The sequence below is a fragment of the Prionailurus viverrinus genome, chromosome B4 (genome assembly GCF_022837055.1).
Source record: "Prionailurus viverrinus isolate Anna chromosome B4, UM_Priviv_1.0, whole genome shotgun sequence".
In the NCBI taxonomy this organism is placed as follows: Eukaryota; Metazoa; Chordata; class Mammalia; order Carnivora; family Felidae; genus Prionailurus; species Prionailurus viverrinus.
This window is the reverse complement of record NC_062567.1, coordinates 40,358,131-40,502,309: the sequence shown is the minus strand read 5'-3', so window position 1 is coordinate 40,502,309 and position 144,179 is coordinate 40,358,131. Positions and strand designations below refer to the sequence as shown.

Genomic DNA, 144,179 nt, shown 5'->3' with positions numbered 1-144,179 from the left:
TCCAACAGCATTTTAATATCATCTTCGATTTCATAGTTTTGGAGAAACTGGGCTAGAAACTCATCGCCAACAACGGGTTTATCTGATAATACAGAAAAGAAATGCTGACATTTGGAGACTCCGGGGATATTATAATTCCCAAAACATATTTTTCTGTACAACACTCAGTAATACCCCTACATCATGAATTAGAGTTAAGCCATGGGTGGGTGCTATGGAAAACAGAGCAGAAAACAGATAACAAAGAGAGAGGGGCACCTGGGTGTCTCAGTCATTAAGCATCTGACTCTTGGTTTCCAGTAAGGTCACGATCTCACAGTTCATGGGATCCAGCCCGCGTCCACCTTTGCACTGACAACATGGGCTTTGTTTGGTTTTTTCTCTCCCCCTCTCTCGTGTGCCCTCTCCCCCCTCCCACCCCGACACAAATAAACAATTAAAAAAAAAAAAACCTAAGGGATACAGGTATCATATGAGAGCAATATATTCACTCAGGTCTTAGAGAGTAAAAGACAAGTAAAGATTTCAATTCCTACAAGGCTAAAAGCTCTCACATTTAAACACATAGTCTTGTCCTTGGCATTGAGTTCTTCCTTTGCCTAACCAGCAGAGAAGTGTTGAAAGGTCAATAGATAGACATTAAGGATCTTAAAGGCAACAGCTTAAAGGAATAACACACACAAATTCTAAAGAGAAGGACAGTGTTGTCAAAAGAATACCTGTATGGGAGATATCCTCTCTTTGACGTATGTTCACGGGAATTTCCATTGAACGATTCTGGAAAACAAAATGGAGAAGATTTTCAATATGGTGGGACTTCTGAGCCCATTGGAGCAGATAGATTTCTTAGACATGGTGGACGACCAAAGGCGATATTTGTGAGGGTCTTTTGGCTCAATACTGTCACTCGGAAGGTGAACTGAAACTAAGGCTGTAATCTCCACAAACTTTAATGGTATCTGATACGTTTAGTCCGGACACTGGTAGGCAGTTAGGTCCTTGAAGGCAAGTTGGAGACAATTGCACAGTCTATGGCTTTGCCCTGATGCCACCCGCTGTGACTCTGGGCCCAGCATTTGGCTCATGAAACATCCAATACAGTTGCAGACAATCCAGCCTCCATTGTTATACTCCCATACTCCTCACAAGCACCTTTACAATTCTAGGTAATTCTCGAGAGCCCCCAAGTATTAAGCGGTGCCATAGTTCAATGCTAATCTTTCCTTCATGCAACAGCCCCTCCGTGTTAAGCACGCCCTCGACATGGACTCACTAGTATTTCCACGTGCCCAAGGTCAAAACTCCCCTAGGCATCTCCAGGATGCTTCTTGGCCCTCAAAGTATTCTACAACCTGCATAATAGTTTTCTGCTAGTCCCATTTTCCTCTAACTCCCGGGAAAAAACGATAACCCACCTGGCATGGTAAGCTCTCCATCCTTGAAATGGCTGAAGACAGATTTCCACCTGGAGCCTTCTGTTTTTAAAGGCAAGGAAATCGCATTAGCATTCACCAAATCAAGTCCATCAAGTCGTTACAGGAAGCTTGTCTCGCACCTTTATCCCTGATAACATGAGGGCCTTTCAGACTCTTTCACCATGAAGATGATACTCCCACTTTGATTTGAGTGCATACGTTTTCTATGGGTACCTTGAATCCCTGAGGCCCATTTATGGAAGTCATGTGTAAACTCCCTGGATAAGTGAATTTTCCCTTCAGAGTCTAGTTCCCAAACACAGTCATATGGACCCCGCACCTACATTTTAGGAAGATTCATAGCAGAGCCCAGGGAGACTGAGTGTAACCGTAACTATTGAGAAGCTAGCTACAAAAGAATTCTTCAGTTCAAACTGTCTGTTGTTCCCTTCCAGAATTTTGAGGTCAGAAAGAAAATACAAATTTGGCATTGCAGAGTTGGCTTTAAAATATATGATAACCTCCTAAGAATTTATGTTTTTACTCTGTCAATGAATACAATGGTAGTGTTTTTGTCAAGGCGATACAAGTTTTTCGAGTATTTTTAACAGGCTCAGCCAACTGAGATCCTACAAGGAAATCAACTAAAGTTCCTGTCTCCTGGGCACCTGGTAGGCTCAGTCAGTTAAGCTTCCGACTTCAGCTTAAGTCATAATCTCATGGTTGGTAAGTTTGATCCCTACGTGGGACTCTGTGCTGACAGTTCAGAGCCTGGAGCCGGCTTCACATTCTGTGTCTCCCTCTCTCTCTGCCCTCCCCCGCTTACACTCTTTGTCTCTCTCTCCCAAAAATAAAGAAACACTAAAAAAGAAATAGTTTTAAACCATTCAACAAAACTACAGACAAATCATATTGATTAACATAGATTTGTTACCATCTTAAAAGGTTGGTTAGAAAAGTAATGTTGTTAGGGGCTCCAGAATGGCTTAGTCGGTTAAGCCTCTGACCTGGCTCAAGTCATGATCTCATGGTTAGTGAGCTCCAGCCCAACTTCCTGTGAGCCCTGCTTCTCTCTCCCCACCCCCTTCCCCTGGCTCACCTGGGCCCAGTCTTGCTCCCTCTCAAAAAAAAAATCAAAAATAAAAGCAATATATTAGGAAGAAGTACACTTTATTGCAGGAATTCAAGAACGGTTCAGCATATAGGAGTCAATTAACATTATCTGTTTAGGTTGCAAATTAACACTATAAACTGAGGTAGACAAGTCCCGGTGATCATGCCTATAGGTGGCAAGGAAAAGATGTGATGCTCTACAGCAACTTTCACATTTTAAAAAATTCTCATCAAATTAGATGCAGTGAAGCACTTTTTTTTTTAATTTCAGACAAGTTAATTAGCATATAGTGCAACCATGATTTCAGGAGTAGATTCCTTAATGCCCCTTGCCCATTTAGCCCATCCCCCCTCCCACAATCCCTCCGATAATCCCCTGTTTCTTCTCCTTATTTAAGAGTCTCCTACGTTTTGTAATACTCCATTGTATACATTTATCACATCAATGTATTACTCCATTGTATATATATATCACATCTCCTTTATCCATTCATCTGTCAATGGACATTTGGGCTCTTTCCTTACTTTGGCTATTATTGGTAAAGACTTTTTACAAAATGAATGAATATAGATAGGACAGGTATTTTAACGCTGACTTTTTTTCTTCTCTTATATTTTTGAGTATTTCTTCTCTTTTCCATTTTTTACATTTAATGTTTATTAATTTTGAGAAAGAGACAGAGACAAAGAGCGAGCAGAGGAGGGCCAAAGACAGAAAGAGGGACACAGAATCTGAAGCAATCTCCTGGCTCTGAGCTGTTAGCACAGAACCTCACGTGGGGCTTGAACTCATGAACCATGATATCATGACTGGAGCAGAAGGCAGATGATTAACCGACTGCGCCACTCAGGTGCTACTTTATCTACTTTTTCTAGACCCATGGTCTGTTCTTTCCAAGCCTTTGGTCCCTGTCCCATGGAGATCATATCTTTGCGTTCTGCTCTCTTGACGATGAGCAGGTTTCACTTTAACTTTCTATCCAATTTATGTAGTACATCATTTAAAAAACTGAGCTCCTTTTTGAGTGTCTGATCCTCCTTCTTCATATTTAACACTGTTTCTTTTTATAGTCCCCGTTTTTAAACATTTTTATTAATCTCCAATGGGTAGGATTCTTGCCAGACTCCGGGGCTAAGAAGCATGTAGATTTCCCTTGGGTGATTTCATTTGATATATATACGTGTGGGTTGAATGCCCTTCAAGGAGCAATATTTACCAGTCACTTGGTTGTCATTAGCACTCACCTCAATTCCTAGTGGCCTACCTCAAATCTTTCATTGAAGGCAGTGTTTGTTAAACTCAAGATCACAACGTATTAACAGATCCTGATATCACTTTAGAAAATCACAACTCGAAATGTCCTTGTGCATTGCACGTAACTGTGTAGCGACTGCTTAGCCATGGCTGTTTTCAGTTGTATGTACGTATTCATGCATATGTGCGTAAAATGCGTTTCTTACTGTGGATGTGCTCTGCTAAAATCGGTTGATACCTTAGTCCCACTGCCTGTCTCTCGAATCCTTTGAAATACAGGAACGTAACAAAATTTAAATCCACCTTCTGATGCACGGGTTTGTCACACATCAAAATGGATTAAAACTTTCTCTGATACTCTGACCATCTCTCCTTCCCTATTTCCTCAACGCTGCTGGCCCTGGCCTTTGCGAAGACTGCTTTTCAACACAGTGATAAAAGATTAAATGCAATGGATAGCGTCGATAGTACAGGGATAACTGACTATTCCATATTAGGCTTTAACAGGCCCCTAAATCTCTAAACAAGGGAGAGGAAAGGAGGCAAGAGTGAAGTATCTTTCAGGCTCCTCTCAGGTACATGGAGCTTCTGTATCTGTTTCGAACCCATCATCACTATCTGTGCATTCAGTGGAAGGAAATGGTGATTTGCTAGTAGTCTTTTAGTTAACTTTTCTTTTTTTTTTCCCCAACTCGTCTGTTTCATGCTGCATATTTCCTGGAGAAACTGCAGTAAAATTTCCGGTCTGACAACATTTGAAAGTACCTCTTATTTTATTTCTTTTTCTTTTTTTTTAAATTATTCATGTTTGAAAGATAGAGAGACACACAGTGCAAATGGAGGGGGGCAGAAAGAGAGGGAGACACAGAATTCCAAGCAGGCTGCAGGTTCCAAACTGTCAGCACAGAACCTGATGCGGGGCTCGAACTCACGGACTGCAAGAGCGTGACCTGAGTCGAAGTCAGCCGCTCAACCGACTGAGCCACCCAGGCACCCCTTCTTTGATTTTATTTTTAAGTTTATTTATTTATTTATTTATTTATTTATTTATTTATAGAGATAGAGACATCACAGGTCTCGGAGGGGCAGAGAGAGAGGGAGACAGAGAGAATCCCAAGCAGGCTGTGGGCTGCCCCCACCGAGCCCCATGTGGGGCTCTAACTCACGAGAAGGTGGGATCATACCTGAGCCGAAACCCATTGTGTGACACTGAATCGACTAAGCCACCCACGTGTCCCCGAAAGCACCGATCCGATTGTATTTATTTAAAATTGTCACTGCCTGTTTTGTGTATCATTATATCCACGTTTTTTCTATCATCTCTTTTTCTCTTTCATTTTGTGTCCTTTGCAACTTTGGGGAAGAATTCCAACCTCAAATGGACCCAGAGGATCCAAAAGGAAATATCTCCTGCGTACGTGCTCTGCAATTAGGAAAACAACGTGTAAGAACTACGGGGCTGATTTTCCGTAAGTGCCCGATTTACAGAAAAGTGATAACGTTGACATCGTCTGAAATGATAGGGAATTGGTCAGGGGTTGCCTTGTGTGACCCTCGTGATGTGTTGATTCACCTACAGTGTCCAGACATGTGAACAGGAAATGCCCCCGATCAGGTCGGTCTCATCAAAGAAGCCCAAGGGAACTGCATTTGGATGATTGAATTGCTTTTGTCTGCTGGGGGAATTTTCAAAGCTGCTCTCTGTTTTTATTCTAGCAGAATCTGAGTGCCTCTCCCCTCTTTGGTTCCCAGCTCATTAACACAGCCTCCGCCACGCCCTCAACTCACCCACCTGTGCCTTGCCTCGCTTTGCCCTGTTCAAATTGCAATTCGTCCCTTATTCCCAACAAAGTCATCTGTTTTGAGTTTGGAGCTTCTTTTTTAGGTGAATATTCCTTGGATCAAAGTAGGATTCAGGGGGCTGCCTAGGTGGCTCAGTGGGTTAAGCGTCGGACTTCGGCTAAGGTCCAGAGCTCATGGTTGTTGAGTTCAAGTCCCACATCTGGCTCTGTGCTAACAGCTGGGGGGGTGGAGCCTTCTTCAGATCTGTGACTCCCTCTCTTGGCCCTGCTCCTGCTTACACGCTCTCTCTCTCAAAAATAAATAAACATTTTTAAAAAATTTTTTAAAGTTAATAAAAGGGGGTAATGGAAACTCTGAAATGTGGGTTCTAGAAAGATCCTACTGCCCAGAGATCCATGGAACTGCATGAGGAAGTCATCTTCCCACATGAGGAGAGAGAGAACTGAAAACCATAACTGAACAAAAGGCTTGATTTCCCACTCAACACCAGCAAGAAAGAAAGAGAGTAATTGAAACCCTGTTATGCAAATTAACGATAGGGTTGCACAACTAAGATTACAAACTATTTACAAAGAAATGAAAATAAAGACTCATCACACCACAACCACCAGGACAGAAGAAAAGTAGCACTCTGAGGACAAGGTCTGATTTCAAATATGCTAATAGAAGAAAGACTGTCAAGAATTCTCTCAATACCATATGTTATGAAATTAAACATCTTAAGAGGGGCACATGGGAGGCTCAGTCTGCTAAGCGTCCGACTTGAGCTGAGGTCACCATCACTGGGGTTATGAGTTAGAGCCACGGGTCCCCCTCTGTGCTGACAGCTCAGAGCCTGGAGCCTGCTTCAGTTTCTGTGTCTCCCTCTCTCTCTTTCCTCCCCTGCTCACTCTCTCTCTCTCTCTCTCTCTCTCTCTCAAAAAAAAATACAATAACAATAACTTTGTGAATCTTACAAAAAGCTAACTTCCAAGAATTTCAAGAGTCACCTAACAAACATCAAAGTAAGAAGAAACAAAATAGCAAATCGCACTTAAAAGAGCAGTGAAATCTAAACCTAGACTTTTCCGGGAGACCTGGGTGGCTGAGGCAGTTAAGCCTCTTAAGCCGGCTCAGGTCATGATCTCCAGGTTTGTGAGTTCAAGCCCCTCGTGGGGCTGCGTGCTGACACCTCGGAACCTGGAGCCTACTTCAAATTCTGTGTCTCCCTCTCTCTCTGCCCCTCCCCCCACCTATTCTCGCTCTCTCTCTCTTTCTCTATGTAGTCAAAAATAAATACTTGTTAAAATTTTTTTTCAAATGGAGACTCTTCCTAGTATAAAGTAAATGGCTACATTTGACACAAGGTAATCAAAAGCTAGAACAGAATCCATACCCAGAAGAGATCACCAAGATTGCTTTACAAATAGAGTCACCTAGACATGCCTTCCTACCTGAGTTACATAGTTAACCTTGACAGAGCTGGGCACTTACAATAATATTTCAACTGTTATCCCAACAAGGGACTCGCCTTCATTTCATCAAGTCAGCTTAATGCCAAAACGCCCAGATATGGCCCCAACAACGAAAACTAATCAATACCAAATAGGAGTAGAGGTGAACAATTCTACCTAAAATGCAATCAAATACAATCCAGCCACACAGCAAAATAATACATTTTATTTACAGATACAATAATCATTGAACATCAAGACACCTTTTGGTACAACCTCTTATAACAACACCGTATATGCATTGAACTCTCCACTTATCACAATTGCAGTTGCCTTTAAAACATCATTTCTCAAATTTCGATGCGGCTGTCAGACCTCTAATGGCGCTGGTGACAAGTAAGCCCAGGTCGAGGTAGACAAAAGTAACACGGATTCACAGTGTTGCACTCTCTGAAATCTTGAGTCGATGAAAGGAAGTCCGCGAATATTTCCAGTGGCTGATCTTCTACAAGCAGTGGTCATTTCAGAGCATGTAGCATATTTGAAACAAGTTCTTCCTGGAAGAAACGTTTAAAACATGTTAAAATTAATTGTGCACTTCCGGGGTGCTGTGGGTAGCTGGAGACTTGGATAAAGTCCACACTTCAGAAACAAAATGTGAAAAGAAATATTCTCTTCAGTGACCTGACACGTGTGTTCCGTATACTCTCACGGTATTCTCAAGATGAACACAAGAGATAAGATTCGTATTTGTAAGACTTTGCATCACAACACTCAGACAGACAGGGATGCCTGGGAGCTATGTTGGTTAAGCCCCCAAATCTTGGTTTCAGCTCACGTCGTAACCTAATGCTTTCTTGAGTTCGAGCCCTATGTCCGGCTCTGGGCTGACAACATGGAGACTGTTTGGGGTTCTCTCTCTCTCTGTCTGCCCCTCCCCACTCATGCCCTAGCAGGCATGTTGCCTCTCTCCCTCTCTCTCTCTCAAAATACATAAATAAAGTTTAACAATATATGTATTTTTTAAAAAGTAAATAAATTGGACAACACAAAGAATGAGGTGTCTTATGGGTTTCATTGTCGATGTGGATCTCAGCCCACGGCCGCTGGTCAAGCCAAAGAAACCGCAAAGAAACACATAAAGGAGTTGGAAAAAGACAGAATTCAGTGACCATGGAGCAGGTTGGGAGTACTTACACAGCTCTTCACTTCTTCCATTGTTTCGTACAACATTTTGAGAAACTGTCTCCTCTTTTTATGGTGCGAGATTACCTTAAGGAAAACACAATCAAATGGGACGTATTATTCAATTTTATTTCATTCAAAATTTTGAAAACTCTATTCTTTCATTGTCCACGTTTTCGTCACTGCAAAATGTTCATGTTGCTGTACTCTCCAGATGAGTACACTCTGAGAAATTGCAACTATTTGAAACGGCTCTCTTTTCTTTCCTAATATCACCAAGTTAGAGGTAATTCTCCTTGGAAGGAGACCTCTGACATCAAGACAAATGGCCATTTTGGAGACATGAATTTTCCCCATGACTTGCCATCGGCCTTACCTTTTTCCGGCCATGGTGGCGAGTTTTCCTGAGTTTCTTCTCTGTTCTTGATTCCCACATTCCATCCTGGTCCCTCTCAGGAACCAGCGATGTTTTCTCTGCCTCCTGATCATCCAGCTTCCAATCTGAAACTTCAAAGAAAGCCAGCTCTGAAGGGGAAATGAAGAAGATCAGTTTTTCCAGAATTAGGGATATTTAAGTCTAAGATCCACCCGTGTAGAAATATATACATGAAAGAGTGACTATGTGCATGAACAATCCAACTGATAGAGGCTAAAATCCTGAAATCTGTCCAAAGCATATGCAAGAAACCAAAAATACATCTGGTCTCTGATGTCTCATCCCTAACTTTTGCCCCACCCCAGTCGTCTTCCAAACCTCTTAGAGACACAGACAAACCTCGTGAAGGAGCTTGACACACATCTTCCTTTCCTGTCATTTCTTTTTCTCCATTTGCTGGCATCTCCAACAGCATTTTAATATCATCTTCGATTTCATAGTTTTGGAGAAACTGGGCTAGAAACTCATCGCCAACAACGGGTTTATCTGATAATACAGAAAAGAAATGCTGACATTTGGAGACTCCGGGGATATTATATTTCCCAAAACATATTTTTCTGTACAACACTCAGTAATACCCCTACGTCATGAATTAGAGTTAAGCCATGGGTGGGTGCTGTGGAAAACAGAGCAGAAAACAGTTAGATAACAAAGAGAGAGGGGCGCCTGGGTGTCTCAGTCATTAAGCATCTGACTCTTGGTTTCCAGTAACGTCATGATCTCACAGTTCTTGGGATCCAGCCCGCGTCCACCTTTGCACTGACAACATGGGCTTTGTTTGGTTTTTTCTCTCCCCCTCTCTCTTCTGCCCTCTCCCCCCGCCCACCCTGACACAAATAAACAATTAAAAACAAAAAAACATGAGGGATACAGGTATCATCTGAGAGCGATATATTCACTCAGGTCTTAGAGTAAAAGACAAGTAAAGATTTCAATTCCTACAAGGCTAAAAGCTCTCACATTTAAACACATAGTCTTGTCCTTGGCATTGAGTTCTTCCTTTGCCTAACCAGCAGAGAAGTGTTGAAAGGTCAATAGATAGACATTAAGGATCTTAAAGGCAACAGCTTAAAGGAATAACACACACAAATTCTAAAGAGAAGGACAGTGTTGTCAAAAGAATACCTGTATGGGAGATATCCTCTCTTTGACGTATGTTCACGGGAATTTCCATTGAACGATTCTGGAAAACAAAATGGAGAAGATTTTCAATATGGTGGGACTTCTGAGCCCATTGGAGCAGATAGATTTCTTAGACATGGTGGACGACCAAAGGCGATATTTGTGAGGGTCTTTTGGCTCAATACTGTCACTCGGAAGGTGAACTGAAACTAAGGCTGTAATCTCCACAAACTTAAATGGAATCCGATACGATTTAGTCCGGACACTCATAGGCAGTTAGGTCCTTGAAGGCAAGTTGGAGACAATTGCACAGTCTATGGCTTTGCCCTGATGCCACCCGCTGTGACTCTGGGCCCAGCATTTGGCTCATGAAACATCCAATACAGTTGCAGACAATCCAGCCTCCATTGTTATACTCCCATACTCCTCACAAGCACCTTTACAATTCTAGGTAATTCTCGAGAGCCCCCAAGTATTAAGCGGTGCCATAGTTCAATGCTAATCTTTCCTTCATGCAACAGCCCCTCCGTGTTAAGCATGCCCTCGACATGGACTCACTAGTATTTCCACGTGCCCAAGGTCAAAACTCCCCTAGGCATCTCCAGGATGCTTCTTGGCCCTCAAAGTATTCTACAACCTGCATAATAGTTTTCTGCTAGTCCCATTTTCCTCTAACTCCCGGGAAAAAACGATAACCCACCTGGCATGGCAAGCTCTCCATCCTTGAAATGGCTGAAGACAGATTTCCCCATGGAGACTTCTGTTTTTAAAGGCAAGGAAATCGCATTAGCATTCACCAAATCAAGTCCATCAAGTCGTTACAGGAAGCTTGGCTCTCACCTTTATCCCTGATAACATGAGGACCTTCCAGACTCTTTCACCATGAAGATGATACTCCCACTTTGATTTGAGTGCATACGTTTTCTATGGGTACCTTGGATCCCTGAGGCCCATTTATGGAAGTCACGTGTAAAATCCCTGGATAAGTGAATTTTCAGGGTCAGAGTCTAGTTCCCAAACACAATCATATGGACCCCGCACCTAAATTTTAGGAAGATTCGTAGCAGAGCCCAGGAAGACTGAGTGTAACCGTAACTATTGAGAAGCCAGCTACAAAAGAATTCTTCAGTTCAAATTATCTGTTGTTTCCTTCTAGAATTTTGATTTCAGAAAGAAAATACAAATTTGGCATTGCAGAGTTGGCTTTAAAATATTTGATAACCTCCTAAGAATTTATGTGTTTACTCTGTCAACCAATACAATGGCAGTGTTTTTGTCAAGGCGATACAAGTTTTTCGAGTATTTTTATCAGGCTCAGCCAACTGAGATCCTACAAGGAAATCAACTAAAGTTCCTGTGTCCCCCGGGCACCTGGGTGGTTGAGTCAGTTAAGCTTCTGACTTCAGCTTAGGTCATAATCTCATGGTTGGTAAGTTTGATCCCCACGTGGAGGGACACTGCTGACAGTTCAGAGCCTGGAGCCGGCTTCACATTCTGTGTCTCCCTCTCTCTCTGCCCTCCCCCGCTTACACTCTTTGTCTCTCTCTCCCAAAAATAAAGAACACTACAAACGAAATAGTTTTAAACCCTTCAACAAAACTACAGACAAATCATATTGATTAACATAGATTTGTTAAGATATTAAAAGGTTGCTTAGAAAAGTAATGTGTTAGGGGCTCCGGAATGGCTTAGTCGGTTAAGCCTCTGACCTGGGCTCAAGTCATGATCTCATGGTTAGTGAGCTCCAGCCCAACTTCCTGTGAGCCCTGCTTCTCTCTCCCCGCCCCCTTCCCCTGGCTCACCTGGGCCCAGTCTCACTCCCTCTCAAAAAAAATAAAAAAGAAAAGCAATATATTAGGAAGAAGTACACTTTACTGCAGGAATTCAAGAACGGTTCGGCATATAGGAATCAATTAACATTATCTGTTTAGGTTGTAAATTAACACTATAAACTGAGGAAGACAAGTCCCGGTGATCATGCCGATAGGTATCAGAGGAAAATATGTGATGCTCTACAGCAACTTTCACATTTTAAAAAATTCTCATCAAATTAGATGCAGTGAAGCACTTTTTTTTTTAATTTCAGACAAGTTAATTAGCATATAGTGCAACCATGATTTCAGGAGTAGATTCCTTAATGCCCCTTGACCTATTAGCCCATCCCACCTCCCACAATCCCTCCAATAACCCCCTGTTCATTCTCCATATTTAAGAGTCTCCTACATTTTGTAATACTCCATTGTGTATATTTATCACATCAATGTATTACTCCATTGTATATATATATATCACATCTCCTTTATCCATTCATCTGTCGATGGACATTTGGGCTCTTTCCTTACTTTGGCTATTGTTGGTAAACACTTTTTACAAAATGAATGAATATAGATAGGACAGATATTTTAACGCTGACTTTTTTTCTTCTCTTATATTTTTGAGTATTTCTTCTCTTTTCCATTTTTTACATTTAATGTTTATTAATTTTGAGAAAGAGACAGAGACAAAGAGCGAGCAGAGGAGGGCCAAAGAGAGAAAGAGGGACACAGAATCTGAAGCAATCTCCTGGCTCTGAGGTGTTAGCACAGAACCTCACATGGGGCTTGAACTCATCAACCACGATATCATGACTGGAGCAGAAGGCAGATGATTAACCGACTGAGCCACTCAGGTGCTCCTTTATCTACTTTTTCTAGACCCATGGTCTGTTCTTTCCAAGCCTTAGGTCCCAGTCCAATGGAGATTATATCTTTGCATTCTGCTCTCTTGACGATGAGCAGTTTTCGGTAACTTTCTACCCAATTTTTGTAGTACATCATTGAAAAAACTGAGCTCTTTTTTGAGTGTATGATCCTCCTTCTTCATATTTAACACTGTTTCTTTTTCATACTCCCCTTTTTAAAATATTTTTATTCATCTTCAAATGGGTAGGATTCTTGCCAGACTCCCGGGCTAAGAGGCATGTAGATTTCCCTTGGCTTATTGCATTTGATAAGCCTATGTGTGGGTTGAATGCCCTTCAAGGAGCAATGTTTACCCTTCGCTCTGTTGTCATTAGCACTCACCTCAATTCCTAGTGGTCTACCTCAAATCTTTCATCGAAGGCCGTGTTTGTTAAACTGAAGATCACAACATATTAACAGATCCTGATATCACTTTAGAAAATCACACCTAGAAATGTCCATGTGCATTGCACGTAACTGTGTAATGACTGCTTAACCATGGCTGTTTTCAGTTGTATGTACGTATTCATGCATATGTGCGTAAAATGCGTTTCTTACTGTGGTCATAGTCACAATTGTTGAAGAGCACTGCTCTTGGCTGGATATGCTGTACTAAAATCAGTTGATACCTTAGTCCCACTGCCTGTCTCTCGAATCCTTTGAAATACAGGAACGTAACAAAATTTAAATCCACCGTCTGAGGCACGTGTTTGTCACACATCAAAAGAGAATAAAACTTTCTCTGATACTCTGATGTGTCTCTCCTTCCCTATTTCCTCAACCCTGCTGGCCCTGGCCTTTGCAAAGACTGCTTTTCAACGCAGTGATAAAGGATTAAATGCAATGGATAGCGTCCACAGTTCAGAGATAACGAATTGTTCCATATTATGCTTTAACAGGACCCTATATCTCTAAACAAGGGAGAGGAAAGGAGGCAAGAATAAAGTATCTTTCAGACTCCTCTCAGGTAGAAGGAGCTGCTGTGTCTGTTTACAACCCATCATCACCACCATCTGTGCATTCAGTGGAAGGAAATCGTGATTTACTATTATTCTTTTACTTAACTTTTTTTTTTTTTTTCCAAACTCGTCTGTTTCATGCTACATATTTCCTGGAGAAACTGCAGTAAAATTTCCAGTCTGATGACATGTGAAAGCACTTACTTTATTTTTTTAATTTCTTTTTTTAACATTTATGCGTTTTTGAAAGACAGAGTGACACATTGTACGAATGGGGGAGGGGCAGAGAGAGGGGAAGACACAGAATTCCAAGCAGGCTCCAGGTTCCAAACTGTCAGCACAGAACCCGATGCGGGGCTCGAACTCATGGACCCCAAGAGCGTGACCTGAGTTGAAATCAGCCGCTCAACTCAGGTGCCCCTTCTTTGATTTTATTTTTTAAGTTTATTTAATTATTTATTTTGAGATAGAGACATCACAAGTCTCGGAGGGGCAGAGAGAGAGGGAGGCAGAGAGAATCTCAAGCAGGCTGTGTGCTGTCCCCACAGAGCCCAATCTGGGGCTCTAACTCACGAGAAGGTGGGATCATACCTGAGCCGCAACCCACAGTCTGTCACTGAATCGACTCAGCCACCCAGGTGTCCCCGAAAGCACCTATTTTATTTATTAAAATCGTCACCTGCCTGTTTTGTGTATCATTATATCCACTTTTTTTCTCTCATCTCTTTTTCTCTTTCATTTTGTGTTCTTTGCCACTTTGGGAAAGAATTTCAACCTCAAATTGGACCCAGAGGATCCAGAAGGAAATATCCCCTGCGTACGTGCTCTGCACTTAGGAAAACAACATGTGAGAACTACGGGGCTGATTTTCCATAAGTGCCCGATTTACAGAAAACTGATAACGTTGACATCGTCTGAAATGATAGGGAATTGGTCAGGGGTTGCCTTGTGTGACCCTCGTGATGTGTTGATTCACCTACAGTGTCCAGACATGTGAACAGGAAATGCCCCCGATCAGGTCGGTCTCACCAAAGAAGCCCAAGTGAACTGCATTTGGATGATTGGATTGCTTTTGTCTGCTGGGGGAATTTTCAAAAGCTGGTGTCTGTTTTTATTTAAACAGATTTTGAGTCAACTCTCCCCTCTTGATCCCCTGCTCATAATCACAATGGTAATATCCACTTCCTTCAGGATGCCTACACTTCTGCCTTTAGAAATAATTACAGGACATTGAAGCACTTAAGCCCTCCCCATACACACTTGTTCTTACCCACAACTAATGAAAGGGCATATACTAAATCAAGCACTTAGAAAACATTCACGCTCTGGTAGAACAATCTTTCCGCAGTCCATTCCAGATGAAGACACACATCACAACTCACAGCCTGGAAACTTTTTCTATTGGAAAGACAGCTCCAAAAGCACTCTTCAACGTCACCGGCAAGGCCTCTACCAACTATTATTATTAACCAATCTCTGTGCAGCCAGACTTCAAGGCACAGACTCCTGGATTCATGGGTCCCACCCCAAGTAAGCCCCACATCTGCATGGACTTGTACACCAACTAGTGACCTGACACTGAAAATTTCTGGGAACTGAAGCAGACAGCATCTGAAGTAGACAACCTACCCGAGGTATACAGACCAGACCTGTATAACTTGACGTTTTTTTAAATTACTCTAGGCTTAATATTTCATCCCATTCAGGCCTTCCATTGATCTTGCTCTAGTTTTCCTGACATTCTTTACTTTAGCTTTAACACATCATTTTATCCCTACCTTATAGAAACTCTGATTCTGCTACCTTACTGATTATTGGATTTATGCCAGAGCAAATAATGCTCATGATGAACCCGAATTGTGGCGCAACTATTGTCTTTAGAAGGATGGCGAAACCTATCTGGCAAAGATAACGGATCTTCCTGTGGTAACTTTGAAACCATTCACGTCCTCTTTCTAGAAGTGTGGCACCAAATATTATGGCTTTCCATTGGGTTTCCCTTACTCATAAAGGGATACCCTCACTGAGGTCTGGACTCTTACCCAAAATCTGTTTTGATTTTGGGAGGATATCTCCCACTAACTACTTATAACTATGTTATTTTATATAACCTAAATAAACACGAGGGAAACTTAATTCAACTTGCTTCTTCCCTAGATATCTTTTTCCCCCAGATATCCAGACTTCCAGCAAAACCTTACTGATATTACATCAACTCACTTGTTACTTCAGGTCTATACAAATTTAAGATGTTCACATAACCATTCCCATAATGCTAGTAAACCAGATTATCATATGCTCCATGTGAATGATTCTATTTCTGGTCATGCTATTCTCTCTTTCATTTTAGGAAAAAGAATTTGGTCAAAGGGACCCAAGTATGCTCGACTATGCTTTATGCTTAGAATACATTGGATATTTCTTTCTATGTGGGAAAAAAAAAAGGTATATTCTATCCTTTCCCTTAATTGGAAGGGACATTGTGGGATCATTGTCCTCACCCCTGATGCCAAAATTAGAAACACTCTTTCCTCTATTGCTTATATATCTAATCTAGAGTCTTTCTCCTATCAACTTAAAAGGACACAGCAGAACTGGGAAGTTTATACTTTTGAGAGGATATCTACAAATAACCCTATAGAAATGGTTTGGGGCATGCTTTCTCCAGGGACTTTTGAGCTTGGATTGGAGTAGCAGACCTTGAAAAAGCAATTTGTGGTCTTTCTAGAATCATGTCTACCACTTTCGATGCTTCTGTCTGAGCTTTTAACTACCAACAAGCCCAAATAAGCCTCGCAGGAATAAGCTTTACTACAACTTTAGGCTGCAGAGCCCTAATCCTGCTTAGCAGGGGGGAGCATGTGCCCTCCTTAAAAAGTTGTTTTTGATGTTGTTTTGATGTCAGTAACCTGGAAAATGTTGTTTTGATGTCAGTAACCTGGAAAAAATAACACAAGCACTAAAAATAATGAAAGACACTATCGGGCAGAATACTGCCTTCTTCTGCTAGTGGAAGTTAGCCAAACTCTTGGAACCTGGGACACGTTTGATCTACTAAGGATAGGCAATTGGGCAAATTGGCTGAGAAGTACATTTTAATCACTAGCTATCATTGAGGTTTTGGTCATCAGTTTACTTGTTTTCTTAAATCTCTATTGTTTTGTATTAGTAAGCAAATGTCTTCTTCCCAAATATAGGTACAAAATAAAATTCTTTCCTTTTCAAAGGCTTTTCCTGGAACTCAACTAACCATGGAAACTAAACCATCCACCCTAGAGGGACATAACTGGGATTCTTCGTTTTCAACCCTCTTGTTCAAATAAGGCCAGTGAAATCCCATATCACGTTCCTCCTCTGTGGGACAAGACGCAAAAAGATGATCCTCCTCAGCTTCATGGAAAAAGACCCCTGCACCTGAGAACAGCCCTTCTCAGCTCCAGGGAACATACAATACAATCTGCATTGTATACAAATGAATACAATGAATTGTAACAATGAATACAACCAACATTGTTTTCTATGAAAGATCTTGATCAAAGGAGGAAATGGAGGGGGGTGGGGGGGGGGAAGAAAGGAGGAGAGGGATATGAAAGAATTTGTAAACGGAAAGTGGAGAATGGAAAGTCTCATGTATGTGCCTTCAAGGGGAAAAGACATAAGGAATGAGAGAGAGACTGATTCCCATAAATGCCTGATTTACAGAAAACAGATAATGTGGAATTTTCTTAAATGATAGGGAATTAGTCAGGGGTTCCCTCTCATGAGCATTGTGGAAATTTTTGCTTGTGGTTTCCAGAGACACGAACAATGAACCGGGTCAGGACGATCTCACAAAAAGCTGACTTGAGCTTTATGTGTATGATTGAACTGGTTCTGTCTGCTAGGGGACTTTTCAAAGCTGGTCTATGTTATTCTAAATGAATTCTCCCCCCTTTCTATTCCCTGCCCATAAATGCAACCAATCCCAAACCCTCAACAGTAGCTTGCTAGAGTTTGTGTGTCCCGCAATGCGATTCCTCTGTTATTCCCAAATAAATTCATCTTTTTTGAGCTTGCCCCAGTTTACTTCTTTACTAGGTCGACAATTTCTTTCTGTTTTTTACTACTTTACCTTATTTTTCATATTTGACCTTTTTTCTTTAGCATACATCTATTTTCCTCTTTTTCAGTTTTCACTTAACTTGTTCATTATTTTAACAGTTTGTTACACTCTTTTAACCATGGCTCTGTTTCACCTTTTCATGGACTTATCCATGTTTTGCATTAGAAAACGTTACCCCGGGGCGCCTGGGTGGCGCAGTCGGTTAAGCGTCCGGCTTCAGCCAGGTCACGATCTCGCGGTCCGGGAGTTCGAGCCCCGCGTCGGGCTCTGGGCTGATGATGGCTCAGAGCCTGGAGCCTGTTTCTGATTCTGTGTCTCCCTCTCTCTCTGCCCCTCCCCTGTTCATGCTCTGTCTCTGTCCCAAAAATAAATAAACGTTGAAAAAAAAAATTAAAAAAAAAAAAAAAAGAAAACGTTATCCTGAAGGTACAGTTGTTTCAATTTCTGGACTTTTCTTCTCACAGTCTCAAAAAAGTTCTAACTTCCTTAATAGTCACTCTGTTATCTCACCTGCAGTTTCCCCTTTCTCAATCCCCATGCAAAAAATTTGAAATTGTAATTCTAAAGATTTACAACCCAAAATCTGCACCACGATCCCATGATACTCACACGTCAGTGACCACCGTAATGTCTGTTTTTTCCCACTCCACGTATAGTCCAATTCTTCCAAGAGAACGAATGAAATATAAAATACGTAATATCTTACGTAGGATCATTCAGCGCTGAATAAATCCTGAAGACGCATTACTGCATAATAGGAAAGAGAGATTACAATTTATGAGAATCTTAAAAATAAATCTCAGATTTAACCGTTAAGAGTAATCAGCTTACTTCCAAAGGCTTCGTGAGGGTTGCCTTCCCTGTTTCTTGTAATAAATTTGTCAGTTGATTTGCCAACAGATAATTAAGAGTAAGAACCTATTTCTGTTACTCTACGTTTTTGGAAAATAGCGTTCCATCTTTCTGTTTCTGATTTGGTGAAAAATAATAATAATCATATCATAAATACAATAATGCAATAATAACGTTGGATTGATTTCTCAGGCAAGATGTGAAATGAAATGCATAAGAGGCTCTTCTGGAATTTATTTTAAACACTTAAAACTTTGGGGGGCCTGGGTGTCTCGGTCAGTCATCTGACTCCTGATTTCAGCTCAGGTCTTGACCTCAGGGTCGTGAGTTCAAGCCCTGCATTCGGCTCGGTGCTGAGTGTAGAACCTAACTAGAAAGAAAGAAAGAAAGAAAGAAAGAAAGAAAGAAGAAAGAAAGAAGAAAAGACAAATAAAGCACAAATGACAAAATAAGCAGTTTTAAAAAAAAGAAAAAAACAACACTTAACAACTTTGCAATATTGTGCTGTCTCAGAATCTTGACTCTGATAAATCCCCACAGGAATCTGTGGAAAATCTGGAAATCCTGCGCAAGGAAATGGAGGGTGGAGAGGGGATGATCATCCATGCAACTGCCCTTGCCTTGCTTCCTGGCATGAAAAGCTTCAGCAGGCCTGATGCTCTCGGAAGTCTTCGACGGAAAGATAGTTCCCCTGCTCGTGGATTTTCCTTGTCCGAAGGAGGGACACTTGCCCTGATGCAATTGCCCCATCCTTGAATACAACCTCGTAGTTGGAGAAGGCGCCTCGGGCTTAACTTCTTTTCCTCCCAACATCTGTCCCTCTGTCCTCTAGCTTGGAGCTCCTTTAGGAGATCTGGGTGACTCAAAGATCCCTTTTAAAAAGATTTTCAACCTAGAACATCTGTCCCTGAAAACACTACTTTTCTGAGTAGTTCCTTAAAAATGTATGCTTATTGGGGCGCCTGGGTGGCTCAGTCGGTTAAGCATCCGGCTTCAGCTCAGGCTATGATCTCATGGTTCATGAGTTCGAGCCCTGCATCAGGCCCTGTGCTGACAGCTCAGAGCCCGGAACCTGCTTCGGATTCTTTGTCTCCCTCTTTCTCTGCTTCTCTCCCACTCCTTCTCTCTCTCAAAAATAAATAAATAAATGTTAAAAAAAAAAACAAAACATTTTTTAAATGTAAGTTTATTGTCTTCTTAGAAAATTGCAAAATAGCATCTCTCAGACTCACATTTTTGTTTGGAAAAAATCAGGGTTCAAAGATTGTTATGTTACTCTTAGTTATTGCTGTATAAAATCATTTTATTACAAAATCAATCAGGAAAACATGTTTATCACTGAAACTGACCTTTGACATTGACTCTCCGGTCATTCACTGACTATGGAATAAGCTGCCTGGACTCAAAAAAGAGTTTTACATCATTTTACAAAATCTTTATTTCAATACTACCTCAAAAATATTATTACATAGCAATATTCCACCATCAGAAACAATAATAAAGTGGAAGAGTGCAAAAGAGAACTGCATGTCTATCTTTCTTACATTAGCTAATATCTTAACCATTTAAAAACATGCTTACAAAGGGGCACCTGGGTGGCTCAGTCGGTTAAGCGTCCGACTTCAGCTCAGGTCATGATCTCACAGCACATGAGTTCGAGTCCTGCGTCGGGCTCTCGGCTGACAGCTCAGAGCCTGGAGCCTGCTTCGGATTCTGTGTCTCCCTCTCTCTCTGCCCCTCCCCCTGCTCAAGCTCTGTCTGTCTCTCTCAAAACTAAATAAAAGATTAAAAAGAAACATGTTTACATGTACAAGATAATGTATGTTTACCCGCGTCCTTAGCAAAAAGGAAGGACTGTTGTGTTCTGTTGATAAAAGTATGTAATCGAATCTTGTTAATTGATTTCTTGCAGAAAGACAAGTTTAACAACACATTAGGTACATCTTAACTCATTCTCCTTGAAATATTATTGTTCCATACCAAATATATACATACAGTTCAATGGATTCCTTTATAATTTTTATTTATTTTGTAAGAGAGAAAAAGCAAGTGTCGCATCTCGTGGGCCCATGATTCTTCATTCATTTACTCGACAATGATTGAATGCTTGCTATTATTGGATATGGTTCCCATTCACAAGGATCAGTGATCAACAAAACTGCATTTAAAATGGCAGTCTATCGGGGCGCCTGGGTGGCTCAGTAGGTTAAGCGTCCGACTTCAGCTCAGGTCACGATCTCGCGGTCCGTGAGTTCGAGCCCGATGGGGCTCTGGGCTGATGGCTCAGAGCCTGGAGCCTGCTTCCAATTCTGTGTCTTCCTCTCTCTCTCTGCCCCTTCCCCATTCATGCTCTGTCTCTCTCTGTCTCAAAAATAAATAAAAACATTAAAAAACATTAAAAAAAATAAAATGGCAGTCTACCTCCTATCTTGTGGCATTACTGATCTCCCTTGTTCTGCTAGTAACTGCAAGCATTATGAATAAATGGATGAAGAATCATGTGCCCATGAGACATGACACTTACTTCTCATTGAGAAGATGATTGAGAAGATGATGAGAAGATGATGAGAAGATGACGGGTGAGCAAAAGTAGAAGAGAGGAAGTTAGCGAAGTTAAGTTAGCCATGTCAGTATCTGGGAGAAGAGAAATACAGGTGAAGGGAATAAAAAGCACAAAGTCTTTAAGGCGGGAAAGCTTCTAGGCTCTGGAGGAAAGCAAGTGCCGTATGGCTAACGCAGACAAGGTAGAATCAGCAGTTTGGGCGTGAGGAGACAGGGGATCACAGAACCGTGGGGGAGGGTTGTGGGGGGAATAGAAAATGTCACGCTCCTGAACAAAATTTCCAAAGATTATTCAGAGGCAGGAAATTGAGCTGCATCGAACGTTATTTTGCCACTGGGGCAGTTTTTAATGATGTCCATGAAGAAAATACTACTGCCATCTAAAGGAGGAATCACAGCTCAGCTGAGAAGCCCATTGGCCTGATCTCTGAATCATCATGGTGACATTAAACATGAGTCTTTCTAATAAGACCCCCCCGAAAAGCATCTTCCTTATATTCTTGTTATCATTTACCTTGCTTCTCAAAATCTGACTGGAAATCCCTAATGGATAGAAATGTGTCCTTTACGCTCCAGAATTTTCCAGCTTGCTCTCTACTATAAGGATAAAAATGTGTCCCTTATGCTCCAGAATGTTCCAGCTTGCTCTCTACTAAGCCAAGTATTCACGGGGAGAAAAATATATATATACCCCAAATCAGCAAGTTACTATAGAGGGTAAATTATCACAGCCAGGATTTCTGGTTCTTTCATCCATTAAAAACATCGCTATGAATGTCCCACATGTGTTAAAACAAGTTTCAAGTTTATTCTACACCTGGCAATGCTGCTAACTCTACCCCCCTACTCCACGTACACTAAGGTGGCAAGGACACTCATTCGCATCCGCTCACGGTTGCTCAATGCTCTGTAAACATACTTTTCTTTGAAAATAACATTGGTTTAGAGCTGTGTCCAAAGGTAATGACGTCTTTCATAGAGTTTTTTTAATAGCTTTATTTTAAGAATTTTTAAAAATGTATTTGTTCGATTAACATTATATCAGCATGATCAGTGATACAAAGTCGACTCTTGATGTTTACTTACTCTCCTCTAGTCTCCGTTTATGTAAATATTTAATGCCATTATTAGAGCCATAACTTAGCTTTTGTTCTCTTTTTCACGTAGCAGCAAATAGCAGTAATAATTTACATGTTAACTAGTGTGATCCAATCATGCAGGAATTATTGTCATTAAGTCAATGTTACAGGTGAAGAAGCAGAAACACTGAGAGATTGCGTAATTTGCCCAGGACGGCACAGGAAGTGAGGAACCTGGGATTTCATCCCAGACGGTTCGGCAAGTGAGTCTATTGTGTGAACCCTTGTGCTGTCCTACCTTAAGTCCAGTTAAAATATTCTCACATTGTATTTCAGATTTCTTCTTTTCCAGACACTTTTCTTGCTTATATGAACATGATTTTAGCCAGGAAATGCTGTCAAATTATTTTATTTATTACTGCATTCAACAAATATTTATTAAGTCTCTATTAAACTGATGCTTGGAATTCCATTACTGTATGTTCTTTCATGTGAGTTTAGTGGCTACCTACTATTAAAAATTGGAATGCTGGGACACTGATCTCTGACCTCAACATTTGGCTAAAACCTGCCATTCAGGTTCAGCCTTGGCCTCAACCTATTTCAACATCATTTCTGGATCCCTCAAATTGTGCATGATCAATAATCCAATGGTCTTTGTGGGTCATAATTATATAAAATCATTATCATAATGTTGATAATATAATCCAAGTATAATTTGTGGATCTATTTTAATATATGAATTTTCACTTACGGTTATATGTATTTTAGATTTATCTTGCAGTGGAAAACTTCTTGCTCATCTCTTCCAAAAGGACAAATCAAAATATTGATATTTGCAAAAACTCCCTTGAGACATCAAAGCCCACTGTTGACCTTATTCATCCATCTGTCCTAAACATATTCTTGGTATAAAAAATATAACATTATAAATATAGGGTAAATTAGGCTCACTTTTGAATTTTCTGTACTCACACATTTCATAAGGGTGGGTGGCAGAAATAATGACAACTTTCATGTAAATCCCCACCTCTTTTCTGCAACTCTTGTCAATGTCTATTGCGCCTGAGAGTTCTGTAGGAATAAAGCAGAGAGCATGGGAAGAAATACTGAAGCCTGGTGTCTTCATCTAGGCAACAAATCCCCAGCAAGACCCTACCTTATCTCAGAATTTAGAAGTCAGACAATTGCCACAGGGATGTATATTTATAGGCTTAAGAGAATTAAAAATGAAGCAATATCTGTCCTATCAGAAATGTTTCATTCGACCAATTATTTTGACAATGAGAACTGGCTTTGCAAAATCAGCTTATCGGTAAACATTTTCTAGAAATGTAATCAGCTAAATGTGTAAGTCATCATTTAGAAAATAGGTTAAAGAATTTTATAAAGTTTTATATTTTAAAAGTATAATTGAATTAATATTTCAATTTTCCAAAATTTCTTGAGTATATTAAGTGTGTGTCTTTAAGTAAGAAAGTAACCATCAGTAGCCATTTATAAGTGCTGATAAGTCTTTTTTGTGTGCTTTCTAGAGACTGAATATGAGGATGATTCTAATGGCTGAGTTCCAAATTCTTTAGCAATTGACCTAGTTTCCAGTACTTTGCTTTCAACAAAATTAAGGAGGCTATTTGTTTTTCAGCCGAAAAGTAATTAAAATTATATTTAATTATGATCATAGTGTGCCTTTTGGTTTATAACCTAGATGCCTAAATAATTAAATGATATTGTTCTAATAGAACTTCTCTCATTTCTGTCTCTTTATGTGAAAAAGTTGCTTTGGTGCCTACACCTTTATGACAGGAAACAGAGCAGGGATATTCTAGAATAGAAGTAGAATAGAATCGGGTTGCCTGCATGGCTCAGTCAGTTAAGCATCGACTCTTGCTTTCAGCTCAGGTCATGATCTCACAGTTCGTGGGTTCAAACCCCACATCGGATTCGCCTTGACAACGTGGAACCTACTTGGGATTCTCTCTCTCCTTCTCTCCCTGCCCCTCCCCTGCTCATGCTCTCTCTCTCTCTCAAATAAATAAATAAACATTAAAAAGATTTTTAGAATAGAATAGAAAAAAACCGGAAGTAAACAAAGAGTGGAAACTTGTCTCAATCGAGCAATAAGTAATATTTATCCAAAGATAAAAAATCTGATTGGGGGAACCAGATGGGTGAAATATACAATTTCTTTCATTAAGAAATTATTTTCATACAAAATTTTATCTCTTGTGTTTAACATTTATTAAGATTGTAGTAGATATGTATGATCTTGATAAGTAATATACTGATAATATTTGTAATGATAACTCAAACCAAAAAATCGTATTTCTACTCAGAACCTTATAGCTACAAAAAACTTTTTTTATAATTCTGATTATCTTTAGTTATAGAAATGAATGATAAGGTATTCATTAAGGTGTATTGAAGAATAAAACACCAGGATAAAATTATGTGGGGAATTAGAATGGAAATACAAGATCAAGAAGAAACAAGATTGATGTAAAATTTCCAGCTGGTAACAAAGGAGTTCATGTGTGTTTTAAATGGATGATGACTATACCAATAAATGACTATGGTATTCACATTTCACTGCATGTATTTGAAAAGCGATATTACAGTTTTATTTTAAAAATATCATTATTTATAACATGGTTTTTGGCATCTTGCACATGATGACAAAGTTTTAAGTTAAAGAAGTGTGAAGATTTATATGTTTAATAAAATTCTTTTAAGGAATATAAGAAAAAAGGTTGAAGACCAAAGTGTATAAAAGCCATCGTTGAGAATCCTGAGAAAGAATTATTTACAACATATAATAAATATTTTAAGTGTACCTAATAAAATTTGCAATTAAAAATCAAAATGATAGGGGTGCTGGATGGTTTTGTTGGTTAAGTGATTCACTCTTGACTTCAGCCCAGGTTATGATCTCACTAGTAGTGGGATTGAGCCCCGTGTCGGGCTCCATGCTGAGCTCCAGCCTGGGATTCTCTCTCTCCCTCTCTCTCTCTGCCCCTCCCCTGCTCATTCTCTCCCCCCGCCCAAAATAAGGAAATAAACTTAAAAAGAATCAAAATAATAAAGTTTGCATGACACCCAATATGTCCTTCCATTCTCAAAGTTCAAGCTATGAGTTTTGCTTCATCCAATATGGATTTTTATTTTCCATTATTAGGCATTTGGCCAACATATAGGGTTGTTGCACATCCAAAAAGTTTAATTATGCCTAGGGAAAATAACATGGAGGCCTCTTAACATCATTTATTATTTATTATAAGTTAATTTATCCCACATGAAGTCTGTAGAGTGTAAAGGTATTATTTATGACAGTGCAGGAGTGAAGGAGGAAAGCACTGAGGAGATCAGTAGAAAAGAACATAAAGATTCTAGTGAGGGCACAACCCAAAATGAAACAGAAGAGATTTGTACTCATTCAGCAAGCATTTACCAACTAGTAAGGGCCAGGACAATGTGTTATTATGGTTTATTCTATTTGACTTGGCATTATATCTCCCATTGAATTTATTACCCTCCTTGAAGTTTTAATATCTTACATATCTGTAGTTTTACGGTTCGCAAGAGTTGCCATGTAAATTATCTTCACTTCTCACTCTTTCAGATTATTTAGAAAAATGTATGTCAAAACCAAAATATACTTCATCCACAGAAATGCCTGTTTCTCATCACATCATATTTTTTAGAGTTTAAATTGATTCTCTATTCAAAACACGCACACTTCATTTTGGGGGGTGTTAAATTCATGTAATAGTGTGGATCTTTCATATTTTCAGGATCTCTTACAAATAGATTCTAACACCGGAATAGCTCTTGGGAACTCAATAGGATGCTGAGTCACTATTGATAAGATATTTTTACATTGCTCAAGGTAAAATTAAACAAGAACATTCATCAAATAAAGGTCATTTCCTTAGGGAATAAAATGAATTAATTGGCTTTATAGTCTAGATGTTCAGTGAACTAAGAAACAATAAGAATGTATTATATGGGTGGTATTCTAAAGAACTAGTATTTTCTTTATAAACAAACATAGGGTTACTATAAAATGCAAGCTTTAAACTGCTAAACAAGGGAGAGATTGTCTTTAGAGTTATTGTGTTTAAAATCCTGTGATAAATTTCACTTCTTTGTTTCACCAAAGAACCATATGTATCACCCAGCGATTGCACTACTAGGCACTTACCCAAAGGATACAGGTGTGCTGTTTCGAAGGGACACATGCACCCCCATGTTTATAGCAGCACTATCCAAAATAGCCAAAGTACGGAAAGAGCCCAAATGCCCATCGATGGATGAATGGATAAAGAAGATGTGGTAAATATATACAATGGAGTATTACTCGGCAATCAAAAAGAATGAAATCTTGCCATTTGCAGCCATGTGGATGGAACTAGAGGGTATTAAGCTAAGTGAAATTAGTCAGTCAGAGAAAGACAAATATCATATGACTTCACTCATATGAGGACTTTAAGATACAAAACAGATGAACATAAGAGAAGGGAAGCAAAAATAATATAAAAACAGGGAGGGGGACAAAACAGAAGGGACTCTTAAATACACTGAACAAACAGGGGTTGTGGGAGAAGGGATGGTCCAGATGGGTAGGGGCTTTAAGGAATCTACTCCTGAAATCATTGTTGCACTATATGCTAAGTAACTTGGATGTAAATTAAATAATAATAATAATAGATTTTAAAAAAACTTAAAAAAAATAATAAAGAACCATATGGGATAAAGCTTGTTCCCTGAACTACCAAGAAGATATTTAGGACATGTGTTTACATTAATAGCTATTTTTAAAAAAATGAAAGTCAAGAATATTCACTGAGGGACACCTGGGTGGCTCAGTCGGTTAAGGATATGACTTCTGTTCAGGTCATGATCTCACGGTTCACGGGTTCGAGCCCTGCATCAGACTCTGAGCTGTCAGCTCAGAGCCTGGAGCCTGCTTGAGATTCTGTGTCTCCCTCTCTCTCTGCCCCTCCCCTGCTTGCATTCTATCACTCTCTCAAAAATAAATAAACATTAAAAAACTTTTTTAAAAAAGAATATTAACTGTTTTCATCAAGTCATATAATTTATTTTGCTTCTTCTTCAAAATAGGTTAGGTACCAATTGATAATCAGAGACAGTGTAGCCTGAAAGTAATATTTTTCAAGGACAGAACATTTGAGAAAGTGGATAAAAGAATACTGATGGCCATAGAAATAATCTGGAATTGATTTTTTTATACTGGAAGTAGTTAATATGTTACAAAAATAAAGGGTTAGCAGTTTACTTTCACTGCCCATCAGGTAAAATAAAAACCAGTGATTCTAGGACAAGACCAGAGTTCAAGGAATCAAGGGGCTCAGATTCCTCTTATTTCCTATTTCTCTCCACACCATGAGGGGAAATCAGCTGCCCAGTCCAGTCTTGATTCTACTTTTTCTGCTTCTTCCCAGAGATGCCTTCACTGCTTCAAAACCGTAAGCAACAACATTTTCAGAAAATTCCGTTGTCCTTCTCTTTCCCATTGTTTTATCTGCTTCTTAATGTCTCTCTTATTTATCTTCTGATTTCCCGTGAATTTATCGGCTGTTGAAGGGGCTTAGAAAGGTCAATAAGTTGTTATTGCTCATGTGGAAAGAGGCATCCTCTAATTCTAGAAAACACAGAGACATGGGGCAGTCACGTTTACGAAACATTCACCGAATAAGAATACAGAATTATACAACATTTATTAAATAATAATCTAGAACTCCTGCCAAAAAGAAAAAAAAAAGGATACATCCTTCATTGGCTCATGAAAAGGGCTGCAGTGCCCGTCCAGTGTGAAATAACTCAATCTCTGTATTTTCCCCTGGTCAAAGATCACCGAGATGAATAGATGACTTTCAGAGAAGCCAGGATTTTTGTGTCAGATCACTCAAATTCTTGAGCAAACCCGTAGGGGCTGGTGTCTAGATCTTGGGAATACACAGATTAACACAACGTGGACCCTGTCCTCAACACTTCACGGTATAGAGAATAGAAAAAGTGTGCAGGGAAAGGAATACAGTGCAAAACCAGAAGCTAGCCTTGCGGGATTCTGTGAGAACACTCGCAGACAAAACCTACCTCCTCCTGGAAGCTGCGAGCCATATAAGGGAAGGGACGTCGCCTAAGTCTTCAGAGAGAAACTTGTTTGGAAAGAAGTCTTACGAAGCAAATAGGACTTATCCAGATAGACAAGGACACTTCAGGAAGAGAGAGAGAGGCGTGGGCAACCAGAACATCGCAAAGCGCAGCATGTGTGGTGGTAGTAAATGGTGGGCGAAGCAACTGGAAAGTGGTAGTTTCTTCTGGGTGTGCATGTTAATATATTTGGTGACTAGCCTCGCATGGCTCCATCAACTCCGCTTCCCTCATCACAGAGTGAAAGAAAGAAAAGAGCCAACATTGCTTCTGAAATAGTACTGAGAAGCAATGCCACTCCTCCTTATCCATTAAATATCATCTATTTAGTGTCCTAGAATAAAGAAATTCATATCGCCCACGTGAAACCCAAGACCACATGTAGACAGGTTCTTAAGGCTTTCGATGATAATTAATGGTTAATCACGTTTTGTTGTTGCTCAAACAAACATTGTTTTAGCTTCACGGGCATACAATTGACAAAATTATGAAATATTTAAAAAGTCCAACGTGATGGTTACATTTACCTATATACTGGAAGGATTCCTCCCATTGGCTTAATTCACACATCCACCTCTTGAGTATTTATTTACTCTTCTTTTTTGTGTGTGTGAGAACAGTCTAATTCTCCTTCCAGCAGATTTCATTCATACAATGCAGAGTTATCAACTGTAGTCACTGTGTCACACATTATATCTTCAGACTTTATTCATCTTATTATAACTGAAAGTTTGTACCCTTTTACCAACTTCTCCCTATTTCCTTCAACAGCGCCCCCTACCCTGCCCCGCCCCTAGTAATCACACGACCATTGTCTGTTCTGTTTCTGTGAATTTGATTTTATTTAAAAGGGTCTATATAAGTGACAGCATGCAATATTATCTTTCTCTGGCATATCTCACATATATATATTTCTTTAGAGAGAGAGGGAGAGGGCACATGAATGGGGGAGAGGGGCAAAAGGAGAGAGAGAGAGGAAGAGAGGGAGAGAATCCCAAGCAGGCTCCACACTCAACACGGAGCCCAACACAAGGCTCAATCCCACCACCCTGGGATCACAACCAGAGTCGAAATCAAGAGTTGGATGCTCAACTGACTGAGCCACCCAGGCACCCCTGGCATATTTCACTTATAATGTCCTCAAAGCCCATCCATGTTGTTGCAAACAATGGGATTTCCTTTTTTTAAGGGTGAATAATATCCCATTATACATCATCCCATTTTCTTGATCCATTTCTCAATTTCAAAGCGCATGATTCATGGATTGCTTATCCATAGCTTAGGAATAGTTCTATGATTGGTGATTACAGAAAAGATTATCTAGAAAGCAGCCACAATCATGACGTCTTTTTAACCTTTCCATGGTTGACCCGGAGCCCTCTTCTCCACAGGCAGTACCTGGTGCTGGTCCCATCTCAGCTGTACACTGGGGTTCCTGAGAAGGCCTGTGTCATGCTCAATCACCTGAATGAGACGATGACACTGAACATAATTCTGGACTATGGAATGCAGATCAGTACCCTCCTCACCGAGCTGGTGACAGAGAAGAACTACTTCTCCTGCAACCCCTTCATTGTCAGTAGGACTCTTTGGGATATGGAAGCTCGTTAGAGAAAGAGCGTATTAGCTGATGCCTTGTATTCTGACCCCCAGCAATCAAAAAGCAAAATGAAGAAACACATGAGAAGTACAAAGTGAAAGTTTCTACTGAATACGCTTTCATAATATTTACAAACAGTCCTAGTGCAATATATGAAAAGTAATGGTAGTTATAGGAAAGGTTTCATTGGCTCCTACAATTTGGAGATGAATAAAGGCCATGCCGTTGCCCATTACAAACACTGAAATTCATAAATTTAAGTGACTTATTTAAGATCTCACACGTGGTTGATGGTTAATGTACTGTCCTTCTAACTTTGTGCTACATAAGGTATTAAATAGTTAATCACACTGGCTTACTACCAGTGATAATATGTAACGTTGACGTTGACCATTGGACAATAACATTTGATAATTACTTCAACGCCATCATACTGCTGTGGAAATTAGAGTTTGTCATTGCCTTCACTGTCATCACTATTTGAAGACTTAGTTGGTTTTATTTCGGTGACATTTTCCCTTTAAATCAACAAAGTGTTCCTGTCATGTTACAGAAGCATGAGAGTCTATAATTCTTGACTTATCCCTTACTAATTCTCTGGGACTAACCAGAGCAAGAACAAAGTCAGAAAGGCTGAGACATTCAGACATGGGTCTGGGCAGATTTGTCAGTGCTTTTCTGTTTTACAGATTCCAAAGCTGTTAACTTCCTCAGGGTTCATTACCGTGGAGGTGAAAGGGGCAACCCAGCAATTCATAAAGAAGAACATCATACATGTAAGGAGAGCAGAGACCGTTGTCATTGCCCAAACAGACAAACCCGTCTACAAACCAGGACAAAAAGGTATAAGGAACCAAACTGGCAAGAGCAACTTTAAGGGGTGGGTGTGTGGCTATCTATTACTTTATTCTGCAGTCATGAAAACACAAGCATGCTGTTATCTGTGTTACTGCCTTGGATTCCCTCGGTAGGGTTTCACGGGGAAAATCTCTGTGTTTCAGTGAGATTCCGCATCGTCTCTGTGGATGTCAATTTTCACCCTGTGAATGAAACGGTAAGTCTCCTGACAGTGGATGAGTGTGGGGAAAACAAGCACAAACCTAAGGCCCATTCTTTTGAAAAACATGAGACCAATATGATCTCATAAGTGGTACCACTGCTGGAGAATGAGATCAGTTCATCAACCACATTATCAAAATACAATATTCCGTTGAAATTATCTTTTTAAAGAGCCCAGTCATTTTGGGGGCGCCCGGGGAGCTCAGTCTGTTAAGCGTTCAGCTTCAGCTCAGATCAAGCCCTGCCTCAGGCTCTCTGTTGTCAGCCCAGAGCCCACTTAGGATCCTCTGTCTCTCTCTCCGCCCCCCTAACCCCCCTCCCTTCCTCTTCCGCTCCCGTGTGTGCACACGCTCTCTCTCTCTCTCTCTCTCTCTCTGTCTCAAAAAATAAACATTAAAAAAAATCTTTTTTAAATGTTTATTTATTTTTTGAGACAGAGAGAGAGAGAGAGAGAGCCTGAGTGGGGGATGAGCAGAGAGAAAGGGAGACGCAGAATCTGAAGCAGGTTCAAGGCTCCCAGCCATCAGCACAGAGCCTGACACGGGGCTCAAACCCACAAACTGTGAGATCACGACCTGAACCGAAGTCGGATGCTTAACCAAGTGAGCCACCCAGGTGCCCCAAAAATAAATAAATATTTTTTTAACCCCAGTAACTTTTATTAAACAAAGGAAAGTAAGTGAACTTGATTTCTCTCTTAGAGAGATGGAGAATTTCTCAGAGATAAATTTCATCTGCAAAATAAACTCACTCTTTTGACCTTTTTACTTAAGTGTAGGTTTCCTCCATTGTACATTATTTCATAAAAGGAAAGTCATGACTTCTCAAGAGATATATACGAGAACTAAACATGTAAAACTAAACTAAACATGTAAAATGCATGTGAACCAAACTGGGGCACATTTCCTTGTTTGGATAAAAAATATATACAGACTCACTTCCCCTGATCCAGATAGGCTATCAATGCTGAGGTCATGGCTTTCTTTTTCTAACCTCCATCCCACACTCATACTATCTTTTTTTTTTCTTTACAGTTCTCCGTGGTTTATATTGAGGTAGGTAAGATCTTATGCATCTCCGTTGGGATGTGAACTTACTACAAGTTAGGTTCCACTGCCTCTCCCGCCTCCTCCGTCCCCTCTAGCACTCCACCAAAACTAAACACTGTTTTCCCTATCTATCTTAAATCCTCTGGAGACTGGGTAAGATGTAAATGAAAGAACAAAATCCCCTGAGATGATACAATTTAGCGACTTTTCCGGTATTTCTAACCAAAATGGATACCCGTTGTATGTAATCTTTAACATCTCATAGCTAGTAACCTTGATGTCCTTTTCTGAGCATAGAATTCCTAGAAAACTTTGCTCACTACCTTTGATTTGTAGCAGTCAAAGTACCTTTGATTTGATTTGATGTAGTCAATTTGCCAACTGTCTTACTATCCGACTCCCAATGTGCCCTCCCTGGAAAGCTGCCCCTCTACTCAAAATACCTGTTTCAGTGGTTTCTATGAACTCATGTTTTTACCTATAGAATCCCAAGAGGAATCGAATTTTCCAATGGCAAAATGTCAGACTGCAAGGGGGACTCATCCAGCTCTCCTTCCCACTCTCGGTGGAGCCCACCCTGGGTACCTATCATATTATGATGCAGAAGGAGTCAGGGGGAACACGACAGCACTCCTTTGAGGTGAAGGAATATGGTAAGAATTCGGCATGCGCTCGAGACATTTATGACATTAAGAGTATTTAAAGGACCTCTTGCAGGAACAGCTAATCTTACACAACTGTGAGAGAGGCCGGAAAAGTAAGGGTCCAGCAGGAGGAGCTAATGAGTCAGAGGAAATTACTAACCAGTTCTCCGGAAGCATGGGTGGGGACAAATAAGTTAGCACCCGCAAGGGTCCCTTCAGATGCCAAAGTGGACCCCCAAGGGCCACCGCCATAGAAGAATCTATGGAAGGCCGTACATATACATATCTCTTCATATCCACTGCTTCAGTATTTCTGTAGTCAAGCGTCTAGTGGTAGATCTTGGGCCTCTATCAGTCAGCAGGACTCGCAGCTGGGAGGAAATGGACACAGAGAAGGACAGAATTAGGACAAATTGGAATCAACTGGCTTCTCTGTACCTGTCACCACATCCAACCATGTGGATCTTTAGAGACTCAGGGTGCTTCTTTCCTTCCGTCTTTGAAATCTTAAACAAATTCAAAGGAGATGCTAGGAAAGGTAATCCCAGCTTAACCAAGTTAACGCAGGACAGACTACCCGTGGTCATAAACACATCACCCTCGTCAGTGGTGGCTCTGCTGCTCCTTATTTCCGTTGACATCATTTCACGTGATCTTACATTATAAGGTTCTGCAATAGAATCATTACTAATACTTGCGAGATATCCCGCCCACCTTCATGTCTTTCTCCCTTCTGTTGACAACAGTTTTGCCCAAATTTGAGGTCCAAGTGAAAATGCCCAAGGTTATCGGCTTTCTAGATGAAGAATTTGTGGTATCCGCCTGTGGCCTGTGAGTTACATTTTTTTTTTCATTCCAATTCTATTTCCCGGCTCTATTTGCATTGGTAACTGGACTTCAAAGTGTTTTAATTCGAGAATGACTTTCTCCAACTAGGGAGCATGAGAGGCAGCATATGACATCCTACTAATAATAAAACTATTGCCTGACCCCTGAAAATGTGCAAGACCGTGTTTTAAGTGCCTTGCCCCTATTAACATTTATTCTCACACTAATCTTGTGAGATGGGGATAGTTATCCTTAGTTTGCAAATGAGGAAACTATAACACATAGAGGATAAAAAAAAAAAAAAACTTGCTCAAGTTTCTACAGATAGTAAATGACAAACTGGAATTTAACCCAACAGTCTGGCTCCAGGGCGTGAACTCTTCACCCCTATCCTATATTGCTTCTGCAATTAAATAAAAAAAAAAATCTAGTTTCATGAAACTTTCTACAACCAAAATTGAATGCAAGATGTCCAACTCAAGGTCATGCTCATGCTCATAAATTCTGTGTTATTCTGTGTCATACAATCCCCATTTTTTTTATTGCTCCTGATTTCCTAAACTATGGGAAATTAGAAAAAAATTAAGAACTTTTCTTAAGTAGATATATAGATATATAATGTATAGATATATAGATATATAGAGATGTATACATGTGTCACAGTTATTTCTTCCCTGGTTACCTTTTGGTGTAGTAAGACACTCTTCACGTGTACTGAAGAGACACTTTACCTCTTGGTTTTGAAAGCAGTGTGAGGATCATCATATCTTCATCTTTCTCGCCAGTTTTGATGCCGTAGATCTTTCCCTTAGAAGGGGGAGCACTTTCAGTCAGGTTTAAAGATTCCTCAAAGTGAGAGTTAGTAAATCATTTATTGCTTTATCAGCATTGCTAGAAAATGGGGTGGGGAGGACTATAAGAAGAGGAGACTTGGAGCCATTGAAGCCAACTGTCACCTACCCCACAGTTTTGGCTAAAGCAGTAAGTCTCAAACTTAAGTGAGCAGCTGGATCTATTGAGGTGATTAGCTAAAATGTAGTTTCCTTGGCCACGCCTCTGGAGATTCCAATCATGAACCTAAGGAAAGACTGAGGACTCTGAATCACAATACCTATCTCAGGTAATTTCAGGGTAGACGGTCCATGAAGCATACGTTGAGAAAGAACAGACTAACCTGGCTTCACATCATATCTTCATTCAGCCTGCTCTGACACATACCACAGAATGGTTAGTTTATAAACAACAGAAATTTGTTGCTCACAGTTCTAGAGGTTGGGAACTCCAAGGTTAAAGGGCTGGCATGGTCACATTCTGGTGAAGGTTCTCTTTCTTGCTCATGGCTGGTTGCCTTCTTGCCATGTCCTCATATGGTGGAAGGGGCAAGCGATCTCTCTGGAGCCTCTTTTATAGAGGCACCAATCACATTCATGAGGGTTCCACCCTCATGATCTAAGCACCTCCCAAAGACCTCACGCCTAATGCCTTCATCCTTGGTGTTTAGGATTTTCACATACAAATTTGGGGGGTGCAAACATTCAGAGCATACCATAGCATATCCTTCCCTCAGATTTGGCAGAATCAGACTAAGTCATTATGATACTGTTCATTTATAACATTTCTGTTCGATAGCTAGTGCTTTTGAATATTTAAATTTCCAGTTAAGGTCTCATTTATCTTCTTAAAATATATACGAATTAGAGATGACTTAGAAATAAACCATCTAGAGACCCTTAAATTTTTGCCCCAAACAACTTAGGAGGCATTGTCAAAGGTGGAATTATAACTTAGATAATCCGATGGCAGAGAAAGAAGGAAATGAGACAGAGTAAAACCCCAACTGGAAAGGAGGAAAGATCTGAGAAAAACCACATTGTTAATTTTTCATTTGGCGGTGTTTCAAAAACATTCAGTAAGTATTTTCTCTTAGAGTTGTAGATGTATATCCACTTGGATAATTAAGACGGTTTCAGAACAAGTGCTTCTAAAGAACAAATGCTATAGGGGCGCCTGGGTGGCGCAGTCGGTTAAGCGTCCGACTTCAGCCAGGTCACGATCTCGCGGTCCGGGAGTTCGAGCCCCGCGTCAGGCTCTGTGCTGACAGCTTCAGAGCCTGGCACCTGCTTCGGATTCTGTGTCTCCCTCTCTCTCTGCCCCTCCCCCGTTCATGCTCTGTCTCTCTCTGTCCCAAAAATAAAAAAAAAATTAAAAAAAAAAACGTTGAAAAAAAGAACAAATGCTATAGAAGGAATCACGACAGCTATAGATGAACAAGATGGATATATGAATGGATCAAATTATGTGAAAAAATACCTGAGTTATTTATATTAAACATATTCTCATCTATAACTGACTGTCACAGATACACATATGGAAAGCCGGTCTCTGGTCTGGTGACAATTAACGTATGCAGAAAATATTCACGATACCATTCCAACTGCCATGGAAGATATTCGCAAAAGATCTGCGAAGAATTCAGTCAACAGGTATATGGAAACCACTCTGCCCAGGACACTAACAACAGATCTTGTTTTCTCAGGGATTATATAATGCAATAAGGAATATCATACAATAGAATACAATATGGTATTGTGAAAACGGCATAACAAAGAGTAGTGTTTGAAATGGTCCCCTAGAGGGGCGCCTGGGTGGCGCAGTCGGTTAAGCGTCCGACTTCAGCCAGGTCACGATCTCGCGGTCCGGGAGTTCGAGCCCCGCGTCGGGCTCTGGGCTGATGGCTCAGAGCCTGGAGCCTGTTTCCGATTCTGTGTCTCCCTCTCTCTCTGCCCCTCCCTCGTTCATGCTCTGTCTCTCTCTGTCCCAAAAATAAATAAATGTTGAAAAAAAAAAAAGTTTAAAAAAAAAACAACAAAAACTGAAATGGTCCCCTAGAAAAAAATGTAGAATAAGGGAAACATTGTAAGATTGCCTGGCAACGTTAGGAGGTTTCTTGATAGTTGGGTTCATGAATTTATACTGGTATTTATGCGGCCAGTTTTGTAATTCCTTCTGACAGCAATCAGCATGCCAGATATAAAGCCATAAAATAATGTGAAGGTATCCAAAGTTGGCTTTTATCAAACAGATAACAGAAAAAAAAAAAAAAAAAGTGTAGCCAATGTTAAGAATTTGGTCAGTGGGAGGAGGGAGCCCGGCTGGCTCAGTTGATAGAGCCTTTGATGCTTGAACTTGGGGTTTTGCATTCCAGCCCCATCTGGGGTGAAAAGCTTACTTAAAAAAAGAATTTGGTTTGTAGGAGAATCAAATGACATGCTATCGAATCGAAAGGGCATATGGAAGAATATGAAACCAGCATCCGGTTTAAGAGAAAGAGACCTACAGGGACAATGAAGCCCTCAATGACGTCAAAGAATGTAATAACATCAGAAAGTAGAATCTGTCATATTAAAAAAGAAATGTATAGGGGAGCCTGGGTGGCTCAGTCGGTTAAGCGTCTGGCTTTGGTTCAGGTCATGATCTCACAGCTGGTGACTTCAAGCCCCACCTCGGGCTCTGTGCTGACAGGTCAAAGCCTGGAGCCTGCTTCGGATTCTGTGTCTCCCTCTCTCTCTGCCCCTCCCCAGCTCATGCTCTGCCTCTCTCTCCTTCAAAAATAAATAAGCATTAAAAAAATTAAAGAAAAAAAAGAAATGTATAAATTACCGAGTTCAGAAAAAGAGTACATAAAAGCCCAGAGGGTGGCATTATCCATGATAATGAATGTCAAGACAAACATCAATAAGCAACATAAACATGAGAGGAATTTAGTTACAAAACCTTTAAAATATCAGGGATAAGTGATGAATTTTTATTTTCAAGTGAGTAAATTAAAATACGATTAAGTAAATTAGACGTAAATTAAGTATGATTGCATTTTATTATGCAATGAATATTTTCATGGAAATAAAAAAATGAAAACAAATCTTTCTTAAGGTATGGATCCCAATATTTAGTTGGGAAATCTATTATAATGATTCATATATTCAATGAATATATGTTTTGATTAATGTCCTAGACATGGAGAAATACAGTGAAGAAAACATAATCCTCAGTCGATGTTTAGATGAAGGTGGTCACAGAGGAGATGTTACATCTTTTTTTAATTAATGTTTTATTTATTTATTTTGAGAGAGAGAGAGAGAGAGAGCAAGCAAGGGAGAAGCAAACAGAGAGAGGGAGAGGGAGAATGCCAAGCAGGCTCCACGCTGTCAGCACAGAGCCTGATGTGGGGCTCGAACTCACAAACTGTGAGATCATGACCTGAGCTGAAACCAGGAGTCAGATGCTTAACCGACTGAGTCACCCAGGTGCCCCAGAGATATTATGTCTGAGCTGAGTTTAGAAGAGTAGTAACCGTTAGCCCGGATAAGAATGGGAACAAGAACGTCATCGTCGGAGGAACAGCATATGCAGGGAGGCAGAATTACAAAATATGGCAGTGCATTTGGAAACCAGGAAGTTTAAATTTTTTTTTAATGTTTATTTATTTTGGGGACAGAGAGAGACAGAGCATGAATGGGGGAGGGGCAGAGAGAGAGGGAGACACAGAATCAGAAGCAGGCTCCAGGCTGCGAGCCATCAGCCCAGAGCCTGACGCGGGGCTCGAACTCACAGACCGCGAGATCGTGACCTGAGCTGAAGTCGGATGCTTAACCGACTGAGCCACCCAGGCGCCCCAAGGAAACCAGGAAGTTTAATTGGGCAGAAGCAGAATAGGCTTTCAGAAGAGGAGCGAGAAGCCAGAGGCAATGAGTAACTCGATTAATGAAGAAATATGATGTCTTCTTTGGCTTGGGAAGGGATAAGCACCTGAAAGATGTTCGGAACATTTGTAAAATTTCCTTTGGCAGGAAATGTTGAGCACAAAATTTTCGTAGATTGCTAACTGACTTTTGTGGCAGCAAATCAGAAGACCCAGGAATTCTCTTTCTTTCCTTTCAGGCAGATGATAAAGGCTGTTTCACACAACTCGTAAAGACGAAAATATTCCAGCTGAGACAAAAGGGGTATGACATGGCAATACAAGTGGAAGCCAAGGTCAAAGAGGAGGGAACAGGTTGGCATTGTTTTTAAATATTGATTAATTCATTAGGTTACTAGTTTATTAACCTTTTTTCAAGGTTATGTATGTATGTGTGTGCATGTGTGTGTCTATGTGTGTGTGTGTGTGTGTGTGTGTGTGCATATATTTACAACCATAATAACATTTTCACAAGAAATGTAAAAACTAGGAGCACCTGAGTAGTTCAGTGGGTTAAGCGTCAACTCTTGACTTCGGCTCAAGTCATGATCTCACGGTTGGTGAGTTGGTCGGGCTCTGCCCTGACAATGTGGAGTCTGCTTAGGATTCTCTCTCTCCCCCTCTCTCTCTGCCCTACCCACCCTTTCACTCTCTCTCTCAAAATAGATGAACATTAAAAAAAAAAAAAAAGAAATGTAAAACCTAAAGTCCAAATGAGCATGAAGAGAATTAATTCTAATAGAGAGGCAAAGTTTATAAAGTAGCATGTGGGCTGATTTGTACAGAATGGATAATATTTTGAAAGCTAGCAATGGACTGAGAAAAAAACATGATTCACGTAAAATAAATGTGTTTGGTCTCAGAAGGATCTGAAAATGTAGGTAGGGGCTAAGGTGTGTAAAAAGTAAATCATATGCCAAAAAGGTTAGACTTTATTATGAAAAGCCTTGGATATCTTCAGATATATTGGAGTAGAATGTTCTAAATAAATTGATCTTTTAAAAATATAATTCTAGCAGACATGAAGGGGACAGGCTAGATGAAACAATTTTAAGGTATCACAGTGTGATACAGCAGAGTATTCAAAATCGCTTCAAAGATTACAAATCTGGGGCCTGGAAAATGGAATTGCCATTAACCAAGATAAGGAGTAGATGTGAAAAAGTTATGGTAAGGAGAATGTGTCAAAGACAATTAATTATAATCTGGAATACCAAGGTAGAATATGATTCGTTCATCCTCAAAAATAATTTTAAAAGAAAACCAGAGCAAAATCAGGACCATAAATGTATATCTGAAACAATTCCTATTGTATCTATACCCTTGTAAAAGTAAATGCAATTGTTCTGAAAGAGAACTCACTTAGCTTTGCTAAATTGAGGCTAGAGGCAGACAAGGAGAGGCCCAAGGACAGAAATAACTACATTTAGGACACAGTATCAAATCAGTCAGAATAATAAAATTAGAAGTCCTAGGGATGGGGGGAAATAATAAAGTAGGGTTTCTTAGAAGACACTGGAATGGTTTCAGTGGTACCGATGTATGAAGTATTTCTGAGAACTCACTTGGATGAAGTCTGAGATGAAAATACTATAGTGGGAGAAAATAAGGGATTTTTTAGACTTTGATAGAACAGTGCTTTAGATGATGAAGATAAAACACAGATTACACTTGAATAAATGGAAAGGCACCAAGTGTTGGCTATACCTTGGAAGGGCCATACAAGTGAAAAGAAGGGTCTTTCTGGGTAAGAGGTTTGTGATAGAAAACAAGCATATTTTAAACATGATTCCAATGTAAAGAATCATGTTGCATGCAGAAAGTCATGGGGAGAGGGCAGGGATCTGAGAGAGATAGAAACAAAAATGGCGCAAGATCACAGAAGAGGTGAGAAGAGCTTAAGAACGTAGAGCAAGTAGGATGTTTGCGAAACCAGAGGAATTGGGGAATGAGGTAAAATAATTTTTTATACGAAGGTGAAGCTAAGGTCATGTTGCTTATATTTTCTAAGTGTGAGAAATTCTAGAAAGGAGAAGATATAGAATAGAGATAGTAATTTGTTATGATGGAGTGAAGCTGGCTTGGAGGTGGGAGTGCGTTGAATATATAGAAGAGTTCAACCTCGCTTATTTCTTTTTCAGAGTTGGAATTAACTGGGCATGCATCATGCACAATCACAAGCACCTTAAGCAAATTGAAATTTACAAAAGTGGATACATTTTACAGACATGGGCTCCCTTTTTTTGGACAGGTAAAATATCTTTTCAATAGAATCATAATGTGGGGGATGTGGCCTTTAAGAAAATGAATTTTTGTACCCCAAAGTATAATTTGTTATAAAAATAAATATTTATTTTGAGTGAGGAAAGAAATTATGGCAAATGACAAACTTAAAAGGCAAACACTATCACATGCAGAAACATAAAGCACACTTTTATTAACTTCTAACACACCTCTAGAATACATTTTTCCCTGTGTAGTTTGACTGCATACTCTCTACCTGTTTATAAACAATGATTTTGTTTTATAATTTTTTAAAGATACTCTTTCATCTAGATGATTGAGATTGAATTTTTCATATTGATAGTTTTAAACACATTTTTTTCAGCTTCAAAGATTAGTATCGGTCATCATATTGGTAAATTTTCAGACTGATATCCAGCTGAGTAAGTAAGCTATCAGTTTTCTTTCGTATAAGAGATAGAAGTTTTCTGGACATTTAAAATTTTCTTCTTTAGTAACTAATCTTTAACCTGACAGTTGATAGGCAATTTCCTTATTTTAGTGATGTTGTGAATTGTATATTTTCTTCATTTATTGCAGTATTTTGCATCAAATTGGCAAAAAATTAATAAATGTATAGATATGGCTGTGTAAGACCGTTTCAAACCAAGAGGAGGACATGAGCGAACTGAGGACTTAAAAGATGAATATGACTTGGCCAGAAATTTAAGAAAGAGGGGAGAATGGCCAAGGCTCTAGGTTTCAAATAGCTTTTAAAGACCAAGGAAGCGGGGCGTCTGGGTGGCTGAGTCAGGTGAACGTCCAACCCTTGATTTCGGCTCAGGTCATGATCCCACAGTTCATGAGATCGAGTCAGCGTCAGGCTCAGAGCTGACAGTGAGGAGCCTGCTTGGCATTCTTTCTCTGCACCTCTCTTGCTCGTGTTCTCTGTCTCAAAATAAATAAACAAACAAAATTTTTTTTATTTAATTTAAGCAAATTATTTTAACTGAAAAGCGAAGAGCTAAGAGGTACCCAGGGTGACTGGCTGAGATAGAAGACATAACTGGATTGACTGTATAGTTGTAGGTAAACCAGAGCAGCCCTTGAGGGCCTTTTAGAATAAGCTCAGAATTTTGTACTGAGGAGTTACTAAAGGTTTTAAGGAGAATAGCATGATCGGTTTAGCTCAGGCGGTATAGAGAATGGTTTGAAGCCAGCAGGAAGCAGGAAGGAGGTGAACTGTGTAAGATTAAATAAAATGGGGGCGCCTGGGTGGCGCAGTCGGTTAAGCGTGCGACTTCAGCCAGGTCACGATCTCGCGGTCCGGGAGTTCGAGCCCCGCGACGGGCTCTGGGCTGATGGCTCAGAGCCTGGAGCCTGTTTCCGATTCTGTGTCTCCCTCTCTCTCTGCCCCTCCCCCGTTCATGCTCTGTCTCTCTCTGTCCCAAAAATAAATAAACGTTGAAAAAAAAAATTTTTTTTAAAAAAAGATTAAATAAAATGGTATTGGAAACCAGATGGAGAAAAATATCGTGTCCTGTCATCTGAGAAAAGAGGTAGAGTTAAAATAAAAACCAAGCTTTCAGAATTGCAATTTGGGAAACGTGGATTTGGGCAACAATTCAAATAGTGCCCCCTCGCCCGCAAGAACAAAAACCAACGGTTTTTCAAGACAAAGGGGAATTCTTGTACATGTCTATTATGAGGAATTTCGATTGGCGTTGGTGGCAGAAGACTAATCTTGACTGAATGTAAGTGGTTACTAAGGATATCATCGAGCAAAATCTCCTGTAGCAGGTTGCAGGTGTTCGGGCTGAGTTTGGTCCAGTTCCGAAGTTCATGGTTCTTCTGGTGAGGACGTGCCTAAGGCTGATCTCCTTAATGGCCTCCCAGCTCCGTTGTAAACCTTTTGATAAGAGACCTCATTTTATTTCACTTTCACAGGTTGTAACTGGAATGGCAGCAATGAATCTAGAGAGAAATGAATAGGAATAAAATGCGTTCAACAGGGAAAGAGATAGCATTTGGCCAATGGTTAGATACAGTCAGTCAAAGAGAGAAAAATGATTTAAAAAGAGAAGAAAAAAAGCCTATGGGATGAATAGAAGCACCATATACTGAGACAGAGAACAGCGGGGAGGAAGAAAATTGGGAAAGGTAATATCACGAGTCCCTTCTGGGATATTTGCAGTTGTTTCAGGTTCAGGGAATATCTATATAGAAAAGCCAAATAGTCTAGAGCCCAGAAAACAAGTCTAATTTTCAGATTCTAAGATCTTCGGTAAATGACAGCAGCCACGAGGTCAAGAGGTGAATGCGACAAAGAACGGAAGATGCCATTGCCACGTAACCCTTGACACCAGCTATCTCTTCCTCACTTCTAGGTTCTTCTAGTCAATGAGAAGGATCAGCCAATCCCCAATAAAACTGTAGTCGTCACTGTGGATGGAAATGCGTATCGTTCCAACTTTATCACGGATGACCATGGTTTGGTAGACATTTCCATTAATACCACCAGGTTCACATCTTCTTCATTCACAGTTTCGGTAGGTGGGAAGGGGCATCTGGGGCTGCAAAAGATTGCTGAGGCCGCATAATTTAAGGGTATATGGGAAGCATGTAAATTCTACGGAAAAAGAAATGGCAACACAGAGGAAAATAGAAATGAAGCAATGTGGAGACCTAACTCAGAAGAAAACATGATCTGCCAGAAACCTTTTACTTTAGATTGACTCCATTTACAACCTGCCGTAGACATTTATTGGCTCATCTTGACCTTCCCTCGTAAAATTCAATGTTTTCACAATTCTGTTACAGATTAGATTTTCTTGATTTCTTCGATGTGCCGCTATTGTTTGTTTTCTGTAGAAGGTTCAAATAACTTTATGCAGTTTATAGGCGTAAGGGTATGAAGAAAAAGTAATTGGTCTTGACTGTGAGTGCATATCATCTACTAAATCAGTATGGCACAAGCATGAATAAAGTTAAGGGAAAGTCACTCACAGATTATGCTTTATGTGGGAAAACAAACTGTAATGGAGCCAAATAAACATGGTTCACATAAAATCTTTAGTAAATGAGGGAAACCTGGGTGGCTCAGTCGGTTAAGCGTCCGACTTCGGCTCAGGTCATGATCTCACAGTCCGTGAGTTGGAGAGCCCGCGTTGGGCTCTGTGCTGATGGCTCAGAGCCCGGAGCCTGCTTCTGCTTCTGTGTCTCCCTCTCTCTCTGACCCTCCCCCGTTCATGCTCTCTCTCTGTCTCAAAAATAAATAAACACTAAAAAAAAGAATCTTGGGGCGCCTGGGTGGCGCAGTCGGTTAAGCGTCCGACTTCAGCCAGGTCACGATCTCGCGGTCCGTGAGTTCGAGCCCCGCGTCAGGCTCTGGGCTGATGGCTCAGAGCCTGGAGCCTGTTTCCGATTCTGTGTCTCCCTCTCTCTCTGCCCCTCCCCCGTTCATGCTCTGTCTCTCTCTGTCCCAAAAATAAATAAACGTTGAAAAAAAAAATTTAAAAAATAAATAAATAAAAGAATCTTTAGTAAATGACCGAGTGACCAACATGTACATAATGTATTTTCAAGACCTTTATTCTTTCCACTAGGTCACTTACAAAAAGAACAGCCGCTGTTTTGATAACTGGTGGCTTGAAGAATATCATATGCCGGCACAGCACACTGTAAAGCGTATTTCCTCCCCGAGCAAGAGTTATCTACACCTTGAACCTGTTACTGGTACCGTGGCCTGTGGACAAATCCAGGAGATCCGGGCACACTACATCCTGAATGAACAGATTCTAAAGGATGAAAAAGATTTGACCTTCTATTATTTGGTAAGAATAGAAGTAGCTCTTCCTAATTACAAGACCTCAAAAAGATTGAGTTCTTATCGAAGTGATACGCTTTGTAAGACATCAGTGAAAACCTTTTCTTGTCCTTGTTTTTATGCTTGAAGAGAAGTAGTTTCCTAATACATTATCAATGCTTTCATTTCTCATTTATGCTCTGGTCTCCACTGGAATTCCTAAGCTTTTTTCTGAGTTCCAATGGAAAATTATTGAAGGAGAGAGGAAAAAGCCAGGGAGAATGCCTTGTTAGACAAAAATAATGTTTTTCTTAGAACTCAATAGATAAATAAGCAAAGGGTAAGAAATCAAGAACTTATTCAACAGGAAATAAAATTATAAACAAGCTTCTGGAAAATATTCAGTTTTGACATTAATTGAAGAAGTGAAAAATAAAACAATAAAGCAGTAGCAATACACCTGTAAAGCTTCTAAATAATTACAAAGCTCATGACCAGTGTTAAATGAAGGGAAAAAGGGCATTGACAGGCATGGCATAAATTGATATGATACTTTTGAGGCCAATAAACCTATTTGTGCCCTGAGATTAAAAATATAATCCCAAACTGGCAGTTACTCAGATAAGGCATTTTAAGAAAAAAAAAATTACATGTAAGAGACTCTGTATAGGAAGATTAACTGTAGACAATATTTGTTTTTAATTTTTTTAATGTTTTTGTTTATTTTTGAGAGAGACAGAGACAGAATGTGAGCGGGTTAGGGGCAGAGAGAGAGGGAGACACAGAATCCGAAGCAGGCTCCAGGCTCTGAGCTGTCAGCAGAGAGCCCGACACGGGGCTCGAACTCACAAGCTCCGAGATCATGACCTGAGCCAAAGTCAGACGCTCAACCGACTGAGTCACCCAGGCGCCCCGTAGACAATATTTTTAAAAATTCTATTGAAAAGTTTTTTAAAAAGTTGACAGTAAGTCAGAATCTTAGTTTTACTGCTTGTTAGTTATGTGACGTTGGGCAATTTACCTGATCTCATTTGTAAAGACAAACGTCAATCATCTTACCTGAATACTAGGGATGAGATTTATACCCACTTCATGGGAATACTGTGCACATTAAATAAAATCCTATAACTAAATAATTTAGCTCAATGCCTGGCACAAAGAGAGTGTCAATACCTTTGGTTTTTTAACAATAGAGAATACTTACATCTATTTTATATCTATCTGCCTTTAGTACATATTGCCTTGTGTATGTTTAAAATATTTGTTGAAAGAATATGCAAATTTGAAATATCAATATTCAAGATAAATAGCAAATACTAAATAAAATACTAAAACATTGCAAAACATATATTTGTTATTTGAAGTATGTAACTCTAGGGGCGCCTGGGTGGCTCAGCCGGTTAAGCGGCCAACTTCGGCTCAGGTCATGATCTCACGGTCCATGGGTTCGAGCCCCGCATCAGGCTCTGTGCTGACAGCTCGGAGCCTGGAGCCTGCTTCGGATTCTGTGTCTCCCTCTCTCTCTGCCCCTCCCCTGTTCATGCTCTGTCTCTCTCTGTCTCAAAAATAAATAAGCGTTAAAAAAAAAAAAAATTAAATAAATAAATAAATAAAGTATGTAACTCTACATATAGGAAAATACTGAAAGACAACTTTAGTGCTCAAAACTTCTGGGTTGCAGTATTGAGATAATTTATTTATATATTTTGCATAGGTTCTTGTAAGTTTAATATGTGCCTTTTAAAACGATAATGGATATCTTTCCGTCTTCAGATCAAAGCAAGAGGAATCATCTCCCGATCAGGAATCCACGTGTTGTCCCTTGAGCACGGAGAATGTAAGTACTTCCAGGATTTCCCTTTTTTTTTTTTTTCTCTCGTATACTCAAATTCTGTCCATTCTAGCAAGACGGAGCTACTTTTACATTTTACATTTACATTTTACAGAGGTCATGGTCACCAACCTTCTTCCATCAACCAAAGACGAGGATAAGCTAATACAAAACAAATAAACATTTTAAAGGTTGCGGGGGGCGGGAGGCACCTGGGTGGCTCAGTTGGTGAGGTGTCCGATTTTTTATTTCAGCTCAGGTTGTGATCTCACAGTTGTGAGATCTAGCCCTGTGAGATGGAGCCTGCTTGTAATTGTCTCTCTCCCTCTCTCTCTCTCTCTCCTCCTCTCCCCTACTAGCCCTCTCTCTCTCTCTCTCTCTCTCAAATACATAAACATGCAAAACGGTGGCATACTAGGTTCATTTTAGTCCATTTAGTAATTTCTCTGATTTTTGTAACATTTCTATATTTTAAATTTTATTCCTAAAGTAAAATATATTCATTTGATAATTAAATGTTTTCAAATGCATATATTTTTATTAAAATGTTAATTTTTATTAACTTATTTATTTAAAAGCGCAGAAAATCACCAAGGAAAAATTTTACTGTGTACGTCTTTGTATTCATTTCCTATTGCTGCCGTAATACATTACCACCCACTTTCTGGCTTCTAACTGCAAATTTATCATTTTACACTTCTGTAGGTCAGAAGTCTCACTGGGTTAATATCAGGGTGACAGCAGGACTGGCTGCCTTCTAGTGTTCTAAGGAGTTACCCGTTTCCTTGCCTTAGGACCTCCTGCATTCCTCAGTTTGTGGCCCCTCTGTCTTCAACCCCAGGAGCACTTCATCTTCAAATCTCTCTCTTACATTTCTGCCCCCTTTTTAAAGATCACTATGATTCAGGGGTGCCTGGGTGGCTCAGTCGACTGAGCGTCCGACTTCGGCTCAGGTCATGATCTCACAGTTGTCTCCCTCTCTCTCTCTCTGCCCCTCCCCGACTCATGCTCTGTCTCTCTCTGTCTCAGAAATAAATAAACGTTAAAAAAAAATTTTTTGGGGGCGCCTGGGTGGCTCAGTCGGTTAAGCGTCCGACTTCAGCCAGGTCACGATCTCGCGGTCCGTGAGTTCGAGCCCCGCGTCAGGCTCTGGGCTGATGGCTCAGAGCCTGGAGCCTGTTTCCGATTCTGTGTCTCCCTCTCTCTCTGCCCCTCCCCCGCTCATGCTCTGTCTCTCTCTGTCTCAAAAATAAATAAATGTTAAAAAAAATTTTTTTTTTTTTTTAAATTTTTTTTTGAAATAAAGATCACTATTGGGCTCACTTGGATAACCTAGAATGATCTCCCCCTCTCAAAGTCCCTGACGTAATCACATTTGCAAAGTCCCTTTTGCTGTGTAACATAACATGTACACAACTTTTTCAGATTATGATATCTTTGGGGAGGACGTTAAGCTGCCTACCACAAACTGCCCTCTGGCCCCAAAGATTCACATCCGTCCCATACGCAAAATGCACTCACCCTATCCCAACAGCCCTAAGAGACTCCATCCTTTACAGCATTAACTCAAGTCCAAAATCTCATGTAAGTCTCATCATCTCAAAAGTCCCAAATTATCATCTTATTGTCTACGTTAGATATTGGTGGGGCCTTAAGTGTAACCCTTTCTAGGACAAAAAGAGTTATCAGTCCCAAGAAATTTTGAAAGCCGGTTGGACAAACAACGATAGGTTTCAGAATACTGCTTAAGCTGCAGCATACAAGTATTTGCATGGGATATTTTCATTTGTGCTCAGTTCGAAACATTGTCAGATTTCCCTTTTAATTTCTTCTTTGGACTCTGGGTGAGTCATAAAATAAGTATGTTTTTTAGTGTCTAAATATTGAGGTATTTTTCAGAAACTTTTCTTAGTGATTTCTAACTTCATGCCATTGTGGTCATTTCTTTTAAATTTACTGAGACATGTTTTATGGCCCCACATATGGTCTATCTTGATAAATGTTAGTATTTCTATTCTTCTGCTCTTCAGCGTTTTCTAAATGTCATTTAAGTCAAGTTGGTTCATAACATTTCTATATCTTATATGGCACTTTCCTTCTGAATTTTCTTGAATCACCAACATCTCTCGATTTCTGTTATCCCAGGAAGGATAATTAACTTTAAAAAAGGGGGGGGAGGGTCGTTACAAAAAGATAAATACATTTGGTCTGTTTATTTGTTATATGTCCCTAAGCTAAATCTCATAAATAGCTTCCTTTTTTTCTGTTCATTTGATAATTATACGCTATAATTTTACAAAAACAAAATAAAAATAAAATAAAAACTTTTATTAGCAGCATGTTTAGGAATCAAAAAGCTCATTCACCCAAGGTGAATCAGGATATGCAGGAAAAAATGAAGGAGTACCCATTACAAAAATTAAAATATGTTTGTCTTTTACCTTTGAAACCCCATTTCCGGGGCGCCTGGGTGGCTCAGTCGGTTAAGCGTCCGACTTCAGCCCGGGTCACGATCTCGCGGTCCGTGAGTTCGAGCCCCGCGTCGGGCTCTGGGCTGATGGCTCAGAGCCTGGAGCCTGCTTCCGATTCTGTGTCTCCCTCTCTCTCTGCCCCTCCCCCGTTCATGCTCTGTCTCTCTCTGTCCCAAAAATAAATAAACGTTAAAAAAAAAACTTTAAAAAAAAAAAGAAAAGAAACCCCATTTCCGTGTCCTTGGCACAGAGTGGGTACACAAGAAATATTTTTAAAGTAATTCATAAATAAAGGATAAGCTATCTCTTTGTCTACAACCTGTGGTAGCTAAACTTTATTTGAAGTTTACATATTTGAACTATATTTGAAGAGAACTAACTTTGAAAATAATATAGCTTCCTGTCCTGATATATCTCTATAATAAGAGTTTTGGATAAAAAGTCCATGCCCTCAAGATGTTGTTATGCTATTTTTTATGTTTATTTATTTTTGAGAGAGAGAAAGAGAATGCGAGCAAGGGAGGGGCACAGAGAGAGGGAGACACAGAATCCGAAGGAGGCTCCAGGCTCCGAGCTGTCAGCACAGAGCCCGACGCGGGGCTCGAACCCACGAACTGCGAGATCATGACCTGAGCCAAAGTTGGATGCTTAACCACATGAGCCACCCAGGCGTCCCTGTTGTGACACTTTTTATGTGCTCTTTATATGGTTTTAGTATTCTGGTTTCAAATTACTTTATTGAAGTATAATTAACACACAGTGCTGTAGTAATGTCAGGTGTCCAATATTCTGGCTTGACAATTCTTTACATTATTCGGTGCTCACCACGATAAGTATAGTCACCATGTGTCATCATACAATGTTACTACAATATCATTGACTATACTCCCTAGGAGATCTGGCCATTAGCGGCAACATGGATGGACATAGAGCATGTTATGCTAGATGACAGAAGCCAGAAGTTTCGAATTTATTTTGACCCTGCTGTTTCCGTGCTTCTTCACCCCAAGCTGCCCGCCAACTTTCTGAAGATACAGGAAAGCTATACTTTTGAAAGAATTTCCTGCTACCCAGAACTTAGCTCGTTTACGAGAAAATTAAGTGTGGACATCACATAAGCACTATGCAATGCACGCAGAAAGAAGCAACTAAGATAAATATAGGCAATTCCCGGGAAAACTCAGATTCACACCTGGTTTTGTCGGTAATTATTCGTACCCATATCTCTGCGGTATTGAAAATGCCCCGAAGGTCCAGACGAGGTTGCGTTCTTTGCCTTTTCCTCGTGCATATGACAGGAATTGTGTTGATGTGGATCATAGGTAGAGGTAATTAACGATATCTAGAAGTTCTTCCCTCTTGATTTCTTTCTTAAGAAATCTTTTTTTTTTTCCTTCCAAGATTTTATTCAAATTCAAGTTAGTTAACATATAGCGGAGCCACTGGCTTCAGAAGAATTTAAGTGATTCCTTACTTCCGTATAACACCCAGTGCTCATCCCAACGAGTGCCCTCCTCGATGCCCATCCCCCATCTAGCCCATCCCCCACCCACTCCCCTCCTACAACCCTCAGTTCGTTCTCTACAGTAGAGTCTTAAATCTTTTTTTCAATTGAAAAACAGAAAGGCGCATTAAATGCGTTTTTCGACTTGAGCAGAGGAAATGCACAATGTATCCTACACTTTTCCAGAAAAACGTCAGTGGCTCAGCACGTCCGCACTCAACACAACTGCATACACGATGGTGTGAATGCAAGTCTTCTCTTCCTTTAGTGTGCTCCAAATGTTAGAAGGAGTTAAGTCATTAGAGGGTCTCTTCGGTATAAAGTTGAGAACTCCTCCCTCTTCCTAATCAAGTATCTTGAACGTTTTCTTCCTCTCCAGTGAAAGGGGTATTTTCCTTCTCCTTTCGAGTGGAGTCGGACATCGCTTCTGATGCCCAGTTGCTGCTGTATGCTTTTTTGCCTGATGGAGAAATCATTGCCGACACGGAGAAAATCAACATCGAAAACTGTTTTGCCAATAAGGTGAGTCACCTGTATCAGCAGTCCTTTTATTCATCTCCCCTTTTGAAGGACGGAAAAGAAAGATGCCGCGGCCGTTTCTAAAACTGCCACATAGTGTCCCTGGAACTTTCCTCCGAAGGACATCCAGAGGCCGAGAGTGATGCCATACCCTGAGAGGGCTGGTGAAGAAGTTCAAAGCAGGTGGCCCTAGACACACAATGTTTGACAAGTTTCTTGTTTTATCTCAAAATTCATGTGCAATTCAAAATCTATTCTGTTATGCAACCTGAATAGTTTTAATCTTGATGTTTCGTTCCCCAAATTTTCAGTTAAAAATGATGTCTCCCCAGGATGTGTCCATTTTATCCCATCATACCCCCAATGCACCTCAGTGTGCTATTGCAGAAACCAGTAACTCATTGTGAGTTTAAATTCAGTTTGATAATACAGAACAGGGGTATATGTATGTGCCCCATGTTGAGAAACACAGCCTGGGCACTCTAATAATGACTATAGCATAAAAATATAACATAATTGCAAATGGAGTCTTCTCATGTTTCCAAAGAATATATAGTTGTAACAAGAAGCCTTTATCCCAACAGAATTTGGTGCTTAACATGAACAATCAGAGAGCATCCACCAACTTCACTTATCTTTTTAAAAATATACCTAGGACTCTTTAACATGAATTTTATGAAGATTCAAACTATGCAAGGTACCTGGGTGGCTCAGTTGGTTAAGCGTCCGACTTTGGCTCAGGTCATGATGTTGCAGTCCCGTGGGTTCGAGCCCAGACTCAGGCTCTGTGCTGACAGCTCAGAGCCTGGAGCCTGCTTCAGATTCTGTGTGTCCCTCTCTCTCTGCCCCTCTCTGCTCACGCTCTGTCTCTCTCTCTCTCTCAAAAATAAATAAACATTAAAAAAAATGTTTTTACGAACAAACAAAAAACTACACATTTAGGGGCGCCTGGGTGCCTCAGTCATTTAACTGCCTGACTTTTGACTTTGGCTCAGGTCATGATCTCACGGTTCATGAGTTCAAGCCCCACATTGGGCTCTGCAATGAGAGCGCAGAGCCTGCTTGGAATTCTCTCTCTCTCCTTCTCTTTCCACCCCTCCTGCATGTGCCCGTGCTCTGTCTCTCAAAATAAATAAGGAAACTTAAAAAAAAAAAAAAAAAAACTACGCTTTGATGGCAAGTGAACGTTTCTGCAATGCGAACTACATTAGATTATCTTTTTTAAAAAACATACAATGATCTAAGAAAAATACACAATGGATTCTGATATAAAATCTTAATTCTATCGTACTAAAGAATGCTAGTAAACAGGACAGGTGTCCAAGGGCATAGTTTCTTCTGCTCTGTTTGGATGTTCTTTGTGTTCCATGTGAACCTAGAAGAGATTCCTGTCTCAAACTTCAATGCCCTTACTGCTAATCGTGGGTAGTTAGTTGTTGGTTACACCTTGGAATGGCCATGTTATGCTATAGCTTTCGGCACACTTTGCTTATTCCAGCAGGGGCTTCTTGCTGGTAGAAAACAGGTGACCATTCCTGACTAACACCAGAAAATTGCCACAGAGGAGCGCAAGCCCCTGGATATCATTCTCAGTCTCTTCGTATCAAATATCTCGTAACGTATTCATCACGAGTAGAGAGACGCTGTGAAAACCAGAAAAGTATTTAGAAGAAAGGGGGCTATTTTAATTTGCCACCAGAAGTTAGAAAAAAAGAGGTATTAAAAAGCTAAAAACTGAGGACCTTAGAAGGTAGACAGCCTGGCAGGCTGATGAACAAACAGAGGCAAGAACAGGCTGATAATGGGAGGGAAGAGCCAAGTCTGTCTGAGACGTGTGTTCCCTCAAACCAATAATATACTTCAAGTATTCTCTTCAATCTTCATTAGGATAGAGAAAAACTGTTTTCTATCCAAAATTCGTATCTCTCTTTCTTACTTTAACAATAACAGATCTAGTATATAGGTTAAATACCACGTAACACTTTGCCTGTCATTCTTAACTGGATCGAATTATTTACGAAGGATAACATTGATTAACTCTCTCTCTTTCACAAATAAATAAACATCAAAACAAATTTTTTTAAGGGGCGTGTTGGTGATTTAGTCGGGTAAGCATCTGACTTCAGCTCAGGTCACAATCTCATGGTTCGTGAGTTCGAGCCCGGCGTCAGGCTCTGTGCTGACAGCTCGGAGCTTGGAGCCCCCTTCGGATTCTGTGTCTCCCTCTCTCTCTGCCCCTCCCCTGCTGATGCTCTGTCTCTCTGTCTCAAAAAATAAATTAAAAAAAAATTTTTTAATTTAAAAAATAAACATTACAAACATTTTTAAAGGATAACACTGATTAATATGGATAAGTGCAGACTCTCCAACTATGCCTTAAAATCCTTTGTTCGCATATCAGTAAAGCATTTTACATTTTCTAATGTAGTCACTTCTTGATTAATAGTCGTTTCGGTGGATTAAAATGCCAAATAATTCATGTGTTCATTTGAAATAGGCACTCACAAACATGTTTTCATACGCTTAAGTTTTCTGAAAACAAAAACAAACACGTTTTGTTTGAATTCTCCATACGCCATGTTTTCATAATATAGTGAACTACCGAGATGAATACTCCCTCATTTTGAGAATAAATCTATTAATTGTTTTTCGTGTAGCTCTCATGATACATGAATCCAATTGTTACGTTAATTCACAGACCGCATAGCAGGACGATCACGGTTAAATTCAGCAACGCAAGTTAGATATTATTTTAACTAAGCATACGGACATTTCATTCCAATCCAAATCACCTTGCTGTTCAAGAACCTGGAAAGTTTCCTGGTGCTACTACAGACTCTAGATTCTAAATTATTTTCTTTTCTATATTGAATATAAAATAAAACTCAGACTCTGCTCCAGAAATATTTACAGAAACATGAAGAACGGATAGGTTCACTTATCAGTGAGTTTCTCCTGGCCGAAGCGGCCCTGCACCCCTTTAGAATGTCAGACGACTAAGACTGCGACCTGGAGGAGGCTTCAGGTGGCTGGTCTCAGAGGTGGAGCGTGACTTTTCACGGCACCGTGCAAACTGTGCACATTCACCACGAAAACACCGCACGGAGATAGGTCAACTGCAGCAGAGTATGTATCTTTGTTAGCAGTGTGTGCTCTTTTTCCCGTTGGGGATTCTGTCTCAATGTGATCAAAACCAATGTACATTTCACCAGTTACCCGAGGACCAGGAAACCTCAGTGAACTGGAGCTACATTTCCAATTTATCCCAGAGATCGTTCACTGGTAGTCCCCACGGGTACGCACCTCTTAAGCCTGCTCCAAAAAGGATGAAGGGAAACCAAGCGTAGAAAGAATTAGTCCTCGTCTGGGGTAGAGGTGTTGAGGCTGTAATACTTAGAACATTTGCTGTCATAATCATATCTTTTTTACAGGTCAATTTGAGCTTCTCCTCAGCCCAGAGCCCACCGGCCTCAAACATCAACCTGGAGGTCACAGCCACTCCCCATTCTCTCTGTGCCCTCCGTGCGGTTGACCAGAGCGTTCTGCTCATGAAGCCTGAAGCTGAGCTCTCGCCTCATTTGGTGAGTCCCCTTTCAGCCTTGGATGTCAGAAAATGCACATATGCTAAGACCAGTTATAACTGAGAGGGTGCGTCCTTCAGAGTGTCAGGCATACTCTGGTAAGTTATGTATGAATTGGACTTGAATTCAGTTCCACAAAAGACATTGCGCCAGGTGCTTAACATAATCTGCTCTCACTTCATTCTCTCTCCTGATATATTCTCAGTGAGGGAGCAATATGGTTCCCCACTGCATTCACCGCCTAGCACAGTACTTTATGAATAAAAGGTGCTCAACACATTGTTAGGGAATCAACACATGAGTAATAATTCCTTAAGGTGGTCATTATTACCTTAATTTTATGAATGAAGAAAACACAGCTATGACAGATAAAGCCACTATAGAATATATTAAAATATAATATATATTATATATAACATTATAATATATACTGTATATAATATATATTATATATTATATAAATTATATATTATATATAATGTTATAATATATACTATATAATATATAGTATATAGTATATATTATATATAATGTTATAATATATACTATATGATATATATTATATATTATATAAATTATATATTATATATATTTAAATATAATGTATATGTTATATTACATAATATAACATACATATATTATGTAAAATTACATAATATATATTATATATAACATATACATTATATTTAAATATAAAATATAATATATATCATATAAAATATATGTATTACACAAAAATATTATATAGTATATATTATATGTAAATATATATTATATAATATATAACATAATTTATATAATATATATTTATATTTATATTATATTTATATTTAATATAGATTATATACAAATTATATTATATATAATTATAATAATTATAATAATAATATAATCTATGTTGTATATAATATATAATAATTATAATTATATATTTATATTTATATTTATATTATATTTATATAATATAATATATATTTATGTATCCATAAATATAATATATATTTATGTATAATATATTATATAAAATATATAATATATATTATATGTAAAATATATAATATATATAAAATATATTTTAAGGGTGGAGTTTGAATCAAATCTCATTCCATGCCACCTTTAATGCACCACATCAAGATAGTATGTGAAATGCCTGATTTTTAAGCTTCCCCTAAAATCTAGGTGCTTGATCACCGGTTTGAAGTATGGACAAAAGAGAGTTTCCATTCAAACTTGTCTTTTACAGATGTCTCTTGTAATAGAGCACTTTCAAAAGGCCTTATAGTTTACTTTCTCTGTCTGTTTATTTATGTCACAAATCTTCACTGCTTCTTCCCTAGAGGCTGGATCCCGCTCTGGGAACAGGAGTTCTAATGGTAAACTTTCAGATGTCGGTTTTGACCATCTTAGACTAATGGTCTTATGAGGCATTAACATAAACAAGTAAGCAACAAAAACATAAACATATAATAGTTCCCAATTTGGGTGAGGATAGTGAAAGAAATAAAAAAGATGCTGAGATAAAGAAAAAAAGAGTTGGACATTGTTTCAAGTGGAGATTGAGAGTGTCTTCTCGGGGCACCTGGGTGGCTCCGTTGGTTGGGCGTCCAACTGGCTCAGGTCATGATCTCACGGTCCATGAATTCGAACCCCGAGTCGGGCTCTGTGCTGACAGCTCGGAGCCTGGAGCCTGTTTCAGATTCTGTGTCTCCCTCTCTCTCTGCTCCTCCCCAGTTCATGCTCTGTCTCTCTCTGTCTCAAAAAATAAATAAACGTTGAAAAAAAAATTAAAAAAAAAAAAAAGAGTGTCTTCTCATGGTCAGAGAATGAAGGAAAAAGGACAAGTATTACAAAGAATGAGGGCAGCGCGCCCAAAGGGCTTGAGGTCAGAACAAGACTGGAGTGTTCTAAAAGGAAAAGGTAATAACCTAATAAGTAATGGGGAGAGACGCGGATGGTAGGGACTGTAGGTAAAATGGAAAGTAAGGAAGATTGTGACGAGCTCTGTTAGCCTGGAGTGGAGTTTGGAGGTGACAGCACATGCTATGGTAAATCTGAAGAGTTATAAACAGAAGAGTGCCAATTCCGATTTATCTGTTAAGGAGATGCTGTTTGCTGCTGAGCGAATGAGAGCAAGAATGAAAGAATGGGAACAATTAGTAGGTTATTGTAGTAGCATAGGCAAGAGGTGAATGCAGCCACATTAGAAGGTCTGTGTTTATTTAATGGCCTGGGTACTATGTGACTGAGCAGGTGGCCTGACACCAGGCTCTGGGCAAAAACTGAACTGCAATTGATTTATTTCTAGGTTGCCTGGGCACCTCGTTTTTGGTCAAGCTAGAGTTGGAACTAAAATAGTAGACTAAAACAAACAAAGACAAAAAACTCAGTAAGAGTTCAAAAGAACTTAATCATAGAAAATGGGAAAAGGAATGAATTGGGAATGTACGGAAATTATTTCTGACTGTTGGGATTCTGAGTGGCTTTTGTGCTCCTGTCACACTTCTCTATGCTGTCCACATTTTTGGCTTCCTTTTAAAAGCGGGCACTTGGGGGGCACGTGGGTGGCTCAGTTGGTTAAGCATCCAACTCTTGATATCGGCTCAGGCTGTGAGCTCATGGTTGTGAGATCGAGCCCCATGTTGGGCTCCACACTAGGCATGGAGCCTACTTGGGATTCTCTGTCTCTCTCTCTCTCTCTGCCTGTCTGTCTGTCTGTCTCTCTCTCTTAAAATAAATCAATAAACTTAAAAAAAAAAAGATAGGCATTTGGTCTAGGAGACAGGAGACGAGTTTTATTCTTACTCAACCAAAATGGGCTCTGAGACTTTGATCAATTAATTTCATTTCTCTATGTATTAATGTCTTTTGTACAACAACAGGATTAGGATCCCTAACATTTATTATCTCCCCATGATTTGTCTGTGGTTCTTTGTATCATTGGCATGGGAGTATTCAATAAACAGCACAATCTTTTAAATCCCAGATTGAACATTATCACACTAAAAATGAACTCAAAAGGCAAGACAAAACAAGAATTTTCCCTTTGTTCTCTCAATTTTGCAGGTCTATGAATTGCTGCCACCAAAGAGGGTCCCTAGCGTTGCACACGGAGGTCCCCTGAATGCATATGGTGAAAAATGTATCAATGCAGAAGACATAGTTCACAATGGAATTGTTTACACACCAAAGTGGGCCGTAAAAGAGGATGACGTTTACAGTGTTTTTGAGGTAATTCACCTTCCCAAAAGTATAAACAACATTGAGTTTTAAGTTTTTGTTGAAGTGGAGAACAAATGGGCTTCTAAGCTCTAGAATCTGATCCTGCACCCCGCAAAACAAAGCTAAGCTTAACAGAAAAACACTGAAACCTCAGAAGCACGGGGAACTTTGTACACATACGGATATTCAATCATCAATGTATCTTGCACTCTTTAGTGCAAGTGGTATGCTTTTAGGGCCCACAGCCTCAACCAGGTTGATCCCAAAGCTGTTTACGACTGCCATAGCCCCCTCAGCAATTGTCAGAGATTCTAGTGTGCGAGCATAGTGAAACATTTTCCACAGTGAAAGGTGAGTACCTTATTGGCGGCCATTATTGTCAGTCTGTTGCACAATACATACAATGTTGAATAAATAAATGACTGAATACACAAAGTATAATACTTTCATCATCTTTACTGCAGTAAAATTTCCGGGAAAACTGAAAGTAGTCTTTCACAAAGAAAAGATTTACAAAACTTGGGTCGGAATGTGAGCAGGCCTGGGGCGGGTTACATAAAATGTCTAGCTTTCAGATTAACTGTAACTAGACAGTGTCACGAAGGGAGACTTTGTCCAGCTTTGAGATGAAGTCTTATCACACGACCAAAAAGGGCTTAAAACCCTTATTGTAGCTTGAGGAAACGTGCCCTTCTTCCGCAGCGTAGCGGAGAGCAATTTAAATCTCCTTCTTCTAGAGCCTCTGGGATCGTAAATCAGTTGGTGAGAGAGGGGTAGGTAGAGGACTCTTTAGGCTCATTAGCTAACTGTTTCATCTTTAAACATTTGCTTCTGACTTCTTTCTCCCTATTTCATGTCACTGCCACCACTGATAACTGTGTCTCAGCCTCGCACAGTTTCCCGCGTATTCGGAGGTAAGACAGCGAGTGGTATTTCCTGGTGACTAATAGTGAGGAAAGAGGCCGCTGGGACCAGGTGAACTCGAGGAATGAGGCTACTGTAGGCATCTGCATGTATGTTTTGGATGCAGAGATTCAAGATACCTGCAAGAAAATGAGAAAGAAAAGAAGCAAGACTAAATTAAGAAAGGGATGGGCTGAGCATAGATATTTAGGGAAAGACACATTTTCCAATAAAACTTAAACAATACAAAGTGTAACTAACTGTGAAGAAAAATCTCCAATGTGCAACCCTATAATTTCAAATGAAAAGAAACATAAACAATTATTCTGTGCACACGCACACACACACACACACACACACTATATATATATATATTTGTTTGGAGAAACAAATATTGGTTGGTTGGAGAAAAGGAAGGGAAGATAAACATACAGGTGCAAAATAGTTTCTTGGATGCAAAAGATAATTAAAGAGGCATCAGCGTATAGCAACAAAATTCAGAAATAGGAATCAGTAGAATCAGGGTTCTAATCCCAACTGCTAGTCACCAACTGGATGAACTGGACTGTCTGTGACTCCGTTTTCATATTTATAAAATAGCTCTCTTCCTTTTTGTGTGGCACTTTCATGATGATCCTATGGGCTAGCATGATAATAATGAAAGTGTGATCGTGTAGGGAAGGAAAAATTCCTCCTCTACGCCTCGGGGTGTTCTGGCTGGACTAAGAATTCGATTTCCAGGAGACAGATTAACAGGAGAGAAAAACGGTTTTATTACATGCTCTGGGGGCCCAATAATGAAATGGAGACCTAAAGAAATGAACAAACAGGAAGCTTTTGTACTTTTTAGCCAAAGAGAAGACAAATCTGTGGGAAACTGACAGGATAAAGAAAACATGTTCGGGAGCTTTAGAATTCTAAATGGAATTTGGGCTGAGGTCATAGATTAAAAAAATAATAACGGGGTTTGTTTCTACAACATTCTTGGCTTTAAAGTTCCTATCTCTGGTGATAAGGATTTTTATTTCCCTTACCCTTTCCATGAAAGGGTACCTTTCATGTGGGAGATTTATTTACCGCTGTGAGGAAGACTGAGGAGGGATTGAGTGTCCTTGAACCAAATGTTTCCCAACTAGCCTCAATTCAAAATAATCAATATGCTATATTCGCTTTGGGCAGCCTGCTCTTGACCCCTACAGTACAAATGTAAGAAAAGCTTCCATTCTCAGGATTGGATTGCCAATATGCTTTAATAATCCATTTTCTTCCAGTCTGCAGGATTAAATATTTTTACCAACTCAAAACTCCACAGTCTGTCTTTTTGTTGGCTGCCTCCACCATATCCTGTAGTCTATGAAGACGGTAAGGGGGAGATACCTTTGCCTGCTAGGATAATAGGGGAAAAAATGATGTTTTGCTGGGGTGGGGTGGGATGAAAAGTTATTTTTCTGAGTATTGAATCTTGTGACTCTTGTGAATCTGCAGCGACTTCTTGGTGAGTTTTCTTCAAATAACACCCCCTCCCCTCCAAAAAGAAACAATTTTTAAAACAATTATCGTTTCATTTTTTTACTCTGTCTCTGAAATCAAAGTTGACTGCTTTTTTGTCCTAGCCTTCAGTAGTCTTGCGATTTCAAATCCTCCCTATCCAGTGTGGGTTCAACACCTCAATTAGTCAGCATAAGACAGATTTTACTGCAATAACAACCAAACCCCCACAGCTCAGCAACTAAGATGACAACAGTTTGCTTTTCTTTGTTCGCTCACACAAAACTGAATATGCATCCAGTACTGTCCAGAACGGCTCCCTCCCAATCAGTGGGTTAGGGGTACCTGTTCTATTTTCATCTTGTGACTCCGTTTCCCCTGTGCCATCCAAGACCATTACCATGGGAAAGGAGGGAAATGATTATTTTGTCCTGCTGTGGAAGTGGGATATCTGCCCTTCCTGCAAGGAAGGCTGAGAAATGTGAAAGATCGTACGGACATTAATTGTCTCTGTCATATTCTTTTATGAAAATCAAAGTGACTTTGATATGTCGAACGAAACAGAATAGCCCAACTTTTGGCAGTTAGACTACTGGTCTCCTTGTGTGTTTCAAGTATACCTGGCAAAGAGGAAAATTTGAAAAGATGCTGAGTATTCTTTTCTATTGCTGTCACGTCTAGAGAAAGTTTTCTCTACGCACTTGTATATCCACTAGTCCTACTTTCTAATAAGAAATGTTCTAGTATAAAGTGTTCCTTAAAAATAAAATAAACACGGACTTGACTACAGTAGACATTATTTACCTAAGAAGACAAAGAATCAAGTTCTAGTTGGCAACAGAGGAGCAAATCAGAATATTCCCTCAACAGAAAGAAAATTCTGTATCGTGAAAAAAGCAGTGTGCTCAGGGCCAAGGGACGTGTTCTTATCTGTGTGGTAGGTCATATGGGACTTTCCAAATTCACAGACTAAGGCTCAACTTCTTCAAATCTGAAATCAGAATGACAACATCAAAGTTCCTGAGCATGTGTTGTGAGCATAAATGAAAAAATGTAATCATGTTGCCATGAATAGTATATGTTTAAAAAAATAATTGAAAAGAGGGGTGACTGGGTGGCTCAGTCAGTTAAGCTTCTGACTCTTGATTTCAGCTCAGTTGATGATCTCGCGGTTCATAAGTTTGAGCCCCGCATTGGGCTCTGCACTGGCAGTACACAGCTTGCTTGGGATTCTCTCCTCTCTCTCTCCCTCTCTCTCTGCCACCCAACCCCTCTCAAGATAAAGACATAAACCTAAAAAATAATAATGATAATAATAATAATTGAAAAGCACTATTACTTTATTTTCCTATCCCTCTTAATACCAAGTGTGTATTTTCTTTCCAAACATAAGAGAAAACATGCTCATAGAATGATCCAGAAAACCTAAAAACAGAGTAGTGTCATTACATTCTTACCCCAAATATTCTGTAAGACTCTATGCAAACTTTGCATTTGTATTTGTCACCTACCCATTCTTTCCTTTTCCTTCTCAGTTATACCACCTTATTCTTGTGCCTCATTATTTCATAACGAAATTACTTACAAACCACCCTAATTTACTTTTCTTGCCTCCGGTCCTTCTTCACGTCGGTCTATCCTGGATACTGTGAAGGGCACTAGCACCCTTAAACGTTGCTCTTATCATGTCACTTATTTCCCATAGATGGTCACCATTTCCAGAATTCATAGAATTATTGTACTTAAGGCTTTAAAAAGGCATGTTCCACTGTATTATTTTATGTGTATGTAAAATATATATCATATTTATATTTATATATTTACACCCGTGATCTTTAGATCTTCTGATCTCTAGAGTGTCACTTTTTTTTTTTAATTTTTTTTTCAACGTTTATTTATTTTTGGGACAGAGAGAGACAGAGCATGAACGGGGGAGAGGCAGAGAGAGAGGGAGACACAGCATCAGAAACAGGCTCCAGGCTCTGAGCCATCAGCCCAGAGCCCGACGCGGGGCTCGAACTCACGGACCGCGAGATCGTGACCTGGCTGAAGTCGGACGCTTAACCGACTGCACCACCCAGGCGCCCCTCTAGAGTGTCACTTTTATTTAAATCAAGCTAACTCCTGCATTAACAGATCTACTTTATTTGCCCTAATCTTCCTGGTACTTCATTATATAACTACACCTACCGTTTACTCAACAAACCCTCAAGATAGACATCTCACTCCCTTTTCCCTGTGGAGCATCCCTTCTGACCTCTGTGTACATACTTTTAGAGCCCTTTCCTTCAAATATCTCCTCGATTCTCCTTTGTTTCTCATCTTTCAATGATCATCGAAAATTCTACTTTGGTAAAGTCGTTCCTGGTCACTCAAAAGTTCATTTTCTGTCCTTTATTGAGTTTCTGGGGTCTATAACATCCTCTACTGTATTCTAGTGTTTGTGTCCCTATCTCATTCACTGTCAAGGAAAAAAGCGTTTCTTAAATCCCTTCTGTAGCTACTACTCATTCTTCTCATTCAGTTCTCACTGCAAGTGGAGAACACGTGATCATCCTTTCAGTGTAAAGGCACTATTTGGTGTGTTATTCCTCCCGTTGCCAGTTGAATAATCCACAGAGAGCTACATTTGTTTTCTTTTCTGGAGACAAATACATTTACCTCCAGACTCTTTGAAGGAGATAGGATTAGCTTTCCCAGAGAACAAATGGGTAAGTGAACAAAGTAACAAGCTGATAGGTTAAATTGCTCTGATGATGAACATTCCCTGAGCAAATGACCATATTCTGCTTGAGAAACTAGGCAACGCGAAGAAATTCATGATAAAAATGAGGTTTACGTTGGGCCCTTCGTATTGTCTTTCCACAGCCCTTCCACAAGTCTTACCACAAGTAGCACCTGGTGTTGGAGGAAGAGCTCAATCAATAGCAATGAATGAGAATGTTCCAGCCATAGTAGAACGTCCCATGAAAGAGACAATCCGAAAGTACTTCCCTGAGACCTGGATCTGGGACTTGGTACCCCTCGAGTAAGTTGTGTGTTGCCCAGAATTTAGTTTAGGAAAAGATGTGACTCCTCCTCTTTGATTCTGGTGTTAGCGTTGGTTCCTGAGCCCTTCAGTGCTGTTCCATTTCTTTCCAGTAAACATTTAGGCTCATAGTTCATTGATCTCATAGATCAGCAATGCGAATTTTTTTCTAATTTCATCCTGAGATATCTAAAACAATGGAAAGTGGGAAGCTACCCTTGCCTCTAAAAAGAAAAGAAAAACTTCCAGAGACCTCCTGAGGAGTCCCAAGTTTAGCATTGGCCACACTGGGTTACTAACTTGCCCCGCTCTGGAATCAGCTACGGCCCGTGTTAAAAAACGTGTTGACTCACAGCGTTCCTCTTTTTTCCTTCTCCAGTTTATCAGGTAGAAGTGAGTTGGCAGCGAAGGTCCCTGACACCATCACTGAGTGGAAGGCCCATGCACTCTGCTTGTCTGGAAACACAGGGCTGGGTCTCTCCCCCATCATCTCTCTTCAAGTGTTCCAGCCCTTCTTCGTGGAACTCACTCTCCCCTACTCCGTGGTTCGAGGAGAAGACTTTACCCTCAAAGCCACCGTGTTCAATTATTTGTCCCACTGCATTTGGGTAAGGGCCCTTCTCTGGGAGCAAGCAAGAGTTCAAGGAAGGCACCCAGTCGCCATTCATTATCCCGGTCTCCTACATAATCCCCCAGCAAATCATAGCTGAATAATGATGTAGGCTAATTTTGGAATGGAATAGGTGCTACGAGCAAAGCTACCTGGCCCGTCCAAGGTGGCAACGTTATATTTGCTTGGGGTTCTATATTTTCTGCGTATTCCTAAATTCAGATATTATTTCCACCTGATTCCTTCTTTTTTTTTTCCCCCCGTGTTCTTTCTCACACTTGTGGGCGGGTATGGGGTTCAGGTCAGTGTGCAGCTAGAAGCCTTCCCTGACAACTCGGCCGACCTAGTGAGAAAGAACGAAGCCAATCACTGCGTCTGTGGAAGCAGGCAGAAAACGGTGTCCTGGACTGTGACTCCAAAGTCACTGGGTGAGTGATAAGGTTGTTGGCAACTCCCACTCCCTGCGTTGTAGTGATTTGCTTTCCACCCTGACCCGGATACGTGGGGTTTTTCCCTCCTCCTTCAACCATGATGCACTGAAAGAAAACCATCGTATCTACTGGAGAAACTTAAAAAGAGAAACCATTCAATATGGAATCACTGTTTAACTCCTTAAGGACCTTATTTTCCAGGCAAGGTGAATTTCACAGCTACCGTGGAGGCCCTGCAGTCTGAAGAATTGTGTGGCAACGAGGTGCCTAGAGTCCCGGTAGCTGGGCAGAAGGACACTGTAGTCAAGCCCTTATTAGTTGAGGTACGTGGGTAAACTTCCTGAGTCTCAGAGGCCTTATTATATTATATAGCACTACCTACTATGTATGTGAGTGCCATTTCGTTCCCAAGAATAGAAATGGATCTGCAGCTCAGTGTCTTACTAACATTTTCTCCTCTCCTTTCGAGTAATTGGGTGTTTTTTTTCCTACACTCAGTATGACTTTACTTTTTCACTTTTTTTTTTTCCCAACAAAAAGCCTGAAGGAATAGAACAGGAGGAAACTTTCAACACACTCCTCTGTGCATCAGGTAAGGGTCAAAAGTAGACAAAATTCGCACGTTCAGGCGCTCGCGCCCAAGTGTAGAGTTGTAGAATGCCATATGCGGTATGGTTTCCTCTGGAGAAAAAAAATAGCATACTCTCCCAAGGGCAAACCTCAGGGCAGTTGATTCAGAACGGTCTTTTCCAGATGAAGACTCAAAGAAGTTAAAAGACTTACCTAAAAGCTTCCGGCTAATAAGGAGAACCAAAGCTAATGACCGCAGAACAGGATTCTTTCCAATGCACCTGCGTTTTCACACTTCTCCCTAAATAATTTTCAAAGTATTGAAATACCTGTGTGGCAAGAGTAGTCATTATTCAATGACTAGTTTAAATGTACTCAAATTTAACTTACTCATGTAAGTCATTTGAAGAAGAACTTCAGGTCACTAGCATATATAGAAAGCCAATATCTTACTAATACTATCAACAAAACGATATAAAAATTACCATGAAGGGGCGCCTGGGTGGTGCAGTCGGTTAAGCGTCCGACTTCAGCCAGGTCACGATCTCACGGTCCGTGAGTTCGAGCCCCGCATCAGGCTCTGGGCTGATGGCTCAGAGCCTGGAGCCTGTTTCCGATTCTGTGTCTCCCTCTCTCTCTGCCCCTCCCCCGTTCATGCTCTGTCTCTCTCTGTCCCAAAAATAAATAAAAAAATAAAAATAAAAAATAAAATAAAAATAAAAAAATAAAAATAAAAATAAAAATTACCATGAAAATGTTCAACTCTGCACCATCTAGAATCCTCTTGAGAACAGTGCTCCGTGTGCAGATCTCTCCTGTATGCAAGCATCCCTTGATAATCTCATTCAGTCACAGAACTTGAATAACTTGAATAACTCCAGCTTTGCACTGGAGACAGCAAAGTGTACAACTTGGGTCCACACTGCCTTCCCAATTCAGACTCGTGTATTCAGCTGCCCACTTATCAACTGCACTGACGGGCCTGTGGACTCATAGGTATTTCAAAGCCAGCATGTTCAAAACTACACTTCTGGTTCCCACAAACCTGCTCCTCCTGCCATTTTTTTTTTTTTATCCATCTCAGATGATAAAAATCCCATTCTTCTACTTGCCTGAAGCAAAAATTTCATAGTCATCCTTCACCATCGCTTCATTACATTCCACACCCAATCTGTTTTCAACTATGATCGGCTCCACCTTGACATTTTATCCAGAACCTTCTTACTTCTCACCATGTGCACGTCTACTCTAGTCTTTCCTCTCCTGGATCATCTCAATAACCTCCTAACCGGTCGCCTGGCCACCTGCCCTTGATCCCTGACAGCAGGAGGGATTATTTAAAGCACACTTCAGATCATGTGCCCCGTCTGTTCAGACCTTCCGAGAATTTCCCATGTCCCTGCAAGTTACAGCCTATTCCTCCAGTGTCCCCTCCAAACCCTCACGAGTGCCATGACTTCATACCCTGTGACTCTCTCCCTCACTCACCCTCCTCTGGGCACAGTGGACTCCCAGTCTGGTCTCGGAACACAGCCAGCATGCTCTAATCTCTGGAGTCTTTTCGCTTTTTGTTCCTTTTCCCTGGAAGTCTCTTCCCCCAGATATGTGTAAATCATATCCCTTGACATCCTTCAAATCTCCGGTCACCTATGATTTTATTGAAGAGAGGAGCTTACTTCACACCAGCTCTGTCTTTGCTTTGTCTTACCAGCTGTCCCATATAAACATTCTGCTTTAATTTTCTCTATAGAACTTCTTTTTTTAATTTTTTTTAACATTTATTTATTTTTGAGACAGAGAGAGACAGAGCATGAACGGGGGAAGGGCAGAGAGAGAGGGAGACACAGAATCGGAAGCAGGCTCCAGGCTCTGAGCCATCAGCCCAAAGCCCGACGCGGGGCTCGAACTCACGGACCGCGAGATCGCGACCTGAGCCGAAGTCGGACACTCAACCGACTGAGCCACCCAGGCGCCCCACTATAGAACTTCTTAACGCCTATCATACTAAATATTTGTTTGTTATCTGATTCCTCCCGTTAAAATGAAAACTCTGGGAAGTCAGGAATTTTTTTTTTTTTTGAAAATTGTTGTATCATTGCACTTGAAGCAGAAGCCGGTATATCGCGTGCACTTAATGCATATTTATGGAATGGAGGTATTTTTATAAAAAACACTCATCATATATATCAGCATAAACAGTTAGGGGAAGAAAATCGTCATAACATAAGGCATGTGCTCAGAAGGAAATCGGTACAAATTTAGCACGGACATATATTAGTTAATACGGACTTCACTGCGAGATGAACCATGACTTTAGGAGAAACTTGGACGGCATCAAAGAAATTATACAGTGATCCAGAGAAAGGACAGGTGGGAATTTGATCAAAAAGGGGAAGAACTTGAAACAAAAGTAGGACATTGCTCTCTTGTTGTCCCTCCCTTGTACATATTTGTCTTCTTTCGTTAGAAACTGGAGTGTCTGAAAAGCTGTCACTCAAAGTTCCTTCGGATGTGGTTGAAGGATCTGCCAGGGCGACATATTCGGTTTTGGGTGAGTCTGCCAGCCCGAGGCAAACAATTTTCCATCTCACTATTCTCGTGCACGCAGCCTCACTATCCACAGTTAAGGCATTGGCTGTAGGCATTCGTTTGAGAGCAAGAGTGCTAAGCTAAGAATCGCATTGGGTATTAGTCAGAAGGGGGCTGAACAGATGTTGTGCTACCTTGACACACTCTAAAAAGTACCAAGGGTCACCTCTCGGTGCCCTCAAATTCAAGAGACTGACTAGGTGGTGAGGCATCCTAAAAGTCGGTTTTTACCGGACAAGTTGTTCATCAGAAAAGATGGTTCCTGCCATTCAGTTTTTTCCATCCTTGAACCACTGACTTTATTTTTTCCACTTTTCTCTATCCTTTCTATTTCTTGTTTTTCTTCGCCTCTTATGCTTTCCTGTCCTTCTCTCTATAAGTGATTTGACCTCACACTTTGCTAGTAATCTATCTTCCTATCCCAACATAGACCAGCTCTGAGTGCCTCGGATTGTTTTTTATGTCTCTCATTCCCCAGGTGACATACTAGGTTCTGCGATGCGAAATCTCCAGAATCTTCTCCGGATGCCATATGGTTGTGGAGAGCAGAATATGGTCCTTTTTGTCCCTAACATCTATGTTCTGAACTATCTGAATGAGACAGGACAGCTGACGGAGGATATCAAGTCCAAAGCCATCAGCTATCTTGTCAGTGGTGAGAGATTACCCCGAAAGGAGAAATCTTAACTGATTCCCTAAATAGCTCTTTCACTGAACTCCAATCAGTTTCTCCTTGGTTAAGATTTAAAAAAAATCACCGTTGCTACGATAACCAATCAAATGCCCCACTACACCTCCAGAAAATTCAATGGCATTATCCAGTCTTGGAGATATCTTGATAACACAGTAGTTTTCCTAAGGTTCCTAACCAAGTTTTGAGGAAAAGACTGATTAATTCTCCAATGTTTCTGCTATTTCCTAAACCTACGAATACTTCCTTTTCAGGGTACCAAAGGCAGTTGAATTACAAGCACAAAGATGGTTCATACAGCACCTTTGGGGATTATGATGGTAGAAGTCAGGGAAACACTTGGTAAGATAATTATTTCCATATGCTCACTGTGGATTCATTCTATTTGGGAATTCTGGAGATAGTGATTCTCTGATACCTGGAGTTGTTTCATGGAATGCGCTATCCTTTAAAACTCCACAAGCCTGTCATCGCTATCGTGTGATCTCACCAATTCATGTATGAACGCTCACCTGTTGCAATAGTAGAGTAAATAGCAGTACAATAAAGATCCCCCAAAATGGAAATATAAGGCAGGAAGCATTGTAATGTGAATGGCAAGAGAAGAAGCTTCTATACTGTGTATTAAGGGAAGGAAGAGGGAAAGGACCGAAAGAGACTGTGATGTGATAAAGAATCATTTAGGAAATGGCGGTTTGGGTGACGGACAGCGTTGTCGGGCAAACATTTTGCACGAAAAAAAAGTGAAAAAAAAAAAGTGGAAAGTTCTTCATCAACTCTGAAGAAACCAGTTAAGTCGAGAGATTCAAGAAAGAACTCAGAGAGTTGCTGCACAAACAAAAGAATATTTAGCGTGCACGTGTCCTGTCCCCCCCAATTCCCCCAATGGTTGCTTCCACTGAGTTGTGAAGACCAAAGTCTGAATGCCGTTGCCCAAAATGAGCTTTGAACGTGAGATGGTCCTCATGTCTGTCTCTTCTGTGCTGGACAGGCTTACTGCGTTTGTGCTCAAGTCCTTTGCTCAAGCCCGGTCGTACATTTTTGTGGAGAACTCGCACATCACAGATGCCCTCACTTGGCTCTCACAGAAGCAGAAGGAAAATGGTTGTTTCCAACGCTCCGGATCACTGCTAAACAATGCTATTAAGGTGGTGCCATTAATTTTGTCCTGGTCCCTGGAAATAGTCACATGTAGGGACAAAGATACTCCTACTGATTCCTCAAGTCTCGGTGACATAGATTTGAGGTAGGGCAGTAGGTTCTAAAAGCTTCTGCAACCTGACAACAAATCAGTAGTTTTTTAGGGAATTAAAATAGTGTGCGAAACGCCTCAGCATGTTACTAAGAGTGAGGGTGAGTGGTTTGGAACTGATTCAAGAATTTTAGGGTGGAGGAGAAAGAGGGGAAAATCAATCATACTGCACAAGAAAAGATGCTTTCTAGTGAAAAGTGAGCAAGGGGAAAAGTAGAGTTAGCCAACTCCGGCTAATGAATATTGGAATGTTTGAGTATCTCTGCCTGTGATCTTTACAGGGTGGGGTAGACGACGAAGTGACGCTCTCTGCCTACATCACCATTGCTCTGCTGGAGATGCCACTGCCTGTCACTGTATGTACCAGCACAGTCCCTATATCCTGTCTCACAAATATAAGGAATACAAATCACGAAATTATGAATCTCTGAGGACAATGAGTCGTGGTTTTTATGTTATTTAATTTTGGTATATTTTCACTGGCACATAAAAGACTGGATACTTTTGGAAGCCACAGAGGAAATTATTCTCGGGTCAGAACCGTGATGTTACGTGACACATGGAGACTATCAATCCGGTGTTAGCCTGGAGACCGTTCATTAGCCTGGTTGTGCTAGATAAAGATCTTTTTTCATCTGTTTTAGCACCCTGTTGTCCGCAACGCTCTATTCTGCCTGGAAAGTGCCTGGAGATCCATCTCAGACTCAGAGGCCCCAGGAAATCATGTCTACACCAAAGCATTATTGGCCTATGCCTTTGCCCTAGCAGGAAACCAGGCCAAGCGAAGTGAGCTGCTTGAATCACTGGACAAAGATGCTGTGAAAGAAGGTAAGAGCTGCTACGGTGAAAGGAGGTAGAATTTACCTCCAGAATCACCAGTGATCAAAAGAAGGAAGAGAACCTATCATGACTATAGTACATCACATATAGCACATTATATTATTATAATGATGATAAGAATAATTATCATTGATCCAACGCTTCAATTCTGTAGGTGACATGGAATATTTTTTCAGTTCACACATTATAGACTCTGCAGCCCGACCTCTAATATCACACCAGTATGTAACAGACACAGAGAAAAAAAACTGTGATTTACTGGAAACGTAAATTGGCAAAGCGTTGCTCGATTGGTGATTACTGTTTTTACACCGGCTCACTACGACGTGAGCTCTAACGCTAATGAATATTCATGAATCAGATTTAAAAGTCATTCTTTAAGTTGAAGATCATACTCTTTTCCCTTTCAAAGATGAGTCGATCCACTGGCAGCGTCCTGGGAAAGTTCAAGAAGTTCCGTCGCTCTATTATCAACCCCGGGCTCCTTCTGTTGAAGTGGAGATGACCTCTTACTTGCTCCTTGCCTATCTTACTGCTCAGCCTACCCCATCTTCGGAAGATCTGTCTGTGGCTTCACGTATTGTGAAATGGATCACCAAGCAACAAAACCCCAATGGGGGCTTCTCCTCCACTCAGGTCTGTGGAGAGGCCCTGGGAAGAAAAATAAATACCTGACTACCTATGTAGACACAACCATATTCTAGGAGTTGGATAATTGGAGAATATTTCTAATTCATACTTTCTCCATTCCTCCATCAGCAGAAGGGTTCCAGCCCCCTGTCTTAATATATTCATTACTGCGCTGCCCTTTGTACAGTCTTTCTTATCTTCTCTCCTTAGTGGACCCCCAACTGTAAAATAGATCAATCTTTTTAACGCAGTATTTCATAAAATTACTTCCTCGTTAAAGTAAATCTTTTTTTCACCCAAAGACTAGAATCGTCTAATATTTTATTCAAAACATTTCCTCTCCCCAGTAAACACGAAGACTCCTATCTGCTTGGGCTGATCCCTTTGCTTTTTTCTGGAATTGGCTCCCTCCTTTTTCTGTGTCTTCCCACCCTGGTAGTCCCTGATGCCCCTCTTCTGTCTATATAAACCCTTCTCATGATTCATCCATACTCTTATGTCTAACATTCTTCACAGTCTCCTCTGACTATCTAGCTCCGATTTCTTCCCTTCTTCGAATGTGTCCACATGTATTATTATATGAATTTATAAATTATCGAGATAACCTCTGCTTTATGTCAAATATCTGGGTCGAATTTCCATGTGTTGAGTGTAAATTACTCGAATGGGGAAACTTTTTAATGTCCCCCCCCCCACCAAGTACATAGAATAGTTTATGATTAATAACAGGTCTGCGTTTGTCACTAAATAACTCCGAGAGAGAGTAGGGTTGATGTGATTTACATCCAGTATGATTTTGGTACCTTCTCTCCCGTGATTTCTGCCCCATCGCTTTTCAGGACACAGTGGTAGCGCTTCAAGCCCTGTCCAAATATGGAGCCGCAACGTTCAGTAAAATGGAGAAAGCCGCTGTAGTCACTGTCAAGTCTCCGGAGACGTTCTCGGAAAAATTCCAAGTACACAATGCCAATCGCCTGTTGCTTCAGGAAATCAGGTTGCCAGAGATTCCAGGGGAGTACAGCACGACCGTGTCAGGATCAGGATGTGTGTACCTCCAGGTGAGACTACCAGGGCGTAGGGGAAAAGTCTCAAGAATTAGATACGAACCTCCAAATGGAAAAAGGCATGTGGGCTAAGAAGAGATATGAATCATCTAGAAGAGACAGACTCTTAAAGTGCAAAGATAAGGGATGTTTTTAAATTTGTTCTAGACATCCCTGAGATATAATGTCCTGCCCAAGAAAGAAGGGAAAGTTCCCTTCGCTCTGAAGGTTGATACTCTCCCCAAGAATTGTGATGGCGTAGAAGCTCACAGGAAACTCCAGATTCACATCAACATTAGGTAAATCCTTGTGTAGGTAAGACCTTTCGTAGAATATTGAGAAACCGATTTTCTTGTGCGGGGAACTTCCGTTGTCCAAGATCACACATTGTGAATGTGTAATTCTTGCAATATTTACTAGCGAGAAAATGTTCTTCACTCTTGCTGAAAAGCCTTAACACTGAGAACATGATGTTGCCATACCTGCAGAGTGTGAGTTCATAATGGTGGGTTTTCCAAACAATAGCAGAAGCAAATAAAGTAGATGGGGAAGCTGCATGGTGGTTAAGGATAGAAAACACCAGAAATAAAAGAGAAGGGGAGACTTCTGTCTTGAACAAACTCCAAAGGATTTTGTTTGAATGCCTTCTCCCGATGCCTTGACTTTGTAGTTACACTGGAGAACGACCAAGCTCCAACATGGCCATTGTTGACGTGAAGATGATATCAGGCTTCATACCTGTGAAATCATCAGTGAAAAGGGTAAGCCCTATATCCCTTACAGATATCAAAGTCATGATAAATACTGACATTTGTGCTTGTCAATTTAATTTTACTGATTCGGTTTTACTTTATTTTACTGATTCAATTTTCAAGAGGTGTACTCCCTCAAACTTACTTCCCTAGAGTGTGCTTACATCATTTTAATAGTGAGTCATCCCTCTTATGTGGTATCAGGTATAAGATGTAAGTCCTAGACATGGTGAATAAGGCTCCAGCAGGCCCGGAGACATCTAGATACGTGGAGAGGTATTGAATTATCTTCCAATAGTGTATGTTAAAAGGGGAAAATATATCACATATATACACATGTATATGATATAAAAAGATGCCAGAGAGAGAGAGAGAGAAATGTGATACTCTCCCTTTTTCTTTTTATATGTAAAGGATAATTCTCTCTCATATATTATGAAAATATATATGTTATGGATAGATTAGTTAGATGACAGATTGACAGGTAATAGATACAGAGATACAGAGGTATAAATAATGGTGGATAATATAGAAAGGGCTTAATACATATTACTATATTCCTGAAGAAATCACAATTAGCAATTTGGATGTTTCCGAGCAGCCCATTGGATCATAAATACCTGAAAAGTACTCTCAGCCTGGAATTTCCTCATCTCATATATCTGCCTTATGGTCTTGATCAACAGCTCCAAGAAAAGCCTCAGATTCAAAGGACTGAAGTGAGCACCAACCATGTCCTGATTTACTTTGAAGAGGTGAGATTCTGTAGACTCTGCCAGATCCGGGAACACTACTAGAGGTTCCAACACACCAATCCAGATCCTAGACAATAATGTTTTTCAGACACCCAGGTGAAGGAGGCTGAACCAGTCCACAAATTTCAAGCTTACTACATTTCACTGTCCATAGAATCATCTTTTTTGTCTTTCCCGTATCTGTCACTGAGTCCCGAAATGCCATTCTCTCCAAAGGTTTTGTTACAGACGGATAGCGTAACCATAAGATTTGATGATATCGTAGGAAGAGAGGATGGTAACTGGTAACTAAGTTAATCTTGGATTCCAATTTGGTTTTCCTGTCTCTCCAGCTAACCAATCAGACCCTGAGTTTCTCCTTCTCAGTGGAACAAGACATCCAAGTAAACAATTTAAAACCAGCTACTGTAAAAGCCTATGATTATTATGAGACAGGTAAGTGGGATTCATACATGCTGAACCTTAAAAAGAAAGAACTAACCTGGTAAAGGGTCACCTTAACTGAAACAAAACTGCGCAGTCTTTCCCTGGAGGAAGAAGTGAGTCTGCGGTCATTGGATAGGTACAGCTTCAATAAGAAGAGCAGGGCTGCGAAGAGGGCTACCCGGTGTCCAAAGAAAGACAGCCTTCCATTTGTGAAACCTGGCCCTGAATTCTGTATCCAAGCCCACCTTCTTCTTCCTCCCCTCTCCACCAATCCTACATGGTTTAGCACAGAAGTTCTTAGTTTACAGCTTATTTATAAGTAACTGCCCAGATGCCTGTTTACTGGAGGTCTTCACTCTTTCTGTCTTCTCATTTTGTGTTTCAGAGGAATTCACTATTGAAGAGTACAGTGACCCCTGCAGTGCTGGTAAAGTATAAACAGTAAAATCTAGTGCCAACATGAAAAAAAAAAAAAAAGAGCACCTGTGGTCTGCATAAGGCTGTTGCTTGAGTCTATCCTTATCATATGATAAAAGTCCATGGTGTGGCATTTATGAAGCAAACTGTTTCAAATGTATTATCGAATTTCTCAGTAAGAAAAACATGCATGTAAAGTATAATTTCTGAATCTGGGAGTACTTGTTTGCAGATGAATCCAGGAATTTGCCACAGATGAAAACTAAATCATCTAATATTTAGTTTACATTGTATACCCAATGGTGATATATTTGTCACCTGTGACATTTTTAGGATGTTTCTACACTTATACCATTTAAGGTCAGGAAATTTTTCCCTGTAACCATCCATATAGCACAGCAGAAGAGATAGGACCTACAAGATTTTCCCTTAGGCTGGTCAACGGTGTTCATCTTTGACAATATAACACTTGCTTTGAGACCTTCAGTTTTCCATTCTAAAATTGGCGGGGGGCGGGGAGGGGGGACAAGAACATCCCTATCATTGAAAGTAATTAAAATTTATTACATTTGAATATTTATGATTGAAATATGAAAATTATTCCTTTAGTAGATGACAGAATTTCCCTAATTTTCCTACCTTTTATTCTACTGTTTAGAATCTGAACACAGAAGTGCTTAAAAATGGAAACTTGTGGACCTCATCAGATGATCTTCTCTAGCAATGAAGAACAAAGATTGATCAGCAGAAAATATAGAGAAACAGGAGACAGGAATCGAAATACATAAAATTTGTATGTGGAATAAATTTATGACATATACACATCTACAATTTCTTTTGTTCTTTAGCAATGTTACATTTCCCTTCTGAAATCTGTATCTATTCCCCATAACATTTTTAAAAACACTATTAAAGCTCTACAAAAAGCTGCGCTCAAAACACTATAGATAAATCAAAATGGAATTCCAAAAAGTGTTCAGATAACCCACAGGAAGGTAGGGTAAAGAAAGCAATGTTTCCAAATATTGAAAACATCCAAAATGTCCATCAGTAGGTGAATGGTTATACTAACTGTGGTGCATTCATGCCGTGGAATACTACTCAGCAATAAAATGGAACAAACTACTGATTTACACAATAATTTGAACGGATCTCAAAAATATTACGCTGAATGAAAATACAGCCAATTGCAAAAGGTCACAGTGCATGTTTCCTTTTGTCTAACATTACTGAAATGACAAAATGATAGAAATGGAAAACAAATTAGTGGTTTCCAGGGGTTATGGATGGTAAGGCAAGGGAGAATTGGCATGACTATAAAGGGCTAGCTTTAGACAGATCTTTGGGTTGATGAAATCCTGTGTGTGTTTCCTTCACAAGTAAAATTTTTGAATTTGTGTAGCTTAATAAAATACAGCTTTTAATAACTATTATGGCTGGTCCGTCTCGTTTCTCTGTTTGCATCTTTTCTTTGCAAGACTGTTTATTATTTACTCCAGGTAAAACTTTAAAATCCTTTGTGAAGTTAATTATCTCCCTAGTCTTACTGGGTACCATTTAGTATTGCATTGAATATGAATCGATTTCTAATGATTCTGAAAGTCAACATTTTACAATATTTAGCCTTCCCTGTTCAGGCACAGTTTATCTTCATTTATTCAGTTCACAAGAAAGTGAATTCTAAATTTGACTTACTCTCTGATTTTGGACTGAACTACCAAGTTAAAATTAGAGGTTGACTTCATAAATATACATAGTGTGATAAGATAAAAGCATGAAGTGGGACGCCTGGGCGGCTCAATCAGTTAAGCACCCAACTCTTGATTTTGGCTCAGGTCATGATCTCATGGTTTGTGAGATCCAGCCCCATGTCAGGCTCTTCACTGACAGAGTAAAGCCTGCTTGGGATTCTCCTTCTCCCTCTGTCTCTCTGCTCCTCCTCTGCTTGTGCTCTCCCTCTCTCTCAAAATAAATATTTTTTTAAAAATAAAAATAAAAAATGAAAGCATAAAACAATGTATATACATGGAGACAAATTAAAAGATAAATGCAAGAATAAGATTACGAGGGGCTCCCGGGTGGCTCGGTTGGTTAAGTCTGACTCTGGCTGGGGTCGTCATCTCACAGTTCGCGGGTTCGAGCCCTGCATGGGGCTCACCTGAGAGTGCAGAGCCTGCTTGGGATTCTCTCTCTCACTCTCTCTCTCTCTCTCTCCCCTCCCCTCCCCAAGCTCATGCTTTCTCTCTCTCTCAAAATAAATAAACTTAAAAAAAAGAATACGATTACAAGATAATGAAAGACTAGAAACCGTTGAAAGATTTTAAAGCGAGAGAATATTTCAGACTTGCATTCTGAGAGTTCACCTCCTTGGCCAAGGGAAGAAAGGAGCTTTTGCTGATGTCCAAATACATAGGCCATTTGTGCACAGCCAGGCTATCTTCTTCACGCCTAATCACATGGTTTAGCACACATATCTCTCTTCCACACTTCTACACACTTCATATAAAACAAACTAAAAGATTATTTTCCTCTCATCTCCGAATCAGATCTCTTTGAAAACGAAACCTGGGAGCGCCTGGGTGGCTCAGTCGGTTAAGCGTCCAACTTCGGCTCAGGTCACGATCTCGCAGTCCGTGAGTTCGAGCCCCGCATCGGGCTCTGTGCTGACTGCTCAGAGCCTGGAGCCTGCTTCAGATTCTGTGTCTCCCTCTCTCTCTGACCCCCCCCCCCCACCCCGTTCATCCTCTGTCTCTCTCTGTCTCAAAAATAAATAAACGTTAAAAAAATTTTTTTAAATAAAAAGAAAGAAAGAAAGAAAGAAAGAAAGAGAAAGAAAACGAAACCTGTATCTTAATCATGCCTGCGGCCTATTCGCTTAACACAGTGCTGTGAATATCGCAAAACAAAAGTGTGACAGAACAGGTCACTGAGTGAGCCTGTTCCCAAACGTGGGTACATGCAAGAGAAATGGAGTAACACAAAGGTGTTGAAATACATCAGGAAAGAAAATGCACTAGAAAGATCATTTCACCCCAAGCTGAGTTGAATTGCTTAATGTGTCACAAATGTGTTACAGAAAAGATTTTCATACTTTTCCCAAGTCAAGTAGATGAGGAGAACAAGGAATTTGGCTTATTTATGAACATCTTAAAACTTGTTTAAAAGTACCTTTTATGCATTCACTGAGCTCAAAGAGGAAAATTAGCGCCTCTGGCTTGCGAAACTAGCTGTCAGCAATCATCAAAGGGGTAAAGACACATTATCTCTGTTGTGAGTTGAATTGTGTCCCCCCAAGAAGATACGTTGAAGTCCCAATCCCTGGTACCTGTGAATGTGACCTTATCTGGAAATAGGGAATATCTGTATCTGGAAATACATCTGCAGATGTAATTTAGATGTAAGTTAAGACGAGGAGCACCGGGGTGGCTCATTCGGGGTTAAGCGTCTGAGCTCAGGTCGTGACCTCGCGGGTTTGTGAGTTCGAGCGCCACATGGGACTCTGCGCTGACGGTTGGGAGCCTGGAGCCTGCCTCAGATTCTGTATCTCTCTCTCTCTCTGCTCCTCCCCTGCTTGCTCGCGGTCTCTCTCCCTCTCTCTCAAAGAAATACACAAACAAACATACATTAAAAAAGAAAGGTGGAAATTAAGAGGAGATCAGACTGTGGTAGGATGGACCCTTTATCCAATACTGCTGTTGTTCCATAAGAAAAGGTGACGATGTACAGAGGCAAACATGCACAGAGGGAAGACGATGCCAGACTTGCAGGAAAAATGGCACGTGGTGATGGAGCAGGGACACAAATACCGGGACTGCTGGCAACCAATGAAGCTAAGACAGTGGCATGAAAGAGACTGCCCCTGAAAGCATTTGGAAGGTGCATGGCCCGGGTCAGTCAATACCTCGATTTGTGACTTCTAGCCTCCAGAACAACGAAAGAACAAATTACCATTGTTTTAAGCCACCCAGTGTGTGGTAGTTTGTTATGGCCGTTGTAGGAAACTGCTGTAAATGTCCCGGGGTCTAGTTTTTCACGTCTGGCTTTCTGCCATGTTGACAGCTTCTCTCATAAAAGATGAATCAGTTCTTGTTATTAAAGTTCGCCAGGAGGAAGTTCTTGTAGATTTCTCCTGTGGTCATAAGGAAAGTAAAATGATCCGAAATAAAAATAAAGGAACCCATGGGTCATTCATATTACTTGAGTTCAAGGCACATTTGGGTGAAAATGCTGGCAGGTTTTAATTGGTTCTGGTACACTCCCTCAAGAAATATTCGATTGGGGGGCGCCTGGGTGGCGCAGTCGGTTAAGCGTCCGACTTCAGCCAGGTCACGATTTCGCGGTCCAGGAGTTCGAGCCCCGCGTCGGGCTCCTGGGCTGATGGCTCAGAGCCTGGAGCCTGTTTCCGATTCTGTGTCTCCCTCTCTCTCTGCCCCTCCCCCGTTCATGCTCTGTCTCTCTCTGTCCCCAAAATAAATAAACGTTGAAAAAAAAATTAAAAAAAAAAAAAGAAATATTCGATTGGTTCTTTCTTTTTTTTTTTTTTTTTTTAACGTTTATTTATTTTTGGGACAGAGAGAGACAGAGCATGAACGGGGGAGGGGCAGAGAGAGAGGGAGACACAGAATCGGAAACAGGCTCCAGGCTCCGAGCCATCAGCCCAGAGCCCGACGCGGGGCTCAAACTCACGGACCGCGAGATCGTGACCTGGCTGAAGTCGGACGCTTAACCGACTGCGCCACCCAGGCGCCCCTCGATTGGTTCTTAATACAACACAGAAGTACTGTTGTGGACCTTTCTTCTTCGTGATTCTACAAATATAAAGAAGTCACTGTTATTTAAAGGGTAATAGTGTGCAAAATATCCTTATGCTTTTCACTTAATTCCCTCAGGCATTTTTCTTATAACACTGAGGAATCCGAATTCATGAGATAACATTAAAGAACACTCAAGCCACTAAATGCACAAGCTCTGCAAGCATTCACGTGATGGTTGAACACAGCTTCGCCTGAAAAAATCTGTACCAAGAGGTAACGTGCACTTAATGTGACAAAATGAAACTTGTCATGTTCAGTAAAGGATCTTTGATTACCCAAACTCTGTTAATATATAAGCCACCCAAAAGACTTTCATCCTCAGCACGCTTAGCTATCATTGGGCCTAAAGGTTCTCTCCTCAAAGACAGTGAGCAGCCGAATATAAAATTAAACTGCCTCTTGATTATCAGGCATCGAAAAAGAAAAAAAGATTAAAAATAAAAGGGAATGCTTTTCCCAATTTGTGTAAAATAAAACAGCACCCTCTCTGGAAATTTTTTTATAATTTATGTAGTTATAATTTTTATAGAATTTATCATTTGAAGCCCTAATTTATACTGGGACTCATAGATGGATATTATTAACTCTGGTGTCTTCTTATTTTACAAACTGTCAAAGTGTAACTTTCAAAAAGAAAATATATATATTCATATACTTGTAACTTATATTCTGAGGCAACCATAAACTGACCACAGTGTCTGAGATCTTATTTAACCTATTAATTAAGTAACCAGTAAAATGTTATAACAAGTCCAAAAAGCTAGGAAACTTACAAACAATTTTTTAAAAACTGTTAGGAGAAGAATGATGGGTTACGTACAGCACTAAATAATGCAAAATAAGCCATAGAATCTTAGGGGTTATCTGTTCCACTGGGCAGAAGTTATTTGCGTGTGTACCTAACAAAAATCAACAAGTAACCTCACTGAGTCTAGAGCCTTTCGTTTGTAGTAAATAATGAAATGAACTAAGCATATGCCCCTGGATAATCTTTAAGTGGTCCTTGACCCCAAGTTGTATAGAAAGAATGTGCTACTCCCCATTTTTGCCTTACTGCTGAGTTTCTGGTAGTTTTTCTGACGGTCTCCCCTCTATAAAATTATTCTTGATTAAAAAAAAAAAAGAAGTGTCCTTCTTATCAGGTTCGTACTGTTTTCACAAGTGCCTGGGAAGGTTAAGGAGCCATGTAGGCCTCCTTGGGTTTGTCTGAAAATCTCGAGCCTTCAGTATTAAACAGCTATTAAGGCCACATAACTAACTTCTGTCCAGCAGCTTTCATAAGGAATCTTGGCTTAGACTTTTAAAAACCTCCATGACTTATTATTTCACCTATAGTACCTACAACGTTAGATGAATTCCTCTCACCTAAAAGTCCCCCAAATTCCAAGATCTTTGGCTTGCCAGGGAATGATCTTATTTATTCTTGTGAGATTGAAGCCCTATAAGTCAGGTACCAGGTCAGTTTCACGAGAGAACTTTGTAGGCACCACTGGTATTTCTCAGTAGTGAAGGTATCATGTCTGATTAAATGAGAATTATTTTCAAATATTATTGCTCCAAGTATGACTTGATTACACAATCAACCTGTCCAATTATATCCACGTTAAAAGAAAACAGCAAATTCTTATTAAACAATGCAATCAATGCTTGCCGTGCAAAGTATAAAGATTCAGTCAAAGTATGTGTTTGAATTCTAAGGGTATCAGTGGGAATCAGCTATCATCTTTAAATGTTTTGTTTCCATCCACGGAAATAAAATCTACTAAATTAGGGGTTAGGTATAAGGTAAAAAGAGTGAGAAAAAAACTTTTCCTATATTTGTTTAAAATACAACATTAAACTAATACCTACCTACCATATTCCAAGGAGATAACCACATTTTAATTTCCCTCTTTGGTTTAGTCAATCCTAGTAATTCTCATTCTCCTTGACCTTAAGTCAAGCATTGTTCTCACCTGGAGTATATTTGTTTCTAAACTGAAAAGAGTCCCAGAAATCTTGCCTGATCCATTAGGACAGTCTGAAAGTTGTCTAAGGAAGAACAGCTTAGAAAACTGAATCCAAGAGTCTGTTCTTTGAAGTACCAATGTCCATAGTATCTAGTAGAGAACTTTCCAGAAGCATTCGGCAAGCATCAAGCAGCAGACAACTGTTTGATGGTGAGATTAGTTTCTTACAGTAACTTATAATGTCATAGTGAAGGACAGAAAATTTCTCATAGGCATACTTCACATAGCTATTTCACACAGGTTTGCTCGATGTTTTCATAAAAGTGAGAATATACACGGACAATGAAGACATTGACAAATCTCCAGTATCTTCACATAAAAGCTACAATTTCTGAAATATTTATATTGACGTTTTGCCTGTGCACATTTAACCTAGAGAAGGCTGAGGATATCTTCCAATTTGATCATTCTTCACAAGTAGGTCTTACAACAACATTGCTAAGCTAATTAATAAAGACAATGAAAAATATCCTGACTTTATAATTTCCTTTTATAATCAGGATGCTATCTGAGGCAAGCAAAAGAAAGTGGCCAGATTGATTAAATAGGGGAAAGTAGATTAAATAGGGGAAAGAATACATTATTACTTATTACCTAATCAAAGTGAAAATATTTTCAAATTAACATAGAAGAAGAAAGATAACATGATTGCAAAGTCAACACAAAGCAGAAAAAAATATTCCGGTGCAACACTGAATAACTGCTATCTAGACACATTGCAACAGAAAATAAGTAATAGTCTCAACCATTGTTGAAAACAGAATCTACTAAATTGAGGGTTAGATATAGCATAAAAGGAAATAAAAATAACTTTTCTTATATTCATTAAAAACACAATATTTAGAAAAATGCCTACTATATTCCAAATAAGTAATCACGATTTAATTTCTAGGACCACTATACCATTAACAGAGAAAGCCTAATTTTAGTTTTGCATTGATCTAAAATTTTGCAGTAAATGTTTCACAAGTTTTTAAAAACTAATAAAGCCATCAAACTTGAGCTAAGAATAACATCAGCAAAAATGGTGGAGGAAGGAACTCCAAAATATCAAATGTTCATGAATTGAAAGACTTACATATTAATATAAAATATATTGTATACAGTAATAAAATATTAACATATAAATTGTATTTTACTAATTTATTGATATTAAGATGGCACTATCCCCCAAACTGATCTGTAGATTCAGTGCAATCCCCACCAAAATTATAACTGCTTTTCTTTAACAAATGGACAGGTTGACCCTGAAATTCATTTGGAGATGCAAGAAACTCAAATTAGCCAAAGCAATATCGAAAAAAAAGAACAAAGAAGAAAGACTTTTGAAATTCTCTATTTCAAAACTATTTTCAAAACTAGGTCTAGGATCCCGAACACATAAAAACCTCTTACAACTCATCCGTAAGAAAACAAATTAAACTATGATTTATTTAATTTATTTTATCAAATTAAACTACGATAAAGAAGTTAAGTAGAAACATCTCTAAAGAAGATATGCAAACAGTCAATAAGCTCGTGAAAATATGCTCAGCATCATTAGTTATTAGGGAAATGCAAATCAAAACCACCATGCGATACCTCTTCACGCCTGGTAGAATGGGTACAATAAAAAAAAAAAAAAAAAAAAAACGACAACAACAAAACAGAGAATGACAAGTGTTGGCAAAGATGTGGAGAAAACGGAAGCCTCATTTATCAAAGAGACAAGGCAAAAAGCCGCATGCAGCTGTCTGGGAAACAATTCTGCGGTTCCCCAAAATGTTAAACAGAGAGTTCCCATGTGACCCAGCAATTCTACTACTTACATACCAGAGGCAATTGAAAACATATATTTGCACAAAAACGTTTACACAGCTGTTCAGGGAAGTATTCATAACAGCTAAAAAGTGGAAGCGACCCAAACGTCTTATCAACTGATGGATGAATAAATAAAAGAAGGTACAGCTGTACAATAGAGTATCTTTCATCCATATGAAACGATACTGATATATACCACAGCACGCCTGAACCTTGAAAATACCGTGCTAAGAAGCCAGACACAAAAAGCCACATAAGGCATTATTCCATTTATTTATTTGAAATGTCCAGACAAATCCATAGAGACAGAAAATAGATTAGTGGTTGTCAGACACCGAGGAGTAAAAAATCGGGAACAGGTCCAACATTTCTTTTGGGGGTAATGGAATCTTCGATAATTAGATAGTGGCAATGATTGCCTAACACCACGAATATCATTTAACTGTACACTGGAAAATGGTGACTTTTGTGTTATGCGAGTTACGTCTAAATAAAAAATTTAAAAAAAAATGTGCCAGCTATGGAAAAAGTTACGTTGCTTTTTTCCAGATTCATTGTTATAAATGAGGGTGAAAAAAAATCATTTCCTATAGACGTTATTCTACATTCATTGGATTTTTTTTCTTTCACTGTTCTGTTTCACATTATGAAAGAACCAGGCATTTTATTTTTATTTTTTTGATGTTTTATTTATTTTTGAGAGACAGAGAGAGACAGAGACAGAGTACAAGCAGGGGAGGGGCAGAGAGAGAGGGAGACACAGAATCTGAAGCAGGCTCGGGGCTCTGAGCCGTCAGCACAGAGCCGGACACGGGGGTTCGAACTCATGAACTGCGGGATCATGACCTGAGCTGGCTGAAGTCGACGCTTAACGGACTGAGCCACCCAGGCGCCCCAAGAACCAGACATTTTAAAACAAAAAAATATTCTCTTTTTTCCCTCGGAAAACAAACACGCAGCTCATTACTCTGCATAATTGCGTTTATTATGTTCCCACAATAGTCAAAACTATCCCTGATTATGACTTTTAGCCCTATATACGGAAAAACAACGGGCAAGAGAGATCATTAAGTTATCTTCTGTATCTCGCATTTTCACTGGCTAATAAAGCGCTCAAGAACCATAAAATACAATTTTCTATGGCCACACATATCCTTTTTACAACGTTTCAAAGTTTGGAGTTGTAAAAACAAGGAATAGGAAACAGGCAAGGAAAACGTGGCTGATGTGAAAAGAGACCAGCTATAAATAACTCAAGAAATACGAAAGGAACTCATGGCAATACAAAAGAAATCAGCTAACGGTTGAAGCCGTAGCTCTGACAGAAATAAAATGAAACGAACAACTTTACAGTAAGACGGGCGGAAATCACTCCCAAGGCAGAAGAGAATAATAAAGGGACACAAAATATCAAAACCACGTTAAAGGACAGAAAGCACCGAGGGGAGTCAACCCTTATTTCCGACACGATGAAACACTAGCGCAGGCTGTTTCTTCCTCCTTCCAAACAACCCGGGAGAAACAATATAAGCAAAAGAGAAACATGGGTTTTAGGAACCAACAAAGTATCAGAAAAACCTGGAGAAATGAATGCACTCTGGAACTGTTGAGGAACTGGCGGGGGGGGGGGGGGGGGGGGGGGTGGTAATCAACGAGAAAGGAAGCTGGAAACGGCCTGACTTGATAAATTGAAACACAGTTATTTAAACGCTGCCCTCGCCTTTCTTTCCAGTTGGTTTGGGATGGTCATTATCCCTTCACAGAAATCGGCAGCAAAAGCCTAGAGTGAAATCCTGTTCACCAAAAAGCTCTGCAAGTGTAAAGAGTAGATGAAATCAGATGTGGGATAACCAGCCGACTCGGGCATTTGCTTTTCCGGTTTGTCCCCCTGTGAACCCTCAGAGCTCCAGGGAGACGATCTCTTTTCTTTCTTTTTCTTTCTTCCTTCTTTCCTTCCTTTTCTTTCTTTCATGTTTATTCATTTTTGAGACACAGAGCGTGAGCAGGGGAGGGGCAGAAAGAGAGGGAGACACAGAATCCGAAGCAGGCTCCAGGCTCCGAGGTGTCAGCGCAGAGCCTCATGCGGGGCTCGAACTCACAAACCGGCGAGATCTTGACCTGAGCCGAAGTCGGAGGCTTAACTGACTGAGCCACCCACGCGCCCCGAGAGGATCGGTTTTCATTGCTGTCTCCTTAAAGATATAGAAATGTAAAAAGTATCATTATTACACCATGTGTTAACCAACTTGGGTTTAAATTTAAAAAAAAAAATTAAATTAAATTTTTACAAAATGTAACAAGTAAAAGTGATCAATGGTGGTCCTTGATGACTGGGGATTTCCTCCCAGGACTCTTTCTCTCCCCAAACTTTACACTCACTCTCCAGATCACACACAGGATCTGATCCTTGGCTCTTCCCCAATATATGATGCGAGACAAAGTATCCCATTTATAATGGGCTCACAGCCAAAATAACAATAAATTTCAGCTGTTCAAGTCCTATAAAAGAAACACAACAGGGGCGCCTGGGTGGCTCAGTCGGGTAAGCGTCCAACTTCCGCTCAGGTCTTGATCTCAGGGTTCATGGGTTTAAGCCCCACATGGGCCTGTGCAGCGCACTTCAGATTCTGTGTCTCCCTCTCTCTCTCTGCCCCTCCCCTGCTCACATTCTCTCTCTCTCTCTCTCTGAAATAAACATTAAAAAAAATTTTAAAGAAACACAACAAACTGATCAACATGTATTATCTGAGGAAAAATTATCAGAATGAAATACCAATATAAAATAAGCCTAATGAAGTACACAATAAAAGGTATACAAAATGTAAATTAAACACAAGAAATCATAACACCAAAAAAGTGGAAATATTAGATATGACTACGTAGTATTTGAAATTTCTGAGATTACTATCCTGATGTGTAGAACTGAAGCAAAAAATAATGAGCTTGAAGGTGAAGTTGAGGAATTTTTGCAAGAAAGCAGCAGGAACATTTAAACACATAGAAAAAGTAAACGGAAAGCTAAGTAATACGAAAGATTGAAGTAAAAGTCTGAACATTTACATCTTCAACTTCATGAGATGAAAGTAAAAAGGAAAAGGAAAAAAATATGAAGAAGTAATGAAAATAAATTTCCCAGCATCAAAAAAAGTAAATAATTACACAAAAGAGATAAAAAAAAAGACACATACTAAGCTTTTAAAATATATAAGATAAAGAAAAATTCTAAATCGTTCAGGAGAAAAAGACTAGGTACAAGTTCTCAACAACACTGGACACAAGAATACAATGGGATAACAGGTTAAACCACTAAGGAAAAACTTCACATCATGAATTTTATGCCCACAAAAATCGTGACTCAAATGTGAGAACATAAAAATCTTTGTAGGTGTGTACAGCCTGGGAAGTTTTGCTAGATAAGAGCCCTACCTTGAAAACTATTCAAGAAAAAGTTTGCAAGCAAAACGGAGAAATAAACCAGAGTAGGCTATAAAAGATATGAAAGTTGGGGCCCTGGGTGGGTCAGTCAGTTATACATCTGACTCTTGGTTTCGGCTCAGGTCATAATCTCATGGTTTCGGGAGTTTGAGCCCCGTGTTGGGCTCTGTGCTCACAGCTCAGAGCCTGGAGCCTGCTTCGGGTTCTGTGTCTCCTTCTCTCTGCCCCTTCCCCACTTGTGCTCTGCCTCCCTCTGTCTCTCCAAAATAAACAAATGTTAACAAAAATTAAAATAAAGTATTATAAGCAAAAACAGAGGGTTGGGATAATAAGAAATTATTTAATACAGAATAAAAAGAACTCTAAAAAATACAGGAATAGCAGGCCTATGGAGCAGACACTGTGGAGCCCCTATCCATGGGCTGAAATAGCGCACCAAGGAAAAGACAGATCTAAAGTACAGCCAGAGAAGGAATTCCCGGGGTACCTGTGTGGTTCAGTTGGTTACACGTCCTTCCTACTCTTGGTTTCCGCTCAGGTCACGATCTCACAGTTCGTGAGTTTGAGTCCCGCATCGGACTCTGCACTATTGGTGAGGAGACTGCTTTGGATTCTCTCTCTCTCTCTCTCTCTCTCTCTCTCTCTCTCTCTCTCTGCCCTTCCCCACCTCCCATGCACTCTCTCTCAAAATAATCAAAATAAATAAATAAACTTTAAAAAAAAAAAAGACAAAAACGAAACACACACACACACACACACACACACCAAAAAACAAAGAAGGAACTCCTCAATGCTGAGTACTAACCATTGTTGGAGAGGGAGCAATCCTGGCCCCCGGATGATAGAGAAGTTCACTCAGGCTTTAAACCAGGTGACAAGGGAGGGTGCTGGGCTGGTGGCACTCTTGCTACGAAGCCCTTCAGAAGGTGTTGGGAAAAGTCACCCACAGGTGACTGCTGTCAATGGGACACCCTAATAGCCTCGTGGTGCAGAAGCCACTGGCATTGCTGAAGATGGGTTTTAAACATATCACGCAAACTGCAGGAATCAAGACGCGGCCATTAAAATTATACGAGCATAAGTGTTAATAAATTGCAATGCAAAACAAGTATCACCTTCCCCTCTCAGCAACTGACAGAGACTACAGGGAAAAACAACAACATATCAAATGAATAAGCTCCCCCTCTCTCCGTCTCCCTTTCTCTCTCTTTCTTTCTCTTTCTTCCCCTCCCCCTCCCCTCTCTCCCCTCTGTCTCCCTCCCTCTCTCTTTCTGTCTCTTCCTCTCTCTCCTTCTCTCTCTTTCTCCCTCTCTACCTCCTTCCCTCTCCCTCCTTCTCCCTCTCCCTCTCACTCCCTCTCCTTCTCCCTCTGAAAGATAAAAAGAAAAAGAAAACAAGAAATGAGTAAGCTCACTATATGTATGTGGGGGAGATTACTGGTGTAAGAATGAACAAAAAGACCAGCGGTCAGAAACACAGAGTTCAGAGATAGATCTATGCAGATATGAGACTTTAAAAGACCTTACAAGTGGCACCACAAGTCAATGGGGTTTAAAAAGATTGTTATGGGACACCTGGGTGGCTCAGTGGGTTAAGCTTCTGACTCTTGATCTCAGTTCAGCTCTTGATCGCAAGGTCGTGAATTCCAGCCCCACACTGGGCTTCACTCTGGGCACAAAGCCTACTTAAGAATAAATAAATAAAAATGGGGCGCCTGGGTGGCTCAGTCGGTTAAGTGTCCGACTTCAGCTCAGGTCATGGTCCCACGGTTTGTGGGTTTGAGCCCCACTTCGGGCTCTGTGCTGACAGCTCAGAGCCTGGAGCCCACTTCAGATTCTGTGTCTCCCTCTCTCTCTGCCCCTCCCCTGCTTTTGCTCTGTCTCTGTCTCTGTCTCTCTCTCAAAAATAAATAAACATTAAAAAATTCTTTAAAAAAGGAATAAATAAATAAAGTTGGTAGTAGAAGGGGCTAGGAAAATTAAAGGTTAAAAACATAACTTGGATCTGCAAAGAATACCATATACATAGTGAGAATACAGTTAGCTTGCTGAAACACTTGTGAAAAGTCAAACTATAAAATTAACAGGAAAGTCAAATTGGGGCTGGGAGGAAATATCTTAATCCAAACTGCAAAAGCATAAATCACAAGGAAAAGAAGCTGAAGTTGATCAGTGAAACATTAAGAAATAGAGGATACTATGGACAGAGTTATAGATGAGAAAATGAACAAAAATGTTTATGTCTAAAACTGACAAGGAATTGGTATGTAGATTTACACGAGAAATTCCAGCAAAATCAACAAGACTGGGATAGCAACTATAATTTTTCAAAATGAGAAAGGGGGTGGGGGACGCCTGAGTGGCTCAGTAGGTTAAGCATCTGACTTTGGCTCGGGTCATGATCTCATGGTTTGTGCGTTGGAGCCCGCATCTGGCTCTCTGCTCTCACCTCTCAGCGTGGAGCCTGCTTCAGATCCTCTGTCTCCCTCTCTCTGTGCCGCGTGCCCATGCTTGCTCTCTTACTTGCTCTCAAAAATAAACATTTAGGGGCACCTGGGTGGCGCAGTCGGTTAAGCGTCCGACTTCAGCCAGGTCACGATCTCGCGGTCTGTGAGTTCGAGCCCCGCGTCGGGCTCTGGGCTGATGGCTCAGAGCCTGGAGCCTGTTTCCGATTCTGTGTCTCCCTCTCTCTCTGCCCCTACCCCGTTCAGGCTCTGTCTCTCTCTGTCCCAAAAATAAATAAACGTTGAAAAAAAAAATTAAAAAAATAAATAAATAAAATAAACATTTAAAAAAAATCAAAAAAATAAATATGAGAAAAAGGAAATGAACAGGCAATTTACAAAGTATAGCCATAGTTAAAAAACAAAACAAACCCTTGAAGTCATTGTTAGTCAGATAAACACAAATTCATGGGTAGGCAGTGATATTGCCATTTATTTGGCAAAATGTAAAGACCAGCTGTTGGCAGAAGTTTGAGATTATGAAAATCCTTATGCACTAGCTGGTGGAATCACAGTGTGTTACAACCATTCTGGGGAGTAATCTGGCAGCATTTAGTCAGTTAAGTACACGCGGCAGATTGAGCAATCCCTCCTCTGTGCGTGCATCCTCCAAAAAGTTTCGCCTAAGTGTCTAAGGAAACACGTTAAAAAGACACTTATCGGGGCGCCTGGGTGGCGCAGTCGGTTGGGCGTCCGACTTCAGCCAGGTCACGATCTCGCGGTCCGTGAGTTCGAGCCCCGCGTCGGGCTCTGGGCTGATGGCCCAGAGCCTGGAGCCTGTTTCCGATTCTGTGTCTCCCTCTCTCTCTGCCCCTCCCCCGTTCATGCTCTGTCTCTCTCTGTCCCAAAAATAAATAAACGTTGGAAAAAAAATTAAAAAAAAAAAAAAAAAGACACTTATCCATTCATCGGTTGATGGACATTTAGGCTCTTTCCATATACACAGTGGAATACTACTTGGCAATGAGAAAGAATGAAATCTGGCCTTTTGTAACAACGTGGATGGAACTGGAGAGTGTTATGCTAAGTGAAATAAGTCATACGGAGAAAGATACCATATGTTTTCACTCTTATGTGGATCCTGAGAAACGTAACAGAAACCCATGGGGGAGGGGAAGGAAAAAAAAAGAGGTTAGAGAGGGAGGGAGCCAAAGCATAAGAGACTCTTAAAAACTGAGAATAAACTGAGGGTTGATGGGAGAGTGGGAGGGAGGGGAAAGCGGGTGATGGGCATGGAGGAGGGCACCTGTTGGGATGAGCACTGGGTGTTGTATGGAAACCAATTTGACAATAAATTTCATAATAAAAAAAATAAAAAATCTACTTATCAAAGCATTACTTGTGGTGTCAGGGAGATGGAGACAATGTTGATTCTATCGCCTGGCAAGTGGCAACATAAAATTTGGTTGGCGATGGGGCGCCTGGGTGGCGCAGTCGGTTGGGCGTCCGACTTCAGCCAGGTAACGATCTCACGGTCCGGGAGTTCGAGCCCCGCGTCGGGCTCTGGGCTGATGGCTCAGAGCCTGGAGCCTGTTTCCGATTCTGTGTCCCCCTCTCTCTCTGCCCCTCCCCCGTTCATGCTCTGTCTCTCTCTGTCCCAAAAATAAATAAACGTTGGAAAAAAAAATTAAAAAAAAATTTGGTTGGCGATGACCAAAAAGTGCTGCGCTGTAACAAAATAAACTGATTTACTGTATGTATGACATGGATGAATGGTTTAGAACTAGTCTCTCACCAGGAGCTCTGCCGTCAAAGTAAAAAGAAAGTTCATGCCAATTACATATGAATTTCATCCTCTGGAAATGCCCCAGAGCCCGTCAGAGGTTAGCCTTGAGGATAATGAGGCAATCACTGAGAGCAATGACCTTTTTTAGGGAAGCTCTGCCCAACTCTGAGTGCTATTTGGAAGCCTTGGGGTGGAGCTTGTTTGCAAATAGCAGCCACAGAAAGCCTGGCAAATTTAAGACGTCTCAAGGGACCAGGCCGAAGGCAGGGAGTTGGGCACGATACAGTCCCTGCGCTTTGTCCCTCACTATGGAGAAAGGCAGACCTCCTCGTTCACGTTTCCTGCTACTTCTCCTTGTCCTGCTTTCTACCAATGCTTCAGACTCTGCAGAACCGTGAGTCTCTCTTAGAGTCCCCTCCTCAAGAGTCCGTTCTTTATCTCTGTCTCTTCTTTATATCTTTGCTTTGACCTTCCCATTAAATGCTACCCTTCCATTTCTTAGGATACCTTCCGGTCATAAGAGATTACTCATAACTGATTATTTTTGTCCTTTCATTTGTCGGACCCTTTTAATTTTTCTCATTGGGTCATCACAGTCATAAATAGGGTAAGTAGTCACGAGAAGGGGTGATTTGGTCAGACACTGAAACCTCAGATCCCACCTTCCCAGAGTCATTCTTTAGGACGGAAAGTGTTGACTATAAACACAGTTAAAGTGTTGGGGCACCTGGGTGGCTCAGTCAGTTAAGCGTCCGACTTCAGCTCAGGTCACGATCTCACGGTTCATGAGTTCGAGCCCCGCATGGACCTCTGTGCTGACAGTTCAGAACCTGGAGCCTGCTTCAGATTCTGTGCCTAGCTCTCTCTCTGCCCCTCCCCCCCCCACTCACACTCTGTCTCTCCCTCTCTCAAAAATAAACATTAAAAAAAGAAAACAACAAAAAAAGTTAAAATGTACAGTGGGGTGCCATTTAATTCATACTGTGGATCACACATGCAGAGGGAGCACAGGTCCTTTTCTTTTTCTTTTTCTTCTGTTTATCCAATAACTTACTGAGTCCTCAGCAAGAGACCCCAGTGACAAATCAGTCAGGGAGAGGGGCAAGGAGTCACTTAAAACTAGTCGGTTGTAAAGTCGGTTGTAAATCCAATCACTGCAAAGCTTCTCTTCCACCTCTCCCCAGTTCCTCCCCAATAGTATCTAGACACTAGATACGGCCTCCCCATAGTATCTGGAAGGTTGTGATCTCCATTCCTTCCTGGTGGAGAAAAAGGCTCAGAGTCTGAAACCTGAGAGTTTTCGTTCTTCCTCGGCCATTGCTAATCTAGCCTCTCCTTACCTGCCAGCATTCATCACTTGGGTCTTCAGCCATCTGGTTTGTCTCAGCTTGCTTCCTTGACCAAGAAGTCCCAGAAGCCCTCTCTGGCCGACTCTGATCCACCTCAGCCCTTTTTTTTATCCTATAGAACCCCGAACTGGCCACAGCATCCTTCCTCCAATCCCTCGGCTGTTCCAATACAACCTGTACTGCAGAGTCACCTCTCCCGTTTGAAGTTCAGACCCCTACCCACTCCCCTCCAGGTTGATCATGGCAGCCTCCAGAGTCCTAAACGCCAGGTTGATCATGGCAGCCTCCAGAGTCCTAAACGCCAGGTTGATCATGGCAGCCTCCAGAGTCCTAAATGTGCAGAGGCATCAAAGGTCAGAACGCTGGCCAACTCACTTTCCTTTCTTCTTCAAATCCCTTCAGCGTACAATCTCCCAGTAACCGGTCAGCGTACGTTTCTCTCCCATCACTCCTCTACCTCATCTCCAACTATGGATGGTACCACCAGCCATATGGTACCACCTCCCACTGCATTCCACCCAGAGAGCATCTGGAAATATGGCGGGGGGCGGGGGGGTGCTGTTCAGATTTCTGCGTGGAGGCTGGATGGATGAAGCAAGGGGCATTTATTGGGGTCGGAAATGTTAAGCGGTCTGTGTTTTCAGTCCAACACAACGCAGGATGACTCTGCCCACTGAAAACTGTTGCTTTACATCCCATCCACCATTTGGTAAAGAACAACAAGCCTCATGGCCTAGTTGTCATAAACAGAAGAGGTATCGTCTATGTAGAAGACATTCTGCGTCGCCCCAACCTTATTAGCCCTCAATGCGATAAATGAGAGACATTACCCAAAAGCCCCAGGTGACTGTTCTCCTTTGCCTTGGGTCAGTAAGCTTCAGAGTCATGGAGGTTTCAGGGGAACATGACGAAAAGAGAAAACTAAAAGTCCTCTGTTTAATATTTGCAAAATTCAGTCACTCCTACAAAGGCAAATATTTAAAATGCCAACATCCATGATTAGGTAATATTTTAAGGGTTTAATTGCTCACTTACAGAGGAAATCTTGGGCAAACTGCTCAACCTGGATGGGTCCCAATTTCAATATCTATTAAATGAATGCTCACAAGCCTTTATGAAATAGTTGTTTGAAATATCTGGTGTATATGGAATTACTTTTTAAATTATGATATCAAACAGGCTTATAACTAACAAGAACAAAAACAGTACATTGAATAAGTTATTGTACACTCATGCCTTCTTTCCTATGAACATCAAAGAACTGGAGGGAAAAAAGTGTGGACGAGGAGGTAAAAACCGATAATTTTTATAAGTTACCACATTTTTGATAAATGTGATTTACATTATATATATATATACACATATATATACATATATATACATACACACACACACACACACACACACACACATATAGTTCAGAGTAGATTATTCAGGTCAAAAACTACCCAGATGCCAGAAAGGGATTCAATGAGAGGTACCATCTAAGTGATTATGGACAGGTTATGTAACTGCTCTGAGCTTCTTTACTTTAGAACAAAACTTTAGCACTTATCCAATAAAAACACCTGAGATTTTAATGAATTTTTTTGTTTTTGTTTACATTTCAGTTAGTTAGCATACAGTAAAATAGTTTCAGTTGTGGAATTCAGTGATTCATCACTTACATACAACACCAATGCTCATCACAAGAAGTGACCTCCTTAACACCCATCACCTATTTAACCCATCCCCCCCCCAACCTTCCCTCAATGTCAATCTATTTTTTTTTTAATGTTTATTTTGATTTTTGAGAGGCAGAGACAGACAGACAGGGTGTGAGTGGGAAGAGGCAAAGAGAGAGGGAGACAGAATCTGAAGCAGGCTCCAGGCTCTGAGTTGTCAGCACAGAGCTTGACGTGGGGCTCGAACTTGGGAACTGTGAGATCATGACCTGAGCCAAAGTCATTCTGTTTTAAGCGTTGGATCCTCTGTGTGTCTGAATCGTAGCTCCCAATGTGCAATGTTCAATATATTACTTCATAGTTTAATTATAAGTGTTTGTTGGTAATTTGGAGTGATTTGCCCTTGAAGTTTATTAAAAGAGAGAATATGTGCAGATTTGTCTATTTCCGCACGAATGTCATTGGGGTTTTGATAAGGATGGTACTGAATCTGTGTATGAGATCTTAATTATTGAAGAGCAGATCTAAAGATCCATGGCATACAGTTTTGCCAAGGAAAAACTTAAAACACATACAGCTTGATGAACGCGTTGGAAGAGACCCCTTGGAGAATGAGAGAACCAAGTCTGACTTCTAGATTCCACAACTAAACTGTCTCTGTTATTCTCTTCTGTGAGTCTCATACCTATTAATTCTGAAAAGTAATAAAATAGTGTTTTGCGTGTCAAATTGCCTGCTGTTTCTTTTTTTTTTTTTTTTTAATTTTTTTTTTCAACGTTTATTTATTTTTGGGACAGAGAGAGACAGAGCATGAACGGGGGAGGGGCAGAGAGAGAGGGAGACACAGAATCGGAAACAGGCTCCAGGCTCTGAGCCGTCAGCCCAGAGCCCGACGCGGGGCTCGAACTCCCGGACCGCGAGATCGTGACCTGGCCGAAGTCGGACGCTTAACCGACTGCGCCACCCAGGCACCCCTGCCTGCTGTTTCTTAAGCGTAAGAGTCCATGTCGGAGGAAGAAGGGAAAGGGTAGTAAAACAATATAAGGAAAAATAGCCCTGGTTTTTTTTTTCTTAATTGTAAATTAACGCCAATGAATTAAGGACTTAAATCTGCAGCTATTGAATCACTAAAGTTTTGCAAAGTCACATTTTGTGTATGATTTATTGGTTTAGTGAGTAGGCAGAGCAGGCAGTATCTTACTGTCGCGTATTCAAATTTGGGAATTGGCGAGGGTCTCGCGTTTATCACGAACATACAAAAAATGATGCATGTACCACACAGGATTGTTAGGAGGATTAACACAGAGACTGCTTAACGCAATTCCTTGCAGGTACCAGGCACTTAGGAAACACATTTCAGCCCATAGGGGTTCAGGCTATGGGGAGATTATATGGCGTCGAATGTTTCATGAACGGTTTTTTGGTCAAACGTGTCACTTGGGAGGGTTCCTGAAAAATGGCTAGAATTGTGACTGGAACTATCCGGAGGGGGAGGGGGGTGTGTAAGAATATGATAGATAAAGGAAACGTGTCAGTAAAGTCAAGAGTGTAAACTCACAAGGGTGCCGGGCTGGCTCAGTCAATGGAGAAGGTGATTCTTGACCACGGGGTTGTAAATTCAAGCCCCGTATTGGGTGTAGAGATTACCTAAAAACACAACCTTTAAGGGGCACGTAGGTGACTCAGTCGTTTGAGCATCCATATTTCGATTTCGGCTCTGGTCACGATCCCAGCGTAATGGGATCGAACCCTGAGTCAGGCTCCACCCTGAGCTTGGGCTCTGCTTGCGATTCTCTCTCTGGCCCTCTGTCCTCTCCCCGACTCGTACGTGCACTGTCTCCCTCTAAAAAAATAAAGAAAGTAAACTCACACAAAAGGTTGCCCATACCTCTGAATGATTAAATACATTCAATAATTAGAATAAAAAAGACTGTAAAGTAATACGTTTTGTATGAACTTGGTTTTTTAATAAGATAATTTATTGACCCATAGAGGTTTGACCACGAGGATATATTTATGAACGTAGAAGTATTAATATCAATATATTAATATTGATTACCTCAAGAGGGTGAGGATGAAGGAGAATGTTAATCAAGTGCAATGTGTCCTTGTGAGTGCTTGTGTGTGCGTGCAAATTAATAACAAAAATTAAAACTTGTTGATAAAAATACCATTGATTTTGGCTAAGGTATGTCTGAAGAACCTTAGAGAAACAGCAAATACATTAGGTCTTCAGTACTGCTGTTACAAAGAAAACAATTTCACTGAGGTTTTTCCAGATGAATGTATTCAATCATGGTGTTCATGCACAAGGGATGTTTATAGAGACAGAATTTAATGTAAATCTTTTTATAAAGTGAATAATCATCAGCAATTTGTTATATATATGTACTTTTATGGGTATATATTCAGAAACTCGGATATTAATGCCCTTTAATACAAAGAGTGCATGTAAAACTATAACATCCTTGAGGCCAACTTCTGGTATAGGCTGTGCGGGTGAGGGACTACTCAGGAGTGAAAAATAGAATTCGTATGCCCGGCAGCGATGAACCTTCCATCATCCTGTTCTTTGTTCATTGACAGTTGGTATGGGATCAATCGTAGCAAGAAGTACATATGGTTACGGAAAACACGTTTATGGTTGAAAATGCTTGTTATTCTCCATTTCTGTCTCTGACTCAGCCTTCTCTCCCCAGGCAGTATATGGTGCTGGTCCCCTCCCTGCTCCACACCGAGACCCCTGAGAAGGGTTGCGTCCTTCTGAGCTACCTGAACGAGACAGTGACCGTAAGTGCTTCCTTGGAGTCCCTCAGGGGAAACCAGAGCCTCTTCACTGACCTGGTGGCGGAGAAGGATTTATTCCACTGCGTCTCCTTCACTGTGAGTACTATTTGCCTGTCCTTGTTTGATACGTTATATCGAATCATGGTGACGGGAGCTGGTGTTGAATCTGCAAAGAACAACTTTAAGAATGTTAGTGAGCTGGGGCACCTCGCTGGCTCAGTTGGTAGACCATGTGACTCTTCATCTTGGGGTCACGAGTTTGAGCCCACGTTTGGATGTGGAGCCTTTAAAAAAAATACAATATTTTTTTTAAATGTTGGTGGGGACTTCATAACGTACGAAAGAGAGTGAGTTTTTAGCTACTAAGAAACAAAGCATGGGGGCGCCTGGGTGGCTCGGTCGGTTAAGCGGCCGACTTCGGCTCAGGTCGTGACCTCGCGGTCTGTGGGTTCGAGCCCCGCGTCGGGCTCTGTGCTGACCGCTCAGAGCCTGGAGCCTGTTTCAGATTCTGTGTCTCCCTCTCTCTCTGCCCCTCCCCCGTTCATGCTCTGTCTCTCTCTGTCTCAAAAATAAATAAATGTTAAAAAAAAATTAAAAAAAAAAAGAAACAAAGCATGGAATTTCCAACCACAGAGGAGAGAAATATTTTTCTGCATGCGAAAGTTCAATTTAAATTAAAAAGAATTCTATTGGCCATAGAAAGCATGACTTAGTCAAAGAGATTTTCTTTTCTTTTCTTTTTTAAATAAAGGTTGTTTATTTATTTTGAGAGAGAGAGAGAGAGAGAGAGAGAGAGAACCCCAATCCCAAGCAGGCTTCATGCTGTCAGCGCAGAGCCCGACACAGGGCTCGATCTCATGAACCTTGGGATCGTGACATGAGCCGAAATCACGAGTCGGATGCCTGAACCACCCATGCGCCTTGGCTTAGTCAAAGAGGGTTTCTAATTTTGATATGTAACCATCTCTTTAAGGTTAGAGCAAGCAATACCTGGAAAGAGATTATACAAAAATTTCATGGTAGGACAGCAGAATTTTGTAGCAGAATTTTTCTCCTATGGCGAAATGTTAGGTGTCTTTGTCCTCTGAATGTATTAATAGTACCAGAAACTCAAAGCAAACATCCAGTACCTCTTCGAGGTCGCCCTCTTTGTGCTTGGGATACTCAGCTCCCATATTCTCCCATATTTTTATAAAGATGCTTCTTTCCATTCTTTCCGCATAGATTTTACTCTGTTAAAAGGAGTGTGATTTAATAACTAGAGTTCCAGGTTAGCTCTCTGGATATTTGGGTTCCACTGACGGCTGTTCTCACTGACATATCTCCCCTATATCTTATGTTATTATCTTCATTCATGTCTGGCAAAATATTCATACTTACCTAGCCCTTGGTGAAGCTGAGAGAGAGGTAGAAAATAGTCATGGATGAAGGATTCAGAGAAAGAAGACTGTGCAACTCCTCGGTGGTATTTTTTGTTGTTCAGCTCCCAAGGAGCTCATCCTTGTCAGAGATGGCATTTCTCAGTGTCCAGATAAAGGGACCAACACAAGACTTCAGGAAGAGGAACACAGTGCTGGTAAAGAATGCTCAAAGTCTGGTCTTTGTCCAGACAGACAAGCCCATCTATAAACCAGGACAGACAGGTACGTAGGGAAATTCTACTACTGGGGCACTACTGAGAAGGAGAGGCCACCCCAAAGCTGGTTTTCCAGCCAGGCGCCATTAATTATCCCCATCTCTTAGCCTCCTGCCCTATCACTCACATGACCTGCCTTATCATATCATGTCTGAGTCTTATCAGAGTATTTCTTTTTTAGTAAAATTCCGTATTGTCTCTGTGGATGAAAACTTTCACCCCTTAAATGAACTGGTAAGGATCTCAGTGGTTACGGTTTGGGTTGGTGGTGGGGATGGGGGGAGGGGATGGGAGTACTCACCCAAGCAGGGGCCGGAAGGTCCAGGAAAAGCAAGAAGATGAAACACATTCCTTTTGGAAACTGGGATCCTAACTCCCTACAGATCTAGAGTCTTATGGAAGGCATTACTGAGGAGTAAACAATGGAGGAAGCTGTCTCTCTTATAACAGTAATTAATCAGCTCAACAAGAGTCAGCTACATTTATTGCTGTGACCATAATAGATTAAACATAATGAAGAGTAAAAAAGTGAGACGTTATCCATATCCATACTCTCAAGGAGTTTATGATTACTAAAAGCACAGAGTTTCACTGTTTCTGAATATATACATAATAGACAAGATTGTAATATGGTAACAAGTACGTATCTATACTATATACACATGTATTTGTCATAGATATTAACACATAATATAATATACAATATATATCACATGTAAAGATTTCATTTTTGTTAATTGGGTGATCCTTGCTCCAACTAGCTTTCAACAAGGAAGGAAACAAAGCTGCTGTAAAAATGCAAGTTTTTAAATTAGGAAAAAATGTTCTTAGTGAACTGTTAACCAAAATTCTTATTTGGTCTAAGTCATAATGACATATCACGCTATTAATATACAATTTATATAAGTAAGCAGTATAGTCATATTCTTTACTTACAGGTCGTAAGTACCTAGTATTACTGATTAAAAATATGAGTAAATTAATAAATATTAATAAAACTTATTCACCAAAAATATTTTTCTGGGAAATGGCAACACAATGAGTGTTGTGGAAATACGTTATTTATGCTTTTCGCTCAGAACTATTTACTAGTTTCCCTGAACAGTTCTAGCTCTTTAATGTTTCAGGTTAAATTTTGTTATAACTTACTACAGAATCCATTTTCCCATTTCCCTATTTGATCACAAGTCTGAAATCATAGTCTCCGGTGAAATTCTTTTTTTTTTTTTTTTCAACGTTTATTTTTATTTTTGGGACAGAGAGAGACAGAGCATGAACGGGGGAGGGGCAGAGAGAGAGGGAGACACAGAATCGGAAACAGGCTCCAGGCTCTGAGCCATCAGCCCAGAGCCTGACGCGGGGCTCGAACTCACGGACCGCGAGATCGTGACCTGGCTGAAGTCGGACGCTCAACCGACTGTGCCACCCAGGCGCCCCAGTCTTCGGTGAAATTCTAATCACATCTCTTCTTTCCTTTTTTCATATAGATTCCACTGGTATACCTTGAGGTAAGCATCAGAGTCTTGTATAAAGAAACCAGTGCATTTAAGAATGGAAGTTCTGATACTCCTGACAGATGAATTACTATTAAAAAAACCAACTGTCAGATCTAAAATCCCCTGCTCCCAGATGTCAGGTTTACCCTGTTTTATCTTTCTTCTGTGTTTATCTCTTCTGAAGGCAATGCCAGTTACCAACCCCAAAGTCTTTTGTTCAAGGGCTATCATAGCTACATGATTATTCTCCATGCTCCCTGTTTCTGTCTAGGACCCAAAAGGAAACCGTGTGGGACAATGGCAAGGTGTCAAGTTGGAGAGTGGCCTCCAACAGCTGGCCTTTCCCCTCTCGTCCGAGCCCATTCAGGGCTCTTACAAGGTGGTGGTACAAAAAGAATCAGGCAAAAGGATAGAGCACTCCTTCACTGTAGAGGAATTTGGTATGGATTATGAACGATGAAAAGGACATAACATTTTGTTTCTTACCAAGCATTCATTTAGATTTTTTGAATTCCGCGTAGGTATGTTGAACTTGGATTAGAATCAGCTTTAGCTGTTTGTAAAGTCATCGTAATTCTGTGCACCAGAAATTCACGAGAGTCTGATTTCCAGTAGCAAGTTGCACTTTGCCAAGTATCAAAATTCTTATTTCAGTGGAACCATCATCATTTGTTTAGTGTCATTCAGATCTGCTGTCACCACGAAGTCAGTTAAATTTTGCATGAGTTGTTAAACCTTATTATCTTAAAGTTGGCACATTGAAAAATGCATCTATAAGAGACTGAGAACAAACTGAGGGTTGATGGGGGGTGGGAGGGAGGGGAGGGTGGGTGATGGGTATTGAGGAGGGCACCTTTTGGGATGAGCACTGGGTGTTGTATGGAAACCAATTTGACAATAAACTTCATATATTGAAAAAAAAGAAAAATGCATCTAGGCCTTCAGGATATTATTTTGGGGAAAATTACAGACATGAAAATATTTGTATTTCCATTAAATATTTACCAACCTCCCTATTTCCATTATCTCTACCAACAGTGCTTCCCAAGTTTGAGGTCAAAGTTCAGGTGCCAAAGATAATCAGTATCCTGGATGAAAAAGTGAACATAACAGTATGTGGGATGTGAGTTAAATTTCTTTTGCCTGAAATTTCAGATTTTGCCTCCAATTGAGTCATTATTTAGCTAGGTACCTAAGTACAAATTAATTTTTAACTGAATTAAAAAACATTTCAATGACTTATTTCAGCTGCTTATTATTAAAATTTTCAAATATGTAGAGGAATAGAGGACACCCATAATTATGATTTAACAACTAACACCTTTCTATATTTGCTACATCATTTTTTTTTTTTGCTTTAACATTTCTGGATAAATTACAAAGATCATTACATTGTCCCCTTGATGCAGCACTATGTACCTTTAAAAATTATTGACATTTTCTGGGACACCTGAGTGGCTCAGTTGGTTGAGCGTCTGACTTCAGCTCAGGTCATGATTTCACGGTTTGTGGGTTCGAGCCCCACGTCGGGCTCTGTGCTGGCAGCTCAGAGCCTGGAGTCTACTTTGGATTCTGTGTCTCCCTCTCTCTATGCCCCTTCCCACTTGCGCTCTGTCTGTGTCTCTCACTCTCTCAAAAATAAATAAACATTAAAAAATTTTTTTTAAATAATAAAAATAAAAAATTAAAATTACTGACATTTTCCTACGTAGTCATGACGTCATTATCATACTTAACAAAATCAAAAGTAATTTTCTAATACTAATTCTTATTTTATACTCAAGTTCCCTCAATCTTTCTAAAACTGATTTACTCATTACTCTTGATTACTATGACTCATACGTACCCCTTTTTTCCAGCTCTCCACAATGGAAATTTTTTTGAATGCAAAAGTTAACAGAATAGTAAAATGAAAATCATGCACCCATCATGATTACCCATGGACCATTACACAATAATGAACTTTTGCTTAATTTGTCCCATTTGTCCCATTTGTCCCAGTTTTCTTCCCTAATATTTTTTAGCAAGCCATGGGAATCTATAAATATCTTAAAGTTTTAAAAGTCTGGAACCTCCTTTTCTCTCCAGGATGTTAACTTATTGGAGAGAGAGCGGCCAGTTGGCCTGTAAATGTCCGTTTTGCTGGATTTGCCTGAAATGTCCCTTTTGCTGGATTTGTCTCAATGTCCTAATGAGACATTGAATTGATTAATTTTAATTTCTCCTCTGACCAATTTTAAGAGGATCCTTGGAGTATTTCTTTTCTTTTCTTTTAATTCATTTATTATTTAATTTACATCCAAGTTAGTTAGCATATAGTGCAACAATGATTTCAGGAGTAGATTCCTTAATGCCCCTTACCCATTTAGAACATCCCTCCTCCCACAACCCCTTTTTGTTCTCTATATTTAAGAGTCTCTTATGTTTTGTCCCCCCCTCCTGTTTTTATATTATTTTTGTTTCCTTTCCCTTATGTTAATCTGTTTGTCTCTTAAAGTCCTCATATGAGTGAAGTCATATGATTTTTGTCTTTCTCTGAGTGACTGATTTCACTTAGCATAATACCCTTCAGTTCCCTCCACGCAGTTGCAAATGGCAAGATTTTCATTCATTTTGATTGACAAGTAATACTCCATTGTGTGTATATATATATATATATATATACACCACTTCTTCTTTATCCATTCATCCATCGTTGGACATTTGGGCTCTTTCCAGACTTTGGCTATTGTTGATAGAGCTGCTATAAACATTGGGGTGCATGTGCCCCTTCAAAACAGCACACCTGTATCCCTTGGATAAATACCTAGTAGTGCAATTGCTGGGTCGTAGAATATTTCTATTTTTAACTTTTTGAGGAAACTCCATACTGTTTTCCAGAATGGCTGCACCAGCTTGCATTCCCACCAGCAGTGCAAAAGAGATCCTCTTTCTCCACATCCTCACCAACATCTGTTGTTGCCTGAATTGTTAATGTTAGCCATTCTGACAGGTGTGAGGTGGTAAATCATTGTGGTTTTAATTTGTATTTCCCTGATGATGAGTGATGAGCATTTTTTCATGTATCTGTTCACCATTTGGAAGTCTTCTTTGGAGAAGTGTCTATTCATGTCTTTTGCCCATTTCTTCACTGGATTATTTGTTTTTTGGGTGTTGAGCTTGATAAATTCTTTATAGATTTTATATTAACCCTATATCTGATATGTCATTTGCAAATATCTTCTCCCATTCTGTCGGTTGCCCTTTAGTTTTGCTGATTGTTTTCTTCTCTGTGCAGATGCTTTTTTATTTTGATGAAGTCCCAATAGTTCGTTTTTGCTTTTGTTTCCCTTGCCTCCAGACACGTGTTGAGTAAGAAGTTACTGCGGCCAAGATCAAAGAGGCTTTTGCCTGCTTTCTCCTCAAGGATTTTGATGGCTTCCTGTCTTACATTTAGGTCTTTCACCCATTTTGAGTTTCTTTTTGTGTATAGTGTAAGAAAGTGGTCCAAGTTCATTCTTCTGCATGTCGCTGTCCAGTTTTCCCAGCACCACTTGCTGAAGAGACTGTCTTTATTCCATTGGATATTCTTTCTGGCTTTGTCAAAGATTAGTTGGCCATACGTTTGTGGATCCATTTCTGGGTTCTCTATTCTGTTCCATTGATCCGAACGTTTGTACCATACTGTCTTGATGATTACAGCTTTGTAATATGTCTTGAAGTCTGGGAGTGTGATGCTTCCAGCTTCAGTTTTCTTTTTCAAGATTGTTTTGGCTATTTGGGGCCTTTTCTGGTTCCATACGAATTTAAGGATTATTTTTTCTAACTCTGTGAAGAATGCTGGTGTTATTTTGATAGGGATTGCATTGAATATGTGGATGGCTTTGGGTAGTATCAACATTTTAACAATGTTTGTTCTTCCAATCCAGGAGCATGGAATATTCTTCCTTTTGTGTGTGTGTGTGTGTGTGTGTGTGTGTGTGTGTGTGTTCTCCAATTTCTTTCATAAGCTTTCTATAGTTTTAATTGTATAGATTTTTCACCTCTTTGGTTATGTTTATTCCTAGGTACTTTATGGTTTTTGGTGCAATTATAAATGGAATCTACTCCTCGATTTCTCTTTCTGTTGCTTCATTACTGGTGTATAGAAATGCAACCGATTTCTGTGCATTGATTTTATATCCTGCAACTTTTCTGAATTCATGGATCAGTTCTAGCAGTTTTTTGGTGGAATCGTTTGGGTTTTCCATATAGAGTATCATGTTGTCTGTGAAGACTGGAAGTTTGACCTCCTCTTGGCTGATTTGTATGCCTTTATTCCTTTGTGTTTTCTAATTGCTGAGGATAAGAATTCCAATACTATCTCGAGTAACAGTGGTGAGAGTGGACATCTCTGTCGTGTTCCTGACCTTAGGGGGAAAACTCTCAGTTTTTCCCCATTGAGGATGATATTAGTGGTGGGTCTTTCGTACATGGCCTTTATGATCTCGAGGTATGATCCTTCTATCCCTATTTTCTTCAGGGTTTTTATCAAGAAAAGATGCTGTATTTTGTCAAATGCTTTCTCTGCATCTACTGAGAGGATCATGTGGTTCTTGTCCTTTCTTTTATTGATATGATGTACCACATTGATTGTTTTGAGGATATGGAACCAGCCCTGCATCCCGGGTGTAAATCCCACTTGGTTATGGTGAATAGTTTTTTTAATGTACTGTTGGATTCAGTTGGCTACTATCTTGTTGAGGATTTTTGCATCCATGTTCATCAGGGAAATTGTCTATAGTTCTCCTTTTTAGTAGGGTCTTTGTCTGGTTTTGGAGTCAAGGTAATGCTGGCTTCATAGAAAGAGTTTGGAAGTTTTCCTTCTATTTCTATTTTTTGGAACAGCTTCAAGAGAATAGGTGCTAAGAGACTCTTAAAAACTGAGAACAATCTGAGGGTTGATGGGGGGTTGGAGGGAGAGGAGGGTAGGTGATGGGCATTGAGGAGGGCACCTGTTGTGATGAGCACTGGGTGTTGTATGGAAACCAATTTGACAATAAATTTCATATTCAAAAAAAAAGAGAGAGAATAGGAGCTAACTTTTCTCTAAATGTTTGGTAGAATTCCCCTGTAAAGCCATCCAGCCCTGGACTCTTGTTTTTTGGGAGATTTTTGATCACCAATTTGATTTCTTTACTGGTTATGGGTCCGTTAAAATTTTCTATTTATTCCTGTTCCAGTTTTTTTTTAATTTTTTTTAATGTTTTATTTATTTTTGAGACAGAGAGAGACAGAGCGTGAGCAGGGGAGGGGCAGAGAGAGAGCGAGACACAGAATCCGAAGCAGGCTCCAAGCTCCGAGCTGTCAGCACAGAGCCCGACGTGGGGCTCAAACTCACAAACCGCGAGATCATGACCTGAGCTGAAGTCAGACGCTTAACTGACTGAGCCACCCAGGCACCCCCAGTTTTTATTTATTTTTTAATTTTATTTATTTGGGTCCTTTCCTTTTTCTTTTTGATCACACTGGCTAGTGGTTTATCAATTTTGTTAATTCTTTCAAAGAACCAGCTCCTGCTTTCATTGATCTGTTCTACCGCTTTTTTGGCTTCGATATCATTGATTTCTGCTCTAATCTTTATTATTTCCTGTCTTCTGCTGCCTTGGGGTTTTATTTGTTGTTCTTTTTCCAGCTCTTTGAGGTGTAAGGTTAGGTTGTGTATCTGAGATCTTTCTTCCTTCCTTAGGAAGGCCTGCATTGCTATATAATTTCCTCTTATGACCACCTTTGCTGCATCCCAGAAGTTTGGGGCAATGGTGTTAAATATCCAGTAGTGGAATTATTGGGTCATATGGTAATTTTTTGAAAATCTTCCATAGTTTTTCATGGTAGCTATACCAATTTTCATTCCCACCAATAGTACACAAGGATTCTTTTTTCTCCACATCCTTGCCAACACTGGGGTATAATATTCTAAATATGTTTCTTAAGTCCATGTAGTCTAAGATTGTTCAGTGTCACTGTTTCTTCTTGATTTTCCGTCTGGATATTCTATCTATTATTGACAGTGGGGTATTGAAGTCTTCTACTATTGTTGTATCATTGTCTGTTTCTCTTTTCTGTTCTGTCAGTGTCTGCTTCTTATAGTTAGATGTTTTGGTGCTGGATGCATATATTTTTATAATTGCTATATCTTCCTGGTGAATTGAGCCTTGTATCATTATACAACTTCTTCTTTGTTTCTTGTGACATTTCTTGACTTAAAGTTTATTTTCTGTGATGTTAGTATAACCACCCCTGATCTTTTTTGGTTACCATCTTTATGGAATATCTTTTTCTATCCCTTCACTTTCAGCCTATATGTGTCCTTCAGTCTAAAGTGAGTCTCTTGTATACAGCATATAGTTGGATCTTGTATTTTTATCCATTCATCCCCTCTATTTTTTTTTATTGGGTAATTTGATCTGTGTACATTTAAAGTAATTATTGATAGCGAAGGACTTACTAATGCTATTTTTGAAAATTTTTTTCTGTCTTGTAAGGGTTCCCTTCTTCTTTAACCTTTTGCATTTACAACTAGCTCTTACAGTTCATTTCAACCTTGAGAATTAAAACTCATTTCCTATAAATCATCAGTAGCAGAGGGAGCATGCAGGTGCAAAAATATGCCCATCTAAATATTATATACCGGAAGCATCAAGGCATCTGGACCTTTGCCTCAAGGATCTTCCTAACTTAATGGCATCCTAGTGCTGATATCTGTGTCTTAGAAAGGGGTTTCAGAATAAGTTGCTCTGATTTTATTTGAAGTGATATTGGAAGTATTTACATATAAAACTAATGCCCAAAGCAAACTGATTATTAAGTATTCCATTTTTATCGAGAGAGGAAAAAAAAAAACTAATAGAGAAATAGAGTGCATACACACACACACACACACACACACACACACACACACAATTTTGTTTTATATGCCCCATGGTTGTTTGGCTTTATCAGAGCTTTCTTTCCTCTCTTTCTCTCTCTCTCTCTCTCTTTCTGTGTGTGTGTGTGTATGAAAGCACATTACGGTGTTAGCTTTATTATTTCTATTATTTATTTATTTTGATTCTATTTATTATCTAAGTTTCTCACTTGGTATAAACAACAAGTTTTGATTTTATAATGACAGAATAAAAAGAACGATAAAAAAATAGGCTACAAGGAAGAAATTTTTCTAAATGTTTATTTATTTTGAGAGAGTGTGCAAGGGGAGGGACAAAGAGAGAGGGAGAGAGAGAATCCCAAGCAGGCTCTAGGCTTAGCACAGAGCCCGGCACAAGGCTCAGTCTCACAACTGGGAGATCACGACCTGAGCTGATATCAAGAATTGAACAGTTAATCAACTGAGCCACCCAGGTGCCCCAAAGGAAGAAATTTTTTAAATCCCGAAGGAAACTTGATTATACATTGCAGCACAGTTTCAAATGCCTTACTAAGTAGCACCTCTTGATAAAGATACTTTCCAGACTTATTTCAACTTGATATGAGCCCAAAATGATGAAGAAATACAAGGAACTGCCAAGAGTATGTGTTTGATCTGTGGTGGGTTGATGCAGTGGAAAAGGTAGATACCCTTCCTCAGTTCCTGATTTATTTCTTACATGACAGATACACCTATGGGAAACCTGTCCCAGGACTTGCAACTGTGAGCCTGTGCAGAAAATTACTTCATCATTCTAATTGTCAAAAGAACGAGTTCTGTGAGAAATTCAGTCAACAGGTTAGTCTACAATGTTCTCGCTAGGGACTATCAGTGTTGACAACAGCCACCCTGTTTTACTAACTAGAAAGAAGACATCGGAGCAAGCTTATCCCAATATATTCCCCACCAAAAAAAAGAAAGACTTTCTATTCTTAGTCAATAGAATTCTCATTTTGATGACTAACCCTTAGAGAGCAGATGTGAATATTAAAGGCCAACTAACATGTTTAACCCAAAGAAATTGTCTCGGCATCAGAAAGAAAATGATAAATTTAGTCTTCGTCAGTATGGTCTTAATCAGTATGGGACTGATCAATTTTTTTTTTCCTCTCTCAGCTCGACAGCAATGGCTGCATCACCCAACAAGTAAACACAAATGTACTCCAGATTAAAAATATGGGTTTTGAAATGAAACTTAAAGTGGAAGCCAAGATCAGAGAAGAGGGAACAGGTGTGAACTCCAAATTAATGTGGGGAGTGAAACCATAAGCATTGGTTTGTTTTCCATAACAAAACAACGGCCATAAAGAAGGTGGAAGGACATGAATTTTAGGACTAAAGTAACTTCCAAGAGTACTTACTCTTCTCTACATATTTTTAGACATAGTACTTACTGGAAACGGGACCAGTGAAATCACCAATACTGTAACCAAACTCAGGTTCGTGAAAGTGGATTCACACTTTAGACGAGGAATCCCCTTCTTTGGACAGGTAGAGTATATTGCAATTCACAAATAATGAAGTATCTAGTTGTACCTACCATCAGGGCATGATGATGTAGCCTACATCTAGTTAGCGATATCAATTAGACCCAAAACATGAAACCAAGAAAAAGGACCTTCCTTTGTAAATATCACCAATAAAATGTACAAACACATACGACAGTATTTTGGGAATCAGAGGTACTATTTCTTTTTAGAACATGTAGCTAATGAAGATTCTTAATGTGATATGAAGTAGTGATTATGTCAAACCTTCTCTACCAACCGTCTTACAATAAATATATTTCTGCCATTATCCAGCCAGCTTCAGAATTTTAAGAGAATTTCTCACAAATCATTCTCAATTATGGCTGCGAGTATCCTCCTTTATATCCGTTGTTCTATTTATTTTTTTTTTAATTTTTTTTCAACGTTTATTTATTTTTGGGACAGAGAGAGACAGAGCATGAATGGGGGAGGGGCAGAGAGAGAGGGAGACACAGAATCAGAAACAGGCTCCAGGCTCTGAACCATCAGCCCAGAGCCCGACGCGGGGCTCCAACTCACAGACCCCGAGATCGTGACCTGGCTGAAGTCGGACGCTTAACCAACTGCGCCACCCAGGCGCCCCTCCGTCGTTCTATTTAGAAGCAAGTGGATAAGTGGCTTTATTTTTAGGCATAGGACCTGTAATAGCATATATTTCATGGCCATTATTATTAAATTATTCTCATGCCTAAGGTATACATTTTAATTTTAAGTAATAATTTTACCCTTTTTATAGTTATTTATAATTATTCACCCATTTTATAACAATGTATTTAAAATAACTTATAATTCTTCTCAAAAAGAAACACTTTTTGTGGGGCTGCTTATGGGGTTTGTCTGCAGAGACGAAAAAGACATGAGGATCCAAAAACAGAGTAAAAAGATGAGAGAAATGAGGATACAAGTGGAAAAAAATTTGATTTTGTAGTAAATATGGAAGGGTTGTTTTAGAGGTTTGCTTTTGCTTTTTTCGTTCAGTTATGGCAGCAAAGGAATTTGTTCCCATGAGTTCTGTCTTCTCTGAGTATTATCCATATAACTTATCAAGTACGTTTCTTCTCTAGGTGCTTCTGGTGGATGGGAAAGGTGTACCCATCCCCAATAAACTTATCTTTATCTCTGCAAGTGAAGCCAATTATCTTTACAATGCAACTACCAATGAACAGGGTCTTGTACAGTTTTCCATCAATACCACTAACGTCTTGGCCAACAAAATTTCTGTTGTGGTAAGTATGAAAGAAAAAAAAAAAAACAGAGGACAAAGAGACACCTCGGTGACCATTATTTATTCAAACACGAGGAAGCATACATTGTATTTAAGAGATAGAAATGAGAAGCTGTCCAACTTAGGGATAAACTTGGGAATTAAAATTTTCATTTAAAATAACAAAGACAGGGGCGCCTGGGTGGCTCAGTCGATTAAGCGTCCGACTTCAGCTCAGGTCACGATCTCGTGGTCCGTGAGTTCAAGCCCCGCGTCGGGCTCTGGGCTGATGGCTCGGAGCCTGGAGCCTGCTTCCGATTCTGTGTCTCCCTCTCTCTCTGCCCCTCCCCCGTTCATGCTCTGTCTCTCTCTGTCTCAAAAATAAATAAACATTAAAAAAAAATTAAAAAAATAAAATAAAATAAAATAACAAAGACATTAGAAGAGATACTATAGAAGTGTCTGATCATTTCATTCGCATTATCTTTAAAATTTTATGTATCGTGCAAAAAAAAAAATGCATATAGGATTTGGTCCTGAACAATATCAGTTCCTCAATAGGTGAGTAATTCATGTAATTTGTTTTCTGTTGTTTTTCTCTATGTCTACTCAAATAACTTTAAGAGTGATTGGAACCCCCACACATTCTTCGTATATATTGCCTAATGATGAGGATCAAAAGATTTCTGTAACTAAAAAGACTTTGCTCTTGTTTTTTTTGTTTTTTTTGTTTTTTCAACGTTTATTTATTTTTGGGACAGAGAGAGACAGAGCATGAACGGGGGAGGGGCAGAGAGAGAAGGAGACACAGAATCGGAAACAGGTTCCAGGCTCCGAGCCATCAGCCCAGAGCCTGACGCGGGGCTCGAACTCACGGACCGCGAGATCGTGACCTGGCTGAAGTCGGACGCTTAACCGACTGCGCCACCCAGGCGCCCCAAAAGACTTTGCTCTTGTAATCTCAAGCAAAGAAGTGGTAAAAAGATAATGATTTATTGATTCCAGGTTAGATAAATAGCATTGAAATTATTTCCATTTCCCAATGTTGACATGTTAATTCAATTTAAAATATGGAATGATGCTTAATGTTTTCTATGTGATAGATACCTGCTCTTCCTTAGGATTGAAAGGATGAATAGAGTGTCCCTATATTTGAAACTCTACAATCATAGTTACAATTATTAGTATGATATATTTCAGGGCAATCATAAAAAAATAGGAACTTTATCATGATAGCAAATACAAAGGTCCACAAAATACACCTAGTAAATTGCGAAAAAGAAAGGATGTGTACTCATAAAATAGCTAAGGAGCAACCACTGCGGGGGCAATAAATAGAATTATCTCCTAGACAACATTTTCAAGGTGTAAATGTCCCAAAACTACAAGGGCTTAAAAATCCAAAGTCATAGTAATGATAAGAAGCATAGATGATAATTGGCTGGGATTATTTACAAACAACTTTGAAGCCCTTACAGTTATAAAATATTACATTAATATATACAACATAATTTCAATGAAACCAATTTACAAGGCACTTCTCTTATCTAAAGATTTCCTTTTATGCTTGTTAAGACTACTTGCCATTCTCACTGGGACGTCATTGTTCCTCCGGCCTTGCGCTACAGAAGAAAAGGTAAATCAATGACGATTTGGCAAATTCAGGGCAAAGGAGATTAATTTCTAAATATTTCCTTTTAATCTCTGCAATTTGAGAGGCTGATAATTTGTTTATTCGGTGGTGAACAGGGATGAGGATGATGCACAGTATATGTTAGAAGGGAAGACACAAAATTTTAACTGTTCGTTTTGGTGGGAAGCTAAAGTGAAGACTATCGAAACAATATTCTTTGTTTTTCTGTTTTATCAGGCCTTCCACGAGCAAACTAGCTTTTGTTTTAACTATGTATGGTTAAGAGAAGAACACCAGGGTGCTCAGCACCTTGCGAGGCACGCTTTCTCCTTCAGCGGGAATTATGTTCACCTGGAGCCTGTGGCCGGTACCCTGCCCTGTGGCCAAACTCAGATTATCAAGGCATACTATACACTCAATGGGCAGGCCCTTGGGGAACCAAAAGAGCTCATTTTCTATTACCTGGTAAGAATAAGGCTACAAAATATATTTGGAGTTCAACGGTAGACGAAAGTGGTTAAAAAGCCAGGAATGTAAGAATTGCCTGTGCACCGCCATCTTGCTTTCTTACCCATGTTCCCCTTGATTCTTTGATTTTCAGGCCGTTGATTCTCTCTGGCAGAGATTCAAGGACAGAAAGCAGGTCTTGTGGGGAGTACGATGTTGAGAAGTGTGTTAGGCTCAAAAGGTTGTTTTCGTGTTGATTTTTCATTTCAGTTCATGGCTAAGGGAAACATCATCAGATCAGGAACGCATGCTGTGCCTATAGAGCCGGGAGACAGTGAGTATCTTCAAATCCGTTCCCCGCCCCCCATCTCCTTCCCAACACATCCAGCTTTACACTTCAGTGACAGTTCACAAATGGGGAAATTATTCTCATTATCCCTTGTAACAAGGACACCAAAGAAAATATAGATTCTCCTTATGACCCTAGCATTTTTTTTACTCAACACAGTCAACGGATAAATGTGATTGCCTACTATGTGTCAGGCACTCTGCTCGAGTCACACTTTTTTTCTCCCAGTCTGTCTCTCCCAGCTGACACTTCAATTCCAAATTCAGAAAATCGAAGCTTCCTTCTGTTTTTTAACCCTAACAATAAACGTGTATTGGCCATCTTTAACCTTAGTATTGCAGAGGAGAGAGTTAGGTATCATGGAGAATGAGGAGGAAATGGTGATAGATTTCTTTTTTTTCCCCTGCTGTGCCAGAACTCTGGGCTAGGCTCTCTTGTCTCTGGGAAGGCTCGCTCCCTTCAGCACTTAATGAGGATGCATACAGTGCCGCCAGCATGAACTTGGGAACCTCACACGTGAATCTGAGTGCACTTCATTAATAAGTCGTGGGAAAGGCAACCAGGATTATTTTCCACTCTAATTAAATCATGTCAAGATTTAAATCACCGAGAAAAGAGCCCATGAGCATGCTCGTAATTAACTAAAATTAAGGCAAATATTTCACCAAACTCCACTGCACCCCAGAGCTAAACGTAACGATGCTTGAAATTATGATTTTCTTAATAGTTTCCTCCCCTATCAGGCTGGAAAAATAAGACATCAATTATATTTTTATTTTTCCATATTGAAACAGTATTGGAGAAGGTTTAATTTAAACGAAGTTACTGGGGCGCCTGGGTGGCTCAGTCGGTTAAGCGTCGGACTTCAGCTCAGGTCACGATCTCTCGGTCCGTGAGTTCGAGCCCCGCATCGGGCTCTGGGCTGATGGCTCAGAGCCTGGAGCCTGCTTCCCATTCTGTGTCTCCCTCTCTCTCTGCCCCTCCCCCATTCATGCTCTGTCTCCCTCTGTCTCAAAAATAAGTAAACGTTAAAAAAAAATTTAATTTAAACGAAGTTACTAATTAGCACTCTCACTAATTAAAAATTATTTGGGGGGCCCCTGGGTGGCTCAGTCAGTTAAACGAGGGACTCGTGACTTCAGCTCAGGTAGTGATCTCATGGTTTGTGAGATCAAGCCCCTCCCCCCCCATCGGGTTCTGAGCTAACAGGCTACTTGGGGTTCTCTCTCTCTCCCTCTCTCTCTGCCCCTCCTTTGCTCACACTCTTTCTCTCAAAATAAATAAACATTTTTTTAAAAATTGAATTAAACATTAAAGAGTCTGCCAGCTTTGAATATCATTTATCCCAATATTTATATAGGGATACTTTGATGTACAGAATGGACCCCACGGTGTGCATTATTTGCCTTCCATGCATCTTGTTGCCTGCTTTTCTATTTTCTATGTTCTAAGACTGCAATGTGTAACCGTTTATAGAAATAGATGACTGCCTGAAAACGTTATGTGCTGATCTGATTTTTTTCCTTTCTTGACATTTTAATTCGTGCATCATTCAGAAAAGGAAGACTCTCTACGTAGTAGTATAAGGAAGAATTTATTAATTATTTACTCCATGAAGGTATCACAAAAATGTAATGAAATTAATTCCGCCAATAATTGAAAGGAATTTCTTTATATAACCAAGTGAATTCACAAGTATTTATAATAGCACTATTTTATTTTTTATTTTTTTTTTAAATTTTTTTTTCAACGTTTATTTATTTTTGGGACAGAGAGAGACAGAGCATGAACGGGGGAGGGGCAGAGAGAGAGGGAGACACAGAATCGGAAACAGGCTCCAGGCTCTGAGCCATCAGCCCAGAGGCCGACTCGGGGCTCGAACTCCCGGACCGCGAGATCGTGACCTGGCTGAAGTCGGACGCTTAACCGACTGCGCCACCCAGGCGCCCCATATAATAGCACTATTTTAACCACACATTGTTATTAATTATCGATCTGTTCTTGTGCTCGCTTCGGCAGCACATATACTAAAATTGGAATTATCAATTTGTTCTTCATAAAGATACTGCAAATCCTTGACTCTAGCAGATAAAGGAACCAGCTTTGTTCAGAGTTTGTCTATATGCAACCTTTTTCATTGCTTACATTTAACTTACTCATATCATTCTTTTCTTATACTACTCTGCAGTTTTGATATCAAGGTGCAAATTACTAATTTCAGAACAATGTCTGAGTCTCTTTTAAGTGCAGAATTCAGATGTTCAGCGACCAAGCCTTCACAAAATTCATTACTTAAAGGTTACCTTCTTTCCAGTATTCCCTGGGGGGGAAAAATCTGCCATAATTTCTTTTTCTGTTTTTGTGATACTTCAACCTACTCTTACCTGCCATGGTTCACTCCAGACACAGCACTACAAGGGTTGAAATCACCCTCTTTTCACAGCAAAACTTTCCTTTTTAGGGATCTAAGTTAAAACTTGATCCCTCCAATGAGACAATGATACGAATGCCATGACACTGCCTCGGCCATTCCAAAGGACTGAGGGAGGGGGGAAGTGAGTGGTCAAATGGACATTGCATTTCAGATTTCCAACATGAGAAAGTTCTGGAGATTTGTTTCACAACAAAGTGAATATCCTTAATACGACTGAACTGTACACTTTAAAATGGTTTAACATGGTTGGGGAGCCTGGGTGGCTCAGTCTGTTGAGCGTCTGACTTCTGCTCAGGTCATGATCTCACAGTTCATGAGTTCGAGCCCTGCGTTGGGCTCTGTGCTGACAGCTCGGAGCCTGGAGCCTGCTTCGGATTCTGTGTCTCCCTCTCTCTCTCTGCCCCTCCCCCGCTCGCACTCTGTCTCTCTCTCTCAAAAATAAACATTAAAAAAAATTTTTTTAAGAAAATAAAATGGTTAACATGGTGAATTTTATGTGTGTTTTTTACCACAATAAAGAAAACATGTATTTGGAAAAAAAGTAAGCCCTCTGATTATATCTTACAAATTATAATTCTGAGAATCACCTCTGGCCTGAAATGGTTTCTAAAAGGAATGGTTTCCATTCATCATGTAAATATATGATATAGATACTCATATATAACATATATAATAAATTTCTTATTGTAAAGTTTTTAAAAATTTTTTGAATGTTTATTTACTTATTTAGGGAGAGAGAGAAAGAGAGAGTGCAAGCAGGGGAGGGGCAGAGAGAGAGGGAGACAGAATCCCAAACAATCTCCATGCTGTCGGCACAGGGTGACGTGGGACCCAATCTCGCCAACTGTGAGATCGTGACCTGAGCTGAAATCAAGAGTCAGACACTTAACCGACACAGCCACCCTGGCACCTCCCTTATTGTATCATTTTTGATTGAGCCCAGCAGCCTTTATGAAATATTCTTCGTACACATATATATGTAGAAAAACGTAGAGCTACCCTAACTTAAGTCGCTTCCAGCCCTAGTTAAGTGGAAAATCAGACACAGACATGAGTGTAAGGGACTTTCACTTATTCCACAGTCGACGTTGCAAAGGGGAAAAATAGCCTGTTAATTTCACCAAATAATTAGAATGGCGTTAAAGAGACTACGCCATTGAAGGAGTAGGCACAGGTCTAAACTGGGTAAGATCTAACACTAGTGCTCTGACCCATGACCGTCTTGTCTCATTCTCTCCACGTCCCAGGGACAGGCAGCTTTTCCTTATCCTTCCCTGTGGAGTCGGACGTTGCTCCCATCGTCCGATTGTTCATCTTTACTATTTTACCGGACGGAGAAGCTATTGGAGATTCCGAGAGTTTTGAGATCGAAAACTGTCTAGCCAACAAGGTGAGTGTCTTCGGCATGAAGTGACAACACCAAGAAATGGAACTATAGGCATCCTCCGTTTGGCTCAGAGAAAACCGAGCCCAGAAAATGAAATTAGTTGCACACAGGATCCCAGCCAGTTAACGGCAGAGTGAAACCTCCGGGCACCTAGTAATTGACAAATAATAATTTGTCAATTATGCCAAAATGCTACCAAATTTGCTACCGAATTGCTACCACATAGCTAAAGCATAGTCCAACCTTGTGTCCGTGGCGCCCTGTCCACTAATTCCATTGCATGAGGTATGTAACATGTTAAGATTCCAAAGTTCCAAAGACCTTAAAGACAGACACAAATACCTCGAACCGCCTTATAATGGGTCAGAGGTAAAGACGGGCCTCTAAATATCAAACAAGCTACGTATCCCTTATGAGCTACCAGTTGTCCCTTTAGGAAAAGACTGAGCCATTGAAGGAACTTTTTCAACAGCAAAGGGAACTTGGGAAAATAGGTTCCTGACTTTAATGGAAAGATGACTCGGGAAATGTGGGTGACGGCAGGGTCCCAAAGGTCGAGGAAGCGCTGACTGACTTTTCCCTCTGCTCTCACAGGTGGACTTGAGCTTCCGTCCAGCACAGAGTCTCCCGGCCTCACATGTGCACCTGTGAGTCTCAGCTTCTCCTCAGTCCCTCTGCGCCCTCCGTGCCGTGGACCAAAGCGTGCCGCTGGCGAGGCCCGAGGCTGAGCTGTCCCCGGCCTCGGTGAGTTCCCGGCAGCCTCGTGGGTCAGGAAGGGCCGCGTAAGGGACCACAGGAGGGTTGGGGGGGGGGGGGGAGAAGCCCCTCTTAAGAGTAAACTATGATGGGGCGCCCGGGTGGCTCAGTCGTTTAAGCGTCCGACTTCAGCTCAGGTCAGGTTTACGGGTTCGAGCCCTGCGTCGGGCTCTGTGCTGACGGCTCAGAGCCTGGATGGAGCCGGCTTCAGATTCTGTGTCTCCCTCTCTCTGCCCCTCCCCGCTCGTGCTCTGTCTCTCTCTCTTTCAAAAATCAATAAAAACATGAAAAAAAATAAAAATAAATAAATAAACCATTTTTGGTCAATGCAGTAAGTAAGCTTTTTAGACAAAATTGATATTTGCAAGCCTAAGCCATGTACCTCCCGGCAGATCTATTTATCTCTCTAGAGTACTTCTGATCTGTGAAAATGGTAATAAGTGATTCGCAAGTTACTTTCAATTCAGAAAAAAAGTGACCTACTCCAGCTTTGTCAGCAATGATGAGCCCCAGACTAACTAAAATTTTAAGTTCCTTCTTTTTTTTTCCCCTAGAAGTGTATTCATTAATAGTGGTGATATCGGGGGTATCACATTGGTTTTGATTGCTATCATTGTCGTCGTCATCATTATCACCAGCTTGCAGGCCTACTATGTGCTAGGTCTGTTTTAGGAGCTGGGGAAATCGCAGTAAACAATCACAGTCTTTGTCCCTTACAGAGGTGTCGTTTTAGAGGGACGATAATAAGAAATTGCATGTGGCTCCAAAAAATAAAAAGGGAAAAAATGGTCAGTAATTAGCATCAGGTGAAAATACTTTCAAACATGCGGTTTTTGAAAACTATCAGAAGTAGAGGGAAATTCAGAAACCGCTTTTCTAACCTATTTAAAACCAGATTACTGGGGCGCCTGGGTGGCGCAGTCGGTTAAGCGTCCGACTTCAGCCAGGTCACGATCTCGCGGTCTGTGAGTTCGAGCCCCGCGTCAGGCTCTGGGCTGATGGCTCAGAGCCTGGAGCCTGTTTCCAATTCTGTGTCTCCCTCTCTCTCTCTGCCTCTCCCCCGTTCATGCTCTGTCTCTCTCTGTCCCAAAAATAAATAAACGTTGAAAAAAAAAGTTTAAAAAAAAAAAAAAAACAGATTACTGGGGACGCCTGGGTGGCTCAGGCAGTTGAGCATCCAACTTTGGCTCAGGTCATGATCTCATGGTTCCTGAGTTCAAGCCCCACATTGGGCTCCATGCTCACAGCTCAGAGTGTGGAGCCTGCTTCGGATTCTGTGTCCCCCCTCTCTCTCTCTGCCCTTCCCTTATTTGCAATCTGTCTCTCTCTCTCAAAATAAATTAACATTAAAAAAATAAAAAAATAAAAACACTAGATTACTCATCTTTCGAAAATGCTCAGCATGATGCATGAAAAATGACATGTTACTGGAATTTGATCATTGTCAAAAAGTTATCACCGGTGAATTTTATAACCTTAATTGCCTTATGCATGAATGTTTAAATAGATTAATTCATTAACTTGCCTACCTGGGATTTATTATTATTAGGCAATACTGGAGGATAAACCAGTAATATTGAAGTTTCTTTTGGTGTTTGTTCTAGTTTCTACTTCTCAAAATTCATTTGTAGGTATTAAATTTTAAAACTGTGGGATAACTATATCAAGAATCACTGTCTTGTTTCTAATCATCAAAATTAACATTCTTCAGAAAAAAGGGTATCATAAAAAATTTTTTCAACCTTAGCCTTGTATTAACAGGTCAAAATATCTCCTCATAGCATCATAATTATTATAGAAAAAGACAGATTTCTCTTACTACAGTTTTCTATTTGAATTAGAAGATGGCATGATGAAGTTAACCTGAAAAAAAGGGACTTATTCTCTCTAGGTGCCTTCTTTGGAGAAATGCCTTTTTTTTTTCTTTTTTACACTCTGTATTTGTGTAGTCTATTCTGAGCTATTTTTCAGCTCAGCTTGTATTGAACAAGTTTAGTCTACTTTTCAATATTTTTGTGTTTATCCTATTTTGTTTAGTTCTATAAATTTAACAGTTGATTCAATTGCGTAACACAGCTTTCAACATTATAGAGATTAAAAAAAGGAGTATGAACATAATTGGAGACTTGGGCTCTTACAGTTGTCTTTACGTCACTTGCTTGGACAATAACCTGGAAAATATTCGTTTATCCAAAACAGATGGAGCATGCTCACTTATGCGACCATTTGGTTCTCCTACTCAAGAACAAAGTAAATAGGTAAAGAAGTTTAGAGAGTGTTTGTGGTTAGTTATCAAGTGCTTCATAATAATGCTTCCCCAACGTGTTGGCGTTAAACAATAAACATGTATGGTCATTCGCACTTTCTATGGATTAGGAATCCAGAAGGGACTTATCTGGGCTAAGTGACTGGCTTGTGATCGCACCTGTTCGTCAACATGGCAACAAACATGTTACTAGGGCTTGGCTGAGGTTGGAAGTCTACTTCCAAGATGTGTTGCTCATACAGTTGTTCCTCAACCACACTGACTGAGTGTCCTTGGGGTTACCTGAGTGTCCTCAGCACATGGCAGGTGATTTCCTCTAAAGCAACTGATCCAACAGAGAGCAGCTAAGGCTGCAATATATTTTATAACATGGCCTTGGCATTTACACACTATCGCTTCCACAAAATGTTATTAGTTATAAGGACCCCTGGGTGGCTCAGTCGCTTAAGCCTCCGACTTCGGCTCAGGTCATGATCTCGTGGTTTACGGGTTCAAGCCCCGCGTCAGGCTCTGTGCTGACAGCTCGGAGCCCGGAGCCTGCTTCGGATTCTGTGTCTCCCTCTCTCCCTGCCTCTCCCCCCTCACGCTCTGTCACTCTCTCTCCTTCAAAAATAAATAAACATCAAAAAAAAAAATTTTTTTTAATGTTATTAGTTATAGATGTCAGCCGTATTCATTACGGGAGGAACTACACAAGAACACAAATACCAGGAGGTAGAGATTACTGGGGGCAATTTTGGAGGCTGTGTTCACAGTTTGCCCTCTGACTCCCAATGACCTATTACCTTCCCACATGTAAAATACACTCACTTTCCTCCTATGACCCTAGAAGTTTCATTCCCAAATTAGGCCCAGGTACAGTTGATGTTCCTTGGGCGTTGTTCCTCAAGTACAATTCCTCTAGCTATGAAGACCTTGACCTAGCGCGTACTTAAGGTGTTTACCTCCACACATTCAGCATACAATGGTGGAACTGACATACTGATACTCCTGTTCAAAAGGGGAAACAAAGGCACATAGGAGGTATTGGTCCGTGGCAGTTCTGAGATCCACCCAAAGGCTGAAAGCCCTTTGGTTAGGACTCACTCTTACTCCAGCCTAGGAAATAAATATCCAAGCCCCTTGGCTCCACCCTATGGATTCTTGGTTCTTTCATTTAAGTCATTCTTCTTCAAAAAAAGAAAGAAAAAAGGTGGCCTGAGCTTGCAATTGTGTAGACATTGTTCTGTTGAATATCAGTGATATTCACCTATGTACCTATGTGGTTTTTCTATCCAAGAACAAAGCCATATAGAAATAGAAGCTTAACAGATTGCAGTAATTCCTACCTAAATTAGCGTATTTTTTTCTTTTCTTTTTTTACAGTTCATTTATTTATTTTTGAGAGGGAGAGAGAATCCCAAGCAGGCTCCATGGTGTCAGCACAGAGCCCCACGCAGGGTTCAAACTCATGAACCGTGAGACCATGATCTGAGCTGAAATCAAGAGTCAGGCACTTAACTGACTGAGCCACTCAGGTGCCCCTAAATTTGTCAGGTGATTAACTATTCATCAAACACAGAGACAGTTTAGATCTTTCTTTATTTGGTCTAGTTTTACCTCTAAACACTAGAATGAATTTTTCAGTAATCCTTGGTAATTTAAGTTGTACAATCCTTGGAAACATCTTCCCAGGTAGGTTTTATGTCAATAGAACCACAAAAATAAATAAATTACAAAAATAAAACACTGATAAAAACAAACAAAAATTTTAACTTCTCTCTAAGGTACCGACTACTTGAAGGTACTCAAGAAAGGACTGATGGTGATTATTATCACATTTCTCTCAGTTCAATGGCTATTTCAAAAGAAAAACAGGTAAGAGCTCTGTCTTTGATCTCCCCTCTGTTCCAGGTATATAATCTGCTAACGATGAAGGATCTTACTGGTTTCCCTGACATACTGGACCAGCAGGAAGAAGAACATGCAAGTTGTAGCAATCCTTATATCATTCTTGAAGGAGCCATCTACATTCCCCTAGCAAGTTATGATGAAGAAGATATGTATGACTTCCTAAAGGTAAAATCCTTATTACCTGTTAATGTACCGGCTTATGAACATTTTTATGTTAGTAAAACTATATATATATAGTTATATAGTAAATATATAGTAAATATATATTTATAAATATATATATAAATATAAATTACTATTTATATAGTAAATATATAGTTATATAGTAAATATATATAAAACTATATATAGTTATATATGTATTTACTATATAACTATATATATATAGTTTTATATATATTTACATACACATTTATATATATTTATTTATAAATATAAATATATAATATACATATATACACATATATATAATTTAGAAATATATAGTTTTAGAAAATGTTTAGCCTAACAGTTGGTAAGTCAGAGACAGGGCTAGATCCAACCTCTGCCATTTCATTGAAATATTTTCGTTATATTTAATTTGCAAAAGGCCCTAAATTATAAAATCTTGATAAGCCATAAAGCATTATAATTTCACCACTCTTTTATTGAGTCTGTGTATCCCTAGGGAATTAATCTAACATTAAGGCTATCAGGGTTACCTAGGGAAATTTCTAAGGAAAATATATTTCATGGATTCTAATCAAGTTTACAAACCTACTGAGTCACCATTTTCACAGGGTATGGAATTAAAGGTGTTCACCAACTCGAAAATCCGAAAACCACGGTCGTGTTCAGTGATCCAACCACCTGCAGGAGTGGAAAGGCAAGGAATGTATGGAGGTAAATAGCAAGTTGCTTTCAATTTTGTATAGCATCCAACAATATTAATTTGCCAAGAAAAAAATGTAAAACGAGATGGATCATGTGGCCTTATCTCCATTTGATACATAGAGAAACTAGGATTCAGATGTTTCTTGCTGAGATCATTTAGCTGGTAAGTGGCATAGACAGAACTGACCAGTTTGTTAAAGATCAGGCCGATATTTTATTTTATTTTATTTTATTTTATTTTATTTTATTTATCTTATTTATTTTGAGAGAGAGAGAGAGAACACAAGCAGGGAAGGGGCAGAGGGAGAAAGAGAGAGAAAGAGAGAGAGAGAGAGAGAGAGAGAGAATCTTAAGCAGGCTCCACGCTCATCATGGAGCCCGATGCAGGGGTCGATCTCTTGCCCATGAGATCATGATCTGAGCTGAAATCAAGAGTCAGCCACTTAACCGACTGAACCACCCTGGAGCCCCTACATGAATCAGATATTTCAGGGCACAAAATCAGATGAAACACCAGATTCTACCATACTGTAAGAAAGGAAAATGTTTACCATGTAAGGAGAGAATAATTCTAATTACGGAATCAGGAGACATTTTTAGAGATGCTATCTCTTAAAGAATAGAAAGGAGGGGCGCCTGGGTGGCGCAGTCGGTTAAGCGTCCGACTTCAGCCAGGTCACGATCTCGCGGTCCGGGAGTTCGAGCCCCACGTCGGGCTCTGGGCTGATGGCTCAGAGCCTGGAGCCTGTTTCCGATTCTGTGTCTCCCTCTCTCTCTGCCCCTCCCCCATTCATGCTCTGTCTCTCTCTGTCCCAAAAATAAATAAACGTTGAAAAAAAAAAAAATTAAAAAAAAAAAAAAAAAGAATAGAAAGGAAGAGAACAGGCCTTGCTGGTGAAAAGAAACAATGCGAAGATGGCAGAAATATCTCCTAATCCAAAGCCAAAAGAAAACGAAATAAAACATCAAAGGAAGCAGCCTCTTTCTACACTCTTCACTTTCCCAGTAAAATACAGGTTTTAATCCCCAGATCTGTTTATACTTACAGCCCGTTAACCAATCCTTTTTCCTCTCTCTGTCTCCCATGATTCTGTCTTTTCTTCCAAAATATTCTTGATGTGTGTTGCTAATGAAGATTAACATCTTCTGAGTTTTGTATTTACGAATCAGAGGTTTTATGTGTCCAGTGAACATGACAGATGGCTTTATTGAGATATAACTGATATAGAACATTAAATAATTGTAAGGAATACAATGTGTTTATCTGATGCACTTATATATTACAAAATGATTATCACTCTGGCATTAATTAAATTTTCTGTCACCTCCTGATTTCCATTTCTTCTTTTTTTCTCTTTTAAATTTTTATTTTCATTCCACTTAGCTAACATACATTGTTATACTAGTTTCAGGTGTAGAATTTAGTGATTCAACACTTCCGTACATCACCCTGTGCTCATCATAACAAGTGCACCCGTCAGTCCCCAACGCCTATTTAACCCATTGCTTTCCCCCCCTCTTCCCTGGTGACCATCAGTTTGTTCTCTATAATTAAGAGTCTGTTTCTTGGTTTCTCTCCCTCTCCCTTATTTTTTTTCCCCTTTGCTTGTTCGTTTTCTTAAGTTCCACACATGAGAGAAATCGTATATTTATCTGTTTCTGACTGCCTTAGGAGTACTACTCACCCATTAAAAAAAAAAATGAAATCTTGCCATTTGCAACAACATGGATGGAGCCAGAGAATATAATGCTAAGTGAAATAAGTCAGTCCATTTCTTTTTTCTGGTTCTCAGCACTTTTCAAATGGAAAAACTGAACCCAGAAAGGTTAAGTAACTGAAGCCGTTAGGATGCCACGGCCAGTAAGAGATGAGATGGAGATTCAGATCTGGCTGTTTGACTCCAGATCCTTGTTTTTTAACCTCTACATTATTCTATCTCTCAAAGGCTTTAAGGTGAGAGCTTGCCTGGAATGTTCTAAGGGTAAGGAAACCAGCATGGTTGGAACAGAGTGAACAAAGTAAGTGCAGTTGGAAAGAGAGATCAGCAGAATAATTGAGGCCAGATTGTATAGGGCTTTGCAGATCATTGTAAGAATTTGACTTTTTACTCTGCATGAGATGGAAAGATTTTCCGAAGTGGAGAGTGACGTGATCTAATATGTTTCTTATAAGGATCACACTAGATACTGAATTTAGAAGAAAATTAAGTTTTCAGTTTTTATGCTTTTTTTGTTTGAAAGTAGTAAAGGTCAAAAATGAATACAAGAATTACAAAGCTAAATTGAGTGGCCCTTTCACAGCCATGAACAGAATATCCAGTTGAAAGTATTTTGTGATCAGCAGTGAAATAGAACGTAAGTGAACGTGTCCAGGGATCAACACATTTCGATGAAGTCAGATAGGAAAAAGAAGCAGAATAATAATAATGACAACAATAACATTTTGTCTTGGGAAATGAATCTAAAGGCATTTAAAGTAGAGTGTATGCGTTGTGACAGAGGAAGAATAGAATTTTAACATACACACTGTGAAAGGATCAGTAGAGAGTTGAAGTTGACCTTGAGAATGAGACAATAAGGAAGGTACAGTCATCATCCAATACATGGAGTTAAAATAACACATTAAGCCACTGTTTGTTAACTGGAATAGCTGGAGAAGTTGAAGGGTCTTTGACATCTGTAGCAGAAAAGAGAAAATAGCTTATTTAGATGCATCATCCATTTAGATAAATTTAAGTACCAATAACAGATTTACGTATTCAACGTAAGAGTAAAAACAGAGACAATAGAGCAACATCAGGGAGAAATCAAAGTCAGAGACAGAGATGGTTACCACGTGGAAGGACTTCTAGGAAAGAAGTTGTATGATATTAATTAAAGAAATTACTGTGGATGCTTTTTTTTTTGAGAGAGATATCAAAGGAAAATACCTGGAAATGTTTTTTTTTTAATTTATTTTTTAGGGCGCCTGGGTGGCGCAGTCGGTTAAGCGTCCGACTTCAGCCAGGTCACGATCTCGCGGTCCGTGAGTTCGAGCCCCGCGTCGGGCTCTGGGCTGATGGCTCAGAGCCTGGAGCCTGTTTCCGATTCTGTGTCTCCCTCTCTCTCTGTCCCTCCCCCATTCATGCTCTGTCTCTCTCTGTCCCAAAAATAAATAAACATTGAAAAAAAAATTTTTTTTTAATTTATTTTTTAAATTTTTTTAAAGCCTTTTTTTTAAAATTTTTTGTAATCTTTATTTATTTTTGAGAGAGAGACAGAGTACAAGGGGGGAAGGAACAGAGAGAAAGGGAGACACAGAATCCGAAGCAGGCTCCAGGCTCTGAGCTGTCAGCACAGAGCCCGACGTGGGGCTCAGACTCACAAACGGTGAGATCATGACCTGAGCCGAAGCCGGACGCTCAACTGACAGAGCCACCCAGGTGCCCCATGTTTTGTTATGTTTTTTAATAAATATTATTTCACAAGGCAATTCTGAAATATCACCTGGGGTGCTTGGATGGAGAGCCTAAGCCAAACTCAATTTATAAGCATGACCTCAGGCACAACAAGGATCAGAAAGCTTTCATGTTTAGTTCTCTATCCCCTCACTTTTGTAAGTAATTTCTCTGTCTCCGTCGTAGCAAATGGAACCATCTTTCTATGGCATCTTGAATTTTTCATTTCTCCTTCCCAAGACATAAAGAGAAGAAAATCAAACGCTCTAGCCTTCTTATCAGGAGAACAATGAGTTTACAAGCTTCATTATAGTACAAAGAATTGATGTTATTAAATTCTATTCACCCATTGGTAACTCAAACAATTGAACACATGTGGCCCGAAGAGAGTTTTGCGTTTTCTGCTCAGTCCTTCTTATGGAGGAAACAATACTCTGTGACCTTGGAAACCCTAACTATATCTCTCACAAACTATAAACGCATGCCCAAGTTCTCTTGCTCTACGAGCCTCCACTCATACACAATTATGCTATCTCTAGGGTACAGGGAATTTCTACCTTTAACAGAGACTCCTGTCTGCTCAAAGAATGAGGGCTCAACAAGTTATTTCCAAAGTTCTACAACTCTTTGGAGACCATCTGAGCAGGAAAAGTGAAAACTTGGTCTTCTAACTCTCACGCATGCACCATGAATGGATGCTTTTTCTTTAACTAGATTGTAACTTTCCTTTATTTTATTAGTGGGAATGGCAACGAGTCCATACAGTCCTCAATTTGACGCATATAATATAATGCCCATAAATAATCCAGAGCCAGTCTCTGAAACGGTACGGACTTATTTCCCTGAGACCTGGATCTGGGAGTTGGTGGCCGTGGAGTAAGTAATTTCACTCTCCTCCATTTGCTCTGGGTGAGCCAGTGAGAATCCTCCGGCATTTTCAACTCTAAGATAACCTTTCTGAGAAATTCTAAATCATCATCTTAACCTCTCATCCTTTCGGGATAGGTCTAAGAAAATGCTTTTATTATAGAGGTTTTATTATAGAGGTTTCAAATCTAATATAAAAATATATTTTACTATATAGGTAAAATTTTCTCAGAGATGAGCAGTTCTGGAATTAACTATTCCTGAGACCTCCAGAAAAGAGACATGGGTGCTAAAAATATCCAAATGCTAGACTGCCTAATGCTATGGGGGGAGCCTTCCGTAAACGAGATTGGAACGCGCGCATAAACAAATCAGGCTATGTAAATGTAATGGTCTGTTTGTTAGATCGTGATTCTTAAATATGCTTGTTTATGGGATTGTACAACAGTGAGGGACATCTATGGACCAAACTGAACCACATGAAAGTATTTTTCTTTTAAGGTACAGACATGTTGATGAGGGAAAGAGGCACCGTTGAGTACCTTCTATTTTCCCAACTCAGTTTCCCGATACATAATCTGGTGTACTCGTGTGGACATATTGATTCTCGCTTGAGAAAGGATGTTTCACCTGCTTACTTTCTGTTCTTCACATTTCTATCCTCCCCAGCGCATCAGGTGTGGCTGAAGTGGGAGTAACAGTCCCTGACACCATCACAGAATGGAAGGCAGGGGCCCTCTGTCTGTCCAATGACACTGGGCTTGGTCTCTCGCTTCCCGCCTCCCTCCGCGCCTTCCAGCCCTTCTTTGTGGAGCTCACAATGCCCTACTCTGTGATCCGCGGAGAGACCTTCACGCTCAAGGCCACTGTCCTAAACTACCTTCCCAAATGCATCCGGGTAAGGAAAATGAGGGTGAATTGAAAGGGGGGATAGAATCAAAGACTTCTTCGGTCGGTCAGCTCCCGATTCCGTTCCCAAGACTGTGGATAACACTGGGAATTCTGCCCTAGAACTGCAAATAGATAGTGCTAAGCAGGGCAGGACCTGATCAGGAAGATAACACAATGACCTTTGGGCTACAGGTACAGGATCTCCAAACCACATACTTTTATGCGGGCAATAAAAGTTGCCCGCATCTGGCCGAATCCTTTAACACAGGATAGGCTTTTTGCCAGGAAAATTCTTGATGCTGACGGGAAAAAAAGTCCGTTTTCTTAATTCCATGAGTGTCATCCTTCAAGTTCTTATCTCTAAACTCCCACAATGTGCTTGTAACTTCTACAGCATGTATTTCTTTGTAAATTTCGTCACGGTTTTGTATATAGATTATCCCCTTTGTAACACAATATCCTCAAGGTCCGGAAGCTCTTAATTTGCTCTGTCTTGTATATAGTAGACAGGTGATATTTGTTGAGGGAAGTGGGAAGAAGGGAAGAAAGAAGTCAGGAAGAAAATCTACACGGGAGGTAGGAACCAACGGGTAGAACCAGTAGGTAATGTTCCCATGGGCAATCTTCCATTGCGGTTTTCCCCTCCCCTCCACTGTTGCCATACCTGCAAATTTCTCCAATCCACCCTAATGCAAAGGCCAGATCCTCCTAGTAAGGAATCATTCTTGCTTTGTATCACTGCCATTCTTAAACTCCTCAAAGCATGCGTGGACTTGCGTGACATAATTTTTCCTCCAAGTCCCAGTCTAGTGCAGCATCTCATATGTGGTCCCAGTTCTGTGCATTCATTGTCTCTCCATATTCTGACCATTTGTTTCTATGCCTCGCTTGCAAATGATAGGTCAGTGTGCAGCTGCAAGCTTCCCCAGCCTTCCTACAATCCCAGAATGAAAAGGGAGAGGAATCTCATTGCATCTGTGTAAATGAGAGGCGAACCCTGTCTTGGACGGTAACTCCCAAAACACTGGGTGAGTGACGTTCCCCCAACACGTTCTCCGATCAACAAGCGTCGTAGGTATCTGGACCCTACGTACATCACGTTCTCCTTTCTGCTTTCCGCAAATATAATTCTGTAAGGTTAGTTTGTCATTTCTTTTGCTTTCTACCCCCAGCGGCCTCCCAGTACTCCCACTGCACCTGGGTCCCATGATCATTGTGGCTTGGGCACAGTGGACATGAGCCTTGAGGTTTTTTTCAGCTTTATTTCCCACTTCCGGCCAACAGTAAGGTTAAAGGGCAGCCCTTCAAGATGATGACAGAGCACAGAGTCATTTTCCGGGGGTAATAGCTCAGTGGTAGACCATTTGACAAGCACACATTTTCAGCTATTAGGGATGGCGTGGACTGCTCTCAAGGTGAACGCGCATGTGTTTCTACGTTTTTCTGTTCCAGGGAGTGTGAACTTCTCGGTGAGTGCAGAGGCAGTGCCGTCCCTCGAGCTGTGTGGAAATGAGCTCGCTGAGGTCCCTGAGATGGGGAGAAAAGACACGGTCATCAAAACCCTGTTGGTGGAGGTAAGTCAGTCCGGACCACTTTGACATATTTTTCTGAGACCCTAGCAATAATAACAATGAAAAAATATGGCCAAATTCTTGAGATAATAAAGGAGAATTATACCATACTCACACAATCCCCCTGGGAAGACTAACGGAATTTCCTGTCCTAAAAGTTTACAGGAGTCGGTTAGGCACCCGACTCTTGATTTTCGTTCACGTCGTGATCTCACGGCCATGGGATCGAGCCCCGTGTCAGGCTCCACAATGTGGAGCCTGCTTAAGACTCTCCTCTCTCTCTTCCTCTGCCCCTCGCCCCTGCTCACTCTCTAAAATAAAATAGAATATGAAAAAAAAGTGTTATAGTCAACTTTGCTAACTAACCTTGTTAGCTTATTGTAAATACTTTTTTCATAGATTAATTTAGAACTATTCTCTTTTCCTGATCTCTACCTCTCTTCTAAGATTCGCTTATTTCTCACCCCTTGTACCTTTGATTCTCTTTCCTTATTATCCCTCCTTTCCTCCTCTGCAGATCTCCCCGGTTTTTTGAATTGTACGGATTTATAGCAATTTGATCATAAGTGGGATGTGAAGATTATTTAGTGTAAATTCCAGCCTGCAATGCAATGAATCTACGGTTGTCCCTCAAAAACCCGGATATTTATCCATTGTCTCCTTTTTTTTTTTTTTTACTCCAGCCTGAAGGTATTGAACAAGAAGAGACTTTCAACTTTATGATCTGTGCTTCAGGTAACAGTCAATCTTCATAATCATGGTGAGAATAACGCCTCACGGGGATATGTATGTCAAATTACAATGCAAACTCAGTTCACATTTAGCCTTTACCTCCGTAGCCCAGGGACTGACCGTGAACCAGTCAGGACATAGTAGCTTACAGTGTCATAGTTTAGGTAGAAAGGGAGCAAAGTCATGATAAGTTTGAATGACAATAATATTCCCTAAAATAGCTGACGATGAAATATGTGGCACTTTGTACTCATCTTACTAAAAAAAAAAAAAATGTTTTTCATGGCAAAAAGAAAACCCGTTTTACATCGGGAATTTGTCATATCACTGAGAAACACCTGTACCTTGCAAATTACATTACCACATTCGTATTAGCGCTACGTCATTATGTGTATATGTGTATATGTGTATATGACACTTTTCTTGCCACTTGAGGAGGACCACTTTAAAATATAAACTCAGAGAACAATAAAAGCAGAGAATCGTGCCATTAAATCAAAGAACTGTACACCCTCACCAGTTCCCAGGCTCCTTTGAGAGAGCCACTATGCACGGCAACACAAAACATAGCAAAGTGAGAGGGGAAAGGGCTCTGGTAGTCATACAGCGCCAAGAAGAGCTGGACTATTAAAGGTGATCTCACCATAAGCCACAGTCCTTATCCCTTGGACCCCGAGTCCCTGAAGGAGACATAATAACACTGAATATGATAATAACAACCATAATAACTGCTCACGTGTATGGAGATTCGACATATTGCAGAGGCTGTTCTAATGCACACACGTTTCACATGCATTTTTCCTTGAATCGTCATACGAGCAAGTTAGACGATGAAGAGGTTAAGGAATTTGTCCAAGGTTTGTAGCTAGTAGTCAGTGGCAGGACTGGTACCATATCCAAGCAGGATGGCTCTGACCCCCTCCTAACCACTACATCATGTTGCGATAAGAGATGCCGTCTTTTGATATGGGTTGTCTGTTTCCAAAGGCACTGAAATATCTGAGCAGTTATCTCTGAAGCTCCCACCTAACGTGGTCAAAGAATCGGCCAGAGCCTCCTTTTCAGTTTTGGGTGAGTCAGCTTGCACCCAGAAAACTTGAGACAAAAGGGCAGCCATAATACATTTTTTTCTATCTATCTATCTATCTATGTTTGTGCTTGAAATCTCAACTTATTGATAGTATCTATTTCTATTGGGATTCTGGAAGTCTCACTCTCTAAATAGAACTTTTCCCTTGCCTAAATGATGGTATCTGTAATTCTAAATAGGAAAATCACTTGTCTTTAATGGTGTGAGCTACTTACGAGCTGCAATTACTCTGACACCTCATCTTTCACATCCCCCAGGTGACATATTAGGTTCTGCTATGCAAAATATACAGAATCTCCTCCAGATGCCCTATGGCTGTGGAGAACAAAACATGGCCCTATTTGCTCCGAACATCTATGTTTTGAACTATCTGAATGAAACCCAACAGTTGACCGCAGAGATCAAGTCCAAGGCCCTCGGCTATCTTATCAGTGGTGAGACAAAGACGAGTTTACTTTGTTACTCTAAGGAGATTTTTCCCGATTAAACTTGAATCATATTACCAGATATTAAGCTAATGATGGTGATTTTGGGGGAAATGGCAACTTTCCCAACATTTGATAGGATGTTGTGTTGTGACATATCCATATCACCATGACAGATCCTATGCACAAGAGACCGTACAATGTCTGGGGCTTCTGACCAACCTGCACGTATGGGTGGCTTGCCTTTCTGTAATATTTCTTGAACTAACTGAACCTTTCATTCCAGGTTACCAGAGACAGCTGAACTACAAACACCAAGATGGTTCCTACAGCCCCTTTGGACAGCAATATGGCAGCAGCCAGGGCAACACTTGGTAAGAGAAGAAAATCTGAGTCTCAACGATGAGCTCACAGCATGTACATATATTAGCCTATTTAATTCTTACAACTACCCTGTGAAGTGAGAGCCGCTTCATTTTACAGAGGAGGAAATGCTATACAACATGGATAAATAAACGTCTCTGGTATAAACGGCTCCTAGGTGGCAGAAATGAGAACACTTGGAACTTGATTCTTTTTTATATCTAATATACCAAGCGTCTTTTCTTTCTCGTGTTGCTAAGAGACCATTGTAAGTTTGTGGTTTTTCCCTCTTGAGTTGTTGCTTAGCACGGAGAGACACTAGAGACAGGCAAGAAGAACAGTAGCCATTCCTCACGGAGTGTCCTTTACTAACTTTTACTAAATGATTCTCTCTGTCTGTCTGTCTGTCTCTCTGTTTATCCATCCATCATGGTCAGCCCATCCATCTATCTTCCATCTGTCCCTCCATCTATCTACCTGTCTGTCCATCCACTCATCTATTTATTTTTCTATTCATCCGTCTTGAAGAAGTCCGACCACAAAAGAAAACGAGAGGAAATCAATGACCCAGAAAGTGGTGGAGAAGCTGGGCAAGGTGAAATACTTACTGAGGCAGGACATTAAAAGCAGTTCATTAGACTATGAGCTGCATAAGAGGAGGTAAGAAATCTGTGAAAAGAGCCTGGGTAGCTCAGTCGGTTAAGCATCCGACTCTGGATTTCGGCTCAGGTCAAGATCTCATGGTTTGTGAGTTCAAGCCCCGCATCAGCACAGAACTGTCAGCACCAAGCCCGCTTAGAATTCTCTCTCTCCCCCTCTCTCTCTGCCCCTCCCCTGCTCAAGCACTCTCTCTCTCTCTGTCTCTCAAAATAAGTAAATAACTTTAAAAATGGAAATCTGTGAGAAGAAATAAATACAGAAAGTCCAGAATGTGAGAGCAAATATCTCAACTACCCAAGAACACTAGGAGACACCTGAATCTCTGAAGTGACACAGAAATGCTTTAGGAAGTCAGGACCAGTTGGTAATGCATTCAACAACAGGTTGCGACGAAACAAAAAGAATATCGTTAACAGACAAAGTCTCCAGACTCTCAGTAATAGTTCATTGACTCCTCAGGCTCACAGCCTTTGTACTGAAGACTTTTTCCCAGGCTCGGACCTACATCTTTATCGATGAAGCACACATCACCCAAGCCCTCAGCTGGCTCTCCCAAAGGCAGAAGGAAGACGGCTGTTTCAGGAGCTCTGGGTCTCTGCTCAACAATGCCATTAAGGTGAGGTGTTCTGAGTACTTATCCCGAACCTCACGACGATACACACATGCTAACATTCCTCCAAAGGTGATGGGAGGGAAAAAGGCACAGGGGGGTTGAAAAGATGAAGTCCAGTGTTTTGTGAGAGGGCATCAGGGAAGGAATGTTAAACCTGAAGATGTAAAACCTGAGAAGAAAGAAACGGTACTTTGCATGAGGCTGTTAATTTGCTTGATAGAGACAGATACTGAGGAGAGTCTCCATGAAACAGCAGAAAAGAATATACTAACATCTTAAAGTAGGATTAATAAAAATTCTCTCTCTCTCTCTCTCTCTCTTCCTCTTTTCACAGGGAGGAGTAGAAGATGAAGTGACCCTCTCTGCCTATGTCACTATTGCTCTTCTGGAAATTCCTCTCCCTGCCACTGTAAGTTTCACCTCACTTCCACTTCCTGCCATGAAAACTACAACCCTGATGTCGGAACACGCCCTACAAAAAGCCAAGTCTTCGCTCAATGCGGAGGCATTTCTCAGCTCGCAGAGCTCTGTGGTTAATCCAGCAAAGGGAACTTATACTTGCCTAGCAACGCCCTCAGGCTATGTACAAAACTCATCCTAAACACTCAGGTTCTGTAGACTTACTCTTTTAAGACTTAAGTATAAAGCTAAGAGATTTAAAACACTTTTTCAACTTCAAAATCGTGGATATCCGGCTGTCTACCTGGCTGGCTAACAGCCGCGAATGACATCTGTCACGCGATGTCCAACCCAGGGCCCGCTCCATCCGCGACTTGCCCTAGCTTGACATCATTACCTCCTGGTCTTTGCAGCACCCGGTTGTTCGCAATGCCCTCTTCTGCCTGGAGTCTGCCTGGAACACGGCAAAGGAGGGGACCCATGGGAGCCATAGCTACACCAAGGCGTTGTTGGCCTACGCTTTTGCCCTGGTGGGAAAGCAAGACAAGAAGAGAGAGATACTGGACTCTCTTAGGGAGGAAGCTGTGAAAGAAGGTGAGAGCGAATGGTCAAAAAATGTCCCCCTCCTCTTCCCCTGACACTGCAAAAAGAGAATTGTGTTCCTGCTGAAAGTAATAAGTCTCCTTATCCAACTCAGGTGTTATGAAATCAGAGCACCTCTCATAAAAATGTCTCTGCGATGTCATACGTTATACAGTGTGTCACATACTAGACAGTGCTGCAGGTAAATTGTGGAAGTTTATTCCTCACTGCGACATATATATACTTTTTAAATTTATATATATTTCCCATGGTATCTGCCTGCTTGAATGAAATTATACTCGAATGAAAAGAGGCACAACCAAAAAGCCATACTCAGGGAAGTGCAATAACATTTTCACAGTGTTTTTATCTCTATCTGCAGAAGAGATGATCACAAAAAGTCCTCTGGGATCAATGCGTAGGTTTTATATGCCAATTTATCCTCCAGTTTCCACGAAATATCTCAAGCAATAAGGGAACTCTCTTGGGTGCCTGGGTGGCTCGGTCGGTTCAGCGTCCGACTTCAGCTCGGGACATGATCTCACAGTTCGTGAGTTCAAGCCCCACGTCGGGCTCTGTGCTGACAGCTCAGAGCCTGGAGCCTGCTTCGGGTTCGGTGTCTCCATCGTTCTCTGCCTCTCTCTCTCTCAAAAATAAACATTAAAAAAATTAATAAAAAAATAACATTTAAGACACTGCTAAGGATGTTCCGTGCTTCGTCCTCCAACAACATTCTTCAACTTAGCCCCACAGGACTAAACCAAGCTTAGTATGGAAATGTGACTCAGGGAATTTGTGGGGCTTATGGAAGAGAGGACCTTACTCCATCCCTGTATTATTTTCAGCTACACGTGATACAAATGTGTTTTCATGTATCATCTGCGAATCATCATCCTTTTTCTGACCCTTAAGGCAACTCAGTCCACTGGGAGCGACCTGAGAAACCCAGGGCACCAGTGGGGCCTCTTTATCAGCCCCAGGCTCCCTCAGCTGAGGTGGAGATGACGTCCTACGTGCTCCTCGCTCACCTCACGGCCCAGCCCAGCCCGACCTCCGAGGACCTGACTTCGGCCGCGGGCATCGTGAGCTGGATCCTAAAGCAACAGAATGCCCACGGGGGCTTCTCCTCCACCCAGGTCTGTGGTTCCCAAATAGTCTTCTCTTCCAGATTCACTTGGCAGATGGGAAGCTTGAAAACAGAACAGTTACGAGGAAATGAGAAGAGACCATTAAATCATGGGGAGGGTTCTTTAGGGATATTTGAGGACAGTGGGAATCTGAAGGAAACAGACCTGAGACATTCCCCCAAAACGCTGTTCCCAAGTGCTATGTTGACACCCTATCCGTGTGGCTACTGACCATGAACATCAGCCCTCTCTAAAGCTTGCACACATGGGTCGCTGGCCACACTCTAGACTCGGGTTTTTGAATATCGGTGCTCCTGACATTTTGGGGAAGCCAAGAACACTGTTGTGAGGGGCTGTCCTGGGCACCGAAGATGTTTAGCAGCACCCGTGTCCTCTCCCCACTAGATGGCCCATAGCACCCCACCTACTCTTGGTCGAGATAAGGTCGAATCACCGCTGGATAAGAAACAGTGTTCTTGGCTCCTGTAGGATTCTTCCAACAAGAAACCCTCTAAGGTGAACCAGAAAATTGTATGATTAAAAGGAAAGTGACCGAGGCACCTGGACGGCTCAGTAGGTTGAGTGTCTGACTTTAGCTCAGATCATGATCTTGCAGTTCATGAGTTCGAGCCCCACATCAGGCTCTCTGCCGTCAGTCAGCACAGGGCCTGCTTTGGATCCTCTGTCCCCTTCTCTCTCTGCCTCTCCCCTGCTCATTCTCTCTCTCTCTCTTTCAAAAATAAATAAAGATTAAAAATTAAAAAGAAAATAAAAGGGAAGTGACCAAGTAGAGTTCACTTTGATCTTCACAGAATGATTGAGAAGTTCTATCCAGCCTCTCCACGCCTTTCTGCCCGCCCTGAGAAATTTGTTCTCCTCTAAACCAATTTTTGTTTTCAAAGCTGAAGTTCTTGGAATTTTCTTTTTTTTCCTACCACAATTCCGGAACTATTTTACGGAGGATATGAGTGATTGTGTTAAATATCCAGAGACTCTGGGTTTTCCCTCCTGCAAAGCTCTTTCAATATTTAGGATGTACATAGTGGGACTTTTATTTTTCAGAGAAATTAGGTGTGGGAAATGAAAATACGCTATATAAAAGTGGGAAAGAAACTTGGGAAAGTGCCATGGTCTCAGATCACTACTCGCAGCCAATTTCCATCACTCTTCTACCTAAATTAACACCATTCACTCTTTTTCCTAACTTGTCAATTTTAGACCCAACCTTGGACAGCTATAGCCAGGGGCACCGTTGATGAGAAAGGGTAGGCCGTAATCTCTGGACGCAGGGGAATAGTCCCTTAGGACAAAACTAATATAAGTGAAAACAAATTGCCAGGCTAATTGGGATCAGAAATATTTTATTTCACTTGCGGAAACTGTAGCATAACTTTGATGGTGCCTGAAAGGCAGAGAAAAAGGAAACACAATTAGCAGATGTAAACTTCAGGGGGGAAAAGCCATCATCCCCTTGTGGTAACCCACACAGACTTTGGGGGCAGTCCCTGCTACCAAAAACTTACTCTTTGGGGGTGGGTTCTCCACTCCTTTCTTCCAGGACACGGTGGTGGCTCTCCATGCCTTGTCCAGATATGGAGCAGCCACATTCACCAGGACTGAGAAAGCCGCACGGGTGACCATTCGGAATTCACAGACATTTTTCACGAATTTCCAAGTGGACAAAACCAACTTCCTGTTACTGCATCAGGTCTCATTGCCAGAGCTGCCTGGGGAATATGCCATAACGGTGACTGGAGACAGATGTGTGTATCTTCAGGTGAGACTCAAGTTATGTTGGAAATTTTAACCTTACCGAATGAAAGAGGAGTCCTGGTCTCTCGTTTCTGGGCATGGAAAGGGCAAATCTGGAGGAGTGAAATGGTGAAAAAGTGAGGCGCTCCAGGCAAACAGAGAAACTGATGGTGCATTGACCTTCCACAGGCATCCATGAAATACAATATTCTTCCAGAGAAGGAGGACTCCGCATTTACTCTGAAGGTGGAGACTGTACCCCAAACTTGTGATGGACCCAAAGCTCACACCAGCTTCCAGATCTCACCGAGTGTCAGGTAAGACTTGTGGCTGAAACACGCGATCCTGAGTCTAAAAGCTACTTGGAACCATCAGTATTTAATAATATATTTTGAATTTATGCGAGTAGGTGGGTATAGTTCAAAACTGTTCTATCTACTAATGAAGTCAGCCTTCTGTCATCATGAAGTGATTCTTTTATTTAGTAACTTTTTTTGTCTTAAAGTTTCAGTAATACTTCCAAAGCCTTTGAAAGCAAAGTCTGGTCTTAAACTGTCAAATAAAAAGTGTGGACTATTCGAATGTTAAAAATTCCCTACTTTTACACTAATTTTTGTTCAACGCATCACTGAAGAGTAAATTATTTTCCACAAAGATTTGTACTTTAGGTTGAAGTAAGTCTTCTTTACCTCTTCTGAATAATTATATTCTATTTTATTATTTTTCTAATCAGATAAGTAGCAAATGCTAATATTAAAGAGAAGTATAAATTGCATATAAGATATAGAAATTGCCCTATAATAACCCATCAAAAACTTATAGGAATCCTAAGAAAACAGAGCAGCAATAGAATACTATGTAACTAATACTAATGATATTGATATTGTAAAACAAACCTTATTTGCATAAAAGTATAAAAGTCTATCCGATCTTACAACACTTTGGAGCCTCTCTGGGAGACATGCTACATTCAAGTTAATTAAAAATATTAAAGTAATACCTACTAAATAACAAACATATAGATGAAGTGTCCGAAAGCTATCATGTGTTAACAAATGCAAACTACTAAGCTCCATTCCCAAAGATTCGGATTTGATAGTTTGGGTCTGGGGCTTCAACATCTATGATTTTAGTAAACGGTAGATCTGATATACATTCAGGGTTCCAAACATCAGTGTCACACATGTCTGTCACACAGTGTCACAGATCTCTAGGAGTCATAATGTCACAGAAAACTTCAAGAAGATAGGCAGGTTTATGGTAGGTATTGAAGGAGGGACTCTGGCTTTCTTTCACATACAAAGCCCTTACTCCTTTTCCCTTTGACACTGTAGTTACACAGGGAGCCGTCCTGTCTCCAATATGGTGATTGTTGATGTGAAGATGGTATCTGGTTTTATCCCCTTGAAACCAACAATAAAAATGGTAGGTGAGGGGCGCCTGGGTGGCGCCGTCGGTTAAGCGTCCGACTTCAGCCAGGTCACGATCTCGCGGTCCGTGAGTTCGAGCCCCGCGTCAGGCTCTGGGCTGATGGCTCGGAGCCTGGAGCCTGTTTCCGATTCTGTGTCTCCCTCTCTCTCTGCCCCTCCCCCGTTCATGCTCTGTCTCTCTCTGTCCCAAAAATAAATAAACGTTGAAAAAAAAAATTTTTTTAAAAATGGTAGGTGAATTTTAAGCCTAGTAAATTTCATACTAAGGATGTTCTGTATATTCAAACTAGAAGCATACCGATAGCAAAGCCTTATCATTATCATCCTGCCCCCAAAATATTTTTCTCAAACCCAGGAAATTAAATTCAATAATTGTTTATTTGTCTCTAAGCCGAGGGACTTGTGTGATACCAGAGAAACCCAAGAGGAGTCCCTGTCCTTAAGCCATTCGCAGTCTAGTTAGGGAATGAAAGCCCATGGGTACAAAGCTGTATTTTACTATAACAATGCAAGAAAGACAGACTTTGATTACGTATCAGATTGGCTGATATGCTCTCAAACATTTGGCAACGACAGAAGCAATGTGAACCAGAATCATTAAAGATTCCGGAGGGTCTAATGTGTTACTTGGACATTGAAGCATGATGGAAATCCTGATCTGAAAATACTGGCTTCCTTCTCATCACAGAAAGCCAGATGATTTTTTCATGGTCAAGACATGATTAACACTGAAGCCTGTATCCATATGTGATTTCCGCCCCCCCCCCACCCATGTTTTACATCTTTAATGTACCCTGGCTATTTAATCATGAAAATGACTTATAAGAATCCTATCCCTGACATCATTTGGACGTTCGTCCCTTGCTACAATCTTCTCTCATTTGCTGGCTTTTTAAATTTTCTACTTTTCTTCAGCTCGAAAGATCTAGTCATGTGAGCAGGACGGAAGTCAGCAATAATCATGTCCTCATTTATGTGGAACAGGTAAGAGCTCTGACATTTTGGCTGAGACAGTACATCACGGTGGTCTTTTCAAGTGGGTCTCTTCATTAGAAAATAAGTGATATGAGGTAAGCAGTAATTAGTAGCACCTTTCCAGAAAGTTCCTTTATTCTAAAAGAATAAAAGTCTCCTTTTAGACCCATGGAGTGCTCTTCTCCCTTTAATTATGTCCAAATTGGAAAATGAATAGGTCTATGAAATTGTAAGTAGAACATCAATGAACAAAAAGGTTATTGTGTCTGTTATTTCAGAGACCTGCCCCCAAAGAATAAATGTACGATAGCGGTTGACTAATGATAGTGTAAACATCCTGATACATCCCTCTCTATAAGATAAAATAAAATGTAGACTTCATGAATATCTGCAAATCTGACTATAAAGCAAAGGGAATGTCTTATCCAGTCACACAAAAAGAATAGCTTGATAATTACAGATGTTACGAAGCCAAGGCTCTGCATCTTGGCAAACACTCACACAGGCCCAGAGAGTTAATCTCATAGCTCAGCCTACCAGAGAATGTAGATTGTCTCAGCTACTTAGGAGAAAATCTGGGGAATTTGGGTCACAGTAAAGTGTTTCCAAAGTTGCATGTGAAATCCATCTGGTCACCCATAAATGTTTGCTCACCTAAAAGACACCAGTGCGTGAGAGTCAGAGGGCAAAGAAAGAATATAATTTACTCAAGGAAGAGGGAAGGACACTTTCTAGACTCTTCATTACTCCCACTTGTCCTTTCAGGTAACAAATCAGACACTAAGCTTTTCCTTCACGGTTCTGCAAGATATCCCAGTGAGGGACCTCAAGCCGGCGATTGTCAAAGTCTATGATTACTATGAGCCAGGTAAGTGAGAAGAAACTGAAACAACTGAATAAGTCTCAACCCAGAGCCAAGAAATAGAATCCGTTCTTACAACAGATCCTGGTTTTAGTCCATTCGGTCAGTGCTACATCTGTTTGTCTCTTTGCTGAGTCAGAAACTTAGAAATTTAAGAAGAAAGATAATATCTGGACACTGCTCTCACATATTTTAGAGACGTAGGGAACATAATCCACATAAAAAGATAATGTAACGAGGAAAGGCAGTTTACGCCAGGTGAATGTTCGAATATAGGTATTTTAACTCTCCTGTTCAACACTTGTGTATTTATGTAGAGTTTTGACAATCCTGATATGTACTTGTCTCCAAAAGTAAAGTGAACAGACTTAGTACGGGCTCCCGTTTATAGATTTGTCTTTTGTCTCCTTTCATCCAACGATTCTTTCAGATGAGTCTGCCATTGCTGAGTACATCGCCCCCTGCAGCACAGGTAAGAGGTGACACGCCAGGACCACCCTCATTCCGCAAGAACTATGCTCCCTAAAGTTTCTTCTAAATTTAAAATTCTCTGCAAGTCTTTTCCTAGACCCAAGACAGTTCACGTGGCACATGCTCACACAAAGAGAAAACTGTGGCCTCTCCAATTTCAGATAGCCACACCGTTATCAGTGAAGTCGATAAGTTTTGTTTGCGTGTTTGTTTGTAGGATAGCTATCACTGACAGGCAACATTGTACATCACAGCTAATCCGTCCCCTTCAGCCCAAGGGACAACTATTTAATTCTCCTGCCAAATCTAGCCCAACATCTATTTTTGTAAATGAAGTTTTTATTGGAACAGAGCCATGTTCATTGCATTATTTTCTACAGCTGTTTTCATATGTTGAATAGTTATGGCATAAGCCACATGGCCTGCAACATCCAAAATATTTACCATACGCCCTTTCACAGCAAAAGTGTGCCAACCCCTGTTCTAGCCCAGGCTCAGCTGAGGGAATGTTCCTGAGGAAACCCCACCACCTTCCTATGTTTCTCTTCCCTCCATAGATGCAGAGCATGGCAATGTTTGAAGACCGTACTTAGGCTCCATATCTTGTTGGATTCCCTGTCCTATACTTCTGTTGAGAAGAAATGGAGTCGTTTGTGTCTGTGAAACAGACATCAAAGAGGCTTGTTGAATAAATACGTTTCTGGTCAAGCTATCATTTGTTCAATCGTTCATTTATCAAATATCAATTACATGCTTACATGAAATGTTATGTTGTTTTAAATAATGTGAAGAATACAGATGTGTAACATCTGCTGATAGTTCAGCTGTGGCTATTGCATATAAAGTCGAACAGAGAATAACTGAAAATAGTTTATGTTCCGAGAAATCTTAGGGAAAAAACTCACTCATTGGTCTAGGAAGCCTTTGTTTAGATGGAGGTAAGTAAGTAGTATTGATTAGTTAAGCATAAATATTTTTGGAGAGGAAGCAAGAAATGTTTATCTTCGTCCTTAAGAAAGTCCATCAGAAATGGACTTCACAGGAGACTAAAGTGATTGGAGTAAGAAAATGTGTTGGTGACTGGAAGTATTGTGCAGTGGCTAAAATCTAGACACTGGGGCCAGACTACCTAGAGTCAAATTCTGACTCTATCCCTGTCTCACCAGCTGAATGACTGGGGCTGTGACTCAACTCTCTGCTTCGGATTCCTCACAAAGAAATGGGAATAACAGACCCTATCTCAAAGTATTGTTATGAGGATAAACTATTCTCATGGAAGAGGGGAAAGAGAAAGAGCTGAATCAAGCAATGGCTCAGAAAGCTTTGGCTCAGGGGCACCCGGGGGGCTCAGTCGGTTGGACATTGGACTGCTGATTTGGGCTCAAGTCATGATCTCACGGTGCAGTTCGTGCGTTTGAACCCCACATCGGGCTCTGCACTGGCAGAGCAGAGCCTGCCTGGGATTCTCTGTCTCCCTCTCTCTCTGCCCCTCCCCCTGCTCACTCTCCAGCTCTCTCTCTCAAAAGTAAATAAATAAACATAAAAAAAAAAAAGCTTTGCCTCAAATGTGGTGTATATAACTGTCATTTGCATTCTATTGGCTAAAGCAAGTCACATGACCAAGCCCAACTTTAATGGGGCACTCAGTATGTTCTCACTTTCCCCCATGGGAAAAGTCGCAGGCCACGGGGGTCTCTCCCGCCACCAAAAATGTGCTGCTTTAGGGAACGGTGATGAAGGCAAAGTAAAAATATTCCTCTTAACTTTTTCAGTGCATCTATTCTTGGATGCTTTCCCAACAGTGGGCCAGAACTTCCCCGTTGGACTTCCCAACTCCCCGCAGCGTACTCTCATAACTGCTAAAATCCATGTTCTGTGGAGGGTAATGGTGGAGAACTCTTACCTGATACCCCCTTTCACTTTCAGCCCTACTGTGTGTTTCTTCTTGTCTTCAGCATCCTTTAAAAGGGGTTGAGAAAAGAATAGGAGGGAAATGGGTGTACATTTTATTCAGAAGCCCAATTATCTTTCTTTTTAAAAATTTTTTTTTCAACGTTTATTTTATTTTTGGGACAGAGAGAGACAGAGCATGAACGGGGGAGGGGCAGAGAGAGAGGGAGACACAGAATCAGAAACAGGCTCCAGGCTCTGAGCCATCAGCCCAGAGCCTGACGCGGGGCTCGAACTCAGGGACCGCGAGATCGTGACCTGGCTGAAGTCGGACGCTTAACCGACTGCGCCACCCAGGCGTCCCTGCAATTATCTTTCAATTGCTGTCCTCTTTATCAAAGAATTCTCAACCCATAAGGGTTGGAGGAATTTTGTCTATTTACTTTTTATTTCTCTCTTATGTGGGTCTCCTCCTCCTTCATAAGAAAATTCAATATTGATGTAATTTTATATTTGCATAGCATTTTAAACATCTCAGAGACTTTTCTATGTTTTCTAATTTTATCTAAACCCATTTTGCAACTCATAATGAAATAATTTATCTAAGTCTTGGACACCAATGATTGCTAACATCAGAAAGAGAGAAATGAGGGGCGCCTGGGTGGCTCAGTCGGTTAAGCGTCCGACTTCAGCCAGGTCACGATCTCGTGGTCTGTGAGTTCAAGCCCCGCGTCGGGCTCTGGGCTGATGGCTCAGAGCCTGGAGCCTGCTTCCGATTCTGCGTCTGCCTCTCTCTCTGCCCCTCCCCCGTTCATGCTCTGTCTCTCTGTGTCTCAAAAATAAATAAACGTTAAAAAAAAAAAATTTAAAAAAAAAAAAAAAAAAAAAAAAAGAAAGAGAGAAATGATTAGATATTCTGTGCATCCTGATGCATGAATATAATATTTCCTATGAAGTCGCATTGCCAAAAAAAAATGAAATCTAATTCTCTGTTCCTGAAAAAAGACTAGAAACAGTGTGAAAAACCATTCTCCTTGGCCTTCCTCAGAATCAAGGCACAGTGTTTCAAAATGGAAAATTTAGAAGAAATCTTTAAAGATGACCCAAAAGATCTGAATTCAAACGTGAGAATTTGGTAAGAAACAGAGGTTTCTCAATCACAAGGGATTAGATGGGAAGAGAAGAGGGAGGATGGGAGGGCAGGTCAGCCGGGAGGCTAAGAAATCCTTTCCCTAATCCAGAATGCTTTTTTATTTCATCCGAGGTTTTCCAAAGAGAGAAGAATAAACAGTTTATTCGTAATTTATCACTACGAATTCTGATCCCTTTCTTATGAGGTCAAGGTCCACTTTTACATAAGGAAAGGGAGAAGAACCAGAGATTAACATATTTTTCCAACATTTTACAGTTCCCAGAAAAAGAGTTAAGTCTTTTAATGCTAGGGCTCTTTATTGAATCCTAGGATTAAAATTCCATATTTCTAGGACCAGATTTTTGCTTGCCCAAACAGGGAAAATATATGTGTGGGACGGTAACGGCATTATCAAATAGGGACCAAAGAAGAAATCAGGGAGATGGTAAATTTATCCATGAAAATCATGACATGGGAGCCAAGCACCAGAAGTCTCTGCATGTTTTTATCCAATAATGTGAGGTTATAGAGATGTACATGTAAAAATGGAAATTACCAAAATGATAACTAGCCTGTTCTCCCCCTTTATCTTTTCCTTTCTTTTTCGCCCCAAAAGATATATATATATATATGATATATATGATATATTCCGCCCCCAAAATATACACACACAGACACAAACACACACACACACACACACACACACACACACAAACACACACATACCTGAACTGAAACTCTGCATGCTCATTTTGCTTCTCCCAAAATAAGTGAAATATTTCTGTTTCCCAGCTTCCTTCCCTGAATAACATGGAAGGGCAACTTATTGAAATATGAACTGGTGTTTTGTTTTCACTCAAAAGGATTTCCAAAGAATGTGATCTGTGCTGATTCCGATCCCTTGTTTTTCCCTTCCCTATTACTTTTTTTTTTTTTAATTTTTTTTTCAACGTTTATTTATTTTGGGGACAGAGAGAGAGACAGAGCATGAACGGGCGAGGGGCAGAGAGAGAGGGAGACACAGAATCGGAAACAGGCTCCAGGCTCCGAGCCATCAGCCCAGAGCCCGACGCGGGGCTCGAACTCCCGGACCGCGAGATCGTGACCTGAGCTGAAGTCGGACGCTTAACCGACTGCGCCACCCAGGCGCCCCTCCCTTCCCTATTTCAAAGTGTAGCCAGGACCTTGTGTTCTTTGGCCTTAAAAGAATTTTCAAGGTCAGAAGTAGAGGTTGCTTAAAGATAACTATGTGAAAGCCCTGCCTATCTGAGCAAATCACTCTAGGCGCTCATGAAGAGAAGAAAGAAGTCTTTTGCAGGGAGGGAAGAGTAGGAGCCCTGCTGGCAGGGAGAATCCAAAGCCAGGAGGTGGGTGGAGGTTTGTGTGACCCGAGATAGTGGGCATCTGGGGTCCTCTCCCTCATTGCACCCGGGGGAAAGATAGGACCTCTGAGTTAAATGACTATGTGAGGCCACCCTGAACCAAAGAGCTCCCAGTCTCAGCAAACATTCTTGGGCCCAAACGGCCAGGCTTCAAAGGGGCTGAGGGGTTGGACAATGACACAGTCACATCAAGAGTAACCATTTCAAGCGAACAGTAAAGCAACCTTCCCAGACATTTTGCTTTACAAATCCCAGTGTGAGAAAAGCCCTACTAAAAACTGAGATTAATTCTCACCCAGAAATTTGGAAAAATGGAAGCAGAATTGGATTTCATTTAAAAAGTGGTATACGTTTTGAATGACACAGTCTGTGGTTCCTAATTCATATCTGCTACAGAAGTAAGTGTTCTTAAAAATTGTCAAAACTTGGGGCGCCTGGGTGGCGCAGTCAGTTAAACATCCGACTTCAGCCAGGTCACGATCTCGCGGTCCGTGAGTTCGAGCCCCGCGTCAGGCTCTGGGCTGATGGCTCGGAGCCTGGAGCCTGTTTCCGATTCTGTGTCTCCCTCTCTCTCTGCCCCTCCCCCGTTCATGCTCTGTCTCTCTCTGTCCCAAAAATAAATTAAAAAACGTTGAAAAAAAATTAAAAAAAAATTTGTCAAAACTTCTATTTCCTTACCCCTGAAAGTTGAAATTTCTTATTTTTAGTTACCATTATTGTGAAACCACTATGACTAATTCAAGGCCTAGCGTAGTCAGTTAATGTCTTCCTTCCTTCCTTCCTTCCTTCCTTCCTTTATTTCTAAGTAGTTAATTTTCTTGAGTTATGATTGACATACAAAAGAGCCATATATAGTTAATGTATACATCTTGATGAGTTTGAAGATATGTATGTATATACTTATGAA

General features: G+C 40.4%; 2 protein-coding genes across 2 annotated transcripts; both read left to right on the top strand.

Moving 5' to 3' along the window:
- The first annotated feature begins 27,439 nt into the window (after positions 1-27,439).
- Positions 27,440-74,449, top strand: LOC125170281 (pregnancy zone protein-like). Its single transcript, XM_047866763.1, has 36 exons — positions 27,440-27,522; positions 29,602-29,785; positions 30,500-30,653; positions 30,812-30,864; positions 31,904-31,924; positions 32,403-32,571; positions 33,309-33,393; positions 35,750-35,873; positions 38,329-38,443; positions 40,270-40,379; positions 42,739-42,900; positions 43,957-44,184; positions 45,930-45,993; positions 50,342-50,484; positions 53,913-54,062; positions 57,126-57,290; positions 59,456-59,546; positions 62,541-62,700; positions 63,080-63,308; positions 63,612-63,738; positions 63,943-64,064; positions 64,282-64,333; positions 66,779-66,862; positions 67,379-67,555; positions 67,846-67,933; positions 68,583-68,739; positions 69,125-69,199; positions 69,488-69,671; positions 70,096-70,319; positions 71,153-71,371; positions 71,525-71,655; positions 72,027-72,117; positions 72,795-72,863; positions 73,196-73,298; positions 73,675-73,716; positions 74,365-74,449. Exons 1-36 carry the CDS (start codon positions 27,440-27,442, stop codon positions 74,385-74,387), a joined length of 4,458 nt encoding a protein of 1,485 aa, XP_047722719.1. The 3' UTR covers positions 74,388-74,449.
- Positions 74,450-90,301: 15,852 nt separating this feature from the next.
- Positions 90,302-139,503, top strand: LOC125170879 (pregnancy zone protein-like). Its single transcript, XM_047867776.1, is given in 36 exon segments — positions 90,302-90,387; positions 95,706-95,889; positions 97,277-97,436; positions 97,611-97,663; positions 98,917-98,937; positions 99,197-99,365; positions 99,964-100,048; positions 106,537-106,648; positions 106,967-107,081; positions 107,232-107,341; positions 108,444-108,605; positions 110,454-110,681; positions 110,934-110,997; positions 114,694-114,836; positions 115,428-115,577; positions 119,749-119,913; positions 120,528-120,630; positions 124,799-124,934; positions 125,595-125,823; positions 126,718-126,844; positions 127,269-127,390; positions 128,071-128,122; positions 129,107-129,190; positions 129,467-129,643; positions 129,921-130,008; positions 131,117-131,273; positions 131,605-131,679; positions 132,083-132,263; positions 133,164-133,387; positions 134,937-135,155; positions 135,320-135,447; positions 136,465-136,555; positions 137,476-137,544; positions 138,301-138,403; positions 138,828-138,869; positions 139,426-139,503. Coding segments are annotated over 36 exon segments (4,437 nt in total). The 3' UTR covers positions 139,449-139,503.
- Positions 139,504-144,179: the final 4,676 nt, after the last annotated feature.

Coding starts and splice junctions, on each gene's coding strand:
- LOC125170281 (XM_047866763.1), top strand. CDS start 27,440: ATGAGGGGAAATCAGCTGCCCAGTCCAGTCTTGATTCTACTTTTTCTG. Junction 40,380..42,738: donor GGCTCCCTTTTTTTGGACAG/GTAAAATATCTT, acceptor CCTCACTTCTAG/GTTCTTCTAGTCAATGAGAA. Junction 68,740..69,124: donor TGCTAAACAATGCTATTAAG/GTGGTGCCATTA, acceptor TGATCTTTACAG/GGTGGGGTAGACGACGAAGT.